The sequence below is a fragment of the Atractosteus spatula genome, chromosome 4 (genome assembly GCF_055471065.1).
Source record: "Atractosteus spatula isolate fAtrSpa1 chromosome 4, fAtrSpa1.hap1, whole genome shotgun sequence".
Taxonomy (NCBI): domain Eukaryota; kingdom Metazoa; phylum Chordata; class Actinopteri; order Semionotiformes; family Lepisosteidae; genus Atractosteus; species Atractosteus spatula.
Window position 1 is genome coordinate 46,938,871 of NC_142709.1, and position 121,896 is coordinate 47,060,766.

At 46.7% G+C, this 121,896-nt stretch overlaps 3 protein-coding genes across 3 annotated transcripts; all 3 read left to right on the forward strand.

The window, feature by feature from the left end:
• Positions 1-59,414: 59,414 nt before the first annotated feature.
• adamts5 (ADAM metallopeptidase with thrombospondin type 1 motif, 5 (aggrecanase-2)) lies at positions 59,415-86,652 on the forward strand. The gene is made up of 8 exons (XM_088913374.1): positions 59,415-61,004; positions 73,657-73,789; positions 78,110-78,277; positions 79,330-79,613; positions 81,204-81,387; positions 82,554-82,729; positions 83,177-83,352; positions 84,976-86,652. Exons 1-8 carry the CDS (start codon positions 59,919-59,921, stop codon positions 85,544-85,546), a joined length of 2,778 nt encoding a protein of 925 aa, XP_088769500.1. The 5' UTR covers positions 59,415-59,918; the 3' UTR covers positions 85,547-86,652.
• A 6,965-nt stretch (positions 86,653-93,617) lies between these two features.
• Positions 93,618-103,648, forward strand: adamts1 (ADAM metallopeptidase with thrombospondin type 1 motif, 1). Its single transcript, XM_088914369.1, has 9 exons — positions 93,618-94,588; positions 96,174-96,514; positions 96,969-97,101; positions 97,753-97,920; positions 98,567-98,856; positions 99,096-99,282; positions 99,815-99,993; positions 100,516-100,691; positions 101,115-103,648. Exons 1-9 carry the CDS (start codon positions 93,967-93,969, stop codon positions 101,833-101,835), a joined length of 2,817 nt encoding a protein of 938 aa, XP_088770495.1. The 5' UTR covers positions 93,618-93,966; the 3' UTR covers positions 101,836-103,648.
• A 6,509-nt stretch (positions 103,649-110,157) lies between these two features.
• On the forward strand, positions 110,158-120,209 carry cyyr1 (cysteine and tyrosine rich 1). Its single transcript, XM_088913793.1, has 4 exons — positions 110,158-110,537; positions 113,695-113,794; positions 115,294-115,454; positions 118,618-120,209. The coding sequence occupies exons 1-4, from the start codon at positions 110,456-110,458 to the stop codon at positions 118,749-118,751; spliced, it is 477 nt and encodes a 158-aa protein (XP_088769919.1). The 5' UTR covers positions 110,158-110,455; the 3' UTR covers positions 118,752-120,209.
• The last annotated feature ends 1,687 nt before the right edge of the window (positions 120,210-121,896 follow it).

The window sequence follows — 121,896 nt, forward strand, 5'->3', positions numbered from 1 at the left end:
AATAGCAGGAGGGCCAGACCCTGAGAGATCACTCCTTGTGTTTGAGATCAATAGCAGGAGGGCCAGACCCTGAGAGATCACTCCATGTGTTTGAGATCAATAGCAGGAAGGCCAGACCCTGAGAGATCACTCCATGTGTATGAGATCAATAACAGGAGGACCAGACCTTATGAGATCACCAATCTAGGACTCGCCTGAGGACTCCTCCTGCCAGGGGAGATGTGGGTGTGTCCTCACCTGCAGAGCTGGGGCTTTACAAAGTCATACTGAAACTTCTTCTGAGGGCCTGAAAGAAGCTGTCGACTTTCCAAGGTTTCGATTCGTACTCCTTTTGGCATCTTCTGGTGCCAGGAATTTAAGCTGCCCTAATTACCACGTCCCTGGAAACGGATAAATAAATTTGCAGAGAAATCAAAAAGTAAAGTGCATAGCCAGGCCAGCGCTCCATCAACTCCTGTGATTTGGATGCCGCCGGTCAGGAACTGATTGGGGTTTGTTATAAAATGTACTGGCTAGAATTTTCCTGCCTAAAGGGTCTAGAGCCTTTTTTCCACTTTAAACACCTCCTTTATTGAACATTTACTCTGGCCCAATAAATGAATGTCAATCATTTCTGCTAGTACTTCCACCTACTTTCTATTACACCTTCCGACCATCTGTTATTAGAGAGCTGTTTATTTCTCTGCAATGGACTGGTGTCCAGTCCAGGGTGTGTCCTGCCTTGCACTCGCTGTTTGCCAGGATAGGCTGTGGCTCCCCCATCACCCTGAATTGGACGAAGCAGTTAGAAAATGGATGGATGTTTATCATCAGTAAGGGTCAAGGCAGCCCACAGCCAATCGCAGAAGCACAGAGCACAAGGTCCTAACAGGGCACCCACACAAGTACACAATTAGCCAGCATGTCTTCAGAGAATGAACAAGAGAAATCTCACAAGCACAGGGAACATGCAAGCTCCACACCGAAGGCACACCAATCCATAATCAAATCCTGGACCCAACAGCTGTGAGACAGCAGTGATATCTATTACATCAGCATGCTACGCCCTTCTAACTTGTAATATTTAAAATCTTCTGTGTTTACGTTTACAAAGGCCGTACCGATAACTGATATAAAAACTGCAGGGGTGTGGCGGGGGTGTGAATGATTTTCAGGAGTCCACTAGTTTTCAACTGTAGATAGTAAAGGAATAAGGCAAACAGACACAAACACACACACACACTCACACCATGGCCAATTTTCCCAGAAGCCAATTAACTTCAATTTAATCCCTGAACCAGGCCTCTACTGTCTATACTTACAAAGTTATTTAAACATTTTTAAGGGAAAATCACTCCAGGCAGAAATTGCTCTGGAGGTCTGTGATGCATGGCAGTACTAACATGGCAGTACTGAGAGTATGTCTTTGGACTGCGACAGGAGACCGGAGCACGCAGAGGAAACTCACTGTCAGGGAAGGCGTTAGGAGCACCAGGTTGGACCCTGTGCGGCACTGAGACTGAAGGTTATTGCAACCGATTGGCATCCAAATCCCAAAGGCAAAACGCAAAAGTCGTAGTCGGAACAAAAGAACTAGGTTGTGCAGCCAAAAGAGTCAGGTCGAGTGTATCCAAAACAAGAAATGAGGTGAAGTCGAAGCAGGAGGAAACAAGGTTGGGGTAGCCAAAAATCAGGTCGAGGGTTGAAGCGCGCACCAGAGAAAGTGCAAGGGTAATTCTCAATAGTGAGCAGGGACTGAGTGGAGTGAGAGGGTATAAACAGGGAAGAGCGTGAGGAATGACAATTGATTAATTAGTGAGCGGGTGTTAGTGGTGAGGGGTGCTCGTAGGAATGTGGTTCGTGACACCCACATTAACACAAGGGAGAAAATACAAACTACACACAGACAACACCCCAGGTCCAGAACTGAATGCAGGGTCCTAGTGTTGCAAAGCAGCAATGCTAACCACAGCACCACTGTGCCACCTGTGAGTACTGATTTATTTCATTAATCTATTTCGGCCGATTAGAAACAATTCAGTCTCTTTAAGACAAATCTCTATTCTTTTGATCCAACTGTGCACATCACCTTGCAACAGCATGTTCTGTCTATCAGTACGAACAGTAATAGCTCCTTAACAGTTAATAAAACACACGGCCGATCTCTGCACAGAGGGAATATTATACCCCAGTGCAGCTGTATTGATCTCACCATTTAAAATGAACCATATGTGAGAAACGTTTGGAAAATGTCCAAACTCGTCTGGAGCACTGTTGACACTTGATCCAGAGGACTGATTAACTTAAACCTGAAAATCCGAAACCTGTTGAATGTAACAGTTATGAGAGAGCATCTTGACCACGGTTTGACTGTGAATTTAAGAGCAGCTCAAGTGCTGCCTACTCGCCCATGTGCATGAAAGCAATGTGGCTGCATTAGTCCTGCAGTAATTGCTAACTTTACCTCAGGTACAAACCAAGCAAGAATGAGGACAGAGACAGCAACCCCCAGTCTGCCCCTCCGTAGTATCTGGAGCAGGGTGTGTGCATTATGTGTTGCCCCTCCTGGCTTAGGAATGATGACCTCATCCCTCTCCAACCAGAACAGTGGGTCTTCTTTGTCTTTTTTTCTTCATCACTGCTGAGGTCATCATTCAGACGTGCTGAAAAAAGGCAGCTGTCTCTCCCTCAACGGTGCGGGCCACTGGCTGAGATGTGACAAGTGTGCAGGCCCCGCCAGTAGCATAACATGTTCTCTGCCCCATGACAGAGGGGGATGCCTTTCTCCCTGCCTCATCACCCCTAGGCTGGAATGGCGTGGGCAGCCAGTGATCTCACCCTCAAGCTGCTGCTGCCCTGAGTGACCCTGGCGCACGTTCTTCAACCTCTCTGACTGGGAGTCCCTGGGGTTCACTCGCAATGCTAATTTTTAAAATCAACCCAGCGCACTTTGCTGCTGCTGCTGGGGTGATTTATTGCTTACTGCCTTCACATGTTGGCTCCTTTTTTTTTGCAGATTAAGCACAGCTGTAAATAAAAATCATTTCTATAGTTTTCTGTTGTTGTAAAACATTATTATTGAATTTCTCTGTAACAAATATGGAGGTCTTGTCAGTCCACACTGCAAGGGTTCAAATCCATATTGAGGATCCTTTTGTGTGAAGTCTGCATGTACTGGGGGGGGGATACTGGTAGCCTCCCACCTTCCAGGGATTTGGTTGATAGGGTAATTGATGTCTCTAAATTGTCCCGGTGTGGGGGTGTGTCCTGCGATGTTCTAGGACTGTCCAGGATATTGTCCTATCATGCACGAGACAGAACACCAGTGCTTCAGTTATGGAGAGTACAGAGGTACACTCTTCCACTCAGCCTGAGTGCAGCCGGACCAAGTTCTGGGGAGGCCTGATCCTGGACACTTAATTCTTCTTCTTCTGATGATGATGACAGTGGCAATGATGACAATCATAATAACGCTGATGCTGTAGTCTTGAATTACACCTCCTTCTTCCAGAATGACCGTGACCTTCATCAGGAATAAGTGACTTCTGATTATGATTGGAAGGAAATCATGTTGGGGTTTTTTTTCATTTGAGAAAAAATAAAGACCGATAAAGAAAAGATTCAGCTCTGTGATATTTAAGAAGGATCATGTCTTAATGAAGCTAGGGTTAATGAAGCCTATGAAACCAGACAGTATTCAGAGAACATATAAGTCTTGCAGAACTTCACAATGCGGTGCTGTGATGGATTTCTAACATTTCCGCTGAAAATGAATTGTGTGTGGGAGAGATCTCCGAATAAAGATCTGTAAAGAGAAAACGATGCTGTCACAATAGAAAACCCCTTTGAACTCAGAATGACTTAACAAGAGAAATCTAGTGCTATATTAAAGCAAGGCTGAAGGTATTGCTGACAAGAGCAGTATTAAACACAGAGCTCTCTAAATCCATCAACAGCTGCTTTAAACTTTTGTCTGCCCTCCAGGTTTCTAGTCTTTAATAGGATAATGTGTTAGTGTGCTGAAGCCCATTAAATCACACAGTATGTGATCCGTGTAGCCCAAACTAAGTCAGGGTGTGCGATTGCTCTCACTGTCTGTCTCTTTCCTTCCTCACTCTCTTTTTATTGGTATAATGGGCTGATCATGTTTTGAGGGAGATGCATAGTATTACAGTAAATGCATGCAACATTTGCACATTTATTTCTCACACAACATCAGATCGGTGTTAACCTTCTCTATATCAATCCCTGGATCTAGCCATGATATGGAAGTTCTCTTTGACTCTGGGCTCCAACCTTGGTCCAGTAAGTCTTGTAGGAAGAGCTTTGCTTTTTGCAAGACTTGGCTTCTGTATCTCTGCTATTACACTTGAGGTGTCCCTATTGCTCACCCAGTGAAGTTGTTCAACCAATAATTAAGGAATTAACCCAGAAAGGGATTAATTAGAACATAAAGGGTGTTTACAATGACTACATAGGGCCATAAGCTGATACATTTAAACAAACGCTTAAGACCTAAAAATGAGCATCAAAAAAGTATTGCATTAAGAGAGCATATGCAATACAATCCACCTGGCATACTGCATGTTAATGGACATAACAGATTTACAATCTGCGATTTGTCTTTGAACCACACTACAAAGGCAGCAAGAGACCTACATTCAACATCCCAAAAACACACAAAGCAAACTCTCAGACTGACAGCAAGAAGACAGAGTCCTCTGGTAAAAGAAAACATATGCAATACAGGCATGATGTCATATATGATAACAAAAGTTATATACTGTCAGAGGCCAATGTCTGTAACAATATCACCTTGAAAAAAAAATGACTTCAAGCTACAGTATGAGCTTTTCTTGCCAGACTTGAAATAAATGGATGGATTTTCTGAAAAAAAAAACTCAACAATGATCAAGACATCCAACAGTTTAGGCAATAGGACTAATCTAGCCACTTTCAAGATTTATCCAAGGATCTCAATTCTCTGGTTATTGGATTTATCAACAAGTCCAGAGGCTGGACTCCCACTAGTCTTTGTGTAAGGAAGTGCAGTTCTCAGATTTAAATGCATTCCCAAGTAGTTCCCACTTGTACCCTCTGGTTCATACATCACTGTTCATTCTGAAGATGTCTGATAGAATGACTTTGTTAGTGCCTTTCGGGAACCTTTTGAGCAGTTGTGTCAGGTCACCACATATGTTTCTCTGTTCAAGACTAAAAATCTTCAGTTTCTGCAACCTCTTCAAGAAGCCCTTACAAGAATCTCTGAACTGAAATTTGTGCTCATGGACAATGATACCTGAAAGAATTTTGAATGAAGGCATTAGAATAATATCCCAATTTGCTGTGACAGTCAGCTAGAGAGAGACAGGCACATGGAGTGATAAATACTTTAGTACGTGTTTAGATTTGTTTCTCCTTTGCAGTATTGATTTTAAATCTCTTCCAAAAACTGATCAGGGACCAGTGCTGCAAAGGAGAAATTACTGAAAGCAGTAAAAAACTTTTCTGTTGACACCTTGTACCCATGTTCCTTTAAATTGATAAAATTATAGAATTTCAATCATTTTTTGACATACTAATGAATCCAACATGCATTATTACTAATATCGGGATTGCTGATCAAGTAAAAACTTTGTGCACTGCCCTGTTATGCACTAATTGCCGGCAATTTATAGCAGTAGCATGACTAAGTGAGATAACTAAAGTAACGAGATGGGACGATTGCTCCTGATTGCTCAGCTGGAGGCTTTATGAGGAAGCTGTACCAGCTTCTTGGGGCTGGAGGAGGGAAATACAAATTGCACATGCAAAATTCGGGACTTAAAGGACACACAAAATAACTGTTTCTAGTTGACCAATCAATGAAATGACTTGTTAAATTAGAGGATCGCAAATTGTTGAAACTTCAAATGATCTCCAAGCAAATTAATTCAAGAAATCATCGTCTCTCAACATTTAGAAGCGGGTGATTTAATGGTGATGTATAAAGGCTCTTTAGGACCAGCGTTGAGACACCCTGGACCTGACAGAGCTTTGGGGGTCTCAGACGTAGAGAAAGGACTTAGCTAGTTTGGGTAATCAGCTCCATAGTAAGGTGGACTCTGATCCTGCTTATCTAAGACAAGGGAACTGATGGCAACAGGGAATACTGAGATGCGCTCATATCGACACAGAAGCTGCACTGAGCAAAGACTGACCGGTTAATGACTCATGGTAGGAAAAAACATTTCAAAGCAGGAGAGTCAGATTATTCTTTAATCTTCATGACAGAGAGGGCCCCTGTATCGCCACCTCTAATAGCCAAGACCACCCCCCACACGCCCAACCCCCTCAAGAGTCTGTCAGAGTCTCGGTTCATACACCCAAATCCCACTCTGCTGCCTTTGGCTTCAGCTTCAAACAAATTCCAGCGGTTCCTGTGAAACTGCCATGAAGTTTTGATGAAAGAGAAACAGGACCACTTCAGTCTCCCCGGGAGTCTGATAGGGTCTGGCAATCCAGAGAAACGTGTGTCACGTGACTGCCACCTATCACTGCTCTGGGCAGCCATGTCAGTTGTAGGCAGACTCAACCGTGTTGTGCAGCTCTGCTATCTGCTATCTGATTCAGATACAGTACAGCTACAGCAGCGCACAGCAGTTTGAAAGTTGAAATGGCTGCCTCTGGGTGAGAGACAGGCTGTGTGAGCAGGGCAATCCATTCCCAAACAGCAGGAGTCTCAACCTGTCGTGCAGATCTGTTTGTTGACAGGGATACAAGCAGACCAATTAGCGCCCCTGTAAGTGATCGAGGGGTGCAAATTACTGCCACATGTCACTTCCACTCAGAGTTCTTGCTCACATAAGGATCCAATCGGAGTGATCTGGAGGGTGACAAAGCAGGACAAGTTTCATTATGTGGCGTCTGGGACTGGCAATGCTTTTGCCCTGTTTGGGCACCCCCCTGCAGTCTGTGTGGGTCCTAATGCCCCAGTTTAGTGGCGGGGATACTATGATGTAGTGAGTGCCGTCTTTCAGATGGGATGTTAAACTGAGGTCCTGACTCTCAGTGGTCATTAAAGATCCCTGGGCATTTCTTGATAAGAGTAGGGAGTTATCCCAGTGTCTGGGCCAAATTTCCAATATATAATTGGCCGCGATGGACTGGCACCAGGGTGTACCCTGCCTTGCACTCATTGCTTGCCAGGTAGGATCCAGCTTCCTGTGACACTGTATGATATAAAGCGGTTCGGCAAATGACATGACACACCTGATCCAGATATCTCTGAACATTCTACAGCATCATCACAACTCGCTGATTACAGCGCAGTCCTACAGATGGGCTCCAAGTGTAAGTGTCTTAATTTTGTCCATTTTTGCCATTGCATGGTTTTATCATTCTTACATGTTTGCCTAGCTTCCTCTTGGTTTACAATGGCTACTGTGCTTTAGCTCTCTCTACTTTACCATATTTTTACCAAACCTTATCTGCTTTATCACACTTTCTCTTCCTTTATCATTGTAAACCTCAATTTTTATAAGTGAAAATCCTAGAGGGTCACAGAACTTGTTGGTTTCTGTTCAACCTGAGCTCTTATTGACTCCACCCCAAGCTCAGAGCAGTTAAACTTTTCTGTGCCTTAACTGAAGCGTTTCTGTCAAATCATCTAATACTACAAATATCTTGAATCTTAATTATTTCCAGCTGCAAAATAATTGGGAGAGAAAGCTATTTGCTCAGTACAAACCAGTTGTGACATAGCAGGTTATCCCAAGCTTTAAGTTCATATGAATGTAATTAGTGTCAGGTATACCAGAAAGTTCTCAAATTGTGCAGGGTTTTGCACACAGTTAGTGAAAAAATAAACTACAAATACAAAACAGGAAAACATAGATAAAAGAGGCAATGTATGAAAAAGACTAAAGAATGTGGGGAAGCAATACACGGCCGAAACGTTGTGTTCTCTTTCTTCTTTTTTTCAGCATGGAATAAACCTATTACTTGTTCAAATGTTAATTAGAGATGTTATGATAAACTATATAACCGAGGCGTCATTTAAAATAGTGTGTACAATTTTGGTCTAGATAAGATATGGCTGCTCTAGAATCGGTCCAGAGAAGAGCAACCAGGTATATTCTGTTGCTGAAGGGAACATCCTACACTGACAGACTGAACTGAACCTTTAACATAAAAGACTACAAGGGGAAACTCAAAGGCTTTGACAGCCAATGCAATGGACTTCTTCAGTATGAACTGTGAAACACCAATTGGAGGACACACAAATGGAAACTACTAAAGGGTGGTGGGAGTATGGAACAAGCTACAAAGGCATTTAAGCACACACCCTGGTGTCCTTCAAGAAGCAACTGCAGGACATACTTAGATCAATTAGCTTCTAACTACCAAACAGTCTAGATGGGCTGAAAGCCTTCTCTTCTCATTTGTGACTTGTCTTATAAAGTGTGACCAATCCATTGCCCCATGTCATACATGTCATAGAGTTTGTCAAGGTGATGCTCACTTTTGTGTGGAAATCAAGAGGATTTCCTGAAAGAGTCCAGGGTGTCCAGGGGAGTACGGTATTGGCAGGAATCTCTGCACAATGGAGAGGAACTGAGAAAGACACTTAATTGTTAAAGCTTCTGAAAGCACCAAGCCTGGTGTTGACAGGATCACCCTCTTGGGCTTTTTCAGACCCCTTGAGTGTGCAAGGCTTTCCCCCGCAGGGGTGAGGAGGACAGAGCCAGGACAGCCTGGCTCCTGGCTGAGGGTCAGAGTGGATGGGTGTTGGGGAGGGACAGGAGCTCCTCTCAACCAGAGGCACAACTTTGTGGAAGCTATAAAGGGTGCCTGCTACCCCCACACACCCATAGGAGACCTTTAAATGAAATATAGGAATGTTGTTAGTGAATGCGGAACCTCAGATGTAAAGTTGCCTCTCCCTACCAAGAACTGTTTATGGTCTGAATTTTAGAAGGAAAAGGGTAATGATTTTAATGAAGGAGTGACTTTCTCCCAGCCCCAAAGATGACTCAGTCTTGTGGGAGACAAGACGTCCTCTGGGGGGGGGGGGGGGGGTAACACATGATCTTTGCACCCCTCAATAAATAAATGAACTAATTCTATCCCCACAGGACCTTCTATGTGTTATGGTTGACATCCCTCCCCTAGAGGGCGCTCCATTTACCCCTGTGATTGTTGATATGTGTTCCAGGTGTGCCTTGTTGTGTCTCCCCCTATTTAAGCCCAACACCTCCAGAGCTCAGGGATCAGTATTAAGGTATGGATGTCATGAGGCCTGTCTTACACCATTATACCCTACATCTGTCTCCTGAGGTCATAGACCTCATCCCCGACACCTCCCGTGTTCTAAGCCCGGGGTATGGAGGAACTCGCCCATGTTTTCCATGTGTTCATGTTTTCCCCCTTCCCAGGGATTTTAATCTTGTTGCATCCCAGGATGGATCTACTGTTGATGGACTCATGAACTGTGCCCTGATCTGCCTTTGGAGCTGCTCGGATTTGGATGCCTCTCTTTGTTTCCCCCTTCACTGCCCCACAGACTATCACTGTTACTTTACTGCACCATTAAACCCCTGTGTGTTTTCCCGTACTCCACCTTCTGTCTCCTTCAGCTCTTACCGCTTCGCATAGAGTCTAACATAACAACTGACACAGACTACAGAGCCTTTCGCAACGCTATATGCATCTTACCCTCACTGCACTGGAGTCCCACAAGTGAGCTGTCCGCCTGAACCGGACAGTGGAGTGGACTTTGGTTATGAAATATCCAACCCTCTGCAATTGCTGGGATTACCTCTGGTCAAATGAGATTCCCTGATTTTGAGAACCTTATACACCTTGTGTGGTTTGCAGTCACCTTAATCCTGTTTAAAATCTCATGGTTTAATTATTTTTGGCTTTTATGTTGGATAGGAAGTGAGATTTGAGCTACCATGCATTCTGCTGTCCCTGGGTAAACTCATCTTGCCTTGAATCGCACTCAGTCAAAAATTGTTCTCCTTCCTGATGTCAGACGGACAGTCCTCCCTGCTACTGCTGCTGTTTGTAAGAAAACATCTGCTAAATCTGTGCCACTCTGCTCTGGCGATTGTGTAATGAGCCTCCTCAGAGGGTGGCCAAGAGCTCTGAAATTTGGTTAAAGAAAACTCCCTGTGATTTATTATCGTCATTTGGCAAGCGGCTTGCTGAGGGTGTCGAGTGTAAAAGTGTGCCCGAGCTTGTTCAAGCCTCTGTCCCTGCACATGGAGCCAGGCGGGATAGCATCACTCAGTAATCTTTCGGCCACTATTACTGCACAGCCTTCCCAGATAAGAAAGCTCAGACATCCCAGGCCCAGGCTGAGAGCGTTTGACACTGAACAGCTGTAACATGTGTCAGCGGTTTCTCCTGTTTTACTGTCAAGCCAGCACAGCCTGAGCCCAAAGCTTCAAAAATAAGCCAGGGATGGCAATCGGATTCCCACAGCTTTAGAGCCCTCAAATTTTACCTTTTGAAAGAATAGAAGGCAGCTTTAGAGGATATGTTATTCTTGATTCCTTGCGTAAATTAGCATGATGGCAAAGTTCACTACTAATATTAAAAATATGGCCTTGCTTTTCTGCTACACCAGGATCAGTTTCACAGAAGCCTGCAGATGGTAATCGCTAAGGCCTGAGTGTCTTATTTCTGTTCCTCATAAACTGGCGAGTGGAATGAGAAGCTGAGGTTTCCCACGGTGGGCAGGGTACTGATCAGGAGGCCTGGCCCATTTCTCTGTAAGATGGGCCTTTTCCCTTTCATGTAGGGCTTGGTTGAAGGGACATCACTCATTGGTGGTCAAGTGTGAAAGCTCAGAGACAAAGGGTGACTTGACTTAAGGGCGCGGAGCGAGTTGTGGCGACGGTGGATTATTTCGATGTGGTTTTTCAGCACATTCCTGCTTCCTGTAATGCGACACACCCGTTTTGTCCGCATGAACAACAGACGTAAAAATGTCAAACCGCCTGCTTCATGCTTGCTTCAGCTTCAGCTGCGCTTTAGAAAAAGGACGGGTTCGAGCGTTTGGCTGGCTCCTGGAAGGGCTGGTGACAGATTGATCCATCCTGCTGCCTGGTCCTGCTTGACTACTGCCAACAGCACTTATACAATGTTGATTCCCTTTTAACAGTATTTGTTCTGTAGGGAAACAAAGCATACAATATAGGTTCTTCTTACATTGTTATGCCCTCCACTATCTCCAGGAGAGTCTGAAAGCACTTTCCTCCTAACTCGCAGCTATTGCACCTTTTTGAACAAGGGACAAAAACAGCTCTATGCTAAAACTGCAAAAACAAAACATTTAAACTGAGCACAAGGACTTTTCCAGTGGCACCCTGCAATACTGCTGTCATGTGCCTCAGCTTAATTGCACTATTTACTTAACAAGAACAGTCTCGTGAGAAGATACTGTGGCAAATTTACACTGTACTTGCAGTTTTTCTATGCCTGATTATGCTTCTACCACAGATTTTTATTCGAATCATCTTTTACCTAGCCTTTAAAATAATTTTACAATTGTGTTGCTATCGTTTTCCATTTTACATGACCATGAGCTTTGACAAGGAAAAACAGGAGATCAATGTCTCCTGAACACAGACTTAACTGTCTGGGCTCTGTGCTCTCTCACACAGACACACACATATACACACCCCTCCCCCAGTCCCTGTGCCCAAGCTTCACCCTGTGCTCCATTGCACAGGCAAGGCAGGGCAGTCTGGAGCCAATTTACAGTACTTCATTCCCTGCATTCCAGCCCTGATTGAAAACACAGCTCTACGGCAATCGCACTGTCCTGGGTTGTGCTCAGTCTCTAAAACTCGCTTGGACTCTATCTCTTCAATCGCCAGAGTTTTACACCATGCAAAATAACACAAATACATACCCATGGAGTCCCTCCATATGCATTCTCAAAGGGTTGAGCCATGTTCATCGCACACCCTGTGAATTATCTCCATGTTCTTTATCTAAATTACATTAGGGTCTGTGTGGATTTCCATCTAGATGTGCAGTGCTGAACCGAAGACAAGGCTCAACTAACATGCTGTCCTCTGCTCAGAGAAAGGGTGTCATAATTAATGTGCTACTGATGACTTACTTACTGATTGGGATTCTTTAAACAAAGTAAAGCGGTGACTACTGTTCCCAACTGTCTAGAAGCAAATACTTAAATGACCTCTCCTAGGTGATTGTTCTGAAAAAGCTCATTAGATTTTTAGTTTAATCAGCACTTACTTCTTTGTCTTCAAAAGCCTGCAGAGTGACTAGTGTTAAGATCTCAAGAATGATGATATAGCGCTCAGTAGCCCTTTTAGGAAGGAAATTTCCTCAGCCAAGCAGATCATTTTGGAATGAATACACCAGCATTTTATCTGTTACTATCCAACCTCAGAACTGTTCACTTCCAGCAATTTCTGTGCTGAGGTCGTGAATGCACATTAGAAGTATAGATGGCAGCCTTCTTTCCCAACTTATTTTCTCTCAGCCAGAATTTAACACACAGGGTTACCAGACATCACAGTCATGGTTAGATTGCCTCTACTTCTGGGCTGTGTTAAGGTTAGATAGCACTCTGACAGAGCTTTAAGTACACCACATACACGCGCAAAAGAAGTTCTCCTCTGGACTCATTTCTGTAGACCAGCTCTTCCATGTTTGTTTTAAAAATCTGAAAACCCTTATTAAACCACTGACACCAGTCTAACCACCTTCTAGCCTGATCATGGCAGATCTCAGATGGCTGAACCTGGTCAGTACTAAGCAGATTGGGTGTGGCACTTTTTCCTTTGGTCCCAAATTTCCAAAGCAATGCCCCATCATAGTTACAGGGACAATATTCCTTGAAATTCCTCTTGGATATGCATAATAATCTGGACATTCTACATTTTCCATTTAATTCAACTGGTGATCAACTCACTTCATTACCTTTTCAACTGTCCATTCGCGTTGTCGTGCTTCAGCCAGTTGGGGGCCACAATGCAGTTGTGGAGGAAAAGGGGTCCACTTTCTACAGTATATGTGATGCATTTTGGGATCCTGTGGGATGAAAAGCACTATGCAAATGCAATCAATGAATGAATTAACTTATCAGCAGTTTTATCCACTAGTGCATTGCTGTGGAAACTCCACTAGTGCGTTGCATTCTCTAGTCCAAATGGCAAGATTTAACTTCTTTAGTTTATAATCAAATGTCCCATAGGAGGCACTGTTCTGAGCAATGGCAGGGTGTTCTGGGACATTTATGGTGAGCCCTGATGATTGTCCAGCTGGGACAAGCAATGTGCTACTCTTAACGTGCAAGAGGGTCTTGGATAATATTGACCAGGACACCCCTCTCTTCCCCCTCCCCCACCCCTACCCCCCACCACTGCTGTCCATACATGTCCACACTGCAAGCTATTGTGTAAACATAGAACAATACTAACACAGCGAATGACAGGGCACAGAAAGAAGAAAACAAACAGAACCAGCTTCAGCCTGCGCACCAGCCACACTATCGAAGCTCTGTTTGAACAGCAGCAGGAAAACACAAGGTACAACTTTGCAAGCCTTTTTTGAAAAAAACTACTTAAAAGCATTTATAAAAAAAGCAGTATTTATACATCACACTGTGGACCTCAAGGCAATAAGCACTCCCTGTACAAATGGGCCCAGAGGTCAAGACCATCCTTGCACTGCACAGCCTGGCCCTGGAGTGGAAGGACCCTGACCTCAGCCTAGGGCACCCTGACTGGGGGCCCAGAGCCAGAGGGCCTGACAGCAGGGGCTGTCCAGGTCATTGCCCGTGCTTTGGGTTTTTTTCTGCACTGTTTTCTGTTGTTTATCGTCGGGCCCCGGGCTACCCCTGGTGAGCATGGCTCCTAGCCACTAACAAATGTAATGGCAGGCCACAGAATGAAGGAAAGAACTGGTTCCAGCGTACAAACCAAACCACACTCTCAGAGCTCTGTCTTTTGTCTTAATGATGTTACGTCCAAAATAAAGTCTTGTTTAGGATATAACATCATTGAGGCATTTCACAAGCCAAAAAAGGAAGGAAACATTTTAAACATAGGAAGTGGAAGCCTGTGCTGGTGTTCTCCTAGAAAAGCTCTAGTGTCTGACAGGAGAATGGGAAGGTGTCCTAGTCTGTACTTTACTCACCCCATATAGACCTCTGAACCCCATTACTCTGCAGCAACTCTGCAGTTTATGAGGGTAAACGTGTGTGAAAGAGAAAACGAGAGGGAAAATGAAATAGAAAATGGGAGAAGGGGTAGAGGGGGTGACCCCACAGACACACAAGCCAGTGGGTAACAGAACATCCTGTGTGAAAATGCACCAGTGTGCAGTGATTTAAGATCGTTAATCCCTGCCTCCCTAGCCGTGCACAGACCGAGACATCGTCTCGATCTAAAGCAAATTAAAAAATGCCACAGCTCTGGGCCACAGATAATCAGTCTTTCAGATATCATCTCCAGGACCATGGGCCGTGGGGACAGCTGCCAGCCTGCCCAGTTCCCAGAATGCTCTGTACCACTAACCACAGTGTCTGTCACAGAACCCAGTCAACAATAAACACCTTCAGTTCTCTTTTCACAACTATTCTGAACACTGAAGTGAAAAAGTCACAAAATGTGTGTGATTAGTGCTTCTTGTTGGCTTTTTGTATTCATTCATATTTATCTATAAATATTTTATGTCAAATAATTCTTTCCCTGGGCTCCGAAAATGCTGTTCCAGTGAAGATATCTAGTTTTATACTGCATTGTGTTTGCCCTGCCGACATCACCCAGTCACATCGTGGTTGAAAGACGAACCTAAGATAGGTTAGAAATGAAAGGAGGACATTCATCCTCTTTGGTAGTTTTTAGTGAACTGATCTCCTCCAGCCAGGGTACTGCCTGCAACAACATGCCTTGGTAACTTGTTTCCAACTCCCACAACCCTTTGCGTAGAAGAGTACCTCCTGTTCTCAGTGTGAAAGGCACTTGGCAAATGGCCTCTGGTTCATGATTCACTATTCTTTCTGAACTAACTTCTCATGGATTTTGAATATTTAGATCAGTGACCCTCATAGACTTTATTCAAGACTGAGTTTAGAGCTCTAGATCTATAATATAGATTATCGATAAAGATTCTCAAAAACCAATAAGAAGTGCAAGGAGGTTAAAACAGAAGATATATGCTTAAGTATTTTAATTTTAGCTAAGATCCTTGTAGCTGAGTCTTATTCCACAAAAGACATCAAAAACGTGGTTCACACCTTCTACCATATCTCAGTGATAAACTAATTTTTGACCTTCTCCATTACTTTAGTCATTTTTTTCCACCTCTCCTCATAGCTCCAGTCTTTTGGACACTCTCCTTGCCTGCTGTAATTATTCTCATATGTTAACTCTTTTGTTCTGATTTTCTTGATATTCCCGCAACGTCTCTGTCTCCCCCACTCCTGACGCCAGCTCAACAGCTAAAACTGTTTTCTTTTTCCTTCTATTTACTTGTTCCAAAGTAAATGTATGGTCTAAACCTAGAAAACTCCAAGCATGCCATGCAAATGTACCGTGATAAATGTTTCTAAAGGCAGCCACTGCCCACTATGAACATCACCTCCCAGAGTGCATGAACATGTCTTCCATGAAAACCTGTGTCACTTCCTTGGTTTCAGCCTGCTCTCCAGCTGATAAATCACTGGAGAGACGTTGTCCTGGACTCCGCAGCCACAATTCAAGAAACATGGAACCAGTGAAAGACAGCCTTTTGTGCATTAAACTGTAGCATGTCCATGACAGAAACATGTGACACATGTTTCCATGAGCAAAACACTGATTCCATCAGTATCAAGGTACTAGAATGCATACTTGCAGACTAGATGTTGCCCAGAATAGCATATTGATTCCATATGTGCAATTACATGATATAAAGAACAGTTAAGGAGCTCCTGCCTGGCAACTAAGCCATGTCCATGTTTCTCTGGGTTATTAAAAAGGGCTGATGTAATGCTTTATTAGCAGATGGGTTTTATTTGGAATCTCCTTAAGGACTCAGTGTAAGGCAGAGACAGCCAGGGCCCTTAGCTATGATATAATAGTTTTTCCTTTTTCCGTTTCTCCTTTTTATGTGGGATCCTTAAAACAAGACCCTCATGTCATATACTTGCGCTGTTCCTGGGACAGAACAGCAGCCTGGCATGTGTGGACAGACTGAGCACCTCAAAGGCAGCTGGAGCATTTGCACGGGTAAAGTGGGGGAGCAGGAGAAGGTGGCTGTGAGCAAGAGGCTGTTCACAGACCCACAGAGTGTCCTGTCAGGCACCAGGTCAGCCAAGAATCTCTGCCTTGGCTGGAATTTCACCTTTCAGCACAAGGCCAAAGCCAAAGTCAAGCAACCTGACAGGAAGAGAGAGGATGTCCCCTTCAGAGACTTGATTAGAAAATGGAAAAGTGTTTTCAGTTCCAGAACTATGGCCCCGTGAGCAGTTACATTTTTTTTCTAAGCAGCCAGCATCTAACTATTTACTTCAGCCATCCATCCACTGGCAAAAAATCCTGGTCTTATTCCTGGTCAGGGTTTGGACACCAATTAACCTCATTGCAAACATGGGGAGAACATGTAAGCTCCACACAGAAGGTGGCTCATTCCGGACTCAAACCCAGGGCCTAGGAGCACCAACTGCCATGTTCCTGTCCTTTTTTAAAATTAAATTAAAAGAACAAAACACAACAAAAGACACTTTTATTTCTGCATAATTCTTAAGGGGCAGTATTGTAGCACAGCAGTTACCATTGCAGCCTCACAGGACTGGGGCCTTGGGTTCAGTTCTGGGCCTGCACTGCTTTCTGTGTGAAGTTTGTATGTTTTTTCTGTGGGTTCACACAGGTTTCCTCCGGGTGCTCCAGTTTTCTCCCACAAACCAAAGACATACTGGTAGGTTCTTCTGGGAAAAGTGGTGTGAGTGTGTCTCTGTTTGTCTATCTGCCCCACAATGGACTGGCATCCTGTTCAGGGTGTATCCTGCCTTGCATCTGTTGCTTGCCGGGTTAAGCTCTGGCTCTCCCACAACTCTGAACTGGATGAAGTGGTTAGAAATTGGATGAAAATGAAAATAAAGATTGATAATCCTTAGGAATTTAGAAAAGGGTGTTTCTGTCCCCATAACACGGAAATTGGGTCCTCAGTTATCCAAGCTTGTGGTCATAAGGTTAGTGTCAGTGGTGTGGATCCTGTCTACCCCTCTGGGCCTTCATGTCAGCCTGATGAGTGCAGGCAGTTAGTCAGCACTGGTCAGCTCCTCTAGGGTCAGATCTCTCTCTCACCCCCCCTTGAGCTCCATCCATTCGCCTTCTCTCATTTCAAAGAGCCTCAGCTTTCCCCCGCCTCTATTGTTTTTGATCTGTGAATCTGCAGACATGCTTTTTTTCTATGATGAACAAGAAACAGAACTTACAGAAGGATCTCAGAAGCACACTTTTTGTTTTCAGACTCTTTGGAATAACACAGCCCTGGGCGACTGAACAGCATTCTTCACGTCTCTCACATTCCAGGTTCCCAGGCTCTCCGATGGCCTGATCCTCCAGGAACGGTGTTGTTTTCATCTGTTTGTTGGACCCGCCTGAGGTCTCCAGACCTGGATTAGAGCTGAACAGATGTAACACAAGGGCTTAAGCACGTCCCGAGCTGCAGTTCTCACTGAGACTATCCTACCCAGCAGCAACCTTGAATGAAGATCATGGTCAGGAGCCAACGAAGGGATCAGTTAAAGGGTTATGGACAAAAGGAGACCATTTGTCCCACCTAGAACGTTTGGTAGTTTGAAGCTAATCGATTAAAAGATTTCATTCTTTTCTGAAAGAAGCCAGAGTATCAACATCCACATCATAGCTGGGCAACATGTTCCATATTCCCACAGGCCTTTGGGTAAAGATAGGCGGTGCAGGGCAGGTGCCTTTCACTTCTCAGTCTAAAAGTCTGGTGTTCCAGCCTCCCGGGAGTAGCTTCAGGGGTGAGTCTGTTTCTTTAGCCAGTTAACATTGCAGTTACAGTAATATCAGCCAAAGGGTTTTTTTCACACTACAAACTAGTAGCAGTGTCAGTAAAGCAAACCAGAATGAACCTCACGTGAAAATCAAACAGGTATAAAGAGCTGAGATGTGGAGTAATCTCTGGTGCCAGGATCTTTAAAGAGATTATATTCTTTGCCATTTGCACTGTAAATTCTCATAAAGAAAGCTCTTTTAGTGTATTTGAGAACTTTGAATGTCCCAGTTTCTTATTATTTGTTTTGATTATACTTGACCGAATGTAGTACATGTCCATATCTGAGCGCAGAGAGTGATATTAGAAACCCGGGCATCAGCAGAGCTCCACATCCACACCACTCTACTCCTCGTGTGCTACCTTACAAACTAGAAACCCAGAGTTCTGGAAATCTGCAGTTGGCAACTGAGGAGAGGCAATGCTGGAGGCAGGTTGTTGGGTGTAATACCCAACTGGGGAGCCCAGGGGAGACAGGTTTGGTGTATTGAGCACAGGGGAGAGTGTTTATGGGGTGATTAGGCCACGGGAGACAGGGTTGGTGTATTGAGCACAGGGGAGAGAGGTTATGGGTTGATTAGGCCAGGAGAGACAGGTTTGGTGTATTGAGGCCAGGGGAGAGAGGTTATGGGGTGTTAAGTCCAGGGGAGAGATGTTATGAGGTGATTAGCCTAGGTGAGACAAGCTGGGATGTATTGAGCCTAAGAAAGAGAAGTTATAAGGTGATTAGCCCAGGAGAAACAGGTTGTGGGGTGAGGAGGCCCATGTTATATCTCCAGCTCTGCACTATCCTGTGGGACTATACACACATCCTCAGGTCAGGTATGCAAAGGAGCCAGCCAATCTTTTCTTCAATTAGCCAACCTGAGCTGCTAATGAGGATGGACACAGATTCTTCACCACACTAGAGTACGTGGCCGGGACAGACACGGACAACAGTCCAATTAATTTGTTGTTGTCCTCCGTAAATGCAGCTGATCAGGTTTAAGTTCAGTGTTGGGTTATTGGCAGCACCAACAAAATTAAAATCTCGATGAGGTCAACAACATCTTTTCAGACTTCAGTTTTATTGGTGTAATATACAGCTGCTACAAAAGCAAAGGGCACTCAGTCTCTCATTAGGTCGGCGATCCAGTTTCAGAATGGACATCCTGTATTGAACCGCAGTTCTGGAAGTGACCCATCACACTGCCTCTGCATCCAGCTTTGGAGCAGATGTGCCAGGGGTCCAAAAATGAAAAACCGCTCGGCTTCCTTTGCGCCGCTACACTTGGCAAGACAGCTGACACAAGCTGCTGCTGCCGTTCGAAAGTATGAATTAAACTGCTGGCAGCCATGCACATTACTGGGATGCTCATTTCATCATGTTTCCCATATCATTGTGCTCCAGTTATGCAGACGCAATGCGTGGTGTGCTTTAAGCAGCAATGTGAGACCCTACATCTCTCCTGCTTATTATCAGAGGTGCGTTAATGAGCACTCAATATACGGCACTGCAGGATTTGGGCTCAGTGCGATCCAGTCTGTTCTGAGCCCCCCATTCCTCATGGTAGAAAATACTTTTCTTGGCTGATCTTTAATGATCTTTGTTTAAAACATGCTTGCCGTCAGTTTCAGAATAACACTTATAAACAAGAGACCATTTGACCCACCTAGTGTGCCCTAGTGGGATGCTATCTGCATGGAGTTTCTCCCAGTCTTTGCATGGGTTTCCTCTGGTTTCCTCCAAATATCCAAAGCCAAACTGGTAAGTTAATTGCCTTCTAGGAAAACTGGCCCTTATGTGAGTGTGTGCATGTCTGTGTCTGTGTGCACCCTGCGATCCTGTATTGTATCCTGTATAAAGCATTTCTAAAATGAATGGATAATGGTTGGCATAACAGTATTGCATGCAGTTCAGTTCAGTTTCAGCTGAATCACAGTTCCCTGGTCCTGGATTTGTTCATTACTCTTACCATACCACCTGTTATTTAAGGATTAGGAACACTAGAATAAGCAACTAATCAAATAAAGATGTTGCATTTTAAAAAACATAGTTCTTTGAGAGCAGAAGGATATGCTGACATTTGATACGTAAACTACTTTTAGAACTCAACACTTATATAATAGATCACAATTAAATTGGTACACGTCTTTTAAAAATGCTGATTTAAAGATTGGTGACCTATTAAACCTACTGGACTGGTGCTCTCCCTGATTGATTGATTGATTGATTGATTTTATGTGGTGACTTGCAACTTGATTGCAGTTATGTAACATTATTGAACTCTGATGTTACACGCATCTTGTGAATTAGGGATTTTATGGAGTCTCTCATGGCTTACTGTGTACTTTTCACAGTTTTTCAGAAACACACTTGGATGACTTGGTGTGACTTGGTGTGTATCTCCACATAACTTGGTAATCGGATGCATCTCAGTGAATGGGGCACCTACAAAATATAGTGATCTATGTCGTTTTTATTTTAAATTGATAATCATATTACCAATTTAATAGGCCAGCAGCCGTATCACTCTGCAACTCACAGCTGACAACTAACTAAAACTAAGCAGGTGGCAGCCTGGCCAGTACCTGGATGGGAGACCTCCTAGGAAAAACTAAGGTTGCTGCTGCAAGAGGTGTTATTGGGGCTAGCAGGGGGTGCTCACCCTGTGGTCTGTGTGGGTCCTAATGCCCCAATATAGTGAAGGGGACACTATACTGTAAACAGGTGCTTTCCTTTTGATGTGGAGTGCTTTGAGTGGACCCAAAAGCACTATATAAGGGTAAGTAATTATTATTATATTAGATGCTGTCCAAAGAGATCAACTGTCTAGTCAATTTTAATGCATTAAATTAATGTAGATATAACTTAGGAGTGGTGAACTTAAAATGTTATCTGAAAGATCATTTTATTGACTTGGGGTGTTTCCAGTTAGCAATTAATTAATTAATTTTGTTTCAATCTTTGTAAAGGTCATTTGCTCTGCATTTCTTCCTTGATTGAATGAAAGGTTTACCGGTGAAATGTGCTGTTTTTGAGTGTTTCGGTGTCCTTTTCCCTTTTAAAATATTTTAAGTCTACAACTCTCATTAACGGCTTGAGTGCACCAACTGTGAAAGCTTTTCTGCTGAGAATGAATCCTTAGGTATTAATTATGGGTGCACTGGAATGTATAACAATGTTAGTGTGAAGTTTCATTTTGTTATGAATGAATGTGTAAGAGCTGCATGTTAAAGCATGAGCTCCATATAACTCCCAGTCCACAAAGGAACCATATACAGTGTCAATAATCTTAGAGTAAATGACCTTTACCAGTTAATTCGGTACTTATAAACTAAAAGCAGAAAATTTCAAAATGCTTTGTTGATGGCTATTTCAGTGTTAACAACATGGTTCTTGTGTGCTTCTGAAGTGTGATTTGCAACCTGTTTTGTTTTGAATGCTACAAGATGCTGGTGCCATACGTGTGTGTTTTTCAGTTCATCTGAAAATTCAAACAAGCAGAACAATGCATCACTCTGAAATGCTAGCTTGCCCGCGAAACTTCATCTGCAGTTTTAGATTAAAGGAGCTGGACTCCTAAGTATTTGTTTACAAATAATAAATAGACTTTATCAGTCTTAGATCAATGAAGGCATGCTGACCTGACTCTTTTACAGGAGTGGGAATCTGGAACAAAGCTCTGGCTGTCTTCAGGATGCTCATATCCTCGGGCCTCTAGGGAAAATCGCGCAGCCTCCTCTGTAGAACATGTCCGTGCTTTCAAAAGCAAGCGCAACATCACATGATTTTGACTGCTTTTCCCCTTTCCTTTCTAATGCCTGGACATTAAATAGACCCTGGTCCACCAGAAACCTGTGGTTTTTCGGGGGCATGAAAGCATATAATAAAGTACTTTAACATGCAGGTGATTAATATCTGGCAAGTATGAGATTTTTCTGATATTGATATTGATATGAACAGAGAGAAGAAAAATCTACATGCTTGGGACGCTAGGTTATTGAGATTCCCACAGCACACTCCTTCATGATTCACAGAATGAAAACAATAGGAACAGTTGCTAAATAAATTAAATAATTCCTGTATCTGGACATTCCTGCTGGCTTTGAAGACACAGGCTGTGAGGCTACAGTCATGTGCTCTGGTGAGACTGCGACCCTGAGCCTTAAAGAGACTGCAGCCTTGTGCCCTGGTGTAGCTTGTGCCATGGTAGGATTACAGTTATTTGCCGTAGTGGGACAGCAGCCGTGTGCCCTGTTGTGTCTGTGGCCCTGAGTCCTGGTGCAACTGCAGTCCTGAGCCATGGTGAGACTGCAGTCTTTTTCCCTGATAAGACTTCAGCTGTGTGCCATAGAGCCATAAGGCCCCGAACACAGAGGAGTCTCGCAGGCGGACTGGTAATTGAGGCATGACAGTTCCGCATGTTGAAACACAGCCCACATGTCCTGGTTCACTGAGTGCTGTTGAAAGATCTGCAACCCACTCAATTGTTGTGATTCCTCAGTCTGGCTCTTCAGTGGTTCTTGTCATCATCAGTGCTATCCAGACGCCTGCTGTGCACCTAATGCTGTGACCTCTGAGCTGCATTGTTCTGAATCCTGTTGAACTGGAAACCTCTCTTCCTCCAGTACTGATATTTTTGAATAATATATTGGTATATAATGCCTTTATTATAATATTGGACTGAGATCAGGAAAGACAAAAATCCATAGCTGTGACAGGAACTAGCTGATAGTGAATGTGGCCTGACGGGATCAGGAAAGGCCTGACTAGGAGAACATACTTTTGTACGCCGTTATGTCACATTTTTGTTCTCGGTTTTGGAGCGTGACAGCAGATGTGCTAAGAAAACCAAGTGAAAAAAATGGTAAACTACAGCAGTTGATCCTGCACCATGAATTTTCTTCATTGCTAAAAATTAAATCAAGACCAAGGTACAATTGGTTAATAATGTAATAATGGGTAATACTGTTCTGTTTTTAAAATGACACTGATGTAATCAGAGTTGGACAATTGCTCTCACAATTTGCAGAGTGGATAGCCATCTCTCCTCAGAACCCAACACTTCCATGTCCTTAGGCCTGTGAAGATCTGATCATTAACCAAGCAAAATAGTTTTGACTCAAATACACTTTTTTCAATTCAGGGTCACAGGGGAGCCACAACCTATCCCAGTAAGCAGCAGGCAGGGTACACCCTGGACAGGACACCAGTCCACTGCAGGGCAAACAGACACTCACACCAGGACCAAATTTCCCAGAAGCCAATTAACCTACTAGTTTGTTTTTGGACTGTGGGAGGAAACCAGAGCACCTGGAGGAAACCTATGTGAACACAGTGAGAACATACAGACCCCACACAGACAGATTCCCAGGTCCTGAAATGAACCCAGGTCCTCAGCCCAGCAAGGCAGCAATTCTAACCACATGCTGCCTCCTAAAATAATAATATTAATTGCTTACACTTATATACACTTCTGGACACTCCACTCAAAGCATTTTACAGGTAATGGGGACTCCCCTCCACCACCACCAGTGTGCAGCATCCACCTGGATGATGCGACAGCTGCCATAGTGCGCCAGAACGCTCACCACACATCAGCTATCAACGGGGAGGAGGGCAGTGTAATGAAGCCAATTCATAGATGGGGATTATTAGGAGGCTATGACTGGTAAGGGGTAATGGGAAATTTGGCCAGGACGCCGGGGTTACACCCCTACTCTTCTCGAGAAACGCCCTGGGATTTTTAATGACCACATAGAGTCAGGACCTCAGTTTTACGTCTGATCCGAAGGACGGCGCCTGTTTACAGTATAGTGTCCACGTCACTATACTGGGGCATTAGGACCCAGATGGACCGCAGGGTGAGCACCCCCTGCTGGCCCCACTAATACCTCTTCCAGCAGCAACCTTAGTTTTTGACCAGGCTCACACCTGCTGAGCTTCAGTGGGCTGCCAGTTGTGAGTTGCAGAGTGATATGGCTGCAAAGCCACTTGGTTTTTGGTAAAATCCTACTGACAAAATGGTCCAGTGAACTTTGAATGATAGGAAACATTGATTGTTTGCAGAGCAGATCACAGATGAAGACGTTTACGAGAATGTCTGCACTTTGGACATCTATGTGTTGCTCCTTGCTTGCATGCCCATTCCTGCAGTTTTTAATTAGATGGGCTGGTGATTTGCCATGCTCATTAAACCCCCTGCCCTGTGCACCACAATGGTGTTAGGCGTTGCAGCCCAGTAGGGGGGCGGGGCGGGGGGGGGAGGCACAGCCTCTGTTATCTTTTCCAGGAAACTCCAACATCAGCAGGAGCCAGACACCTCCATCCCGTCAGCCACACCACTGTGCCCACAGAGAGGGAGAGAGAGGCCATTGTTTTAATTCCCAGCCGGGGGGGGGGCTTCTCTCAGCAGCTTTAACAGGCCAGGAAGGCTTGTTAGGAGTGAGTACCAGTTACAATAAATACAATATTAAAATACCTCTCTTAACTGCCCCGAGAGACTGCTTTATGAGGCCTGTGAGAGCATGCTGGGAGCGCTAAATTAATTTTTCCCCAAAGTGACTTTGACAACAGGGTAATAAAGACGGAGGGGGAGACCACAAGAATCCTGTCAGTTTGTTCTGATTGGTGTCTGAACAGTGCTGACCGCCCAGACTGACTGGGGTCAGTAAATGAGGGTGGCAGGCTGGGACATCCCTTTATGGTTTTAGGTTAATGGAGCGCTGGGATACATGCACTCTGATCAGGCAGGATATATCTCAATAATGACTGAGACTGTGCTGCATTTTTAGAAGCATTGCACATCTCACCAAGGTTATTGCGGACAGCTACTTTCACAGACACAAAATGAAAATGTGACTCAGATCTTTAACACGCGTGTCTCCAATCCACTTATGACCTGCTGATTTACTCACAGAGATTCCTCGCATTTAATCAAATGCTGGTTTTCCAGAGGTCAGAAGGTGAAACAGAAACAATTCTCCTTGGCACTGTTGTTGAAAAAAAGCAAAAACAAAAAAAATCTCCTAAAGCTTTGTGAGGTTTTCTAAGTGGTTCAGTAAAAGAAACAAAATGTTGAAAAAAGAAAACTGTTGTGTCTGTGGAAGACCCTTCCCAGGTGCTCTGTCTAAACTCACAGTGCAGTCCTTTGCCCAGGAGCTGCAGAATTATAGCGTCACAGTTAACTGTCAGCACAGGAATAGGCAGCTGGTTGGCCATTATGCTCACTATTGAGTGCCCTTGAGTTCCACGAGGACCTTGAGGGATCATCAGTCTATCTGTCCGGTCATGCCAGACTCGCCTGGTTCCTCGTATGAGGAAGAGGTTCCTCCTGGACCTGGCTTGGTGATCACTGAGCTCTTCTCAGTCTCCCCATTCGCAGGCAACTCAACTGTATTGCAGATCAGTAGTCTGGGGAAGTGGTAAAAATTCCACACTGTTATCAGGTGTTTATTTGAAGTAGCTTCAGTAAAAATTATGACTTTCTGTTTGGGTGTGTTTGCAAAAGGATGGATTTATTTTCATCTCTATTTAAGTAAAGTATATATTATCATTTTCATCAGACGAGACAGCAAGAATCCAGCAAATACGGGGCTCTCTCCAAGCACCGTATTTCTCAGTGGGCTCAGTGGGTCGGGGAGGATTAACAAGCCTGTGCCCTCAGGCCACGGACGTGGGGTGACCTGGTACTAGGCGGGCCATCAAGCGACCGTACCAAAGCTGAGCCCTGAAGGCAGGAAGGAGTAAACTTAAACAGGGTGACTAAAAGAAGAAGAAGATGAGACTTTATTGATCCCGTAGGGAAATTGATGAAACAAGGCACACTAGAAATAATGCAGGTAATAATTAAAAGAACTAACATGAGGAGGTTGGAGCACCCTCTGGAGGAGAGGATGGTGACCTAAAGCCCTTGAATTAACCAGGTGAGGAGGATGAGGTGTTGACCAGGGCAGTGGCAGTGTGGAATGGTCAATAGCTGCAGGTGGAGGGGTGGATATATGAGTCAGGTGAGTTCTGAGGTACATACAGACAAGTGCACTGGCAGTGCAGGGAGGTCAGTGAAGGAGCTGGTGTGCAAACAGGCCACTTGTCAGTCATGCTGAGTTCAGAGCTGCAGCTTTCAGACTTGACCATCTGCCAAGGAAGCAGGAGAGGGGAGCTGTTCAAGCAGGTCAAGACAGTGAGTTTTCATGTCCCTTTCTGGCAGGGCCAGTGAGGAAAGGACGATTGTAGACCAGGAGGAGGAAAATGTTTCTACAAGCTGTTCCCTTATGACCATTTGCTGCTGAGTAAAAACCCCTCTGGTGAAACCAGTGGTAAAATGAAGTCAATAGCAGTGTTACAGGGCTCAGAGCAGTGAACAATTTGCAGAACTCACATTACCCTTCTTGGTACCTAGACAGCATGGAATTCTACTGCCACAGAAACTCCAGTGTTTTAGCTCAAAGTAGTTCATTTCTGTCTTGCAGAAAGTTGCTAGGTCATCTCTGATCATGAACGAGGAGACACATATATCTAGGTTTAAGGATGTGCACCATGTCCTCTCTGAGTCCCCAGGCAACTATGATCGAATCCCAGCAGGGGGCAGCGCAGAGCTGCATGTGTTAAGCAAATAGGTTGCTACCATGGAAAAAGGGTGAAGCTGCATTGAACTTTTGCTACAGTACGTTTCAGAAAGTAACAGGCCTTCATTACTACAGGCCGGAGTGCACCAGGTGACAGAATCCACTGGCACCCCTTCCTGCTCTCTGCTTTCTCCTGTACAGCCGGCCAGGTAAGATGAAGTGGGATGAAATCATGCCCCCATTGCTGTTGCCACACTCCAGGTAGCTGGAGAAAACCAGCAAAGAGACCTGAATCCGCAGGAGCACCATTTTCCGTTTTCATAAAGGAGTACATTTGATTTCACTTGACGGCTGCATTGGGGGCAAAGAAAAACATACTGTTCCAAAGCAGGGAGCAGTTTAATGGGCCAGACAGAAGGGCTTATTAGGGTGAAAACGTAATGGCAAGTCTGATGTCTAGACAGTTCAGTGAGGGATACAGACACTGTTTCAGCTTTTGTTAGAAATTAACACAGACAGGCTCAAGTCCTGTGTTTTCCTGCCAAGGAAAGTCTTTTTGTGCAACATCTCTGTTGCATGCAGAAATGCTGTGCTTGTGAGAGGCAGTAAAGCTTAGGAGTGTTTGAAAACTCACACAAGGATTTATAGGTGGCATGGGGGCACAGTGGTCAGCATAGCACTGAGGCCCTGGGTTCAAATCTTGACCTGGGGGTGCTGTCTGCATGGAGTTCATTTATTCTCTTCATGTTCAAGTTGGTTTCCTCTGGTTTCCTCCCAGTCCAAAGACATGCTGGTGGGTTAATTGGCTTCTGGGAAAACTGTCCCTGATGTGATTGTGTCTGTGTGCCCTGTGAAGAGCTAGCGCCCCAGCTATGGTGAACGCTGCCTTGTGCCCGGTGCTTGTCAGGATAGTCTCCATCTCCCCCTCAGCCCTGTATATATGAAGCAGTTATAAAAAAGGATGGATGCATTCTTTACCCTAAAGATGTGCACTCCAATCTTAAGAGCCATTCAGATCTTACTGATATTTTAGCAACTGATTAAGACCTACTTATAATCCACATAATTGTTTCACATTCACGTTGTATCTGTTTCCCAATTCATATCGCTGAGCCTTAAAATATGCTGGACCGAGGAGCAACATTACCAGATACTGAAATCAGTCGATATTGATGTCCAGAACAACATCCCACATTTGGGTGGAATGTCAGTTCCTAAACAGTAATTCACACACTCATGACAAGAGCGTGCTTTTAAAAAAAAGCACAGCAACAGAGCAGAGAATATACAGCGCGGATGCCTGGTGGGATACTAACTTAAAAAACAGTTTTCATGCCACATTTGACCTGTGTTTGACTTGGCCTTGTTAAACTGTTTTTCAGTTCAATTTATTTTTATATAGCGCTTTTCACAACAAGGTTGCCCCAAGGCGCTTAACAAAGCAAGTGACCATACATGTTGTGCATACAGAACAGAAAAGACCAGAAGACAACGGAGGAGAAGAACCAAAGGAGAGTAAGGAGAAAAAACACCTCTAGGGGTCCAAGGTCAACTGGCTACCCAACCCCTTTGGGCATGCTAACATTATATAATTTTTAAAAAAGGAAATAAATGAATGGGGGTATTAATCCATCCATCCATCATGTCTTCTGTATGTCAGTACTCCATGCAGATCTCTGTAGACCAGCAAAATCCTCCTAAACGATAGCTATATCCATGATGTCCCTCTTGGATTCATGGTGAAGATGCAGCATCCAACTCAGATGGTGCCCAGACCGGGCGCCATCCGGACATGTGTGGAGGAGAATGGGATGGTTCCTGTGTTCCTGTGTTTCTGCATATGAAAGTTGCAGGTCTCAAGTTACGTACAAATATGAACAGGTAGATTTACAATCTCTTACAACTGCAGAGGAGAAAACAATTACAAAATATTGAATTAGAAAATCAGTTATTTTTCAGATTCCATTAAATTACCACAAAGGAATTGGAATAAAACCCTGTACACACAGGGGTGGCAATGACCTGGACTTGAAAATCCTGGTCTAATTCTTTGATAGGAACAATATTTCAACTAATTAATTCTAAAGAGATTCCAATCTCCTTGTATTCAATTATTTACTCATTCTCCAGTGTCATTATCATAGTTTGTGCCCACATTAAACCTAAATAATCAAAATACATGAGTCACCCAGTGACTTCTAACACAGGGTATGTTGTGATACTCTGTCATCCTCAGCCCTTCCAAAAACAGTCAGTGCTTTAGTGTCAAGAAGACCAGAGTGAACAGATCAACAGTAGATTGTGCCAAAACCTCCTGCATTTGAAGACAGGAGTGTGGTAAATGCCAGTAATCAAATTCTGGAAATGTGTGTGCTAAATTAGTGATTTTACTTGGTCTCCAGTCACACTGAATTGTGTCGCTGCTTGCCAGCTGCCAAAAATGGTTCCTGTGCTGGGAAGTGTCTGATGGTATACTCCTGCTTCAAGCTGGTTTATTTTCTTAGCTGACAGGTGGGGTAAGGGTTATGAGGGACAGATTCTCCTTTACTAGCTGACGGCTCTGAGTGTTTGTCTAACAAAACCAAGAAACAGCAGTATGTCCCACTCAGAAAGTCCATCCCAGTATCCCAGTGTCCTAATGTCCCAGCATCCTGCATTCAGATTCAGGATAAAAGAGTTGTGTGTGTGTGTGTGTAAGTGCTGTTTGAAAATTAAAATTTTAACAATGCTTTATATCAAGTATATAAAGTATATAAAACAATGGAGCTGTGGAATACTGTTTTTACTTCATTCCCTAATCGGTCTGTGCTCTTCAGCCCAGGCAACCATTCAGAGCAGGATTGTCCAAGTACGGTCAATCTTCATTTCAAGCTCAGCTCTTAATATCCCAGTCAAATTAATTATTGTCTTAATTGGGGCATGATAATAGCTCTTTCTGTCTCTTTCAGTGGCAGGTCACTTAAGGTGACTAAGAAACTTGCTGGAACCTCAAAGTTGCAGAACATCAAGTTCTGGACTTCTGTAACCCTGATTTAGAGTATAGGGGGCAGAAGAGATTGCCTCTAGTTGTTCCATCTATTCCTCTATTTTCTAATCATTTTGTCCAATTCAAGGTCAAGGGGGAGCCGCAGCCTATCCCAGCAAGAACAGGCGTTGTTACACCCTGTTCAGGATGCCAGTGTCATGATCGTAATCCCTCCTCTTAAGGGCGCTCCAACCCTTTCATATTTTGTTGATTTGATTTTGTGCACCTGCCCCCTGTTTAGTCTGACACTATTTAAGCCTGGCGCTCTCGCTATTCCTGGCTCAACATTGGAAGATGGACACCTGGAAGCCTGCCTACCAGCGGGTCCAAGAGAGACCCAACGGCACAGGCTTCATCACGGTGTCCTGACCATCTACGTCCGGGGCTCGGCGCACCTGGCCTGATTATCCTGGTTTTATTCCCTGTCCCTGTTACAGATCCCATTCCGGATTTTAACCTTGTTTGTCTCGTCTCAGATGGATCCCCCGGTTCCTGGACTTTGGACTGTGCCCCGGATTTCCCCCTTGGACTGTTTGGGCTTGTTCGCCTGCACCACGCCCCCCGAGCACCAGATCACAGCCGTCACGCCCCCCTGTCTGTCATCCTGTCCTGATCCTCATCGTGTTTTCCCTGTTGTCCTTCTCCACTAACTTACGGATTACACCGTCTGCATAGGGTCCTGAACTTCGCTTCACGGGAGCCTGGACCAGGGCCAATTTTCCCAAAAGCCAATTAACCTACTAGAATCTCTTTTGACTCTGGGAGGAAACCGGAACCTCCAGAGTAAACCCATGTGAATACAGAGGCAGAAATGCTAACCATGTACCACCATGCTGTCCTTGTGTGTTGTTATAACGGGAAAATAGGAGTGATTGCTGAATAGAGAAGGGCTGCAGCCACGTGTCCTTATCTCTCTACAGAGTGTCAGTGCACTTCTCAGGCTCTCTCTTGCAGTGTGAGCCAGACCAGGCAGAGAGAAAGGACCCTGTCTTCAGCTGCCCTGAGAAGACCATGTCACACAGGTCCTGTAAACTGGAGCTGAGCACTTTTGAACAGAATATCTTCAACAAAAAGCTGCTGTGCCCTATTTTAATAGATAGATAGATACTTTATTGATCCCGTGAGGGAAATTGCAGTGCAACAGCAGCTTAACACACACAACACAGCCACAGTGTAACGAATTATATAATAATAGTACAATACATACAATACAATACAAGAGTTACTCACAGTCCGGACGCACAAGAACAAACTAGAACAGAACAGTACACAGAAAATCGTATCACACTCATATCACACATATGAATATAAATATAGATGTAACTATAGATATAAATATAAATGTATTGCACAGGTCCCTGGCATATATTGCACAAAAAGTGGTTGTAAACGGGAAAAAGAAAAAGAAAAAGAAAGAGAACAGATGTAGCAGTAGATGTGTAGATGCGTTTAGTCCAGAAACAGGTCACTGTCGATGTTGCCTCTGCCAAGACGCAAGGTGGATGCGTTGTACAGTCTTATGGCAGACGGCAAGAATGACCTCCTGTAGCGCTCCCTGTAGCACCGTGGATGAATCAGTCTATTGCTGAACGTGCTCTTCATTCCTGCCAGCCTGTCAAAGAGGGGATGGGAGAAGAGAAGTTGTCCATGATGGCCTCTAGTTTGGACCTCATTCTCCTCTCAGCCACTACCTCCAAGGAGTCCAGGTCAAACCCAATGACAGAGCTTGCTCTCCTGATGAGCTTGTTCAGCCTTTTGGAATCTACTGCTCTAATCCCAGAGCCCCAGCACACCACTGCGTAGAAAATGGCACTCGCTACCACCGACTGATAGAACATGTGTAGCATCTTACTACACACATTGAAGGACCTGAGCCTCCTCAAGAAGTAGAGTCGGCTCTGTCCCTTCTTATAGATGGCCTCGATGTTCTTAGACCATTCCAGTCTATCGTCGATGTGCACTCCCAGGTACTTGTACGAGTCCACCATCTCCACGCCACTCCCATGGATGTAGACAGGAGTAGGTTTGACCTTTTTCCTCCTGAAATCTACCACCAGTTCCTTTGTCTTCGTCACATTCAGTTCCAAGTGGTTCACCCCACACCACTCCACAAAGCTGCTGACCAGTCCTCTGTACTCCTCCTCCTGCTCACCCTTGATACATCCCACAATTGCAGAGTCATCTGAGAACTTCTGCAGGTGGCATGACTTTGAGTTGTACTTAAAGTCCGAAGTATAGAGGGTGAAGAGGAATGGAGAAAGAACTGTCCCTTGAGGTGCCCCTGTGTTACTCACTACCTGTTCAGACACACAGTTCTGAAGTCTCACAGACTGTGGTCTGCCTGTCAGGTAGTCAGTGATCCACGAGGTCGTGGAGGCATCGACTTGCATCTCCTCCAGCTTCCTCCTTAGAAGTAAGGGCTGGATGGTATTGAAGGCACTGGAGAAGTCGAAAAACATGATCCTTACAGTGTTGCCAGCCCTGTCCAGGTGTGAGTAGGCCCTTTGCAGCATGTAGATGATCGCATCCTCCACACCAACACTGGGCTGGTAGGCAAACTGTAGGGTGTCCAGTGATGAGCTGACCAGGGGTCTCAGGTGGGATAAGACCAGCCTCTCCAGTGTCTTCATGATGTGAGAAGTCAGTGCAACTGGTCTGTAGTCGTTGAGGACAGAGGGGCGCCCTTTCTTTGGTACCGGGACCAGGCATGATGTCTTCCAGAGCACCGGGACTCTTTCCAAGCGCAGGCTCAGGTTGAACAGTCGCTGGAGCACTCCGCTCAGCTGATCAGCACAGGCCCTCAGAACTCTGGGGCAGATGTTATCTGGTCCTGTGGCCTTACCCTCGTGCAGCCTCTTCAGCTCCTTCTTCACCTGGTCAGCTGTGATGGTCAGCCTGGCCTGGGGGATGGTGCTCATACTGCTTTCAGTGCTGCAGGTGTTAATGGCGGAGGTGTTGGAGAGTGGCAGCTGTGGGGGATGGGTGGGTGAGTAGCCGTCGGGGGTTGTGGCTGTAGGCGGCCATGTTTGTGGGGGGATGGAGGAGGTATTGGGCAGTCGCAGCTGTGAAGGGTTAGGGAGCGTGTGGCAGTGGGGGGATGGGTGTTGCGCCACAGAGGACCCAGAATCAAACCTGTTAAAGAACTGGTTCAACTCATTGGCCATCTCCAGGTTCCCTTCTGTTGCACCCCCAGCCTGTTTGAAGCCAGTGATCTCTCTCATGCTGCTCCATACATCTCTCACCCTATTCCTTTGCAGCTTGTCCTCTATCTTCTTTCTGTATGCGTCCTTGCTCTCTCTTAACTTCTGCTTTAGCTCCCTCTGTACACGCTTGACCTCTTCCTTATCTCCCCTCCTAAAGGCTCTCTTCTTGTCATTCAGAAGAGCCTTCAGGTCGCTGGTGATCCAGGGTTTGTTATTGGAAAAGCAGTGTACGTCTTTGGTGGGGATGGTGTTATCTACGCAGAAGTTAATATAGTCAGTGACACAGTCCACCATGCTGTCTATGTCGTCCCCATATGGTTCGCACAGCACATCCCAGTCAGTGGCCTCCAAAGCACCACGTAGATCCTCCATAGCCTCCTGAGACCATCTCCTCACAGTCCTCATGGTCACAGGTTGGCGCTGGACAATAGGCGTGTACAGTGGTGTAAGCAAGACAAGGTTGTGATCTGATCTGCCAAGGGGGGGAAGGGCTGTGGAACTATATGCATCCTTAGCATTGGCATATAATAAGTCCAGTGTTTTGTTTTCTCTGGTCGGGCACTTAACAAACTGGTGGAAAGTAGGCAGAGTGGTGGAAATAGATACGTGGTTAAAGTCCCCTGAAATAGCTATAAAAGCGCTTGGGTGCTTTGTTTGTAGCCTGGCTGTGACTGTGTTTATGACGTCACACGCTACCTCTGCATTTGCCGTAGGTGGAATGTAAACAACAACAAAGATGGCGCATGTAAACTCCCGCGGCAGATAGTACGGACTACGGACCTCCAGCGCCGAGGGCAAGAATTCTACTTTTAATAACGTCCTTCTTGCCAGTGCATAATGAGAGATCTGATTTCTGAGTCAGTAGAGACAGAGAAATGACACAGGATTTCATTAATTCTTTTCCAAAGAGAAATCCAATAGTAGGACTAATGGAAAGCTGCTTGTTAAGGCAGTCTGCTTTGTCCAACAGGTAGAGGATACCGGAAATGAATTCTTCCCAGTGCCTCTTCCAGCAGAAGAGATGGAAGAAGATTTCCAAGTTAAACTGTTTTCTCCTCAATTTCAAATCAGCAGACTTCTAAAGGTCCTACCCAGGGTATAGCCCTAACAGTGGGCATGTTGGTCTCCATGGTGGCAGTGTTAGTTTCTGTGGTGGACATGTCAATTTCCATGGTGGGAGTGTCAAAGACATGTGACTGAAAATTCCCCTTTACGGCTACAAAATGCTTTCGATTGTTTCCATTCCAATTTTTTCGAATCAAATGAGAAACAGCTTCTGCAGCTGAAACAGCAAAAAGAAGGAAGGAGTAAGTGGGACCCTGGCGCGGGTGTCTTCGCCAATAAAATCTTCCATTCCTTAGCATCAAAAACTGTCGACTCCCTCAGTATATACAGTATAACTTACCTTTCATCACTGGTCAAGTGGCTGTTGTTATAAATGTCTTCTGTCATTGGGAATGGTGTCAACCCCTGACACTGCCCTATGACAAATGTACACCTGGTACCTTGATGATGTCGAAGTCTCCATTTTGTTCTATAGTTCATGAACTTACAGTAGTTATAAGGTACTTTTCCAGTGCATCTCAGAGACCAAGAGTTCTGTGTGTATAGAACAGGCAGTTGAATCACATTATTGGGGAACTAATTTACTGGGAAGTTTTGGGAAACACTTTAAAAGACTACTTTGACCAATAACCTATAAGCCCCAAAACAAGCAAGGGATAATTCCTCCTGCACCACGAGAACTGGATTGTATTATGAAGACATGATGTTATTGGCAAGGGTTGGCATACTTTCACAGGCCTTGTGTTGACTCTAGTGTACCTTACTATATACGGAATGTCTATTTTCCATGCTGTCACATCTGCAAAGGTTTGCTCTGCATATTTGTGAACTTGGGCATGTAGTTCATGAAGGCGAAATATAAAAAGTCTCCTTCTCTCGGCCGACCAGGATGCAGCTGCAGCTGTTTGGCCTGTGGCTCGTTGAAACGCTCCTTAAGTCTGCCAGCAAGCCATCACCCAGGCATCGGCAGCGTATCCACAAAGCAGGCAGCAAGCTCATATTCTCCCTGCAGGAACTCCAGCACACTTTCAAAACCAAAATAATTCAGTGTTCCCCATAAACACGAGAGACTTCTAACGAATTAAAAATAGCCTTCAAACATGGAAGTGAATTTCTTTCCCTTTGCTCACCTTGGGGGGCAACATTCTTGCCCTCTGAGAGCTTGTATTTTTACTAGCACGCCCAATTACTTCACGTCAGGTGTTTATGCTGTTGGATTTTATTTAGGTGTGATGTGTTTTTCCTCCCCGAAGGAACACTTTGTGTGTTTATCTTGGCTGACATGGGGAGCTCTTCCTCATGACTGGCCCCTCACTGATGTTATCCCCCTTTGGGGCTGAACTCTGTGGCCGTCGTGCTCCCTCTTCATAGCCCAGAGAGCAGGCCTCTCTGAAAATGGAGGAACATTCCATCTGCCGTTGAGTGAGTTCTTTTTTTCCAGAGCCTTCTGGAACAGAATCCTTGGACAGATGCATCATTCCTTCCAGATGTTCCAGCTTTGCGCTGAATATTCCTGGCAGTGCCCTCCTGTGCCAGATTGAACTGGCTGAAACACACATTACCACGACTACCAGAGGGTCTGGGGGCTTACTTTGAACTTTATCCCCTTAACTTTGATTGCTATGGGAATCATGGAGACCCATGGCCGGTAAACAGAGAGGAACAATGTAGAGATGAGGAGTCTTCCTCATAAAAAAACACATTAGAGCAATTGTGTTTAGTCTATTTCAATTTTAAACCATGGCTGAAATAATGATATTATAAAATGCCAGCAGACCAAATATACAAAGCAAAAATATACTGATTTGCTTTGCATTTAAAGCCACGGCAAAAACGTTACTCCCTGATACTGCTTTATTGCTCAATTTCAGGTAAACAGGCTCCTTTCCAAAATCATTATGCTGCATGATTGTGCTGTGGTGTGCACATGCACCTTATTGACACAGTGTACCTGCCTGTAACAACCTGATGGCCATAGAGGGTTTATGGACATGAGGAAAAACAGACCTTACACAGTTCACACTCAGTTATGGGCGTTTCACTGCAAACAAAAATGAGATACAGATGATAACGATCAAACATATTTTCAGTATTGTAATTCTCAAGAGATCTTCCACTTCATCACTTTATAATCAACATCCAAATCTGTTTGTCATTCTTAGTTAACACCAATCGCAGTTTCTTCCAAAGTCCCTCCCCTGTTCTGATAAAGCATTCAGACTGCAACTTTCCAGCATTAACTGAATTTCTCATGCTAAAAAAACATGCAGCGTCACATGAGTTAGCTACCAGAACAAAGCTATTCTTGTCACAACAAAATGCCTATAGTATCAAGAACAAAACTCTATATCACAAATCTGTGCAAATTACAGCCAAGTTACAGAATCTGAATGCAAGAATATCCATTAGAAAGAAATCAAAATCCTTAAAAGATATATTCTGAGAGGCATTAAAAATATAACAAATGTCCCCAATGCTCATTTACTGTGTTTTAATGCATCTTGGTATATTTGTGGATCCTAAAAATCTAATTACAACAAAAAAAATAATTGCCCTAAAAATGTATTCATATCCTAGATGAAGTTTCTTAAGTATTCAAATCCAGGTGCACTTTCAGTATGTGATGCCAGAAATGCTTTTAAATTTAGAAATGGAAGATTGTTAAAAATCTGGTATACATATATATCTAATTGTGTGATATGCAAATTCATTAATACCCTAGCAATTGATATTTTGTGATACCTCCTTTGGGTCTGATACCCTTGAGAAGGTGCTACCTGGAGCTCTTTAAAAAGGTTCTTAAACTCTTCATTAGGGGCATATGACCAATTTTAAATAGAGAATCTCTTCAGCTCCTTTAAGTTCCACAGCTCTGAGAGGCTGTGCAACCCAAGGAAGAACACTGATTTTCTGGTAACCTTTTGGTCTTTGAATTTGATGCCTAGTTTGTGTCATTATTTAAAAGTCCATTTGGAAACCAGCTTGAGCTTCATGGCAGAGGACAGCAATTAATTCTGGTCAAATATCCTACTAAACCGTACGGCTGTGGTGCAGTGATAAGCAATGCTACCTTGCAGTGCTGGGACCTTGGGTTCAATTCCAGGGGTGCTATCTGTGTGGAGTTTGCATGGTTTCCTCTGGTTACTCTAGTTTCCTCCCACAGTCCAAGGACATACTTTTCTTTTCTTTTCACAATAAATACAGATAATCACAAATCAGAAAGCTTTACATTAATATATATATATACTTAAAACAGTATATATTGTAGCGCTCTCAGGTTCACGTGGGTATGCACCCTCACCACTGCCACCTCAGGTCAGCCCCCTACCCCTGGGGACTTGAAGCCGGAACTCTGGCGTCACTCAACAGGGACCTAGCCACTTGAGCTAAAGGGAAATCTCCCGTCAGCCCGACGGCTGCGATCCTTGCTATTCACAGGGAAGAGCGGTGACATCACCGCGCTGGTAAGCCGGCTCGAACAACCTGCAATGTCGGCTGTATGTGTTACAATATGAACACATCTCATTAAGTTTAGACTAGGTAACAGTTACATAACAATAATTTATCTTGCAAAGGAACAAGTAATAGGTTTATTCCATGCTGAGAAAACGAAGAAAGAAAACACAACATTTCGGCCGTGGAGCCTTCTTCACGTGGAGAAAGGTCCACGGCCGAAACATTGTGTTTTCTTTCTTATTTTTTTCAGCATGGAATAAACCTATTACTTGTTCCTTTGCAACCTACGCATGCTGATACAGCTACCCACCTGAAATAATTTATCTTGTTCAGGTGCAATTTTTCCAAGTCATTTTTTTATCACTTCCAAAACAGGACAAATCCATTTTTTTCCTTTACGTGATAATCTATATCACAGATTCTTGAGGTACAGTCCTATGCCCTGTATTTTCCAAGGACATACTGGCAGGTTAATTGGCTTCTGGGACGTTGGCCCTGGTGTGAGTGTGTGTGTGTTTGTGTGTGTCCTGCAATGCAATGATATCCCATCCAGGGTGTCCTGCCTTGTGCCTGTTACTTGCTGGGTGAGGCTCTGGCTGCCCTGAGACTCTGGATTGGATGAAGCAGTTAAAAAACAGATCCAAGGAACCTTTTTAATCTGTCATTTTTAAACCCCTACTCTTTTCAAGAAACACCCTGGGGTTTTTAATGACCACAGAGAGTCAGGACCTCAGTTTTATATCTCATCCAAAGGACAGCACCTGTTTACAGTATCATGTCTCCATCACTATACTGGGGGATTAGGACCCACATGGACCACAGTGTGAGCACCCCCTGCTGGTTCCACTAACACCTCTTCCAGCAGCAACCTTGGTTTTCCCAGGAGTCTCCCATCCAGGTACCAACCAGGCTCACACCTGCTTAACTTCAGGGGGTTGCCAGTTGTGAGTCACAGAGTGAAATGGCTACTAGTCCTTTTGCTAGCAGGTAATTGATCTGAGGATTTCAGCCTGAAATGCAACGACATGGCTGGGTAACCACAACCTTTTGTGAGAGAAAGTGCCTTCTGTTCTCAGTATTAAAGGCCCTTTCATGTGGTTTGCACTTGCAGAATCATTGTTGAGTCTGAAGAAGTCCAGTGGGTTGTCTTCTTCAATGCCTTAAAGGACTTTAAAAATATTGAAAGCAATATTTAGAGCAGCAGTATGTTTGTTTTTTTCTGGTGCAAGGCCCAGAATTGTAAACAATTATCTAAGGTTTTATTTGCACATTGTACAAATTTGACATCATGTTTCTTCATTTAAATGCTATGCTTCTAACTGTCTATCCTAACATTGGTAGACCTCTGAGATACTGTATAAAGGATGTGTCAACATTTACAAATTAAATCTGTAACATGTACAGTACTTTCAACATATTCGTAGTGTATGAATGTAAACAATGTACACATTCGTATCTCCATGTATCCATTTTTGAACTGCTCTATCCAGTAAAAGGTCGCAGGGGGAGCTGGAGCTTAACTTGACGAGTGACAGGCACAAGGCAGGGTACACCCTGGACGGGATGCCAGTCCGTCATGGGGCACAGACACAAACACAGACAAAGTGACACCAGGGCCCGTTTTTGTAAAGAAGCCAATTAACTAGCCAAGACACTGGAGCCCTTATAGGTAACCCACATGAACATGGGGAGAACATACAAACTCCACACAGACAGCAAATTGAACCCAGGGCCTCAGCACTGTGAGGCAGCAATGATAACCACTGTACCTCTGTTCTACCCCATTTAGATATATACTGTATAATTTATACATATTTTAATGCATTTTGATTCATAAAAGCTGACAAACCTGGATTGTACACTTGTATTTTCTTTGTTAAATCACATTTTTATGAGACTACTGTACTTATCAATTAGACAAGCATTAACTCTTCATTGTTTCTCATAGATGTGTCTAAACATAAGAACGATTACAAGCGATAGGAGGCCATTCAGCTCATCTAGTCTGTTTGGTAGTAGTAGTTAATGAAGGAATCTGAGGAATCTCACCCAGCTGTTTCTTGAAAGGTATCAGCTTCAGCTACAATGTCTGAGCAGCTTGTTACATACTCCCACACTCCTTTGGGTAAAGAAATCCCCCGTACTTAATTTCACAACATAAGCTTCCACATAGTTTCCTCTTGTGTCATCTGGTCCGTGTTTCACTGTTCATTCTGAAGAAAACTGCTGGGTTGACTTTATCAGTGCCTTTGAGGATTTTGGCTACTTGTGTCAGGTGCCCTCAAAGTTTTCTCTGTGAAAAGTTCAGTTCTGTCAGCTTGTCAGTGTAGGACCTTCCCTTAAGTCCAGGTTGCTCTTCACTGGACTGATTCCAGAGTAGCAATATCTTTTCTATAACGTGGTGACGATAATTGTACTTACTACTGCATTATACAATTTGAACAAAACCTTCCTTGAATCAAATTATACGCTTTTAACTAGATATCCTATCATTACATGACGTGTCAACACAAACACCTAAGGCTTTTTCATAAGTGGTGTAAAGTGTTCGAGTTCTTTCAGGATTGTTTCTGAGATTTCTTAAGAGTTTAAGTCATTATAATTGCACTTTCGTTTGCATTCGTGGAAACTTCCAAAATAACAACAGCTTAGGCACTGCCTTTCAGCCGCAGCCCAGAAGGCCTGATCTGGGCTGCTTCCCATTATGAGCAGGCAAGGGAAGCATTTATCATATCAAAGCTGACTGTAACTGTCCCGTGCCTCTGCCTGGAACCAGGCCAGTCTCGCTAATCCACTATCGTTTGGGCCACTCACTGAGCCGAGTCCCAGCCCAGTCTGTGGTGCTTCCCGCTGGCCCGTTGGAAAAATCAAGGGACGCCTTAACACAGCCTGCAATTAAGCAGTAAGCTGTGGCTAAGAAGTGGAGCCAAAACACAAGGGAAACCAAGTCAGTGGAAAAATACGAACCAACCACAGTTTTATTGTGTGAAACTCATCCAGCGCAAGGAGGAAGAGGAGAAGAAGGGGGAATTACCACAGACACTTCCCAAACCCAAAGATCATGACGCATGAGAGCATGGAAGGCTTGCAGTGAATCGGAACTGTGCCTCGGTTTGGTCGGATCAATCCTGGAATGCTGGGTGCAGTTATGATCACTGTGCCACAAAAGCCTTGAAGAAGACCTTACGAAGAGCGTTTAGACTTAAGCCCAGGACACAGAAGCACATTGCTTTTCTTGTTCAGGCACATTTTAATTGTGTTTGGACACATCAATGCATCCGAAGCCAAGGGGGAACTTCATTTCCTGGGGAAAACTCCCATGCAAGATGTTATTTTCTGCTGGAAACAAAAGGCTGCCCCTACCTAACCTTGCTGTTTAATAAAGGGGAGATTAAACTGTATCTCTGCAAGGAACCTCAACAGAGGAGGAAGGAACCATTTTATGATGGGGTATTAATGTGAAAAACAAAGTGCAGAGTGGTCTGAAAGTCTGAGAAAAAGAGCAGGGCGTGTTTCTTGCTGTAATACACGTTCGTCTCTAGGAGGGAATGACTGAAGTTTCAAAATGGCTGAAAATCAAGAAGAGGTCCCGCCAGAGTAGGTGAGAGAAAAGCTGACGTTGGACTTCACACTGAACTACGCTGCCGTGGGTCAAGTGCACAGGCGTTTGTAACGTAGACCCTTCGAAACGTCATCTGGACAGGACACTCCTATGTGAGATGTGAGAAGCCCGTGTGTCACTGTGTCTCATTGAAAAGTTTTAAAAATGCTATTTCGCAATCAAGGGTGTTCATCTCTGGCTGGAGCACCCAAGGAACAGTGAAGAACTGGAGAGAAACAGGAGAGGAAATGAAAGTCGAAGACATCTGAATGACACAGCACTGTTATCTAGAGAGCTTTCACAGGACAGCCTCATCCACCTATTGCACCCTCAAGCACGGGATTCAGGGATCAAACTGGAAATACCGCCACAGCTCATTATTGGTTTATTTACAGTGCAGTGTCTCCTTGACACCATCTGTATCAACTGCAATACCAGGTGGACTTAAAGCAGCCCACTTGATTCGACAACAGTGCTGCTACCTTGTAGCTTGATTTTAGCCCGATATCAGAAGTTAAGGAAAGTAGAGCCTGATCAGTACTGGGATGGGAGACCTCTAAGGAAAACCAGTTTGCTGCTGCAACTGGTGTTGGTGGATCAGTGGGTGACACTCCTCCTTCCCTCAATGAGGGATCATTTCTTTGAATGAGGTGCTAATTTTTGGATGAGTTATTAAACTGAGGTCCTGTACTTTATTAAAAATATCATGGCACTGTTTGTAAGAGTAGGGCTTTCAAACCCAGTGTCCTGGGTTTATTCCACGCAGGGCTTGCACAATCTGTCCTCACTAAATTTCCCTTTAATTCAACTAGTGAAGTATAGTCTGACAGCTGCACCTGAATCACTAGGAGGTCTGCATTTCAGTAATGGCTCCTTCCTCTGTTTGATGCTATTTGAGCTATATAAGCTACATAAATAAATGCAAGCAATAAATCCATCCCATCCATTTTCTAACTGCTTTATCCAATACAGGGTCATAGTGGACCAGAGCTTATCCCTGCAAGTAGGACACCAATCCATCACAGGGCATAATTAACCGAGCAGTATATCTTTGAACTTTGGAAGGAAACTCACATGAACACAGGGAGAACATACAAACTCAATACTGATAAAACCCCAGGAACTGAATCTCACCCCAGCACTGCAACAATGCTAATCACAGTAGTTTGTGTAGGGTATCAGTGAGCCGTACAGCAAGGAAGTCCTAGGGCCAGCTGCAGTTGTATCTTTCTAATCCACGCTTCAGGAAAGCAGAAGTCACTGAGTTATTGGCTAACCTTTTGACTGACAGTTTGGAGAGACACCGTTATGTTTCAGTTTTAAGTTAGTTGTGTGCTGTCACTTCCAGTCTGTGCCCCCTCTTGTCTCAGAAAAGAAGGATGAATCAAGACGTTAAAAAACAGCAGTTTCCTAAGGAACAGATCTGCAGGAAACAAAAGCATCTATTTACTGATTTGCTCTTTAAGCCTGGAATTTTTTTTTCGACTGCTTTGGAAAGCTGTCTCCTTTAAACATTTTGCTGGTTATGCACAGCATGAGCTATTCCTGAGCAATGCTGGTCTACTTGGCACTGTGCTAATTGAGTTCCTTCCAGTTCAAACGAGAGCTCTGCCTCCACATGAGCAAAAACGAGGGGGCTTGTTTGATCCTGATGTGCTGTAAAATTTCCAGTTGGCAGCAAGGCGGACTGTGACAGAGATGGGGTGGGCAGGGCTCACCGAGGACAGCAGCACTTCAGAGATCCTCCTTTCTCTGGTCATGGAGGCAGATATTGCTGAATGCACCCTGAGGTCAGAGACAGCACCCATCTGCTTTAAACAATTTCCTTTAAACTCCATAAAGGGAAACCCTGGATGATTCCTAGCAATCCATACAGTTCTCAGTGGTCTATATGAACTGAATAGCTATTCTACTTCTCCTCTTCCCCCACCTGTTCCAAAGATATCCCTGCTTTTTCCACCCTGCCTTCCATATCTGGACATGACACCTTGACTAAGCTCTTCCTGCCAAGTTCCGTCCAGGACCCACACTATTAATACAGCTGTTGCCCTCCAGGTAGCCTATTGAGGCAGAGTTGAGCTTGATAGGAGCGATGGTTTCTTATATCAACAGGAGACTAGAGAAGCAGTCCGGATATGCAGGTCCCAATCTTTGCTGTTAATAAAACATTGCAATGTTATGACCTAATTCAGGCATGAGGGTAATATTTTACCATTCAACCATGTGCAAGTAGGCCTATTGACATTAAGTCCAGTCCAGCTAAGTCACCCCCATGAAGCATAATACTGTCATTGTTTACAACTGACTCTATAAACAGAGTCTTTTGTAACAGTGGTCAGGCACAATGAAATCACAATAAAGACGTCATAAAGCACAGAGATGTGTGGTAAAAGATTGTGCAAACCATGGCTAAGCTGGCAAGATTGTGAAATAACCAGGAAACTCCAAAGCTGTTATGCCAATTTATGAACCTTTTAGGAGGGTATTTGCTTGTTGTTTTGTATGAAGAACAAACTTTAGTGTCAAACTTGTTGTTTTTTCAAGAATAAAAACGAATCGGTGACGTCTGAAAGCAGTCAGACATCATAGAGAGGCCCATTCCTGAAAACCCTCACTTTGTCAAGATTTCCAGCGGCTAATTCCAGGTTGCAGGCGCATGGCTCCTTAAAAACAGGAAACAAGCTGCAGGTGTTCATGGGCTCACTTCCTCCCATCACTTTAGAAGCAAACAAGCTGAAGCACTCTTATGCCGGACAGGCAGAGCAGAGCGGTGTCTTTTAGAGTTAGACCTCTCCCTTCTCACTGAGCACTCTCAGCGCCCGGCCAGATGCTGCTGTTCTGATGTAACGAGTTTCCACTACTTCATGGTCCTTTTTTTAATCATCCTTTAAATTCTTTCATTCACCTCTTGCTTAAGTAAAATGAGCATAAGTGACACTGAGCTTCATGCACTTGAACAGCTTTCATGAGAGATTTTTATCAAAGTCGCCAGCAGCACAAAGTTTCAATTCACTCACTGTCACTTTGGATATGTTTTTGAGACTCAAAGCACAGGCAGGGGGTCTGTGTTCTTTTAGGCCCTGCTAAGAATTGCTGCAGGAGGGTGATGGATGGTCTTCACGTGGTTGAAGATGGAGATGTGTGGGTGCAAAGGTGTGTGTTGCCTTCCATCACCTCTATAGACCTCTGCAGAGGACAGTCAGAGACAGGGCCCCCTACTCCATGAGCGCACCTCACCTGAACTCACAAATTGCAGTGTAGCCCCTTACAAATGCAGTCACAAGTTGTGTCAACGAAAAACTGAACTTTGGAAGAGCAAGCTGCCATCGTCTGTCCATATTTTTGCTACTGCGCCTTTCGCCCTGTTACACGGGCAGTGAAGCTGCTTTTGCTGCAGTGCTCCCAGGTCGTCAGGACTTCAGCACACATGCCAAAGGAAGTGAATCACTTGGAAAGGCTTTAGTTATGTGACGTTCAGTAAGTGGCATTCATTACAACATCCACAGTCAGTAATAGCGCCTTCCTCTAATTCAAGCTCACCATCAGGTGTATGACAGAGAAAAGCTTTACTGTGGCAGGCCACGGTCCTAAGCAGAGTAGACTGTAGTAAAGCATGGTGGAGGTGTGGAGAAGGACAGTGGGACTACACACTCAATGGGACAAAGAACAACACAAACAAATGGTGTAAGCATAGTAAAACCTGATGCAAACTGTGAAAATACAATGTGGCTTCTTGCAGCAGAGAATCATGGGCAACTTGAGGTATGGTTGAGTGTTGGGGAAAGGTGTTTTCTCAAAAAGAAGGAAAAGCCAGCTCAGGCAGTACCTAGGCTTGGACACACATGGTACCACCTACAATGCACAAAGTTTACACAAATGCTTCAACTTAGAGATCATCCTGGGAACCTCTGAACAGAGGACACAGCATCAGACCCATTGTCACGCCCGGCATCCCTCCCTAGAGGGCGCTTCACTACTCCAGTTATTATTCCTGTAATTGTTGTTAACTCCCCAGGTGTACCTTGTTATTTATGTTATTTAAAGACTACCTCCTCCAGTCCTCGGGGCTCAACATTAGGGTAAGGATGTCACGAGGCCCGCCTAGCACCAGGATACCCTACGTCTGTCTCCTGAGGGCATAGGCCTCATCCCCGACACCTCCCGTTTCCTGAGCCCGGGGTCTGGAGGATCTCGCCCCGTCACCCTTGGACCTCCATGTTTTGTCTGTTCGTGTTTTCCCCCTTCCCGGGATTTTTAACCTTGTCGCGTCCCAGGAGGGATTACTCGCTGATGGACTCTCGGACTGTGCCCTGACCTGCCTTTGGACCCATTTGGATTTGGATGCCATTCTTTGTCTCCCCCGTTCACCATCTCACGGACTGTCACTATTATTTTGTGCACTATTAAACCCCTGTGTGTTTTCCCTTACCATGTCTTCTGTTTCCTCCGGCTCTTACCGCATCGCATAGGGTCTACTATAAGACCAGACACAGACATCGGTCCGTGGTCATAACACCCATGAAACAGCAATCCGGGATCCTCTGGCACTCCACTACAAACCTCCTGTATATACTCGTAAGCTCAGGGCTCACAGGCTGCCGTCTCCACTCTGGCTCTTGTCTTTTGCTTTTATCTCTGACACATCAGCTTCCTTTCCAGAGGAAAACTCCCGAGCTGCCTTTCCTTTGAGCCCTTCAACTCATTCCTCTCCAATCCACTCCACTGCTGTACTTTGATGTAAGCAGGCTCCTTTATAGTTATAGTGATCCATCTAATCTTCAAATATATAATTAAGAAGCTGGTTTCAGCAAAATTGTGTAATGGTGTGGATTGAGGGGAGGTACAGGCTGAGTAGCCTTGAAGTAGTTTATATTCAAAACTGAAAGGATGTTGTTAAAATTATCAAGAAATGATAGAACGTATAAGAAAAGGAGCAGGGATAGTATAATGCGTTGAATCAGGAATAAATGTCCGATGAGAAATTTGTATCTTGAGACGGCAAAAAATAGCATAGAGGTACTGTTGGAGAGAATTTGACTGTGGGCGTCACATGAGGTTTAACTGCTACTAGCTCAGAGTACAGAGCTTCAGATATTTCTCCAGGTGCAGCTCCTAGACTCAAAACCTGGCATCAGTCCAGCGTGTCAAGACTCTGGGGAACCAAAGACTTGATTGGAGAACCAGAGAAAACTGTCAGTAGGTTAGGGGTGTGCTAGCCTGGTGCTGGAGAGTTAGTGTGTTTGTAGGTTTCCATTCCAGCCCAGCTCTTAACCTTAATCAGCTCATGCATGGCTTAATGGGAGCAACTTAAAATTACATCCAGCTCTTCGGGAGCTTTAACTTGAAAGAGACCTTAGAAAACCTGAAGATGCAGCAGCAGCACCTGAGCACCATATTACCATCCCTGCAGTAGGTGAAACAAAACAAACTGTGACACCCTTCATGCCCCAAGTCCTTGCAACTAAAAGCCAGCACCTTTGCGCAGAAGCAGTGCCAGTGGAGTGTGATGTCATCCCTGTTGCACAGTCAGGGAAACCCCTCGGCTACATGACTCCTCCCTGCAGACTCTGATCCCACTGCTGCCCCCAAGAGACCCCAGCACCACTCGTGCTTCAGCCGTGCTTTTTTACTTTACCCCCTTTGATTTCACTGCTGTTGTTTCTTCTTTTTAAGTGTCAGGCACAATTACGCTCTCAGCCATGAAAGGGTCTTTTAATTGTGAAGTTATTTTTTCGAGTTAACCCTGTTTTCCTCTGCCCCTTAACTGCTTCCATATGGCCAATATCAAATCAAATTAGCATTGCTAGTTTGCAGTGAAAATGCAGGGTGGAAAGAGCCCATGTAGACAATACTCTGGAAGAGTAGTTAGAGTTAGAAGGTTATAGGCTCAAATCCTAGGTGAGGCACTAAGGTTTACTCAATTGCTTCCATAAAATGTCTAGCTAAAAACATCACCTAAATTTATAACGATAAGACTGGAACTCTGAGAGCATAGTAAAGAGAGTTGGTCATCAATAACATCTGAAATTTATACAACCTTATAGTATGATCAGGTCTTTGTGATAAAATGTCGGAATGTCTAGAATTTGTAATAAAATATCTTTCAGTTTAGATCACAAATACTAAATAACTTGTCGAGTATTGTGACTTCACTGTATAGTGACAACAGAATTATGTCAGTTATAAACTAAAGCAGGACACCTGACCTATCTTGGTGTTTTAGTACTTGATATAAAATGTATCTCCTCAAAATACAAAAGCAGGTCAACAATCAAACTAACAGGACTGTTGTGTTCAGGCTCTTGGGTATCGTTATCCCGTAACATACAAAAAAGAAGGTGCACCCTACGAAGTGCTGGTCTAGATTTGGGTCATACACCAGCAGGTTACAAGATCCTAGGATCTTAAAATCCAAGATCAAGAGATTACAAGAAAACTTGATACAATTCTGAAAGGTAGTGACTGGGCTAATCCAATAGACATAGTTAACACAAGGTATGAGAGACACAGTGGAAATTAAGAGGTGATGTATTCAAATACATTAACTTCATAAAACAATCAAACTTCAGCAGAGGATATGGAAGGAAAACAGGGTTAAAGGTGTTGACTTTAATTGCTCCTACCCTTCCACACTTGCTGAGACTTTTCTTTGAGTGTCACAGCAGTGGCCTGCTCAAACAAATTAGGCAGAAGATAGAGAGGGCCCAGACCTGTCAGTAAGGAGATTCTTCAGAAATGCAACGAATAATAATAATAATTCCTTACACTTATATAGCACTTTACTGGCCATTCCATTCAAAGCTCTTTACAGGAATTGGGTACTCCCCTCCACCCCCACCTGGATGATGAGACAGCAGCCAAAGTGCACCAGAGTGCTCACCACACATCAGCTATTAGTGGGGAGGAAAACAGAGTCACGAATGGGGATTATTAGGAGGCCATGACTGGTAAAGACCAATGGGAAATTTGGCCAGGATGCCAGGGTAACACTCCTACTCTTTTTGAGAAACCCCCTGGGATTTTTAAAGTCCACAGAGAGTAAGGACCCCAGTTTTATGTCTCATCTGAAGGACGGCACCTTTTTACAGTATAGTGTACCCATCACTATACTGGGGCATTAGGACCCACACAAGCCGCAGGGTAAGCACCCTCTACTGGCCCCACCAACACTCTTCCAGCAGCAACCTTAGTTTTTCCCAGGAGGTCTCCCATCCGGGTACTGGCCAGGCTCACACCTGCTGAGCTGCAGTGAGTTAGCAGTTATGAGTTGTAGGGTGATATAGCTGTTAGCAATAACTGCTCACTTGGTATTCCAGACTTACCCTACTGTGTGCTTGCAGGGTGCTTATTGTGTGAGTGATAGTGGCCACATCATTTCTCACCCTTAGCCTGGTTCCTCTTGGAGTATACATCCCTGTCCTGACCCTTGTTCTGGAGTCCAGCCTGGGCGAACAGCTACTGCCCCAGGGAGAGAAGAGAGGGACTACCTGAACAACAGAGGCTGATGAGCCAGCAAGGACACATTCCTGCTGACTAGAACCAAAAAGACCATAAGAACACAAGAAAGGTTACACACGAGAGGAGAAAAAAACCAGGACAGGGGAATGTCTGGAGGTTACTGTACATACTATATACAAGCTATAAGAACAATGGGACTTCAGCCGTCTCGTTAAATAATCTAATTTATTTATCTCGGGGCCTGTAAATGAGTACAATTACACATTGTTGCTAAAGTAATTGAATCCATACCTTGATTTCTGGAAAGCTCTCCATAATCTGCTTGTGGTGTTTTTTCTTCAAAACTGCATGAAGACACTTTGTCCGAACAAAGTACAATAAGAGCTGACTTTCCCCTCCCAGAGCACTCAGGTTATATGGCCCTAAGATAAGGGCTGGTCAGAATCCTCTACAGAGCTGTTGATTGTAGGACCCAGAGCCTGGAATTCTGATTGTTTAGGCTGAGTCTCTTGTCCTGCAGCAAATAACTCAGAATCCTGCTATTTCAGCTCTCTGTTTGTGTTCATTCAAGATTGTTCTCACTGCTTCGGTGCTGAAGTGGGGAAAACTTGAATTCTGGCCAGTGACTCGGGTGGACTCGGTGGTTCTGGCCGGTGTGTTGTTTTAGCCACCCAGAGTGAAACGTTTATGTAATTACAGGCTTACCTGGACCGATTTCACACCTTCCCTCAGTTTTCTGGATGCTGAAAATAGAAACAGACCTATAAAATCTGCTGGATTACAGCCCTAGATTAAAACATCACCATCTCCAGGCATTACTTCCATCCTCTCCTTCCTTTTGAAGGGTTTTATGACAAGGGATAATTTGAGAGAGCAGCACACACTAAATCTGCACTTTACGCTTGATCCAAGACCACAAAACTGCCTTTCTGCGGCTAATCATTTGTACTCGGTGGTGTACTCTGAGTACTGGGAGCTGGAGGAGAGTATGTGTAGAGTGAGTGAAGAGTTGGTGTAGAGTGACAACAGTGTTGGCATACAATGAGAGTAGAGTTGGTGTAAAGTGTGAGTAGGGTTGGTGTGCAATGAGAGTAGCATTTGGTGTAAAGTCAGAGTAGGGTTGGTGTACAATGAGAGTACAGCAAGAGCAGAGATGGTGCATAGTAAGAGCAGAAACAGGATATCTCCATCTCTCCCCTCCTCTCTAGCTCCTTGTCAGAAACTCTCTCTCCTGTTAGGTGCTAAGCAGTACTGGGGCATCACCCTGCCCTGACATGAGTGAGTGCTCCCTCTTGCATCACACTGTGCCTGCCTCACCCCCTCCCTCTTCCTCTTTGAAGGTTTGGCCTCTAGTTGCTTCTCTGTCCTGGACTTTACTGGCTCATCGTTCCCTCTCTTCCTCCACAGAAGGGAGCATTGAGTTCCACAATGCACTTGACACACCAGCGAGCGTGGCACCAGAGCTGCTGTAGCGTGCAGCGACAGGAGAAAAAGAGTGGAGCTGGTGTAGAGTGAGAGTAGAGTCATTGTGGAATGAGAGTGGAGTTAGTGTAGAGTGAGAGTAGAGTCTGTGTGGAATGAGAGTGGAACTGGTGTAGAGTGAGAGTAGAGTCTGTGTGAAATGAGAGTGGAGTTGGTGCAGAGTGAGAGTAGAGTCTGTGTGGAATGAGAGTGGAGTTGGTGTAGAGTGAGAGTAGAGTCTGTGTGGAATGAGAGTGGAGTTGGTGTAGAGTGAGAGTAGAGTCTGTATGGAATGAGAGTGGAGTTGGTGTAGAGTGAGAGTAGAGTCTGTGTGGAATGAGAGTGGAGTTGGTGTAGAGTGAGAGTAGAGTCTGTGTGGAATGAGAGTGGAGTTGGTGTAGAGTGAGAGTAGAGTCTGTGTGGAATGAGAGTGGAGTTGGTGTAGAGTGAGAGTAGAGTCTGCGTCGAATGAGAGTGGAGTTGGTGTAGAGTGAGAGTAGTGTCTATAGGGAATGAGGGTGGAGATGGTGTAGAGTAAGAGTACAGCTGGTGTAGAATAAGAGTAGAGTTGGTGTAGAGTGTCAATAGAATTGTTGTGGAGTGAGAGTAGAGTCGCTGTAGAGTGACAGCAGTATTGGTGTACAATAAGAGTAGGGTTGCTGTAAAGTGAGAGTAAAGAAGGTGTGAATTTAGTATATCAGATTAGATCAAACTAAGAGTATTTTTTTTAAGTAACAAAAATTATCCTATCAAAAACCTTTAGCTATAGTTGTAGTTGTGACCACAGAGAATTGTAAGAGGATTTCTCAGATACCACAGTAATGACTTACGAGCTGTTGTCCCAGCCCTCTCTCGGTAGCCACTGTAAGTATCTGGAACCTTGTCCATCCATTTTATGTTTTTTTCTTATTCATTTGTCTCAAATTATATACAAGGATATGTAACATATTCATATTTGCACTATTTTGTAAAAATATGTCAAATTTTCATAGCTCAACTGGCTGATCTATAAAAGAAGAGATCTAAAAAAGGTTATTTTTGCTGAAAGGTAAAAAGCACTATAGAACTGTAACACTGTGTTGTATCTATATTTTATCCAGTGAAGAACGATCCACACGTGTAATCTTCAATAGAGAATGAGGGTGTCTGGTGTTTAATAAAATCAGAGAATGACAGAAGGCAGTCATTATCTTCTGGCTATGTGTAGTTTTGGATTTTTGCAGCCTACAGTGTGCACATCTCAGTATTCTCTGCCTGCTGTCCAATATCTTCAGCCACTAGCTATAAGCCTGCCTCTGACCTGGAAACAGAAGAAAAACTACAACCTTTTCTCTGTTTTCTCCCTCTTTTCCCAGGTTTCAGGCTCATGATCAAGTGACCCCACTCAGGTCACAGAATTCCACAAACCCACAGCTGGTGAACCAGCTCTGTCAGTTAGAGAAGAAAGTTGTGTGTGTGAACCATCACTGCAAGATACCACACGGTCTTCTCCTCCACAAGTCGCACACATGTATTAGTACTGTAGTTCGCTGAAAAAAGTTTTTCATATACATAAATACCCTAAATTCCAAGTTGCAGCTTGTGTTAGCTGCTGTGATATTGGGAATCCTGCAATCCAGCTGTTGCCGAGATACCACAGCCAGCCTCCAGGGCTCTGATGGGAAAAGTTGCTATGGAGACACTTACCTGCCCAGACATGTTTTTGTGCCCTCACTGTCCCAACAAAGGCTACCCAGCATCCCCATGGACCATACCAGCAACTTCCTATCCAAACTTTTGGAGCGCAAAAGGGCACATTTCATTCCCAAACTTTCTTCTGGATGTCTGGTGCCATCGCTGGCACAGGGGCATTACACACCTTACATTAGAGGGCTCTTTGCCTGCAGGACAGGAAGGTGAAGTTTCCTCCTGGAACAGGAAGCTGTACTCTGATTGGAGGATGGAGGACTGAAGACCTATCCATCTGATCGATCTTTCCTTTTGGGAAGAAAATGTCAGAAAAGAGTATTTGTATTAAAACCACGCAATACTTAGTTCCTAAAAGAAATAAATATAAGCACAGAGACAGAGAGCAGCTTTTCGTGATGTCTCCAAAGAGAGGAAAGGTGACTGGCATGATCAACAGACTGCACAACAGAGCTTCAGCCTAGGGCCCAGGGCCACCAGACAGGATAGAGCACAGACTGCTGTGCCATCAGGAGAATCACAGATTTGGCAGAGAAAAAAACATTTCAACCTTGTAAGGTCACTGACTTGTGATCAGACTGAAACAGCTGTTAGCAGTAGAATGTTTTGCTAAGCTGTTCTTTATTACTACCAGTACATCCATGTTGTATGTGCTCCCGGTGGCCGGGGACATGTGAATTCTATGATGAGTTTTTGTTGAGCAATCCTTGATATGCCTCTGCAGTGAAGCCGCTGTGATGGCCAGGCCCAGTGAGAGGGGGCGTTGGTGTTGTTGTTGACTTAGTACATTGCTATTTTGTAAAGTCTGCTTCCCTTCCTATGGGCTGCGAGGGGCTGCGGAGCAGGCAGAGGGGTTTGTAAACAACACAAACGCTCTGTGACAGGGGGCGCCGTGCGGCGAGTGAGAGAGAGAGAGATATGCTGACTGCATTCAGGCTCCCTGTTATATAAACTGCCCAGCCCCCGTCTCGATTAGCTGTAATTATCACATGGGCAGAGGTCCAGAGGGGGGCTGATCCTCGGATTACCTTTCGGTAGTTGGAGCTCTGGAAGAGAGGTCGCTCGGGGCAGGGGGGGGGGGGAGAGGCAGGTGCCGGCCAGGAAGATTCAGAGAGCGAGTCAGTGTGCCCAGGCTGGTGAGGTGGTAAAAAAGACGGCCAGTACCTGCCCCCTCCACTCCCATCACTCTGCCAGACCCCTGAGCCCTCTGGATCAAATGCCGGGGATTATATCCCATCTCTCCCTGCCTGAATGTCCCTGTAGCTGCGTCCCCGCATGAGTGAGTGTTTGTGCCAGTACACGTGCCAGGGCTGAGCATCTCCCTGTGCCAGCCTGCCTGAGCACATGCCCGTGCCCTATCTATAAGGACAGCTTTGAAATCCCATAGCTGAGATCAGGCACTGCCAGCGAGGTCTGATCCATCAACGTTTTCATTTACGGGCCCGAGAAACCGCTACTTCAGCGTGTGCGCGATTTCCTTCTCGGCACTGCTTCTGCATTTTGTTTTAGTTTATCTTGCAGGATTGGGATTTTCCCCGTCGTGTGTGCCCTCAGTCCCTCCCAGACCAGGCACTGCAGTCTCATCGGAAGCCATCAGCTTCTTTCAGAGGGCTGAGCTCCAAGGCAACCTTCCCCACAGCAGCCTCATTAATGAGAGCACCAGCTAATCCTGTGCAGCCTGAAAGCCCACACTTGCGTAGGGTGACACCGAGGGAGTGCCGCTGAGCAGCCAATATGAAGCTGTAGTAGCTAATCCATCACTTTTACCAATCCAGCCTAATTGACTCATTAGCGGTTGCGCCTCATCATTAAAACCATTTGTCCTACAGCGCTTTTTGTACTGCAACCCACAAATCTGTCAACATCAACACCTACCTTAACACACACCACGGCTACAGATTCGGCAGGCAATCACTACAGTTTGTTTCTGCAGGACGAAAGAGGAGAAAAACAGAGAGTGAAGAGCAGAACACAGTCGAAGACTTTGCACAGGAGAAGAATACGTATAACTTTTATGGAGCCTGCAAAAGGAGATTGCGCTGTTGATCAAAGCCGTTAACATGTGGCTTCACTAAACTGCACACAGTCCCCAGCGCTGACACTGTCTCGCTGGGGAAAACTCTTTTGTAAACTCTGACGAGGAGCAGTCTCTGCTCTGGAACTTCGCCGGCAGGAGCCCGTCTGCACCCAGGAGCATCTGGATCACCGGAACCGCTGGAACGGGCTGATCTCTTTGTTTGTTTCACTGTCGTCACTCCTGACTCCAGGCCTGCGTCCTGCTGTGTCTGCGTTGCGCTGTGCTGTGTCTGCTTACAAGGCTTAACAACATGCACACCAGCTAACACTCATGGGACATGTCCCCAAGGGCAGTCTGAGCATAAACATAGTTATTTTGAGGCTTAAGTCTTGGCTTGGAGCTCTTAAATTGACTCATATAGTCCTAGGTATCTAGAAGTGTTGCCAAACGGGACTCCATGAACCTAACTTACTGGCTAAAAAAAACTGCTTCTGAAAAAATGTGTTTCAGCTGATTTGGAGGAAGTGCAGGGGGGGTGGGGGTAATTGGGGCTACACAATACACAGCTGTGTCATAGAGCCTGCCTGCTATACTTCTCCTACGGTTATCCTTTAGCAAGCTCTTCCACAGTTATTCTTGCTAGAAACACTAAATTGCTTTGCAATGAGCTTTCTAAATAAGAGGCCCTGGACAATGAGCAATCCTGAAATGGACAGTCTTCTGGCATGAAGGTTTTTTCATCAGTGAAGAGGGGTTTCCCTCAAATATTCATCAGTCTACTGCAGAGGAAGGTGGGTAGGACAAGAGAGAATACTCTCTGCCATTCAAGACACCAAAACTAGTTAGCCTCTCTGGTATTTTTGAAGCAGGGAGAGGGACCTCAGAGATGCTATGGGCGATCGACAGCTCTTCAGAAGAACGTGGCCTGGTGGGTTTTGCCCATGCAATGATCTAAGCAGAAGCAGCAGTGATCCAGTGGGAATGATCAAAGGGAGATTTCCCATTTCGATAGCAGTTCTATTAGCCAGTTCCCTTGTTTCTTCCTCCTGTTGTATGTCTTTGTTAAGAATTTATCACATGTTTCAAAAGCTCACGACCCTCCCTCAAACACTATAGGATCCAGGAATAGGTCTCAGCCTAAAGAACTCAGTCCATTGCAGGGCAGACACAAATGTTAGACTCCTTTGGTTAAACATAGTTCCCTCATTAGACTCCTGCTCCCTGTGAGAACATAAAAATAATTACAAGTAACAGAAGGCAATGGGCCCATCTAGCCTATTTGGTAGTTACTGTAGTAGCAAATTGACCTAAGAGTCTCATCCAAACATTGCTTGAGAGAAGTATCTCTCTTGTGCAATTTATTCAGTCTCTTTATTTCTCTTTGAAACTGAAAAATGCAACACTGATGCGGCTGCGAGAGTAGAGAGCTCTGCTGGAGTGAGAGCTGGGAATTAGAGGTGTACTGACTCGGCCCTGGGTGGGAGCCGTCTGTGGTTCAGGTCTCTACCACATCTGTCCGCTGACAACATCCTCTGAAGACCATCCCACTGTGAGAATGCATGTCTCTGTGATGTCATCATTCTGCTGTCAGAATGCGTGTCTCCATGATGTCATCATTCTGCTCTCAGAATGGCCATCCCGCTGATGACGTCATTCTGCAGTCAGAATGCACATCTCTCCAATTACATCATCATGCTGTCAAAATTCTTTTCTCTCTGAGAACAACATTCTGCTGTCAGAATCCACATCTCTTTGATTATATAAATTCTCCTGTCAGAATGCACGTCCCTGTAATGTCTTCATTCCAAGTCTCTCTGATGTCATGATTCTTCCGTCAGAATGCACATTTCTCTGATGACATCATCCTGCTATCAGAATACACATCTGACTGATGAGGATCACCTCAATAAGGATTCTGGCTTGGCTGTGACCATACAGAGTGTCAGACATGATGTGGATGAACATTGCTTTGATGACTTCCCCCATTAGTAACAGACAAGAGATGAGAAAAATCATCGAACATTCTCACCTTCCTGCACTGTGCAAATATCCATAAAGCAGGAAGGTCAAATATCGCAGGCACAAGGATGTTGTCCAGTATGAGGCATTGCGAAACCAAATAGTATCATCTAAGTGAGAAAACTGTGCAAAAACATAATATCCCCTCCTTCATTTCATAGGGTCTGGCATAGTGGCAGTAAGGAAGTGCTCAAATTTGAAAAACACTTATCTCTGAAGAAGTTGACTATGAAAAGACTCGGCTGTTTATGTTGATATCTTCTGGACAATGTGGGAAAACAGTACACAAAGATGAACAGAGGGTAAGGTTATACAGCATATTTTTAAAATGTTAAAAAAATAAATAAAGACAATACTGCAAAGTTTCAATTATGCAATACATTTTTATTTTATTTTGCATAGTTTTTTGTCAATATATTTTAAACAATACAGTATATTTGATTTAGCCTGCAGGCTAACCTTTACTTGCACACCCCAAGCTGTCAGTGTTGAAATAGATATTTCTATTAGATATTTTCACGACAGATTAAATTGGTAACCCAATGTGCAATGAAACCTCCAAAGTGGAAAATCAAAATCACCACTACACACAATCATGAATTATTCTGCCAGACTCTATACAGTTATTATTTGAAATGTGCATGCAAGGTAGGAGCTCATATAAACATTTACAGCACAATTAGTCATTTATGAATATCCCAACCACAAAGGTTCAAACATACATACCTCTTGTTGTATAACTGGATGTATTTTAGACATTTTTTTAGTTTGATTTGGCAAATACTCTTAAAGGGGAACTGCAGTCCCAATTTCTCAGACCTGTTATTAAATCTCGGCAACAAAATAAATTCACTGACATTATAGAAAAATTATGTGATTTTTTAATTAAGCACAAAATTGTGAACTTTGTGAAAGTACTGTAAGTCGCCATATTGTTGCAAACTCGCATTCGAGTTCTCACAAATTGTGATGGGATACGGCCCTTCCTGCTCACTAGTCACTGTAATGACTAATGTAATGTGATGTATGAGCGAATAAATACAGGCTGTACAGCAGACATTTCACCGCAGAAAAGTTCCAACATGATCTGCTTGCAGAGTTAACACATAAGTAGTATTTGTCAGAGTTTGATAGACAAATACTACTTACAAGAGATAGTTTGATGTGAAAGAGTTTGATAACTGAGCAAACACATGTTTCTGTTTCTTCATTTCCCCTGCCTCTGAGTTTGCCATGGTACACCATGGTAATCTTTCATAAAGTTAGCCAAGAGCCCTTACTGCCTCTCTACCTCTTTCTCAGGCCCTCAGTCCCTACCAATACCTCACAGGCTTCTAACTCCAGGACCTTACTGGTCACACTACTGTAGCTCTCCAGATTCCTTGCATTCTGAAATAAAAAAAACGAAATCACGTTCCATCCCAGTCTGTCAGATCTCACCACTAGACAGCCTCGTCTCAGATTTCACTGGCACAAAGGGCACATACACAGGCACTGGTGAGTGTGTCCTTCACAGCAAGCAGGAAAATCGAAGTTGCTATGATATTGCAGAGGGGGGGGGAGACAGACTGGACATGGGTCAGACATTCTCCAGCGCTGGAATAGGATACTGTTTGTAGCCTTCCAGCTTCAGGGCACCAGCACTCAGCCCTGTGCCCTGTGCCTTTACCAGAGGAAGAGGCAGCCCAGTGTGGAAATTAGAGGTAGTGCCTGCAGGGACGAGGTGGTTCGATGGGGTCTGCTGGTGCGTGCAATCTGTCGGCACCACAGCTAGAGGCTGAAGCAAACCCTCTCGGAAATCGAACCAGACTGTTTGGTCTTCTGGGGGGAAAGGGGTACTGGCTGCTTGTTTGTGTGTTTGAGTGAAGTGCATGAGCTTTGAAACTCTAACAGCTCATGAGTCTGGAATTAAGACACTCTTTACAATGACACTGAGACACTCCATTCCCAGCTCTTAATAGTGACAATGAGACACTCCATTTTCAGCTCTTAATACTGACATAGATATACTCCCTTCTCAGCTTATTAATGTTAATGTTGTTCTTATGGCGACACAGTGGCACAGTTGTTCAAACTGCTTCATTTCACATTACAAACTCACACCAGTTTTTCCAGAAGCAAATTAACCTACCAGCATGTCTTTGGGCCTGAAGGAAACTCAGATGAACACAGGGAGAACATAAACACTCCACACAGACAGCACCCCAGGTCCAGAATTGAACTCGGTGCCCCAGAACTGCAAGGCAGCAATGCTAATCACAGTGCCACTGTACCACCCACTATGAATATTAATATTATTTATTAATTCTGGGTGTAGATTAGTTATTTGGGGGAAGACTGATTCTCTACACCTTTATTATTTTTACAGTACAGCAGAAACTGCCACTCTATCACTGTTTCTCCCTGCTGACACTGGGAGCACAGCCTGTCCACTCTAGACAGCCAAGACTGCCTATGTCACCTAGTTTCTATGTCCTGGCTGTTCTCACTGAACCTGTCCAGTTTAGACAGCTAGTTCTGCCTGTGTCACACAGTTTCTATGCCCAGGCTGTGGTCACTGAACATGTCCTCTCTGGGCAGCCAAGTCTGCCTGTGTCACACAGTTTCTATGTCCAGGCTGCGGTCACTGAGCATGTCCTCTCTGGGTAGCCAGGTCTGCCTGTGTCACACAGTTTCTATGTCCAGGCTGTGGACACTAAGCCTGTCCTCTCTGGGCAGCCAGGTCTGCCTGTGTCACACAGTTTCTATGTATAGGCTGTGGACACTAAGCCTGTCCTCTCTGGGCAGCCAGGTCTGCCTGTGTCACACAGTATCTATGTCCAGGCTGTGGACACTGGACCTACTGTATATATCAACAGGATCTGCTTCTCTTTATTGTTTCTCATGCTGATATTTTGACAGTTTGTACTGTCTTTTTATGACCCGGAAGCATTCCAGTTTATGTTGAGTATTTCCGAGTGGGTGAGGTAGTGTTGTTTATTGCATGGTATCATTTTGTTGACTTTGATATGTGATGTTTTTGTTTTATTCCAGAAAACCCAACAGACTATCAGTGCCCATGTCTGACAGTACCACTCCAGCAGTGCCGTGGGTGACAACAGAACCAGGTCACCGGCATACAGTGTCTTACAAAGATATCTCTGTCTCTTAATGCTAACACAAGAATCCATTTTCACTTTAATACAGACAGAGACACCTGACTCAACTCTTAATACTGGCACAGAGAACATGAGTTCTAACTTCTTAATGCTTTTTCTAAAACACTCTATTGTCTTATGTTAGAACTCACTGTTCTCAAGCTAATGTTGAGGCAAAAACCTCTTTCTCAGCTCAACATTCTGAGATGGACAGGTTAGAGTTGCAGAAAAAAAAGTATATATATATAGTGGGAAAGGAATATCTCAATTTGAAATATAACAATGACAACCAAAATACTTTATATGCTGGATGGTACAAGATGCTATATATGTTTATGGTCAGTCTTGAAATTATTTATCAGGAGAAGCAAATGGGGAATCTCAAACAAACTTGCGCTTGTCCCAACACTGACCCCCGGTCACAGCTTCGCGGACGGCAAAATCAAGTAGCGAAGACGACCACGACGAATTGACTGTGTATGCCAGGTCCTTCCTCTTTAAAAGCAAAGAAGGTAAAACTGTTTTGCGTATTTCCAACCCAAACATTCGTGTGTTTTTCTCTCTGACTGAACGAGACGGCAAATTGTAGGAGTGGTTGTCTGTTTGGAATTTCTCCTTCCTCCCTCCCTCTCTCTCTCTCTCACTGCCTTGGCCAATTGCTGAAATAGCCGAGACAGGAATGACATTCCGCTATAAAGGCATTGTTCAGCCTTTCCTCATCTCCAGATTACAACTCTCCTCTCTCCGAGCGGCGGCGGGGACGCCGGGAATGGGAGCAGATTCCGGGTGTCGCTGCGCGCGGCGTATTCGGCGCTGAATCCCTCGGAGCCTCAGCGACACTTGACTCCGCACTTTGATTCTTACAGACCAGACCGCAGAGCCCAGAGAGAGAGGAGGGAGGCGGGAGAAAGAGACAGAAACAGCGATGGGCAGGACTTTTCGTTTTCTCCAGCGCTTTTAAGTGGGAACTTTGCGTTTTGTCTTAAAAGTTCAGCGCAGTCCCCGCGAGTTCTCCTTTCCTCCTGCTTGCCTTTTCCCCCCCTGCCCCAATGCCTTGGCTTACTCGTCTTTTTATGAGTTCTGTGGGTATGTCCGAGTATCAAGGGGCAATGTGCAAAAATCCAACACCTTCAGGTCTTTTCCCAAGTTTTTTGCGCAAACTGTTGTTATGATTTTAATCGAGGTTAGGTGGTAGAGTGCACATAAACACGCCGCTCTGGGATTGGAGATGACAGCTCTCTGTTGCATTTTCTCCGTTCAAGGAAACATGCTGCTCTTCAAGCTTGCGTTGCTGTGCGTTATGGAGCTCCGCGCCAGCGTCACAGCTTCGGGTTCCAGCCCGACGGTGCGCACCGCCGCGCCACCTGTCGCCGCCTCACCTGGAGGGAGACACGGACTGCGGAGGAAGCACGGCATCGTTCACAGCATCGACCAGATCTACCACGGCGACGGCAAGATTGGCTATATAGTGTACGCGGACGGCAAGAAATTCCTCTTGGACTTGGAGAGGGACGAGTCCGTCTTGTCCCCGCATTTCAGCACACAGTATGTGGATGCGCTGCAGGGTAGCAAACACGGGCGGCCACCGCACAAGGAGTGCGTTTACCGTGGCACGGTGGACTCCCGCCCGGAGTCGCTGGCTCTGTTTAACTTGTGTGGCGGGCTGAAGGGTTTCTTTGCGGTGAGGCACGGCCGGTACACCCTCAGACCCCTCCTCAGGGCGAAAGGACACGAGAACGGGGTGTACAGGGAGGAATCGGACCGAGCTCTGCACCTCTACACCCGGGAAAGCTTCCGCTTCGAGGCCGTGTCCACGGGGGAGAGCTGTGGGACCCGGGGCGGAGCGGGCAAAGCGGAACAACATCACGGGGCTCTGGGGAACGGCGGCCACCGGGGTCGAGGTCGCGACGGCCACGACGCGCACGGCGAGGAGGCATGGTGGTTCGCCCGGCCGCTCGCTCACACCCCCCCGGGGAGGCAGCGCACGCGTCGCTCTGTGTCCCGCGCCCGGCACGTGGAGCTGCTCCTGGTGGCGGACGGGTCCATGACCCAGAAGTACGGCGATGACCTCGAGCACTACCTGCTCACGCTGGCCTCCATCGCCTCCAAGCTGTACGGCCACGCCAGCATCGAGAATCCCATCCGGCTGTCGGTGGTGAAGGTGGTCGTGGTGACCGATAAAGAGAAGGGGCTGGAGATCAGCAAGAACGCCGCGGCCACGCTGAAGAGCTTCTGCAAGTGGCAGAACCAGCAGAACCCGCTGGACGACGACCACCAGGAGCACCATGACGCGGCCATTCTCTTCACCAGGCAGGTAAGGCGCACCGAGCTCGGCATCTCACCTGGGCGCATTTAACGCATCTCCACGCTCTTAGCGGGGTTTATAAATGTTGTTCTTGCTCCGCAGTGTTCTTGATTGTGTTTTTGTTTTCAATTCCCTACACCACATCAAAGTTTCTAAAGTTATTTAGGGCATTCCACTGAAGTGGCAGCAGAAGTTTATTGTGCGCCGTCGTGTTTCCACTACACTTTTTTTAACCAGCTTTAAGGCACAGCTTTTTGCCGAGTAAAAGGACATCCCCGAAGCACTGACTGCGAGTGGGAGATTATTGTTTCCGTTGTCTCGTTTTTATTTAGAACCTGCAGGAGTTGGTGGCGGACCAATGTGTGTAGACAAATCTACTATTAACCGAGAAAGCAGGTGGCACGCCTGTTGTTGTTAGGCAAGTATAATCATCCCGATTGCAGCGCGGACAGGTGGCTAAAGCGATACTCTAAAATTCGGGCCAAAATAGCGAAGCGCTGATCCTCAAAAGTTTCTAGTCAACGATCTCTCTCGCTCACCCCTCCTCCCTCCTCCGTTACTCCTTTGACAGCCCTGTAACTGCTTCCTACACGTGTTGTTCTGGGCAGCGATCCCTGCCTTTGGAGTGCGCAAGGCAATACCCCCTCCCAGTCCCGGGATAGCTCCGTCTCGCTCCTCGGACATGCCTGTGGCCGTTCTTGTCGTCAGCTCAGCTGTTGGGTAGCTGTTCGTGCTTAATACGAAACCACATCGCTCAGCTCTTTTGTTTTTCTCCGTCTCTCTCCCTAGCGTCCGCACGGTTGCTTGAGGGGAAGCTAGCTCTGAGACTGGATAGGCGCGGAAAAACTTGGGGCAAGCAACGCTATTACAACCGTGTGCGTTAGAAGTGAAGTGTGTAGCAGCAGAGGTGGATATGGACAGTGGGAGACACGGCCATCACGTTGCATTTGCTTTGCATTTCTGAATCTGGGGGCTTGATTTGAAGTGGATTCCGCTCATTGCGAGTTGGCAGGTCTCGGCTGCCCGGCTGGGATGGGCTGGCACGGCGTCAGCGCGCCCACCTTGTCGTGTTGACACACTGCGGCTCTGAACACCTGCTCGGCAGTTAAAAGTGGGGAGGGGGTAATTTGGAGATGGCGGGCGGGGGGGAAGACCTGACGTTCGGCGCTGTTCTCAAAGGCAGCCAGCAGAGCCAGCAAGAGTTACGACCCCTGTTTTTTTATTATTTGTTTGTTTAACATCAGAGGGCCTTTGCTGTGTGCATGTGTGTGTGTTTTGCAGCCATTCAGAACTCCAGACGCCGCGTCTGCGTTGCTGGCGCAGTTTTTTTCCCACTCGCAGACAGTCTGTGGTCTCGAATCGATACGGTCACGCTGATTCCGCAGCCCGGCGCTCTCTTGCCCTTGAAGCGGCGGCACGCATCCCCGAGGCCACGTGCCTGTGTTTCCCACCGCCGTTTTGCTGTTTGTGATTCCTGAGCCGGACAAGCGGGCTATTGAGCGTCTTGTGATTGCAAGATAGCTGGTATATCCTAGATGATCAGATGCGTGACCTGTTTCCGTTTTGCCTGTCATTAACGCACACAGAACAGAGCCGTGCCTGTTCTGGAGCGAGTGGGGACCAGTAACATTCACAGCCGAGTGGAGTGGAATGCAGTCTGGTACGCTAGGTATGGAGGGCACGAAACAACAGCTCTGTGCACGTCTCTTTACATATGTATATATTGGGTGTGGGTGGTGTTCACATCACCTACAAACCTATATTATAGCAAGCCTGAGATATATGAAAATACACAAAGGCATTCATACACTCCTGGCACTTCTATATCCACCTGCTGCAGAACATCTACAGAACACCACAGCTGAAAGGCAGTTTTTGCCTCTGGGGCAGTGTGAAAGTGTCCAGGCAGTGTTTTGCTGCAGCAGCAGAAGCTGTCTGCTCGTCAATCTTTGATTTTTGTACGCCAGTGTAAAATCACCCTGTGAAGCCAGAGTCTGGGCCAGGGAGCAAAATAACCTCACGTTCTTATCTGCACAGCTGTGCTTCGAACTACTGTTTGTGCGTGCGCTTGGGGGAGTGTCAGTTTGCTTTTTGTCTTGTGTTGACTGTGTGCTGGCGGGTGTAACTGAAGTGGGGGTTTCACGGAGCGTGGCCCTGGAGTCAGCTGTGAGGAGCTCTCGGGTTGGCACGGTGACAGTACCCCACGTCACACCTCTCCCTGCTGCCAGCTGCTTCGGACAGAGGGAGGGCGAGCTCCCATTGGTCCGAGTCTCGGAGCCGCGGGCGTGTCCGCGTGCCGGAGTTCCCCCTGTCATCGCACAGGCTCCGCTTGACAGTGTGGCTGGCCGAGGAGTCCTGGAGCACGAGCCACAGAGCAGCTCCTGTGTTGCTCTCCACGAAAACCCGCTGGCTCACTGGGAACCGAGATTAGTACTGACAGCTACGTAAGTCAGTACCTGTGTGGCCTCATAGCTGTGTAGGTTACAATCATGGCTTTAGCCTGCAGCTGTCCCCCTCCTCAGGCGCTCAGCCTGGAGTCACGTGGGCTGCATCCTGCAGGGGATGCCTGCTCAGCCCCTGCCTGGGTCTCTTGATCTCCGCTGCTGTCTGCATCTCCCGGATCACACAAGGTGTCGCCCCTCCACCACCAACAGCCAGCCCCCTGTGCGTCCACATTGCAGGGCTGAGCTCCGGCCTAACATCACCGCTTCTCTGCTCCTCTCAAAAATGCATCTGCGTCCCATCCACGCAGTCCTCACTGTCCGCCGAGTCCCACAGCTCATCCCATCGTGGCCCTCAAACACAACCACAGGCAACCTGATTCGCCGGTTTAATAACTAGACATCAGTTACTCAAAGACCTCATTCAACCCCTTTAGAGAATGTTTTTTCAGTGGCTAATTGATATCCAAGGATTTCGTCCAGCTGTTTTCCTTGAAAGAAGCCAGAGAGGCAGGTTCAACAACACAGTTGAGCACCCTGTTCAGGATTCCCACAACTCTCTGTGTAAAGAAGGGCCTCCTTTTCCTCCATTTAAATGCACTTGCCCAGATAAACTGCATGCAGCCTTTATTCCAGTGGAAAATGAAGCATTTTGCCTTCCGCAGGGGCTGTAAAGTCTCCAAAGAGCTGTGCTGCCAATGTAAAAAGTAAGGCGTTAACAGACACGATCGTTTTCCCCATAAATTCAATTTTCAAAAAATCCTTAATAACTGTCTTATGTTTTGTGGCCGTTTTGATTACTTCAACAGCTGTGCAAGCAGTTGAGAACACAAAATGAAGTTTCACAGGGCTGGGTTAAAGCAGAAGGGATAGGCCGTGTCTCCTCTACAATCCTGTATGGGCAGTGAGAAAGCAGTAAGAAAATGGACGGATGGGTTAAAGCAGATTGTATTAGGTTACAATCAATTTGTTTTTCTGTCTAGTCAGTTAAACAAACCAGGTCCCAATGGCAAAGCAGCTACTGTACATCCATTTTGGACTACAATAGCTATAACTGTTTTACTGAAAGGTGATATGCTAAATAAGGTTTTAAGCTTCTGATAACACAGTTGTTTTTAATGGCATGCTGAGGTGAGAGTGCATGAGTGACATCTTGCAGTGTTCTCTAGAGCACAGGAAGGCGTCATCAGACTATAACATGGAAAGCGCAGCACAAGTCCATCATATGGTCTACAAAACTGAAAAAATCCAACTGCAAGCCAACTCCAAGTGTGTCTAACACACACAGACACGTGTGTGTGTGCACACGGGATGTGCCAGAAGGAGAGGGAGACATGTGCTGTCAGCAGTCCGGATCTGGCTCTGGACCAGTGAAACTGAGCCTGCACAGGAATGGGTGAGAGTGCTTCCCACCACAGCCCAGCAACCACACACCACACCGTCTGGACCAGCCTGTGTGGCCGCCTTCTGGGTCCCGCAGCATCATGGGATAGCTTTGTGAGTTTTAGTGCTGCGTGTGGGCTTGTGCGTGGTCTTAGGACTATGGTGCATACTGTATGTGTCCCTGGTTAACCAGGCAGACTTGCTTCAGAGGCGCAGAGATGACCTCATTTAAATTGTTAGAACATAAATACGTAGTTACAAATGAGAGGAGGTCATTCAAACTATCTAGCCTGTTTAGCAGTTGCTTCTCCAGCCATTTCTTGACTGAAGCCAGTCTCTCAGCTTCAACCACATAGCAGGGTTGCTTGTTCCATGCTCCCACAAACCTTTGTGTAAAGAAGAGCTTCCCGTTCTCGGCTTTAAAAGCACTTCCACGTACTTCCCACCTGTGTTTGCTGATTTGTGTTTTTTTTTCTTGCAGAAATCTTATACGTCAACATTGTCAGTGCTTTTGAGGATTTAAAATACTCCATCTTCTCTGTTAGGAAGATGTTTTCGGGCTATATATCACATGTGCTCAGAAACCAAAAATGCAAAATGGAAAAACAGTACATTAATTACTTTGTCTTCTTTGTTAGGAAGATGTTTTCTGGCTATATGCTGTATCACATCTTCCCAGAAAAAATGTAAAATGGAAAAACAGGGAAAAGGAGGCACACACAAACATGTTTTTAAAAGGTCTTTTCCCATTTAAGCAAACCTTACCATCTTTAAGCACTAACCCTTTAGTGCATTGTCACTTCATACAGAGACAGGATCATGCTGCAAACCCTAATCAGGTCCTCTTTACTGTTTACAGATCCTACAGATCCACATCATGCACAGTATGCAGAAGACGTAGAGATCAGCCACATCTGGGGAGAGATTAGGCCATCAGCCAGTGCTGCTATAATTATAGGTTCCACATATGACCTCATACGACATACGAGCATTCCAGCATTTCCTCTTTTGAAGCAGTGAGGGAGAAAAGCGTAAAAAAAAACACCAAAAATAAATATTCTTTGCAAGTCCAAAAGGACTTTGTGATGTAGCTCTTGTAATGAATGAAAATTTTGAAGGGGACGTTTGGGGTTGGTGACCAGGCTGAGAAGCAGGGCACTCCTATGTCAGTGATACAATGGGGTGCACTGTGCTTCCTGTCTGGGAAGGGGGCTCCACGTCACAAGACCCCTTAAGAACACTTTTCTGGTAAATCGGGCGATTGTACTGTTTATAGAATGCTTTACCTTTGTGTTGGTTTCAGCTGTGATTTACCACACTTCATCCAGCTTTACCACACTCTGCTGTGCTGTTGTCCTGGAACTGAATGCTGGGCAGGCAGGCAATCTTCTTCACGACTCAGAGTTGCACACGGACGGGGGCACTGACTCTGCCCAGAGATAAATATCAGTCTCGCCCACTCCATGCCATCACTGACTGCACATCTAATTGCTCTCAACTACTGTCAGGATTAGAGGCAGCTGCCTGGGCCTCAAGTCTACCACACATGACTTGATAAGCGCGGTTTTTCGCACCTGCTTAATCGAAATCGAATGATTGATGTTGTGAATCCTGACAGGCGTGTGCAGAGCTCTGAGTGTTCATTATCATGTCCAGTTTTCACAAACATGGCCGACCAGATACACATCAGTGGCTAGTTATATTAAATGTCTTAAATTTCTCCTTATTTTTCCACTTAAGTGTTCCTCGAATGGAAGGATGTTAATGCAAAGCAGCTTAAAGGAGGTATGTCATGACTCCTACTTCAGGGAAAAGGATCTTCATTTTTTAAAAGTTAAGTCATTTTTTACTTAGGATTATTGTATCTTATATTTCCAAGTCATCTGGGAAATCAGGGCCCTGGCAGGATTTTCTCAGTGTGCCTCCTCTGAAGTTTTCAGTGACTTCCTAATAAAGTGGCCACACCCTGCCATCTGTGTAATCTGAATCCGGAGGGGTCTGCGGGGAGTCTGGCGAGAGAGTTGCGGAGAAGCCAGGGCCGGGCCTAACCCTACACCAGTCTCTCTGAGCCAGTCTGAGTGCGACCCCCCCCCCCAACAACATCCTGAACTTTAATCCGCTTCCCAAAGGCATGAGCCCACTGTCCTGCGGGGTTACAGGCATCTCACATCGCTACACAGAAATATGCCTGGCAGACGCACGTATTTTCACAGGGAAATGTTGGTGTTTTCATTTGAAGAATAGTATCCGTGCTGATTGAATTTAGGGGGTGCTGTATAGTGGTTAGAACTGAGGTTAGGGGGGCTCGATTCCTCAGTGCAGGTACTGCTGTTGAATCCCTGGACAAGGCATTAAGCACTGGATATAAACCAGACCCATCTGTACTCACCTTTCAGGGATCATACATATTCAAATGTTCAGTATTTATAAGAATAATAATGTGCCTATTATCCATATTAGATTGATATTATATTCTATAAGTATTATTTTGTCAAATTCTCACTCACGCAGGGTAGGTTTTGGGCCTCATGGTGTAAAAATTCTAATAGCCTTGATCAGTATTGGTAAATCCCCAATAAAAAGCTTCAATGCAAGAAAAAGTAACATGCCATTCTCTCCAGACACGTCATAATTCCAGACCTTTAACTATCTGAATGAACCATAAGAACAAGATATAGCTTTAAGGGGTGATGGTGGTTAGAATTGCTGCCTCTCAGCTTCCCATGCTAAATTCATGGGGTGCTGTCTGCTGTCTGTATGTTCTTCCTGTATTCCCCAAAAATGGGTGGATGGATGCATCTATAAGGAAATGGGGAACTTTCGAAATTCACACTTCATTCAGCAAGCAACCTCAAAGCTGAATAACAGGAGGTGCAGTTGGATATGTGGATAATCACTCACATTTGATAACAATAACATAGAATCGGAGCACAGTAAAGTAATTGCTCTTAGGAGATTAACATCACCTTGTAACGATTGTAAAAAAAGAAGACATCAACAAAATACAAAATAGCTCAGACCTGCAGAAGGCTCCACGGCCAAAACGCTGTTTTCTTTCTTCTCTTTTCAGCATGGAATAAACCTATTACTTGTTCCTTTACAAAACAGTAAGACTGGAATTATTTGCATAGTTTGGCAATCAGCAACTTTGGCAACAATGAAAGGGGACCAAGAGGCCAGCTGAACTTTGCTATGAGACAATAACTGGGGCCATGAAGCATTTTAACTGTAATTCATGAGGGACAACCACATCCAAGAATTGGATGCATGTGAATGTTTGACTTATTATGTTAGGACGGGTTTGGCACAGTGGTACAGTGGTTAGCATTGCTGCCTTGCCCCTAGTTCTGGGGCCATGGGTTCAATACTGGAGCTGTGGTACTATATTCGTGGAGTTTGAGTGTTCTCCCTGGGTTTGCATCGGTTTCCTACAGACACTCCAGTTTTCCCCAGCTGCCCAAACACATGCTGGTGGGTTACTTGGCTTCTGGGAAAACTGGCCCTGGTGTGAGTGTGTGTGTATTTGTGTCTGTGTGTGCTCCACGATGGACTGGCGTCCCATCCAGGGTGTACACTGCCTCACACCCTTTGCTTGCTGGGATAGGCTTCAGCTCCCTCCCTCCCAGTTTTCATTTAATAACTTCCATTTCACAACCTCAGAGTTGAAATGATTGTCTCTTTCTGTATTTTGCTGTGTAAGTGGGTGAAACAGTCACGTGTGTATTTGTGTCAATACACAAACAGGCACAAACAGGCAAACAGAGCAGGCCTGTTTGCCTGGGCTCCAGAAATGGGTGTCAGGGGTGCTTCCACCCAGCACCTGCAGTTCATTTAGACCTTGACGTTCTCCTGTCTCGCACCCAGCCCCAGGTTCTTGTAGAAATGAATGGTATACTGTGGTAAAAGAGAAAAACAGTTAGCAATGTATCACAATTAAATCATAGTAAAGCAGAATTCAAATCACTGAAACAACAACATGATAAAACCCTGTTGTAGGTAAAACTGAGGTAATGTCGTACAAATTCACCATGGTGAATTTTCACAAGAATTATTTGAAGAAACAAATGAACTGCCTGTCAGAGGCCAAAGAGTCAGCTCGTGTTCTTTCTCGGCTGCTGGCCATGACAAGCTTGTTGATGTGATACTCTGCCATGTCACGATCTGATCATAGCAACGGCATTACCATCCCATAACCTGATCTGGTCAGATCCAGTGGCTGAGCAACACTGATCCTGCTCAGTACTGGGATGAGAGAACTCTGTGCAAAATCAGGTTGCTGCTGGATGTGGTGTTCATGGACCAATTAGGTGGGTCTCTTCCTTCTGGACCAGCATTTCCAAACTAACACCCCCATATGGTGAGAGGACATTGTGCTATAGAAGAAATGACACATTAAATGAAGTTCTGACTCCTTCAAGTTCCGATGACACTTGTTGGTTCTGTGCCTCAGTGGTGGATGAAGTAGGTAACCCTTCTATAAGTCAAGAGCTCCTTGATCCTAAGGGTTGAAACGTGTTTTATATCCATCCATTTCACAACCACTTTATCCAGTTGAGGGTCACAGGGGAGCTGGAACCTATCCCAGCAGGCAAAGGGAGAAAGGCAGGGTACACCCTGGACAGGACACCTATCCATCAAACAGACAGACACACACTCTTACCAGGGACAATTTTTCACAGAATCCTATTAATCAAGAAACTGGAGCACCCAGAGGAATCCCACACAAACATGGGGAGAACATACAAACTTACACATAGACATCACCCCCAGGAATTGAACCCAGGGACCCAGTGCTGTAAGGCAGCCATGCTAACCACTGTAGCCACCCAAGTATTTTATGTATGAGTTAGGCCACATTGCTGTGACTCAGTACATTAACAAGGCTCAAACCTTGACACAAAGGTACTCCTGAACAACAGCTTGCTCGTGATATAAAGCTCCTGCCTGCTACCTGCAGAGGGTGCTGGTAGAGAAATGCAAACCGAGTTTCCCTTCACTTTCCTGGGCAAAGTTTCAAATGCTCCCCTTGGCTAACCAGCCTTTCTTCTTTCGTGGGTAAATAAATGAAATCCCTCAGGTCTGGGTTTGAGCCTTGTTTAATTTTGTGCAGCTGGACATCTGGAGTGAGGGTGATTGTAGAAGCTGTCCTGCCACTAAAGGCCAATAAAAACCTCTATAGCCTGCATATAGGTTGACATGAGGTTAATGAGTTAATTGGTGGAGGGCTTAAGAGCCATATTCTCACATGAGGCTAATTAGGAATGGTTAGGATTTTTAGGGATTTAGCAGTGTTTGGTTACTGGGTTGTTTTAGAGCAGGTCTTTGTTGGTATGTACTGGAGATTGTGCTGAATTAAAACTCAGTTGCATTATATTTTGCTGTCCATCATGAGTTTCATATGCTCAGACCTCACAAGCTGCCTATTTAGAGGGTGGCCTGACACAATATGCTTTTATGCTGTGCTTGTTCTATGCAAAGCATCTAGAGATATAACTCGATTTATATTAATATTTATTGGTACACAGTCTGCAACTGACAATAATGCAGCATACATGCTGTGTTTTTGATTGACGTTTGTGTTAAATGTGAAGAATGGTGGAGCAGTGTTCTGTATCATCACGAAGGTGTGCACAAGTTAGGACAGTGCTAGTTGTATTGTAAGTCGCCAATAGAGTAGGAAAGCATTGTGGTGTTGTATTAAATAGAATACGTGTGCTGCAAAATATGTTCCACACTGTACATAAACACTGGTAGAGCAAAGATATAGTGTAAATCTGGACTGCGGTAATACTTTCCACTCTTAAAAGCACCGGCTGCACTCTGGTGTAGTGGTCAGCATTGTTGCCTTGCAGTGCTAGGGCCCTGGGCTCAATTCCTGAGGTGCTGTCTGTGTGGAGTTTGTATGTTCTCCCCATGTTTGCATGGGTTTCGCATGGGTTTTCTCCCACTGTCCAAAGATACGCTGGTAGGTTAGTTGGGAATTTTGCCCTGGCGTGAGTGTGCAAGTCTGTGATGGACTGGTGTCCATGGTGTATCCTAACCATATCTTGCCAGGACAGTCACGGGCTCCCCCACAACCTCAAACTGGATAAAGTGGTTAGAAAATGGAAGGATGTTAAAATCACGCAATGGTGTGAAATGGAAGCCAGGGCTCAAGGCTGCATAAGCTGAAGATTGTGGATTTGGGGCACCCCGATGCTACACCTAAGTGTAAGGTACTTTCCTAAACTCCCTAAACTGTATACATGTGTATAAAACATGTGTTTAAAACCGAAACTAGGTGACTGCAACCCCCATTAAGTGGATTTGGATCAAATTAACAGTAGCAATAGAGAGTCCTGTGAGCTGTGCATTGCGCCGTCAGCAGAAACAGGCAGGCAACTGGCATCACAGCCACCCCTCCTTCACTGCCTGGGTGCCCCCGGGGCTTCTGAGTGGGTGTGGAGACAGCAAGTGGGTTCGTCTCCAGGGGGTTCTGCTCTGTGGGGGCTGCAAGAACGGGACATCCCTGCCTCCTCCCCCCCTGAGTGGAGAGGATTATCGATCAGTTGTTTTCCACCCACAGTGCAGAGTGAGAAGACAGCGCAGGCCCTGGGGCCCTCTACTAATTGACTGTGCTTGTGTGGATGTGGAGGTGGGGGGAGGTTGTGCACCAGTTCCATAGACGTCACTTGTTTTCTGTGTCCTGGTCTATAAGAAAAGGTGACTGTGGGATAGCAATTCTTGACCATACCATTGCAGATCAGGCCTGAGAGAAAAACGGGGTTTGTGCCTCACTGGAAAGAGAAACAACAGCATAAGGGCATCTTGATTCTCATTTAAAACGTAAAATGAGTTAAGATCAGGAAGAATCTATTCTTCTGCTTTTCTTGCCTTCAAATTTATCTTCCATCTATTCTGCACGCAATTCATAACTGATCATTGAAAGCTACAAAAACACTTTCTGACACATTGACGTAGAAGAAACTCTTGAATGCTGTTGATAGCTGATCAGTGCCGGAGGAGACATTACATTTCTGGTAAAATGAAATTTGGCCTTTGTGAGCATGTGGTAAACTCTCTTAGTATGTCTGCATGTCCCTGGGTATAGATATACTGCTGCATGACTAATCTCCATTATTATATAATGAGAACACAGTGTACACCCAGTGGCCTTTCATGTTGGGTGAACTGGCACGTGTAAACTGTCAGCAGAGTTTAACCTATTACATTGAAGAGGAAGCTCTGTGCTGGTGTTTTCACTAATGCTCAGGGAAAGTCACGTGGCACAGGCTGCAGTGATGGTTGTACAGGGCTTCAGTGCTGCAAAGGAGAGAGTTCCTGCACACGGATTTCAAGATGTGCACATCTCGAGATGTGGGGTTTTAAAAATCCAGAAGCTCAAAAGCATCAAGAGGGTTGCCCATACAGTCTCTCCAGCTCTCCCTACCAGGGGTTGTAAATGAGGACATCTTCCTGTCACATGATCTCAGGGCACCCCGCTGGCTGTGTATGGGAGCTGATCTGTGTGGAATGTGAGTGCTGTCTGCCAGCCATTCTCTGCCCTGTTCCTACAGAGCTCCTCCTCTTTCTGGAGATCAAGCCAACTGAGTGCTCAGTAACCCTTGGTAATTGGCTCCTATAATTGAACTTCTTGCTCGGCTAGACCTCTTTAACTTGCCTCTGAACTCGGTCTCTGGTTCCAAAGAATTTGCAGCTGCCTGCACAGAAATTCAGCCAACAGATCTCCACCCACACTCTCCTCAGCTTGCTTAAGAAGTACTTGCTCCCTCGTTTCTGTCTCAACAGCTCCAAATAGGTGGCACTTAATTGACATGGAGAGGAATGTGCTGTATCAAACACTTCCACCAAGTCCAGTTAGCGACAGACCACACCCATCCAAATTCTTAAGCATATCAAATAGTAATTGATCAACTGGAGATCACTGAGCCTAACTCAATCATTCCAGCTGATTGAGAGCTCAGCTGGAATGAAAAACAGATGGCAGTAAAGCCTTTAGTTACAGGGCCCCAAGTTTATGGAACAGTCTCCCACCCCATATTCGGGATGCCGAGTCAATCTCAGTATTCAAATCCAGACTGAAGACCTATTACTTCAACCTAGCCTACTCACACCTTACATTATTGCCTGGTGCAACCATGGCTGCTAGTGCTGCTGTACATGCCATTGTGTGTCTCTGTGTTGGCCCACCAGGTAGATACATCTGTTCTGACCAAACTGTCCTATTCTCCTCCTCACATGTCCAGATGGCACCCGGGCTGGGCACTATCTGAGTTGGATGCTGCATCACTGCCATGGATTCAAGAGGGACATTGTGGATATAGCTATCGTTTAGGAGGATTTTGCTGGTCTACAGAGATCTGCATGAAGTACTGACATACAGAAAACATGATGGATGGCTTAATGCCCTCATTCATTTATTTCTTTTTTTAATTGTATAATGTTAGCATGCCCAAAGGGGTTGGGCAGCCAGTTGACCTTGGACCCCTAGAGGTTTTTGTTCTCCTTACTAAGTCGTTTTTGGTACCTCTCCTCCATTGTCATCTGGTCTTTTCTGTTCTGTTTCACAGCATGTATGGTCACTTGCATTGTTAAGCGCCTTGGGGCAACCTTGTTGTGAATGGCGCTATATACAAATAAATTGAATTGAATGAACAGAAGACACTGGGAGTCCTGGATGATGAGACATAGGAGCCACTGGTGTACGGTATTGGACTGGAATATGTGCTGACGTTGCTGTATTATAGGCCAGCTTTGCCATAGTGTACGCCATTAGATGTGAGTTGCCTGACCCTGCCCCAGTACTGACCCCAACCCTGTGCTGTGTCTCCCTGCAGGACCTGTGTGGGCACCACTCCTGCGACACACTGGGAATGGCCGACGTGGGCACCATCTGCTCGCCCGAGAGGAGCTGTGCTGTGATCGAGGACGACGGGCTACATGCCGCCTTCACTGTGGCGCACGAGATCGGTAGGCACGCACCCCTCAATGAAACGTCCGATCCAGCAGCATCATGATCACACACCTGGGTCACAATCACCCCCCAGTGGAGATCAGATGATGTGAGCACTGGTAGCGAAAATAATCTCAGTTAGGCCATATCTCCACAGCAGATTTTGTAAAACCATGTTCTTAGTAAGCCAAAGTTTTAAAACTTTACTGGAGAGCTGGAAACAGTAAAGTGTAATAAAAAACAGGGGAAAGACAGGCAAAGTAGTAGAAGGGTGTAGCAGTTTCTGTCACAGCATGATGGTGCTGTCTGTGTAGCTAAAGAAGCTGTGGGCCACATGATCAGAGCACAAGATACGACCTCTCAGTTCCCTGCAGTGTGCAGAGTGTGCCTGCTGATCCCTCCCTAAAGACAAGATAGGGCTGAGGCTCAGAATCAGAGGGCATATCTGAGAGATGTTCACTGTGAGCCCCGTCACGCCAGCTAACTCATACATCCTGTTTGCTTGGTATCAGATTTGCTTTCCCAGAGTACTGTGGCACAGTTGCGCTTTGCCCATGTGTGATCCCTGCAGTCACATCGTGAGATAAGGAGATAAGGACATGTACGCTGCTCAGCCAGAACTTCAGAAAATACCCATAACGGTGGGTCAGCCCACCCTCGGCTGCAATTACAGCGGCAACATGGCATTGTTCTGGTTTCCCTGGATAGTCACAGACATCCATAGAGATATGGGACCACTCAGTGCTCTTCACACAAAACGCAAAATCTGCTGGCTGCCCCTCTGATTCTGTAGTTTTTTGTGTCCTGAATTGTCCTTTCAAGTTGGTTTTTTTTACAAACCACTGCCAGTCAACCCCGGAGGCCTTCTGAGTTAGCCAGGTCTGATGGGGTTTTTTTTGTGACGATGCACAAGAGGCACGTGCACCCGCAGACATGCTTCTTGTGAGGTCATTTACCTCAGCCTACATTCCCATGTCACAGCAGAGGAAAATGCCTGACCCGCTACTTCCTTACAGTCCTCCAAATACCACCTTCTGGGATAATTTCTGGTACCAGTCCTTTTAGCAAGACGGACCACACCTAGCTAATGTTATTATTAAATAATTCTCATCTTGAGACACTGCTGTTTCGAAACCCAAGCCTGGGCAGTGCAGGGCAAGACTGTGCTGAAGATCACAGGAGGTGTGGTGAAAAAAAGTGAAAGTCAATGTCAAGCTCAGCATGCCAGGAGTAAGAAATACAGAAACACACTGCACATATCAGTGAACTAGTGACACTTGTGTAAACAATCACTGACAGACTTGGCCATCCTGTGAGCCTTTGCAGAGGATATATTGGACTGTTGGGGGTGGGGTGTTGTGTGTGTCTCAGTACACTTTAAAAGGATTCCTAAAGGCAGCCAAAAACATAACCGCAATCCCTGCGCTGGTGGAGAGAGTGAGATTTAAGCTTTCTTCTGCTGTTGCTAGGTGGATACGGATTGCCCTGAGGCACAGAGGATCTCTGAGAGTTACCTTGATATAAGTCTCCGGGCAGCTGGCTATGCTGTAGATCACGCAGATCACCCCCAGACTGAGCTGCACTTTGTGATCTCGGGGGCAGGGGAAGCAGCAGGCTCTCTTTCTCTTTCCTCTCCCCCTTCCCCTCTCCACCCCCACAGCAGGAGAGCTGCCCCGAGCGAGCGGAGAATCGGGGTCATATGGGCCTGTTTGAAGTGGGCCTGTGTAGAGAGAGATCAGAGCCTGGTGCAGCCCACCTCTGAGTCAGGGCCGGCCAGGCAAGACGGCCACACACACTGGGGAAGAAGAGAGAGAAAGTGTGAGGGGAGGAGGGACACGGAGCAGTATGGGGTGGGCACACAGAGATAGTGTGGGGGGCTGACTAAACTGAGAGGAAAGGGCAGAGATGGGTGATGGCATGGAATTGTTATTAGCGTTTGAGATTTCCTACTGTTTTCTCAAGCAGGGGCTCTGTTGACCTAGCATTTTTGGTTTTGCGTTCAAAAGTGTTCAATAAATTTAAACTCTTTTACAGAGTTTAACTTCATCACGAAATAGGGAGCATGCAGGGTTAAAATGCTTGTCCTGTGTTTGTTTTGAGCTGTTTGTTATGAGCTCATTGCAATAATCCGCCAACAGTTTCTACTGTATATGGCTACACAGTCATGTACACCAACTATTATTTTACTGGGAATCTCAGAATAGTCATACTTAGTCCATGGGTTCAGATTACTCTGGAGTGGACTATGTTGGGGGCCAGTTATTGAGCACATGATTAGTCTGTGGAATTACAAGTCAAGTAGGAATATTGATTTGTGGGAATAATTGCCTTGGGGTTAAGATTATGATGTGATTATGACAACACAGTTTGAAATATCTTCCAGTCGCCTTTTACAAATAGCATATCAGTCAGTTAAGCAAATGCATACCTTTTTCATCCAACTTGAGCATTGGCCTCAGCAGACGGTACTGCAAAGCATGAATGCATTTGGCATGTTATCTCCAAAGGTCATCCAGAAGAGAGCTATCCCATGCTTCTCCTTGACCCGTGTGCCCTTCCTCCACTAAAGCTGGAGAGCGAAGTTGATTGATCTTTGTCTAGTCATGGGTGGTCACCCGTGGGGGACTGACCTGTGGCTGGGCACTTCACTACAGCCTCCCCACACTCTGTATTTGACCAAATGGAAGAAACAGACACCTGCATAGGAAATTCCAGTGGTTTCCCTTCCCGCCAGGGTGCTGTTAGGTGTTGATGTCAGCTTCTGACATTTTGTGAGATAAGAACAAAAGCAAGGTTTCGACAAGTGGGAGTTTAATTTTACCTGCTTGGCTGTTAGTAGTTTGTCAGTGATTAGTGAACACAATGAGGTGATGGCCTCATTAATTTTATTTAATTCTGCGGTGGCCTACCTCAGACTGCTGCAGGGAGACGTCTAGCTATAGCACGTAATGCTCTAGGTTAGCGTAGGGAAGCCTGACGCAGCTCCAGGACACAGGGCTACCAACTGTCAGTCATATTGCAGTGAATCTAAACCTTGTCTTCCTCTCATTATCCTTTAGAAGTGGACAGAGCTCTCTTCCCAAATGAGAAAGAGTTGTACACCTGGGAGCTGTTATACAAAGCATGACAGATGACTTACCCAAGGTGGAGGTCCAGAATCTGGTCTTGATCGATGTTTGTCCTACTATTCCCTAATGCTTCTCAACCAAACTATTTTCAATTCTGCAAAGCATGTATTGTGGGGAGTATCAAGCAGAAGCCATTTTCACTTTTAACCCCCAGCTCAGGACATTATTTGACCCCTACTACTCAACACTCAAACTCCATGGGAGACTGAGTGTTCTATATCATTGAGCTCAGAATCCTACATGCCCCTCAACCCCCTTCCATGCCTCATTTTGAGTTTCCACTGACAGCTGTCTATGTGTGTCAGTACATCACCAGGTACAGCTGGTGCTGGGCTATCCAGCACAGCCCGTGCAAACCTCAAGATTTCGGGCTGAAATTATGATGTATGCAGTGCAGTCCATCAAAGTCAGATTTGAAAAGCCAATATGAGCATAGCAGCTTACTAGAGGGAGGGATACCCTCCAGGTGTAAAAAAGCTCAAATGACTGAGTGCATCAGAAGCACCTGTTGAATAATTTAAGGTATGATGTCTTATGTTAATATACCAGAGAAATTAGGTTGTGACCTTTCATTTGAGGGGTCAAGCATACTCTCATACCATATAAATCAGATGTTCTAATCATGAAAATTAAAATTAAGGAGTTCTCACTTGTGTCTTTAGGCTACACACTCTGCTGCACTACCTAATGACAGGCATGTTCCTATCTACACAGAGAGGTTGTGTAGGGGTCACTGAGGACTGAGGGGCCCATGGAGAGAAATCTGTGGAATGTTCTCCAATGCATCATGTATGCTGAAGGGCCCCTACTAATCCATCTTCTCTTTGCTTTTTGTTCTTTTCTCGCATTCACACTTTTCAAAGGCACCAGTTCTTCATTTTAACCCTGTCAAAAAAAAGTAAAAAGCACAGATCTCACTAACCGCTGTTTCTTGAACATGTAACAATGTTAATTTTGCTACAGAGTAATACAAACTTGTGGTAGCTCTGTGGGGATCAGGGCCTCCCATTAAGCAATTTGAGATGTTTTGTCATGAGGACATTTCTTTCAAATCATACTTAAGTCTCTCCTGCAAATGTTTGAATGGCTTCCTTCTTGCTTTTGTTTTTCTCCTGTGTATTGACCTACAGATCATATTTTGCCAACGTTACCTGGTTCTCCCAGGTGAGCTGTATCTGAGTGTTTAATATATGTTTGTTTTCTGAGCAGGGCACCTCCTGGGACTCTCCCATGACGACTCCAAGTTCTGTGAGGAACGGTTCGGCTCCAGCGAGGACAAGAGGCTCATGTCCTCCATCCTGACCAGCATTGACGCCTCGAAGCCCTGGAGCCGCTGCACCTCCAGCACCATCACGGATTTCTTTGACGACGGACACGGTGAGCGGGGGGGGACAGGAGATGGGAGAAAGGAGAGAGGATGACAATGAGGAAGGAGAGTGGGTGGTGGGGGGGGGGGGTTAGAGAGAGAGAGGAACAAGTGGCCACAGTGTAATTCATCGGTCATGCCAATAAAGCTCTTTGAATTTGAATTGGAGAGGAGGGGGAGGACGATGGACAGGGAGAAGATGGGAAAAGATAGGGAGGAGAGAGGAGAGGGATGGAGGAAGTAGGAGAAGGTGGAGAGGGTTATGAGAGAGAGGCAGATGGACAGGGAGAAAAGGGGAAAGATCGAGAGGAGACTGAGAAGTGAAATGTAGGGAAAGATGGAGAGGAAAGGTTGAGGGAATGGGAGAAAATGAGATGGAAGAAACAGTTGGCAATGGAGAAGAAAGGGAGGCAGTGAGAGAAAGGAAAGGAGGAAAAGAGAGGGAAGACAGGGAAGAAGGGGAGAAAATGGAGTGAGAGGGATAGTAAAGGAAGTGGGAAATCAAGGAGTTGGGGGACTGGCAGCAGAAGCAAAAGAGAGGACAGACCCAGACAAGTATACAGTAGGAGAGGTTTCAGAGAAGTATTAAGTTTGGCAGGGCCCGGGGATTGTATGGATACACCCAAGGGTCACACACAGAGTGAATATTTGATCAGGCCCGTCTCTGGAGCTATTTCAGTGTAGGGCAGCTGTGCGGTGTGCGATAATGCAGAAATAGTACGACAACTGGCCAGAGCCATAGCAAAGCTAAGGTCACACCCCTCAGAAAGCCATATTCTTCAAATAGCCTGAACAAGAGCTATGAAAAGAAGTGTTTATTACAATTTGCAAGATTCTGAGATACCGTTTAAAGGTATTCCGACAAAGGAGTGGCGGATAATCCGCCAAGAACACTAGTGAACTAGTGTTTAAAATTCCTCATGATGGTGACGCTGTTATCTTCCTCTTCCTTTCTGCTTCTCAATTTCTCTCTCTCTCGCCCCCTGTCTGACACTCCCTCTCCCACTTTCCTGTCTCTTGCTTCCTCCGTTTCCTTTTATCCCAATCTCGGCTGCTTCCACAGCCGAGTGTCTCCTGGACCCCCCTCGGCAGCCCCTGTTGAGCCCAGAGGAGCTGCCCGGACAGAGTTACGATGCCATCCGGCAGTGCAAGCTGGCCTTCGGGATGGAGTACACCGTGTGTCCGGGCATGGACGTGTGCGCCCGACTCTGGTGCGCGGTGATCCGCGACGGCCAGATGGTCTGCCTCACCAAGAAGCTGCCTGCCGTAGAGGGCACACCCTGCGGGAAGGGTCGCATCTGCCTGCACGGCAAGTGTGTGGACAAGACACGCAAGAGATACTACTCGGTGAGTCCAGAGGAGGAGCAAGGAAGGGTATAGGAAGGCAGATGTGAGCAATCAACAAGTTGGGTATTGGGTAGAAGGGCAGAAAAGGTACGCAGAGGAGACATAAGAAAGGACCGGAAAGGGTGTGAAAGAGTAATAAAGATTGGGAGAGGACAGGAGAGGCATATGAGGAGGTATTAAAGATCAGGAGAGGACTAGAATGGGTTTGAAAGGATAATAAAGATCAGGAGTGGACAAGAGAAAGTAATGAAAGGATCATAAAACTCGGGAGAGGATCGAAAAGGGGTATGAGGGGATGATAAAGATCAGGAAAGGAACGGAGAGGATGGGAGATATTTAAGATCAAGAAAGGACCGGAGAGGGTTTGTAAGGATAATAAAGAGCAGACAGCACTGACTATGGAAAAGAGTGTGGTAGGCTAATAAAGATCAGGAGTGGACTAGAGAGAGTAAGAAAGGATAATAAAGGTCAGGACAGGACTAGTGAGAGTATGAAAGGGTAGTAGAAGGCAGGAGACAGTAGAAGGTGGACAAAAAAGACAAGCTTAGAACGGCTTCACTTTAAGTACGAGTGTCATGGCAGTATAGTGCAGGAGTCTGGCTGAGTCCGTGGCTCAGAGTATTTTATCCGGAGCAGACATTGGATATTGTGCCCTAGCCAACAATGCGAGTGTGGCTTGTTGGAAAGTATTGGATTAGCTGAGCCGAAGCAAGATAGAACAGTGATGCCGCTCTGATGATATTGACAACCTGCCAGTACCCTGTCCTCTCTGTGCCTGTTACATAACTGAGCCGCTATTCCTGTGCCACTGAAAGCCTGGGGAGAGAGCCTGTGGTGGATTACAAGGACAGCCCTGTTTCTCATTAGCATCCCCAGAGCTGATATCTGTTGGCACATTGGAGTTTTGGCTGCTTATTAGCGAGACGCAGGAGACTGTTTTTGTGGGCAAACTACTGTTCATTGTCCTGATTTGTCTGCTAAAAAGAACTTCCTAGAATTCTGGAGTTATACACACACCATTCCATCCTAAATCTCTGCCCCTAAACCTATGCCGAGTCTTACTGCCTGCTTTAACTCTAATCTCTCAACTTTCTGTATGCTAACCTCTAACACAAGCACAATGTCACTGTTAACAAAACATCAGGATCGTTTCCGAAGACCTGTGGCGTTACTTGCAGCCTTTGCATTACAAGCCCTTGTGCACTCAGTCATCCTCACAGTGTCCCCTGGTGGACTGTGACTGAATGACAGAGAACGTTCTGTGGTTAATATCATGATACCACAACTTCAGTCCCAGAGGTCACCAGCATCTACAAGTTTTTATCCACCTCAGCTTTTTAACGGCTTCACTGAGGAGGTTATTAACTCAACTTATCACCATTTTTGGAAAGGCCTTCAGCTGCTGACAATTTAAAGTGACTCAGAAATCTTGTTGGATGACAGTGGCTCTTGAGGGCAATCGCAACATTATAAAACGTCTTATAAAGTTCATGTCTCCCTCCTCCCTTTCTTCAGTCCCGCTCTCCCCCAGCTTCTCCATTCAGACCCCGGTTGGCGTTACTGATGTCTCCCCCTCTCTCGTACTGCCAGGCCTCCAACCATGGCGGCTGGAGCTCCTGGGGGCCCTGGGGCCAGTGTTCCCAGACGTGTGGGGGCGGCGTTCAGTTCGCTCACCGCCAGTGCAACAACCCTTCGCCGCGCAACAACGGCCGCTACTGCACGGGGAAGAGAGCCGTCTACCGCTCCTGCAACGTCAGCCCTTGCCCCCCGAACAGTGAGTACCACGCACCAGGGCCCACTGACAAGACTCTGGCTCCAAATATTTGAAAGTGGAATCCAACCCACTGCCCTATATGGCAGTGAAGTGTGGGGTCCCCTCACAGACCAGGATTACACTCAATGGGACAAACACCCCATAGAAACATCCTCCACGTGCAGAGAAAACATCCTAACAGCGCATGCAGGACCGAATTAGGCCAATACCCACTATTGATAAACATACTGAGATTAATAAGAAGAAATTAATAAAGTGTTGGCTACATCAAAAAAGCAGCAACCAAAACTACCACCACAAGGCCCTTTTGAGCCAAGAGCTGACCACAAAAAAGAGCCCTCTGAGCCAGCTGGTCCTTGAGGCTCACTGGCCCGAGCCACACATCGACACCAGCCTCAGGACAGCACTGCTAGAGCACCACAATCAGAATCAACCACATCACAGCACAGATCAAACAGCAATATCTCACACACTGGGACACACACACACAAACACAACATAAACTAGAAATCTACAGAACCCTAAACAGACAATACACACTAGCCGAATATTTGACCAAGATAAGAAACAGCGAAAATAAAAAGACCCTGACAAAGTACAGGCTCAGTGACCACAGCCTGGCCATATAAACTGGGCAACACAGACAGACCTGGCTGCCCAGAGAGGACAGGCTGTGCTCCCACTGCCAGAAGGGAGAAATAGAGACAGAGGTGCACTTCCTACTGCACTGTTACAAATATTCTGGGATTAGACAAACATTCTTCCCCAAATTTAAATCTAGTCCCAGAATTCCCACACCTGCCAGAATCACAACAATTCCCAATCCTACTGGGATGGGGGAGGAAGGAAGTCAGTTGAACTGGTAGCCCAGTATGTGATCTCCTGTCACAGCCTGAGGAACAGTGAGCCTGCCTCCCAATAATGCTCCATATTTGTATGTAAATGTCTTTTGATTTTATGTAAATTGTATTTGTATTGCTTTGGCAACACTGATTTATTCATTGGTCATGCCAATAAAGCATCTTGAATTGAATGGAGAGAGAGAGCACAGACACTTCCCGCAGCCAGTCCAGCGCTCTGTGCCTGAGTGACACAGGGCCGCGGAGGGGCAGAGGGGGCACCATCTCTTTCTCACTGTCACTGTCCTCTCTACACTCTGTGCCCAGGCAAGAGTTTCCGGCACGAGCAGTGTGAGGCGCGCAACGGCTACCAATCCGACCCCAAAGGCGTGAAGACGTTCGTGGAGTGGGTACCCAAGTTCGCGGGCGTGCTGCCGGGCGACGTGTGCAAGCTGACCTGCCGCGCCAAGGGAACAGGCTACTACGTGGTGTTCTCCCAGAAGGTGAGCCGCCATCCGCGCTGGCTAGACCCCGAGGGTTCAGAGTTGACCGTGAACACAAGGGCTAGTACTCCTGATCAACCCCAGCCGACTTTCTAAAGATGTCTTAGTGAGGCAGAAACAATGAGAAGGACAGTAGGAGCTGTCTTTTTCTGCTTCTATCCCTCTACAGGCAGTACACAGCCCTGCAGTAACTCTGCCTCTTTGTGTGTAGGTGATTGATGGTACAGAATGCCGGCCCTACAGTAACTCAGTCTCTGTCTGTGTGTGTAGGTGATTGATGGTACAGAATACTGGCCCTACAGTAACTCAGTCTCTGTCTGTGCGTGTAGGTGATTGATGGTACAGAATGCCGGCCCTACAGTAACTCAGTCTTTGTCTGTGCGTGTAGGTGATTGATGGTACAGAATGCCGGCCCTACAGTAACTCAGTCTCTGTCTGTGCGTGTAGGTGATTGATGGTACAGAATGCCGGCCCTACAGTAACTCCGTGTGTGTGAGGGGGAAATGTATCCGGACTGGGTGTGACGGGATCATCGGCTCTAAACTGCAATTTGACAAGTGCGGAGTGTGTGGAGGAGACAGCTCGGACTGCATCAAGGTGGTCGGCAACTTCACCAAGAAAAGGTACAGTGGTGGGATACAGCTTGGGGGGCATATACCACCATGTGGGCTGGCGACCCCTTCACCTCTCTGTTCCAATTCAAATGTGCCTACAGCAAGCAAAGTCTCTTGTTTTACGGCACAATGCTTTTGTTAAAAAACTAAAGTATACTGTTTCTATGAAGTATTTCTATCTCATTTTCAAAGTGTCTGGATTCTCTATTTTCTGTCATACGCTTAGCTACATCAGAGTCAGCGCTGATTGAAGGAGTGACACATCTCAATCTGCTCCTAGCTATAAAGTCCTGAGACATTTGAACGATTACAATCGAGAGGAGGTCACCTCATTTGTCTGGTACCTAGTTGATCCAAGAAACCCAGGCAATCAGGTTCAAAAACATTGCTGAATAGCGTATTCCCACAACGCTCTAGATCTGTTCTTTCTTTCACTGTTGATTCCGAACTACTCCACAGGATTGACTTTGCCAATGCTTTTGCTTTTGACTCTGACCAAGCAATGCCCACTTTTGTCTGGGCTTCTCCTGGCTACAGTGGGATGTAACCCTAGAAAAGAACCCTCCATACCACAATCAGATATCACAATGCATAGGTATGGGGCTTCGACCAGTTCTTCAAATCAAGAGTGGGACTCAACCATCACTTTAAATCAAGAGTGAGTCTCAGCCAGATCTTCTCATTAAGACTGGGACTCAAACTTTGTGAGCAGCTGTGGGGCTCATTCTTTACTTTGACTGTGGGTTTCATCAATCATTGGGGTCTACCTGTGCTTTGAGCAAGAGTGGGTCTCATCCTATGGTTTGAGCTCACATTAAGCTCCACCTGTTGTTTTGAGCAAACTCAGGGCTCAGTCCATGTTTTTGAACTAGTATGCAGAACAACCTGAAAATTTCAGCAAATGCCTTTACTGGAAGGCCTGTATAGGAGCCCTGTTTTTATATAGATTTTTAAATACAATATACGTTTTAAGAGGGGAAGTGCTTGTTAAGTCCAGCATTAGAGCTTTAGTGTGCAGAATTTAACACTCTGGTGTAAGTTTGCTCTGCACACTGCAAAGCTCCATTCATTGCACACATAGACCAGGGTAAATGTCCTGCAGGGATTCCTTTATTGGTAAAAGGGAGAATTCCCAGAGGATCTGCAGGATCATGTATGTTTGACATTGCACTGTCTCAGTACCCTTGATGTCAGTAGGAACTTCAGCAGGGACAGTACTTAGAAAAGGCAGCTGACTGCAATGTGTGATGGAAGAAGTTAATTGCAGTACTTTTAGAAAAAAAAAACTCTTGCAGCCTATAGGGTAGCCAGGGGCTGTCGGGGGCTTCAACACTCTGTCTCTCCACAGATTCCAGTTCCAGAGACAGATAAAACAGATTTAATATTCCCGCTGTGCAGCTCAGTTTTTGTGCTCTGAACTCTCACATGCTCTCGGTGCACACTGGGCCTGGGAATGTTTTCTCACAGTTCACAGCCCAGCCTGGCTGGCACGCGCCCAACTCCTGGCACCAACACTCTGACTCTGTCCATCCCTCCCTCTCTGCCTCTGTCTCCACACCCTGTTGATCTGCACTAGCTCGGGTCCCAGTGCACACCGTCTCACACCCTGTCTTCTTGCTGTCTCCCCCTCAGCAAGGGCTACACGGACGTGGTGAAGATCCCAGAGGGCGCGACGCACATCAAGATCCGGCAGCATAAGCCGAAGGACCAGCCCCGCTACACCGCCTACCTGGCCCTTCGCCGGCCGGGGGGCGAGTACCTGCTCAACGGCAAGTTCATGATCTCCACCTCCGAGACCATCATCCCTCTCAACGGCACGGTGCTTAACTACAGCGGCTGGAGCCAGCGCGACGACTACCTGCACAGCATGGGCCCCGGGGCGCTGAGAGAGAGCCTCTCCGTGCAGATCCTGGCCACCGACATGCGCCATCAACTGGACGTGCGCTACAGCTTCTTTGTGCCTAAGAAGTCCCTGCCCCCGTCTGCCCCCGTCCCCGCCCCTAACCCCGCCCCCGCCCATATCCCCGCCCACAAGCCCCCGCAGTGGGTGACTGGGCCTTGGCTGGCCTGCTCTCGGACCTGTGACGCGGGCTGGCAGACGCGCACCGTGCACTGCAAGGACTCTCATGGCAAGCTGGCCAAGGGCTGCTCCATGCAGACCAGACCCTCTGCATTCAAACACTGCCTGCTGAAGAAGTGCTGAGGACTGCACACACGCACACGCACGCACACATGCGTGATCACCTCCTGGACAGATTGGTTTCCTGCCACCATTATTGTTTTTACTATCGTTAGAATTATGTTTTTTGCTATTATGATCGGCGTTATTAGAACTGTCATTTGTGTTTCGACTTGCTCTGTCGTGTTTGTCGCCGTCTTGTCTGTGTGTTGTTTTAACTCCACGACAAGGGCTGTGAATGGGGTGGGGGGGTTGGGGGGGTCACCCTGCACCCCACATCCCCTTCACTGGGCCCACGGTTTCACTCCCCCTCCCTCACTCCCCCCCCCCCCCACACACAGGGAGCAGTCGCTCTGCAGCTCACCAGGATTGGCGGACATCTTCGCTCCAGAGTCAGCGACTCTGTCAGAGTCAGAGTCGGCGGTCAGCTTCGGAGAACCAGCAGGTGATGTCCCAGCAGGAGGCAGTGCCCTGCGTGGCGGACATGGCCTGGAGCGCGGACACTGACAGAGTGCCCTCAACAGACAGGAGGACAGAGACCGAGAGGCGCAGCAACACGGAGGTCCCGCGTTCCGAGCCCTAAGGCAACGTCCTGGAAAAGCAGGTTCTTGGCTTGTCAGGATACTACACTCAAGTCTGGTCACAGTGAAGTCCTGGAACGGTAACCAGTGACGCCAACTGACGAGCCTCCCTGATTCCCAACGCCCCCAGTTACAAGAAGGGGCCTGGAACATTTCTTTTGCGACGGCGATTCATTGGGTTTCTCGTGTCTGTGTGTTCTGTGTGTTTAGGAAATATCCACATCTTCAAGTACGACAATGTGTTTCTCCTGGATGCCTGCAGAGAGAGGTATCTGGGAGGATCAGTTCAGTGATGAATTAACGCACTTAACCCCCTCCCCCCCTTCCCCCATTCAGACCCGACCTCGTCTCAGCCACGCTGTCCTGTCCTCACGGACCCCTGAGCAGTACTGTCCAGCAGACCCCTCTGAGGGCAGGGGGCCAGAGTAGGGAACGACGGAAACACAGCACTGAAATAATAATTTATTGTTTGTACAACTGGTATGTGAAAAACTATGTGACAAATTTATTTATTACTATGACTATTTTTATTATAATTATTTAACAAAGGAATACCAATTGTGCAGAATCGTTCTTTCTCTTTATCCTCCCAACTCCTCCCTTCCCCCGCCACCGAGAAAATATCTTTCTTCTGTGAACTATGCATATAAAATGAAATGAAATATAAAATGAGCAGTAAAGAAATAAACAAAAAACACATTTGTGTGTGTAACAAATTGTGGATTTTTGTTTATATCTGCACCTGGCCAGCATTGCGGTGTAAGGTATCTGCTCTTTGCGTACAAGGAATACTCACTGTGTCCACATTGGCCAGTGACTTCTCTCAGCCTCTCTTTTCCAAGCTCTCCCTCCCATTACTCTCTCATATCGTTCATCCTCTCACACCCCCTGTGCCTTCTCTTGTGCCTGCTACTCCTTTTTTTCCATTTACCTCTCTTTCTGAATCACTTCCTCATCCTTTATCTCCCTTTGTCTACCTTTGACATCACACCCTGGCTGCCTCTGCAGTTTCAGCCTTTTTCAAGGCTCCAGATTCAAGTACAGACAATGAAAGGTCTTTTGACTTGACCCTCAACCCTTGACCTCTGGGAGGTCCTGTGCCAAACACGATCTGTTTCACCACTACCTTGCCTCTCTCACCTTTCTGAACTGTCACTGTGCCACTCAGTAGCTCCCATTCAAAGCTATGGTAAAGTAAATTTTATGATGTTTAAGACAATCATTCTTTACTGAGAGACACTCCCTTGCTAGGCTAACTTGCTAGTCCAGTGAAGACGTATCCTTGACAAAACAGCCTTGTTTAGCGAGCAAAGCTTATTTAAATTTTTGAATGAATCTCCAATTTTTTATATAGGGGGAAATTCTTGACTCCACATCTAAATAAGTGGCACTCTTAAGGGCAGTGGCCCTTGAGCAGTACAACATAAGGACTTTTGATTTGTGAAGCATAGGGGCAGATTACTGTACTGGACTCCCAGACAGCAACAGCAATGGCTATGAACAAGGAGGAACTATTCTACAACCTACAAGGAAGAACAGGTGTCAACTCACTGGTAGTGCCAGCATCTGGACACCAGAGGGCGATACTGAACACACCCAGAGCTCAGCTGATTGAGCACCGAGACTCACCAGATCTAACTTCTGCCTCACCTACAAGTGGCACAGGAAGAGAGCTTCATTCTGAATGTATTCTGGATTCTGAATAATGCAATTCTGTATAATATGAATTTAGAGTGTTTGGGAACCATCTTCAATCAAAGGGGAACAGCTGATAGTGTTGGGACAGGTGAACTACAGTAGAGCTCGCCACAAGCCCTCTGAGCACGGTAAGTATTGCTGTAAGGAGAAGCTGATGTTTGGCTTGAAGATATTGAAAATTAGATTACAGGATTTGGTGCTGTAAACAAAATCAATAATAATAATAATTCCTTACACTTACATAGCACTTTTCTGGACACTCCACTCAAAGCGCTTTACAGGTAATGGGGACTCCCCTCCACCACCACCAGTATATAGCCCCACCTGGATGATGTGACAGCAGCCATAGTGCACCAGTACACTCACACCACACCAGCTATTAGTGGGGAGGAGAACGGAATGATAATGGGGATTATTAGAAGCTCTTAAATGCCAATGGGAAATTTGGCCAGGACACCTGGGTAACACCCCTATACTTTACAAGAAATGCCCTGGGATTTTTAATGACCACAGAGACTCAGGACCTCGGTTTTACATCTCATCTGAAGGACAGCTCCTGTTTACAGTATAGTGTCCCTGTCACTATACTGGGGCATTAGGACCCACATGGACTGCAGGGTGAGCGCCTCCTGCTGTCCCCATTAACACCTCTTCCAGCAGCAACCTTAATTTTTCCCAGGAGGTCTCCCATCCAGGTACTAACCAGGCTCACACCTGCTGAGCTTCACTGCCAGTTGTGAGTTGTGAGTTGCCAAGTGATATAGCTGCTGGGAATTGTGGGGGCAAGACCTAGTTCCCCTTCTCTTTTGTTTGAATTCAAAAGATTGGAGTTCTCCTTCTGGAAAAAAAAAACAATCTGAAGAAAACAATAACTTATTTTCCTCACTTTCAGCTCTAACCACTATTCAATTCAACAAGCTTATAGGCATGAACAATTAATTACATTTCTGCCAAATCAGACACAATCACCCTAACATTTGTTGACATTTACAATACAATAAAAACAGATTTTTGGACATTTACATACATAAGACATAGAACATTATTGAGAGATAAGCTCACCGTATGGTCCTCAGGCTCTGAGAGGAGATCACATTATTATTATTATTATTATTATTATTATGCCTCCTGCGTCCATCTCCTACCTGCGGAAGCTGTCCTACTTACAGTAATTTCCAAAACACACATCTCGCGCACTCAAAGACTGCCAGGAACAGAAGATAAAATCTTGGTATATATACAATACATACAATATTGTTCCTTATAGTATGTTTAAGTTGGACTGAGTTACTATCCTTTTTATTAACCTCAAACTCCAGAGATTAGGATCAGACGTTTGAAAACTTATGGTCTGATCTGCATCTCTGCTGAGGCCCCACCTGCTCGTCAGTGTAGCCATGATGTGGAAGTGTGATGCTGTAGCCCCACCTGCTGGAGGCCATGAGGACAGTCCTGTCTGACACAGTTCTCCAGCATTTGTTCAAGGCCTAACTGAAAGCACTACTTGGTGCTACCTATCACCTCATCAAGTCTTTGGGCTGAGCTGTTCTGCTTTCTCTCTGCTTCTGCAAAGCCCTGTATCAGTAATCACAGAAATAATCCCTTGCTTTATTATAGCATTATTCATCCGCTATTATTCCTAAAATATACGTGAGGGGACCAATTTTATCCTTTTCGAAGTACAGCACCTACCATAGATCTCAGCGCACACTGCCTCCCTCCCTCAGCCTTAGATCTCAGCACACACTGCCTCACTCCCTCAGCCTTAGATCTCAGCTCACACTGCCTCCTGCCTCCTTTCTCAGCTCTAAATCCTGATCACACTGCCTCCCTCCCTCAGCCTTAGATCTCAGCCAACACTGCCTCACTCCCTCAGCCTTAGATCTCAGTAAACACTGCCTCCCTCCCTCAGCGTTAGATCTCAGTCCACACTGCCTCCCTCCCTCAGCCTTAGATCTCAGCCAACACTGCCTCCCTCTCTCAGCCTTAGATCTTAGTTCACACTGCCTCCTGCCCTCTTCCTCAGCTCTAAATCCTGATCACACTGCCTCCCTCCCTCAGCCTTAGATCTCAGCACACACTGCCTCCCTCCCTCAGCCTTAGATCTCAGCCCACACTGCCTCCTGCCCTCTTCCTCAGCTCTAAATCCTGATCACACTGCCTCCCTCCCTCAGCCTTAGATCGCAGCACACACTGATTGCCTCTATATCGCTCAGCCCCTGACCCTATATCCCTGTCACAACATGCTTGTGTGCTCAATCAGGTGAACATGTCCACTCCAGAGCTCTTTCCTTAAGATCATGAGTTCACTGTTTTGGCTCCTAGGTCAGTTGCCAGCAGTTGGAGACTGTGGCTGTTCTGTGTCTCTGATGTCATGGGCTGTGACTAGAAGGAACGATAATTCACGGAGTGGGGCTTAGAGCTTGAATTCCCAGAGCCATCACTGTCCATGAAGTCCATTTCCTTATTCTCTTATAGTTGGATTCCTCACAAATCTGCTTGGAAAATTATTGAATCGATAAGGATTAGTAGGGCTTTGAAACATAAGGTGTCGTGATGTGGTTTTCACATAAAGTGCAATAATATTGCACGTTATTGTGTCATGTTTTGACAGACCATCCACCTCAGAAATACAACAGCCCTGCTTTGAGAATCGTCTTTTAATCCAGTCCTCAGTGGTACAGCACTATAACTGGCAGAAGCGTGGTTGTGCTGTTAACAGCAGCGGTTTGGAGAGAACCTGTGAAATATAATAGTGTAACGCAACAGGGGCTCAGGCGGGCGCCCTTGTCGCATCAGGTCGGCCCCACACTGTCCGGGGCTCGAACCCGGGACTTCCGCGTCTCTCTGCAGCGACCTAGCCCCATGAGCTAAAGAGAGATCTCTCTGCAGCCCAGTAGCTATAGTCCTGCTATCACAGGGAAGGGCGGTGACGTCACCTGCTCTGGTACGCCGGCTCTTACACAGTACCTGTCGGCCGTAAGCGTTACACTCTCCCCCGCTTAAATCGCCTTCCCCGGCGAAGGGCTATCCCACCCCACTTCTGACACCAATGTAACGCAACGGGGGCTCAGGCGGGCGCCCTTGCCTCATCAGGTCGGCCCCACACTGTCCGGGGCTCGAACCCAGGACTTCCGCGTCTCTCTGCAGCGACCTAGCCCCGTGAGCTAAAGAGAGATCTCTCTGCAGCCCTGGAGCTATAGTCCTGCTATCACAGGGAAGGGCGGTGACGTCACCTGCTCTGGTACGCCGGCTCTTACACAGTACCTGTCGGCCGTAAGCGTTACAATAGCCTCAGAAAATCTGAGAGAATCGCTGTCACAGGCTCTGACAGGTTTTTCATTATTCACTCAGCCAGTCGCGTTCAAGCTGTGCATCTTGTCTATATATTCGTCTTTTGAACTCAGTAATGCTGAAATTATCCGTGAGCTGGTTTCTGTGTTCATTTCTTATTTGCCCATAAACTGGTTTCCATGACCTCCTCACCTTAAGTGAACTGACAATGCTCCTAGCAGCTCAACTTTATTGTCAAGACCAGCAGGTTTTGGGATATCCGAGTTCTTGCACTGTTGCGCCGCCACAACGTCTTTATTTATTCGTGGAACACAGATGACCCCTGGCGGTCAAAAGTGGCATTGCTCATACTCAATTTTGAGGCTAAAACTGTTTTAAGGTGGTCTGCACCGACGCTTTCAATCAGTATTCATTAAATATGCAGGTACACGCGAGATATAACGTTAGAAAATCACCCAAATTGTGAATTGATTAGTGATTAGATCTGAGGGACTATGAGAGGGGAGAAGGAGGCAGAGAAAGATTTTCTTTAGTTACATTGCATGAAACGAGGAGAGAAAAGTTTTTTGCTTCCCTAACAACTTTATGTATATGTATATGTATATGTAGTAGTTCAGGTGGGTAGCTGCGTCAGCATGCGTAGGCTGCTGAAAAAAAGAAGAAAGAAAAGCACACCTCACACCTGAAGAAGGCTCCACGGCCGAAACATTGTGTTTTCTTTCTTCTTTTTTTCAGCATGGAATAAACCTATTACTTGTTCATATGTATATGTATATGACTTATAACTATATGTATATAGAACTAACTGCAGAATAACGTAATGTATACAACTTATATCTATATATATAACTAATCGCAGGATTCACATTATTATTAATAATAACAGTTTGTTCTTGTAAATGTCTCCCTAATTTGTAATGCTTTTGCAACACTGTAATTCTTCGGTCATACAATCACAGCGGTTTGAATTCCTGGGCTGGTGTGGGCTGGTGGTTAGAGCTGAGGGGGGGAGACAGAGGCGGTCAGACCGGGGGGGTCATCTTGCTCACACCCTGGCGGAACAGCCACGTCAAGCCGAAATACCTGGGAATACCGCGTCCGCACCGCGACACCGGTGACACGGCTTGCGACTGGGGACGCCTGGGACAGATTCCATTACCCTGCTCTTTTCACTCAGAGTCTACCTTCTTTGTCCAAAAAGCACAAATCTAGCGAGATATAGGGTGAACTTAAACCGTTTTGTTTTAAGAGAACAGTTAATCCTCATAAAGTCGCTTTTATGTTTTATGGATGTGCTGAAAGGAATAAGTGACGTTAATGGCGAGCTTCACCTGGCAAGGAGTCAGTTAGATTGGATGAGAAGATGTGATGAATTAGCTGCTACAACTCTTCACATCGGCTGCCCGTGCAATTTACCCAGGGCTGCCGCGATGAGATTCTGAAAGGGTTCTGATCAATGTGAAAGATTGGGAACTGACTACATTTGTTTCTCCTCGAGCAATTTAAACCGTAATCAGAGCAGTCTAAGGTGTATGAATCGTACACGACACTAAAGGGGGCATTGAAGAAATCGCCGATGCTCATACAATACAGAGATCGAGAATCTGCGTCACGTCTAAGACAGTTGTACGGCCTTGCACATCGCAGTATTTTATGAACTGAAAAATGTCAAACGTGAAAATGTCCTACATTTCATTTATACTTTCATTCTAAGGGTCATTACAATGCACGTCGTTTCCTATGGGTGTATGCGCAGGGAGCTCAGCTCCGAGTGGTCGCACACGTTTGCAGTTCCGCCGCGCTAAACGGTGGATCGGGCAGAGTCGGGCTGTGTCGTATCAGCAGACGAAGTATAAAAGGAGCCGAAAGGAACGCCGCAGAGCAGTAGCACAGCCCAGAGAGTTGCTGTTCTTTACCCAGTGACAGAGACTATAGTACCGCGCCACCTTAAGTTAAGGGCGCGCTCTCGGCCCGTTCCCTGTCCCTCAGCCCCTCTCCCTCCGAGCGCGGAGAGAAGTGCCACGGCGGACAGCGCTTAAGAGTGACTGACCCCCGGCTGCACGGCTCGCCGTGCTCCGCTCCACAGCCCTGTCCCGCCTGAAAATCCCGAGTCCGGGGTCGCCTTGTCACACGCACACGGCCGGAGTGACCTTGAGCGCGGTCTCTTCAACGGGGCGGACTGGGGGAGGGTAAAAATATGCGGTGTCACAGGGCTCAATTGGTTTTTAAAAGAAGGAACAAAATACTGACTCAAAGTTTAAAACGATAGTAAATCCGTCTGGCAGCCGAGAGTGAAAGAAACGGGAGGGAAAATCCCGCCTACAAGCTGGACATTAAAAAAATGAACTTTTTTTCCAGGCGAGAGCGTCCCATCATGATTGATTATTGTGGCACTGATCCAGGGTTATATATATATATTTTAAAACTGCGTTTTCTTTGCGCACGAAATTTCGCTTCTCTTGAGATCAAAGGGGCTGCAGGAAAGGGGTGGTCCCGCAGTGAGGATATAAAGTCAGCCCGGGACACGGGGAGCTCAGAGTGAACAGGAGGGAGAGTGTGAAAGACAGAGACGCAGTGGAGAGCTGCGCTTTACAAAACTCTCCGACAGATACGGCATTCGCGAGAAGAGCGCTTTTCTAACTACACCCTGTTAATACCGGCAACAGCACTGAGCCTCTGTCCTTCACAGCAGAATTTACACGGGTATCTCTTTGGACTTCTTTGCTTTTTTTAACCCATACATATTTTACCAACGGGCTGTAGACTTTATTTTTCAGAGGTACAGGTCGCACGTTGACTTTTTTTTCTTTTCTGTCCTCCGTCATTCATTTGCATCCGTCTCTTAACGTTTTTTGAGGACTGCGCGGGGATATGAGGTCCTTCCTGTGTTTTTCGCTTGGTTTCGTGGCCGCTCTGTGCGCGTACGCGGCGCAGAATGTCTGGGAGGAAGGTACCGTGGTACCGGTCCTGCTCGACCCGGCGGTGCTGAGAGAGGCCGGGGACGACCGCCCTCTCAGTCCGGAGGAGAGCGAGAAGGAGGCGCAGAAACGGGTTTACCAGTTGGAAGTGTTTGGCCAACGGATGGTTTTGGACTTGGAGCCGGACCAGACCTTTTTGGCTCCTGGCTTCACGTACCAGGTGGTCGGTACCCCGGGGACCCCAGTGACCGGGGAGCGGGCCGATTCCGACAGTGCGGCGGCGACTGGGTGCTTCTACTCCGGCACTGTCAACGGGGACCCCGGCTCCGGCGCGGCGCTCAACCTCTGCAGCGGGCTGCGGGGCGGCTTCTACCTCCAGGGGTACGAGTACTTCATCCAGCCCCGCAGCAGCGCGGAAGGGGAAGGAGAGCTCCACCTCATCCGCCGCAGGAACACGGGGTCATTGGCCGGGGAAGGCGCTTCCAAGTGCGGGGTGAACGAGGAGGAGGAGCGGATAGCGAAGAGCCCCGAGCCGCCGCAGGAGCAAGGACAGCGGAATCCTACCGATCAGACAGGTGAGACGCGCTAGCTGGCTTCGCTCTGTTTTGACTGGTGAGCTGAACTGGAGCCCATTCGCTAAAGAAGTTGCCTATTTCCCGTGTTTCTCCTCTTGAATGAGCAGTTGGGGGTTTCTAAAGGCTGCAAACGGGACCGTACTGTTCTGCTTGTCTGGCTATCTGCGTGTGCCCTGAGCCGCTGTCCTTCAACGCCGGGTCGAGGTCGGAGCGCTCTGCGCCTGGCATCTCTACGAGAAGAGTGAGCCGACGCAAAAAGGAAATACCTGCCCTTAGGTGTTGAGTGTGTCAGCTGTCATTCGTTTTAACACAGGCTTTTCATTTAGAGTGATGGGAGAGGGATTGCTGACAAATAAACTGAATAAGGAGCTTGGAAGTACTAGAGGGCAGCATAAGTGACAGTGTCGCGGTCTCGTAATGACGGCTTGGTGGTTTCTGGTCAACCCGCTGAAATTTCACAAGGCTTGGAAAGTTGTATTTACTCGCTCAATCGTCCTTGGGCACGAGTCTAGCTTTGAAGCGCTTTTTAAATATTTCCAAACTCAGTGCAGTCCCAGTCCTTCAAGGGATACGCGTCAACTGCACGCTCGCTGAGAAGTAAAACGTGAAAACTAAATCGCACGGTTCGGCCCTCTTCAGGTGTGAGCTAATAAATAATTGTCCAAGATTAAAGGAAGGAAGATGAAATTGTGTCCACTGGGAGTCTGAAACGCGGGGCTTCGGTATGCTGTCCGTGCGGTTTGGTTAGAAGGAGGAGGGAGCGCTCCTTGACAGACAGAGGACAGGGAGAGCGCGGGGATGGGTCAGTGGGCTCGGGTGGGTGTGCGATTCGGAATCCGCTCCACCCTTACCAGCCCTTACGTCTCCTCCACCTCTCACGGCCTCCGCGCGTTACCACACGCCGAGCGCTGTCCGGCTGGTACCGCCACGTCCAGCAGCCACTCTCCCCGCCTTCCTTCACCGGGAGAAAGGGACGAAGTTCCATACCTTTTTTCGTGGATGGAGGCGGGAGGTCCGCTACAGACCGCGCGGTGACCAACAGGGGCAGGGGGCGAGGCGGGGCGTGGCGACAGAGCCGCCCTCTGAGAGGCTCACGGCCGCAGCTAGAAGAGGACCTGCCGTCACAGGTCTTACGGTATATGACCTTTTGCGGTGTACCTCAGGTCCTTGCTTCTGTTTTTAGAAAGCTAGCACGTTTTTAAAAACCGTTGGCTTTGCCGTTCCTTGTAGATCAAGCGATAACTGTCACGTCAGGCCAGCAAGCAGTTAACACCCCACAGCCTCCTTCCTCAAATTGATTGATTTTCTTTGTTAGATTACTGCTGGAGAAATAGCTGGTCTCAGGTTCGAGATCTAGCCAGATCTGCTGTCTGGTGGCCAGTCTGTGATTGACTCCTGTGAGATTGATCTGCTGTCTGGTGGCCAGCCTGTGATTGACTCCTGTGAGACTGATCTGCTGTCTGGTGGCCAGCCTGTGATTGACTCCTGTGAGATTAATCTGCTGTCTAGTGTCCAGCCTGTGATTAGCACTTGTTTAAATGATCTGCTGTCTGGTGACTAACTGGCTCCTCCCCCTTTCCCCCAGCCCATCACAGATCCCGGCGCTTTGTGTCGACCCCGCGCTATGTGGAGATGTTGCTGGTGGCGGATCGGTCCATGGCAGAATTCCACGGCGCTGGGCTGAAGTCGTACCTCCTGACACTGGTGGCCGTGGCGGCGCGGCTGTACCGCCACCCCACTATCCACAATCCCATCAGCCTGGCCGTGGTGAAGCTCCTGGTGGCACAAGACGAAGGCAGTGGCCCTGAGGTCTCCACCAATGCTGCCCTCACCCTCCGCAACTTCTGCCAGTGGCAGCGCCAGCACAACCCTGCCAGCGACCGGCATCCTGAGCACTATGACACCGCCGTGCTCTTCACCAGGAAGGTATGACATGGCACAGTCCACAACGCATACAGACAGGACACAGGAGTACATGGGTCAACATGCCACACAAACAGGACACACGAGTACATGGGTCAACATGGCACACAGATAGGGTACACTGGTACACAGGTCAGTGTGGCACATAGACAGGAATGGTACAGAGGGCACACGGGTGGTAAAATCAGAGCACAGGGTCAAAGTCAAATGGTAAAAGCTTACTTGGGTACAGTAAAGCCAGATATAAGCCCACAGCAAACCATTTTAACATACAAAACAAAAAATATGTGGAGAAACCATGGCAACCTGACTCTTGTCACCCTGAAAACTTTCCAAAGGCTCTTTGGCGCTCCAGAAGCATGATCAGGGTGCCCCGCTGTCTGTGTGTGAAGAGGTTTGCTCCTGGTACAGGCCACAGCTAACCCCTTACCCCCTCCCTGTGCCCTTCCGCCTGCAGGACCTGTGCGGCGCCCACACCTGCGACACACTGGGCATGGCCGACGTGGGCACGGTGTGCGACCCCGAGAGGAGCTGCTCCATCATCGAGGACGACGGGCTGCAGGCCGCCTTCACCGTGGCACACGAGCTGGGTAAGATGGCGGCAAGATGCCAGGGGAGGGGCTCAGCCCCTACTGGGTCACGAGACTGGTCAAGACCCATACCCAGAGGAAGAAAGGCACTATATAGAGGAAACAGACTTCCAAGCAGCTAACAGAGATATAGGGAACAGGTAAAGGTTAATACCTGTGGAGCCTGTGGAGCCTTCTTCAAGTGTGTACACACACCTTCTTCAGTCATACACAGCCAAAACTTTGTGTCTCTTTTCCTTTCAGCATGGAATAAACCTTTTCCTGTTCCTTTTGCAGCTCCCTACTCGAACGTCTTTAATAGAGATACACATATATAGGGCTCATACTAGCGCTGTATAACTCTGCAGCAGCAAAGAAGGCACACAGCCTCCAGTCACCATAATTACAGCTTGGCTTCATATATTGAGGCAGAAATGGCCACTGTTCTGAATGAACAGTTTGCATTGGTGTTCACCAAGAAATAACAATGGATAACACACCTCCCAGTAAGAGTAAGATGCTGATTGTCAGTGAGTTCCAGAGACTAGGTGGGCCTGATGATCGGATGTTTCTCAGTTCGATTTCCTCAGCCAGCGAGACGCGTTGCTGGCAGAGGGCGTAGTGCGTCTCCCCTTCCTTGTGGTTTGAACCCGCGTGTGTGTTGCCCCGCAGGTCACGTGTTCAACATGCCGCACGACGATGCCAAGCAGTGTGCCAGCGTGAACGGTGCCCACTGGGGCTCGCACATGATGGCCTCCACACTGTCCAACCTCAACCCGCTCAAGCCCTGGTCCCCCTGCAGTGCCCTCATGGTCACGTCCTTCCTGGACAACGGCCACGGTGAGCAGCCCTTACAACAGCGTCAAGCCGTCGAGCGCGTTGGAGGCTTGGGGTAAAGGGAAAGGCTTTTCGAGGGAACAAGCCAGCACCTCAGGGTGAAAAGGCTGGAGGAAACTTTCTCTTTTCTCAGAGTGGTGTAAAAGAAAAGGCTTCTCTGAAAAGCATTTATACGAACAGATGGCATTGTGTGACTTACATTGAAAAGCAAAAATCCCTTAATGGCATAACCCTGTACCCTGTTTTAAATCTTCTTGTTAGTTGCTAAGCTACCACCTCAAGGTGACCTTTCATAAATGTTAGTTTCTTTGTGGTCATAAAGCACCAGCTTTCTTCATCAGAAGAAAGTCTGACACCTTAGCTTTCTTTAGCATACGTGTGCAAAAAAACACTATGATTACTTCTGCTATTGCATATATGAGTTATATCAGAGCTGTTTAATATTATTTTGCGAATGTATTGATAAATATCCATTCCTTCAGGGTTTTTAGAGGGCCTTTCACACAGTGCCAGCTCTGAATGTGCACATTGTGCTGTGCCCGGCCTTGCACAATGTGTTGGTAATTGCCGGGCTGAGCTGCCCTGGTCCTTTGTGCGTGACCCAAGAACCCTGACCCCTGACCCCTGACCTCTACCTGTTCTCCCCCAGGTCAGTGCCTGCTGGACAAACCTCAGAAGCCCCAGCCCCTGCCCAAGGCCCTGCCCGGTACGGTGTACGATGCCAACCGGCAGTGCCAGCTGACCTTCGGCGACGAATCCCGCCACTGCCCCGACGTCAGCAGCACATGCTCAGCGCTCTGGTGCACGGTGACGGCGGCAGAGGGCATGCTGGTCTGCCAGACCAAGAACTTCCCCTGGGCGGATGGCACGCCCTGCGGCGCCAACAGTTTTTGCCTGGCAGGGCAGTGCCTGACACAGGCGGAGGCCGCTCATTTCCAGGTGAGTAGCAGCTGACAACCTCCAGGGGTGGAGAAATTGTAGTAGATTTTTGCACAAACACAATACAACACAAGAGAGACAGCTCAGCTGTATGGAAAGATTGGTCATCTCCAAATCGGGGCAGAAGACACTGTGATTGGTCATACTGAGCCCCGATTGTGGGCTCTCTGGGTAGGGAGTTGGCAGTGTTTGGATGTGCTTCTGCAAGGGGTCTAACAGTGGCATCTTCTGCATTTCAGACCCCAGTGAACGGCGGCTGGGGAGTGTGGGGTCCCTGGGGCGACTGCTCACGCACCTGTGGCGGCGGGGTTCAGTACTCCTTCCGGGACTGTGACAACCCCCAGCCCAAGAACGGTGGCAAGTACTGCGAGGGCAAGAGGATCCAGTACCGATCTTGCAACACCCAGGACTGCCCCGACAACAATGGTAAGAGTGCCCCCTGCTGGATAGAGCCCCCGCCATGGTCATGCCAATGCAGAATTTGTGGTCAAGCTGTTTTGCTGTTATTTCAGTGACCTACAGCAGCCAGGTCAATGAGGTCATTAAGAATCAATGAATGTAAAGAGAGCCTCTCAATAGCCCCTTGATGGAAGGTCAGAACAGAGTTTAGCCACCATCTGCTGCTCTGTGCAGCACTATCATGAATTATTGAAAAGTGACTCGTGAAAGACAGAATGAAAGATTGCTTTAGGAGTTCATGAACTTCCCAAACCTGTAGTCTGTTCAGTCTTGCCTGCTTGAGGCCTGGTCTGCCGCCTCCCTGCCTGGACGTACAGGCTCCAGATGTGCTGCATTGGTTCCTCTGTGGTTTCGCTAACAGGCTGCTCTAAAGGCTCTTCTCTCGCCACACTTCCGCCCGTGGGTTTGGATGGTCGGAGGACTCTGCGGAAGATGGATCGGTGTGGTTGTTGAGGTGGGCCTGTGACCACACTCTCTCTCTCTCTCTCGTCGTCTGCAGGGCTGTCGTTCCGAGAGGAGCAGTGCCTGGCCCACAATGAAATCTCCTCCCAGCTGTCCTTTGGCTCCGGCCCGGCTGTGGAATGGGTCCCCAAGTATGCAGGGGTGTCGCCCAAGGACCGTTGCAAGCTGGTGTGCCGGGCCAAGGGTACCGGGTACTTCTTCATCCTGAAGCCCAAGGTGAGGTTCGGAGAAGAGGCTCTTCAGAACATTAAATAATGTCTGTCTGAGAAGAGCAGAGCATTAGATCCATCTGAGCTGACCAGAGAGTGACACACTTTCTTACAGAGCTGACCACTCTCCCTCTCTATCATGGACACTCTCACACTCCTCTCCACTGACACTATCACACAGAGCTGAGCACACTCCTCTCCACTGACACTCTCACACACAGAGCTGAACACACTCCTCTCCACCAACACACTCTCACACAGAGCTGAGCACACTCCTCTCCACTGACACTCACACAAAGCTGAGCACACTCCTCTCCACCGACACTCACACACGGAGCTCAGCTCACTCCTCTCCACTGACACTCTCACACAGAGCTGAGCACACTCCAATCCACTGACACTCTCACACACAGAGCTGAACACACTCCTCTCCACCGACACTCTCTCACAGACACTCTGTTGCCAGTCTGTAGTGCCCTTGCAGTTCCTGCCTTGCTGACATGGCCACTGTTGCTCTCTGCTGCCCCAGGTGGCTGACGGCACGCCCTGCAGCCCGGACTCCACTTCAGTATGCGTGCAGGGTCAGTGCGTGAAGGCCGGCTGCGACCGCGTCATCGGCTCCAGCAAGAGGTTCGACAAGTGCGGCGTCTGCGGGGGAGATGGCTCCTCCTGCAAGAAGGTCACGGGGTCACTGGACCGCGCAAAGTGAGTTCCCTCTGTCCGGAGCCCGCTACCCACATTCCCCGGTTCTAGCGCAGGTCCTTCGGCACATCCGGCTCGTTAATCGAATAATTGAATGGGTGATCCAATAATTTACCAACTAAGCTGCATGCACCAAAATTCTGCCACCATCGACTTGCAGATTTCCTGCAGCTTCCTGATGGAGATGGTAGAAACGTAGAGATATATTTTATTATTAGAGAAAGATTAGCTCCTAGGTGCCGGGAATCTAGCCCAGGTGTTTCATGTGACAGTCGGGAATTCTACCACTGAACCACCGGCGCTTCGTCAGCGCCCGATGGAGATGGTACAATCCCAGACACGGCAGACACACACATGACATGATACATGGGTCATCTGCGTGTGTGTAACTCAGCCCCCCGACGCCCCCCTCTTTCTGTCTCTCAGGCCGGGCTATCAGGACGTGGTGACCATCCCTGCCGGGGCCACCCACATCGACGTCAAGCAGCGCGGGGCGGGGGGCGCGCGGCACGACAGCAGCTACCTGGCCATCCGCCGGCAGGACGGCTCGTACGCGCTGAATGGCGAGTACACGCTGACCACGCTGGAGACGGACATCTCCCTGCGGGGCTCCCTGCTGCGCTACAGCGGCTCGGCGGCCGCGCTGGAGCGCATCCGCAGCTTCGGCCCGCTGGCCGAGCCCATCACCATCCAGGTGCTGTCAGTGGGCGAGGCCCCCCGGCCCCGTGTCAAGTACAGCTACTTCGCCCCCCGTCCGGCGCCGCGCCGCCCCGCCTCCTCCTTCAACGCCATCCAGGAAACGGCCACAGCCGAGTGGGCCCTGCGCGAGTGGGGCGCCTGCTCCCGGAGCTGCGGGGGGGGCGTGCAGCGCCGCGCCGTCGAGTGCCTGGACCCCCGGGGCCGCCCCTCTTCTGACTGCCCCCCCGAGCTGCGCCCTCCGAGCACGCGCAGCTGCGCCCCCGCCCCCTGCCCCCGCTGGCTGTTGGGAGACTGGTCGGCCTGCTCCAAGACCTGCGGGCGTGGCTTCCGCAAGCGGCTGCTGAGGTGCGTGGGGCAGGACGGCCGCGCCCTCCCACAGGACAGCTGCGACCCCAAGGACCGGCCGCGACCCTTGCTTGACCTCTGCAGCCCTGGCGCCTGCCCCTAGAGGGCAGTAGAGAGCGGTGGAGACTGGCGGCCGTCAGGCCATCTTGACGTCTTTGTCGTCTCGCCACGCAGGAGAGCGAATCGTCTCCCTCTTCCTCGGCAGAGATGTTTTAACCTCCGTTACCCCCATCCCTTCTCGCTTTCGGCTGGACTGCGTTGTTACCGAAAACATACAAATATACGAGTATTTAGCGCAACTGAACTCCATACATTCCCGAACTTCACAAAGAGCAAAAAGAAGCAAGTGTTTTATTTTTTTTTCCCTGCGTGTGCGTGTTTGGAACATGTTTACAGTTTTTTTCAAGACAATTGCTTCGGTCCTGAACTGAAGCTGGAGCTGAGCTGCAAGGCCGTGCAGGGCTATTTTTGTTGGAAGCAGAGAAGAAGAAAATCGAGTTTTTTGTTTTTTTTTCTTTTGGCCGAGTAGTGCCCACGGCGCCAGAACTGCCGGAGAGAGGACTGTTGATGTGGCACCACGGGCTTGCCTGCCACGCTCTGAAACCCGCAGGACTGGCCAGGGCTGGGCACCGGCTCTTCTGCCCACTGTGGATCTGGCTACAGTTGGCACCCTGTGGGTACAGTAGCGTTTCAGTTTAAGAAACGGAGCTGATGGGGAGTCGGGCACACTTCTGTGTTTAGAATGCTGCTTTGAATGCCGGTTTTGTGTTAGAGGGCCAGCTTGCGTGTGTGTGTTCTGTCTGTCGGAGAAACACTGAGACACACAGGAGTTCATTTTTAGACTCTGCGGAGTGTATATCCTCAGCTCCTGTCTGGACTGGAGTTGCCTGCAACAGCCTTCGCCGGCTCTGGTGTGGTGTGGGAAGAGAAGGTGTGTGTAAGTGTGTGTGGGAAGGCTTGTTCGTGATAGCCTTGGCAGCCCTAAAGCACTCCCAACCTACCTCAGCACTGAAGGGCACGGCTCGAGTCCTCCTTCCCAGCATCCTCCAGTCTCCCTCCAGACGGGCTATACAAGCTGCTATTGGTCCAAGTGTGCGCTCCAGTGCCCAGTGTCTTTCGGAATGGGAGGACTGTCCCAGCAGACTCTCCTGGTCTCCGCAGGGCTGAAGATTGTGCACTGGACTGCTGAGCAGTGCTGTTTCTACTCCTGCACAAAGGGCACAACATGACATGAACAAACAGTGGACTGTCTTTTCTTTTAAAAACGCTAAACAGCTGTCTCAGTGACCTCTGTACAGCCTGTGAATGTTGGGCACAATCTCTGGTTACGCAGTTTTGAGTGGTGTATGTGTTCAGTGTGTCAGGGAGGCGTGCTGAGTAGTGTGTGTGTTTAGTGCATTTGGTGAGCCTGCTCAGTGTGCAGTATGTTCGGTGCTGAGAGTGTATTCTCAGTATGTTGAATGGCGAGTGTCTTCTGACTTGTTGGATGGTGGGGTGTGTGCAGCGTGATGAGTGTTCAGGTGGAGAGCATGTTAAGTGTGTCTTCTGGTATGTTGAGTGGCGAGTTTGTTCAGTGCGTCAGTGATGCTGTGTTCAGGTGGAGAGGGGGTGTCACAGTCAGCCCTGAGCTCCCCCCTGGAGAGGGAGTCTCCACGCTGTGTGTCTGTCTTCTACTTCATAAGTACGTCTCTCCTGCCTTCTGAGAAGGAATGTTATTAGATATGTTTTTGTACAGATACTGCAGACATTATTTATTTTTGTACAGCCTGTTTAATATAATCTTTATAATAAGTTATCGCTTTTTTATGATATTATTGTTATTGAAAAGATCAGAAGGGAGTAGAGTGTACAGAGTATTTATACAGTATTATATATTAGGTTTATGAAAAAAAATTAAACAGAGACCTTTGAACTTCCTTCGTCCCGTTTTTTTTTCCTTTGGGCTGGAAAAGACTCTGGAAGGCTGAGGGGGAGACTCATCAGGGGATTGGGTTGTTGTTGATGCATTTCTGGACGATATCCTTAAATAACAATAGAAACCACACATAAAGATCCAGCCATGAGCTCATGGCAAGCTGGGAGATAAACCAGCCTCTCAGATCCCAGTATTCAGAAGCAGGACATGGTGCCAAGCTGTGAATTAGCACTGGAAAGTCATATTGAGGTAACACTTCAGTTTCGGGGTATCAAATGACACTTGACAAACAGGTATGTATGAGTAAAGAATGCTTCAGATATAATAACGATTAGCACTTTTTTAATTTAACACAGAGTTAATCATTGACAAGGAACGGTAATTAACAGCTTATTAACCCTGTTGAGGCTCCTGTCGGGTCCATCTTTGCCCCCTGCCTGGATTAGATCATAGCTTCACACAGGGCCACCCCCGCTTCAGATTCAGTCCTTTGCAAACAAGTCTTCGCAACAAGAGCAGTGTTCCCACCAAGGGAAAACTAGGAGTAGGGGCCGACTTGGTCTTCCATGACCGACCCAGTGCCACCTTGCTCTGTTCCGGATATTTCTCAAACTTTCTGAGAATTTCTATTGAATTTCTCAAAGAAATTTGCAAAGTCTTACTTCTAAAGCGTTCCCCACCCCCACCACTCTTCTGCTACAGGGGAAATTCCCTGAGAGTGGGCTAGCAATGAGCTTGTTCTAAATTTAGCGAGTAAATACACGTGTGCCCCACACAACTCCAGTTCGATGGTCCCAGGAAGCACAGTGCTGTGTTTGTCCCAGGCAGCAGAGAACCACTGGAGGGGTGTGGGGGGGTGGTCTTTGCTCCAAACCCTCCCCCCATTTCAGACTTGGTCGATTAACTGGCTGTCATGGTACATGTGGGAGCCATTATACCTGCATTCGTCTGTGATGCAGAAATTCAGGCCTAACTGCTGGGTCATGCAAGGAAGTCTGAATGAGACAGGCAGGGGGTCACGGAGCTCACCGAGGAAAACTCCTTTTGATTTTAATGGGAAAACTGCTGGAGACCGAGGCAATTCCAGACTGTGTGAGGTCTCTCTCTCTCTCTCTCTCACTCTCCTCAACAAAGTTGAAAGGGCTTGCATTGCCCCGTGATAAAACAATCAAAAGACATGCCTACACCAGGAGGCATTCTAAACATTTGTCCAGCGGACGGCCTGCGCTTTCGCACAGAAATGGCAGAGTGACCCGACCACGCACAGAAAGTTAAACAAACCCGCTAGGGATATCGCCATTCTGACACATGGAGAACATTGTTTTTTTTGCCACACAATAATTTTTTGTCCAAATCCAGAGCAGCATGTGTGTAGGAGTCGCGTGAACTGTGCCCAGGGTAACTCGGGAGCACAAAAGCACGATTCATGGCTATTGTAGGAGTCGGCTTTTCTTTTTTTTTTGCGCCCATCAGACATTCCGGCACTGCTGAATCGGCTCACTGTGCGAGTGATGCTCATGGCGGGTGCCGTGATTAAACCTCGAACTGTTTCCTGCCGCAGGAAGGGGGGACTCTCTGGCCAGGAGGCGAGAGGAGGCTGATGGGATGTGGGGTGTGGGTTGGAGGGTCCTCTCTGTGGTTTCTGGAATGTGTGTCTTATCTCTGAACGGGGGAAGGGGAGGGGGCGGGCTGCAGGAATCTGGAATATTTCACTGTGAAGTGTGCCTGCTGCAATGTGGAGGAGCTTCCTGATTCCTTCGGGTCGGTCAGATATGTGCCTGAGAGCTGGGGATGAATTGGACTGGCTGGACAGGACTGGACTGGGTGTACACAGCTGGTGTCCACTGTTTCTGTCTTCAGAGATTTTAAATAGCTCTCAAATGACGGCCCATCCATGTACTAACTGCCTCGTCTAATTCAGGATGAAATCCTTCTATTCAAGTTCACCAAGGAAGCCAGAGCCAATTCCAAGAAGCAAATGGAGCAAGGAAGGATTCACCACCATGGGCAGGACACCAGTCCATCACAGGGCACACACAGAAACAAACACACACCAGGGCCGGCTTTTCCCAGAAACCAATTAACCAGCCAGCATGTATTTGAACAGTGGGAGGAAACCCACGCGAATGTGGGGAGAGCATGCAAACTCCACACAGACAGCACCCAGGGAACTGAACCCAGGGTCTAGCTCTGCAAGGAACAAGGAAGCGATCCTAACCACTGCGCCACCCTGCCGTTCTACCAAACACGAAGTTGTAATTATGTGTATAATTACAGGGCCATAAAGCAATCCACAGTGTCTAGTATAAATTAAATCTTGAAGTCCAGATGAAGAGACCAGGCTTCTTTCAAGTGGAGGTCATTTTTTGTCTTTATTTATTCACTCTAAAATAATCTGTGGAAATAAGGGGTTTTAAGCTACTGTAAATGTCTAGTTTTAGGTTCTCAGCAACAAATTGCCAGTTTTGTGTGGCAGTGTATAATGTCTGCATGTCCTGAGGAACTGTAATGTTTTTCTCCAGTGATGGGAAAGACAAGCTGACTTTGTACTGCCGACAAAGCAGATAAAGTCAGAATAAAGCAAAACTTTTACCTGGGTTCAAAGCATTACTGCCTCAGTCTGTGCCGTGCATTGGCTTTTCAGTGAGCACATGCAGAAACCCCATTTCCAAAAAAGCCTGTACGAAATTTGCAAATTATAAAATGTGGGGAAACGTCCCATTTTTATGCACTTTTACCATGTCCTATTTTAGTTTAAGTACAGATGTCTATGGTTCTATCATGCCTTTACTTGTGTTTTCCCTTCGGGATCAATCAGGTCTTATCTATCTTTACTATATCAGATAACGAGAATACTGCAGTCTAGGAGTGGGAATATTTACCACACAGTATACAACGTTACCCATTATCTAAACTAGTAAAATCGAGGCTTTTTGGAACCACAGCAACATTATAGCAAAACCACAGTAAAAATGCAAAACTATGGCCGTCCTTCCGTCGGGAAGGGTCTAATTAATCCTGGTTCCAAGTACTTGCAGGGCTCCAGGAAAAATCATCTGGTCATGGTGAGTTATTGCCTCGTAGGCTAGGCAGCGACCCAGCGCTATAAGCAGACTGGTAGGATCTGTGATCCTGATGGCCGTCTATACGGCGGCAGCCCACACACTGCGACAGGCTGGATATTCGCCACAGCGTCACCTTTATTTTAAAGAGGATGCTATATCATTTCTATCCGCTAGGTGGCAGAGTGCTTTAAAACTCGAATTTTCAACCCTGTAATTGTTGAGGAATTTACGAGATACAGCTCCTCAACTCCTACTCCTGAGGAGAGAACAGCTTATCAGCAACTGCGGTTTTTATCAAGTGGCTGTGTGTGTCTCTCACATTTTCTTTTACTGGAATGTGCACACGTACGTGTGCATTTAGACTGTAGATACATTATTCTTAAACAGAGGAAGGAGGTTCAATGTGGTTTAAAACTTTACTTCTCTTTGTTACAGTGAGTAAGAGCTAAGGCAAGAGTTACCCTTTGCAATGTCTATCCAATGACTCAGACCCCAACTCTAACTCTAACACTTAATTCAGATTCAACCCTCACAAAATCCCAACCCGTTGATTTAATCTCCAATGTTTACCACTATCCTAAACCTGACCCAACCCCTTAATCTCAAGACTTTAAAAAGAACAGCACTAATTTTGCATACAGGACATACTAGAAGTTAGACTTAATCACAGCATTCTGTAGTTTCTGCTATAGAATGTATAGCGTGTACAGTTGTATACATGGAATAAATGAGCATCAGAACCAGACAAGCAGAACACACATAACACCAGACGCAAGAGGGAGGCACAAACACTACAAGTAGCACATTTTCTACAACACAATCTGTTCTCACTCAGGATAAGAGTAATGACATGAGAATAAGGAAGGCGAGGAGAGAGAGAATGGACCAACAGACTCAGAGCAATGAGGTTTCTGTGTTGTTTGTACTTGAAACACTTTACATAAAAATCACACCGGTGCGGTGGCTCTGTGGCTAAGGATCTGCGCCTGTGGCTGGAAGGTTGCCGGTTTGTATCCCGCGGCTGGCAGAGGAATCCTACTCTGTTGGGGCCCCTGAGCAAGGCCCTTAACCCCAACTGCTCCAGGGGTGCTGTATAAATGGCTGACCCTGCACTCTGACCCCCAGCTTCTCTCCCTGTCTGTGTGTCTCATGGAGAGCAAGCTGGGGTATGTGAAAAGACACATTCCTAATGCAAGAAATTGTATGTGGCCAATAAAGTGATGCAATTAAAGTACAATTTTTATAGACAGATCTGAGAAACATGAGATGGTCTGTGCAGCTCCCCTTGTCTGGGAGCCCTAGTTATTTTACAGAGCAGTCAAGGCATACATACCTGTCTCAGAACCTCATCCAAATCCTAAATTTAACTCAGGCTCCAGCACAAACCGGCCTCCAGCCTCCCTTCCGATCACAATCCACAAGTTAAGCCACAAGTCCAGATTTAGTATGCTAGGGAAAGAGTAATTCCAGCTGGAAACGCAATAAAATCAACAAAGCAATGACAAATCTAGACTCGCATTTGCTTGGCAAACACAGTCATTCCTCTCTGGAATTGAAAGGTCGGTTGAAAAATGATTCAGATTTCGAACAGAAGGCGAACACAGGAGAATCCATGGCCTTCTGTCCTGTCAGGAAACGTTTTGTTCCCCATTTAAAAGGGAGTTTAAACTTCAACCTCACCTTCCAAACCCTGGCCCCTCGCTGTAGATCTCATCAACAGGTTCGAAACTGTCAGCCTGCGAATGAAGCACATGGGCCCTCTGGTAGGGACGAGCCCAGGTTAACACAATCTCTGCCCCCTTCACAGCAGGACAGCACAGTCCTGTGGAGGGGAGGGGAGGTCTTCTTGAATCAGCTCTACCTGAGATCTGACAGCTCATCCTGAGCCAGTTGTCTCGTTAGTTTGGCCGATCTCACGATATCCTCAAGGCGCAGGTGGATGCTGCTGCTCAGAAGCCTGCGATTTGCCGACGGGTGGCAACGTTATGGACTGGTGGTCGGGGGCCTGCGGGATGCCAGACAGGGGTGCGGAAGTCTGTGTGGAGTTTGCATGTTCTCCCCAGGCCTGAACATCCACCTTCCTCCTCCTGCCCAAAGAACTGGGTCTCAGGGTTCTGAACTGGGTTTACATTGGTGGGGATTGGAAAGCATTCTGAACCATACCCAGGTCCACAATAAACGAACCCTGTGCAGCACTGTTTCCCCAGATACCACACAGACCTGGTTTGTGTTCCTCCAGGAGAGGCATGGCACGCTGTGGATTCTGCATTCCCTTATGTCGGGCAGGAAGGTGGCTCAGTGGTTAGCATTGCTGCCTCACCACGCTGGGAACCTGAGTTTGCTTTCCTGTCCTGGGTGCTATCTGTGGGGAGTTTGTATGTTCTCCCAGTGTTCATGTGGGTCTCTTCCAGGTTGCTCCGATTTTCACCACAATTCAGAACACTGGTAGATGAGTTGGCTTCCATGGCAAACTGGCCCTGGTGTCTGTGTGTGCGCTGTGACGGATGGCACCCCATCCGGGCTGTACTCTGTTTTTTTGCCCGTTACTTGCAGGCTCCGACTCCCCCATGACTCTGAAATGGATAAAGCGGTTAGAAAATGGACAGATCGATTCTCTTATGTCTTCAAGCTGGATCACAGACTGGGAGCTATGGTTGTGTTTTCAGCGCGGCTTAGCCGCGAGATAGGACAACTCCAGTAAGGGGGTTGAGTGTGGCTAGTTAGATAAGTGACATGGAGATCAGCACTGTGTCTCACAGTGCTAAGGCCCTAGGTTAATGTCCTTCTTGGGATCCTTCTGTGTGGAGTCTGCATGATCTCTATGTGTTCATGTAGATTTTTGCTAGGTTCTCCCATCTCCTAGTGCAGATTAGGTTTATTTGGCTGCTCTAAAAGTGTCCCATTCCAGGTGAGTTCAACAGCATTGAATACCTGGGGGTGTTAGTTCCCAAGAGAACTACTGTTTATGCGATGTTCATATAAATACTCAACATGACCCAGCCTGGGTTTCGAAAACAGTACGTGATTCACGAACTCTGTTCATCAGAGCAGACAAAGAAACTTTCAAGGACATAATTGTAATAAAAAGCTAAATGGTTTGTATAGAAAGAAAGAAAAAACGACGAAGCTAAAAAAAGAAAGTTGTAAACAACATTTTCCTGGCGGATTGTTGGTTCGTGATGGAGAGAGGACAGTCGAGCCGTGTGTGTGATTTCAGTCCTGGGGCCGCACGGCCGACAATCAACAGGCGCCGTTTTTTCTCGAGTCGTGACGATGGAGGCGGTGTCTCCAGCCGGAGAGCACAGGACCCTGCCTCCCACAGCAGAGTAATTGGAGAAAATGAGCGGCAGGGAGGAGGGAGGAACGGGGAGCAGGATGAATAGAGAGGGCTGGAGAAAAACAGAGAAAGGAAGAGTCGAAAACAAAGAGGAAGGAGTCAGGAGTTTAAAGCTGGAGGCTGCGGTCTTGGCGCAGGAACACGTGGAGCGGCGCAGCAGCGAGACAGGGGGATGCTAGGAGCCGTGATCCGACGTTCGTGCTCAATTCCTGAAAACTTTAGTTCGCTGACTTATCTTATGATTAGGCGTATTTATTTTTAGCTTTCCGAAGATTAGTTTCACTAGTTTCACTGAGTCTGGAACAGATTGCCTGTCTGCTGGAGATGCGCGGTGGTTTCTGGTGAAACCCGAGCGAACTACGGAAAGTTGAGAAATCGCAGGAGCTGAGAAGTTCCGAGAGTCTGTATGGAGAGAGCCGCCGGGACCAGGGGCGCACGGCCCGGGGCGCAGTTTCTGCGGGAATCGCTACTGGTTTGCGTCTTCGCTGGTAAGAGTGGGGATATGCTTGTAAACTGCACTTACGTGTTACAGTTGTTACAGTAACACAATAAACTGGAAATTCTGTTTTAACTAGATGAATGCACGTAACAGTAATACTTAATCCATTATTCACTGCAAGCAGTGCCCCCGCTGTAATCTGGTAGGTCTATACTGGATGTGCCTGTTAACTCTCCTTTCCCAAAAAGGAGATAAGTAAACTGCTTTAGGACAGATTAAATGCAGTTTAGTCAAATATTTCTTCCTGATTCAATCTGTGTAAAATACCATAACCGGGACACAGACACGTCCGTTTCTGAAATGCACATCATATTCTATTAATTATGGGATGATTAATAAAAAATAGCGTTTTTATTAATAATGGGCTGATGCACACCTTGACTGTTCTTAAATTTATGCATTAATAAATATATATGATTGTGTGTAATATTGCTGCAGTAATTTAAAGGGCTGTGTTTAATACTGGGATCTTGCTAATTTGACATCTGTTTTTCCCCTAAAATAACACATTATTTTTGTGCTCGATTATCCCACTCTTTTTGAAGCCCAAGCACCCATTCATGAGGTACGGTGGCCCGAGGCTCGTTTTCGTACAGCTAGAGTTGCGGGAGTATGGAACACTCCGTCTCAGGCATGTCGTTTTTCAAGAAGCAGCTGGAGGAGTTCCTGAGATTAATTAGCTGCTGGCACCCAGGTGCACTAGAAGAGCCCAAATGTCCTGTTGTTTGTAACTGTCCTTAGGTTGTGATTTCCTCCGGAGTGTCTTGGGAAGGGAGTAGCCTGCACAGCCCTCCCACTGTGTGAGGGCAAAAGTGGGGCAGGCTTACCTCCAGCTGTCTGTTCGAGCTTTTAAAATCAACACCCCCCCCCCCCATACACACACCTCCCCCCTCCAGGACAGAATGCAGATCCACTTACCACACACACACTTACACCCGCAAACACACATCTTCATGCCACACTGCCTGGCCCTGAGTGGCTATGCTAATCCAGAGGAACACAAGCTCGACTGGACAGGTGTGCTCTCAGCCTGCCCAGGTGCACCAGTCCTGCGATTCGGTTTGTCAGTTACCGGAGGCCCTGCTGATAAAGGGGTCTCCTCCGGTGTGTAAGCGCGGGGCAGAGCGAGCTATTAAAAGCTGCCCAGGTCTGGGGGCAGGGAGGCAGACGTGAGCCCAGAAGGCGGGCATCAGTGGAGCGTGTGTGTGGACGCTGTGTCTGGGGTCTGGTTGTCCTCGCTGCTGCAGCCATGGCTACAGGGACCAGGAGCAGAGGAAGTGTGCAAATAACCTTTCTGACACAGACCACCCAAGGAGATGGGGGATGGGTCTGTGCCACTCCACTGACAGACACACCACACACAAACACACACACCACACATACTCCACTCACAGACACACTACACACACTCCACTCACAGACACACCACACACAAACACACACACCACACATACTCCACACGAACACACACACTCCACACATACTCCACTGACAGACACACCACACATAAACAAACACCATACATACTCCACTCACAGACACACCACACACAAACACACACCATATGTACTCTACACAAACACACACCACACACCATACGTACTCCACACAAACACACACCACACACAAACACACACTGCACACCATACGTGCTCCACACAGACACACACTGCACACGCCACATACTCCACAAAAACACACACCACACAAATGCACACGCCACAAATACTCCCCACGTACACACACGCACCACACATACTCCACATGTACACACACATCACAAATACTTCACACATAAACATACCGCAAATAGTCCACATGTACACACACAACCACTCCACTAATACTTTACGTGTACACACATCACAAAAACTCCACATTTACACCCACAACACTAATACTGCTCATGCACACACACCACACACAAACACACACCCCACAAATGTATACACACCACGTATGAACATACACAACAAATACACCACGTGGCATACACATGCATCACACGTATGCCACACTAACTTACTTTATTGACACTTTACTTGATTTGCTTTGTAGCCAAGTAAAAGACTTAACACAATATGCAGTACATTTAACACAACATGAACCCTTTAACAAATAAGAGGCATATGTGTATGAAGAGAAAGGAAAACAATAAGTAAAGTAAAATACACAACTAGTTACTGTGGGAATAACAGATAACATGTACACACCACACACAGCAGCCTGTGCTGACTCCTGCTCAGCTAAACTGCAGAGGCAGAAAAGTGTGTCAGACAGCTCTCTGCCCTCCACCCTCCAGTGAGTGCCTGTACTTACTGAGTAGCACTTTGTTAGCAGCAGAGACCTACTCTTGTTAGTGCAGTTGTCTTTTAGAGACTCTGAAAGTGAGAGGCAGGCAGACTCGTTCACTCGAGCCTGGGGAGCCCAGAAGCCCTTGTAGCCTGGGGCCTGCCAGGCTCTGTGATCTCCTCCGACGCCTCTCTCTCACTTGCGCTCCACGCCTGTGTGAGGAGTGTGTGGTTTAAGCAGCGAGCAACAGCTTCGCTGGATTCCTGCCTAAAGTGCACTGTGCAGGAGGAGAGAGATTCCTTTCATAGTGTGTGAAAAGGATGGAAGTAGCCGATGCAAGAAGCGGATCAAAGTGACAACAGTCACGATGAGGTGTGTTATGAACAATTAAGAGGCTGTAGACAGGATGCTGGACAGGGGTGGCCCGTTGACGGCTGGGTGTCTACAGACCATGTGCTGCGTCAGTGTGCTGTGTGGAGGAGGAGGCGGGCAGGTTTGGAGAGCCTGGAACCCCCCAGTGTGGTCCAAAGAGACCACCCAGCGAGGTGCAGTCGCCACACACATAAACCTACAGCGAATGAATGGGCACGGCACAGCTCTCTCAGCCGGTCTCCCGGAAGGTGTTTCTTGAAGGAGGAGGAGTCTTTTCAACAAGTCCTCTTTGCCAGCAGCGCTGTGGGCTCTTCCTCTCCATCCCTGATCCCTCTGTCAGTTTCCTTCTGTCCATCTCGAACCTGGTGAGGCTGAAACCCCACAGGACGGTGTTTAGCCAGGCTGCAAGCCCAGGGCCTGGGTCATGGCTCCGGAGCCAGGTGTGGGCGCGCTATATTTGTAATCCTCCGTGTGTCTCTCAGGCCACAGTGTGGCGCAGTGTGCGGACTGCGTGGAGTACTGCTGTGACGGCTCGCCGCCCTTCTGCTGCTCCTACTACGCCTACGTGGGGGACGTGCTTTCGTAAGTATCTCCCCTGAACATCGCATTGTACTGCCACCCCCCCAACTCCCTACTCTGACAGCTACGCTTCTACTCCACCACAAGCTAACTACCCCTTTACCACCAGCTACCCTTCTAACCCACCACCCTGCTAACTACCCCAACACCCTGGCAATTGTCTCTCTTTGCCACCACTTCACCAACTTCACCACCTGGCTGTCCAGAAATCAGTTATTAAGATGTTTGATGGACAGATGATATCTGTAAGTTATCCAGATGTTAGGTGGATGGATGCTATCTGATAATTTCTAGGTGTTATGCAGATGTTAGGTGGATGGATGTTGTCTAGTGATATCTGTAAGTTATCCAGATGTTAGGTGGGTGGATGTTATCTGATGATATCTGTAAGTTATCCAGATGTTAGGTGGGTGGATGTTATCTGATGATATCTAAGTTATCCAGATGTTAAGTGGGTGGATGTTATCTGATATCTATACGTTATCCAGATGTAAGGTGGGTGGATGTTATCTGATATCTATACGTTATCCAGATGTTAGGTGGGTGGATGTTATCTGATGATATCTAAGTTATCCAGATGTTGGGTGGATGGATGTTATCTGACATCTATAGCATATCCAGATGTTAGGTGAGTGGATATTATCTGATATCTATATATGTTATCCAGATGTTAGGTGGATGGATGTCATCTGATGGTATCCACAAGGTATCCAGATGTTAGGTGGATGTGTGTTATCAAATATCTCTAAGTTATCCAGATGTTAGGTGGATAGATGTTATCTGATTATATCAGATGTTGCCCAGCTATAAAAACAGCTGATGTGTCTGAAAAGAATGATGTCCCACAATCCTGCCACATGACCCCCCATGACACACACTGCTCCCCTGTTTGTGTGGCTCTGAGGACTGTGTCTGGGATATACCTGCAGTCTGTTCAGTTTGCTTTTCTCCTCTACAGATCACAGGTGCACTGCTTCGTCCACAGGGCTGGAATAGCAAATATTTGGAAGATTCTACCATAATTAAACATTTTCTTTTTAAAAGGCTGTGTTTGGTCAGGTGTTTCTAGGCCCTTTTTTAATTATCCCAGCCTGAGAAGTGAATGGCAAAGCACGTACAGAACTGTAAGTTAAACAGCACGCTGGGGCTTCTCAGCTGATCCAGGCAGTGTGCTTGCAAACCTGCCTTATTGACTCAGCATAACAGGAAGAGAGAGTCTGTGGATTTAATCCTGAGAGACATTAAGATTGTTGTGTGCTGGCCTGAAAAGAAAAAAACTCAGCGATGTAGCCCACAGTCTGGAATAAGAGTGTGATCGCAAGGACTATGAGTGAATGTTGGAAGGTGTGTCCCTGTGTGTTCCCCAGTAGCCTGGGTCTAACAGTAACAGGTCATTCCTAATTGGGAGTGTTCACTCAGGTTGCATCCTGTTGAAAAGGCAGACTGTGCTGGCACCAGGAGCCAGCCCCAGGCTGCCTGACACCCGTGTCTGTGTGCTGCAGGGGCACGGCGATTGCAGGAATCGTGTTCGGCGTGGTGTTCCTGATGGGGGCAGTGGCCGGCGTCTTCCTGTGCGTGTGCATGTGCGTGAAGAGTGGGCGTGGCTCCCGGGTAGGCGTGTTCAGAGCTGCCCACATAAACACTGTGACGCAGGGATACCCAGGTAAGACTCCACCCCCAAGCCCTGAGTCTGATAGTTCCCCACCCCTTGCCCTCCAGTCCTACCAACATGTTAGAACGATGTCCCACAATCCTTAGGGTGCAGCACCAATGCCACTAGTCCAAAACCCAGAATCTTTATAACAACTATGTTTCTGCTCAGCTCCCCACTGTCTTTGGCTTCACAAAGGACAGCACAGTTTTACGGTTATTAAATCTGAAAAAGTAATTAAAATGAATTAATTTCGTGTTCTTCAGTGGAGGAATGTGGTTAGTGTACTTGAGCTTCAATCTAAATTGAAAAACCTTGGGGTTATATTCGATTCTGGCTTAACATTCGACCCACATGTGCAGCATACCATCAAAACATATTTTTTTCACCTCAGAAATATCGCTAGACTACGCCCTATGCTATCACTAACTGTGGCTGAAAAGCTGATCAACACATTTGTGTTCTCTCGAATTGACTACTGTAATGCTCTACTCGCTGGGGTATCTAAATCTACTCTGAACAAACTGTAGTATGTCCAAAATTCAGCAGCCAGAATCCTGACCAGGTCTAGTGCAAATGATCACATTACTCCTATCCTGGAGTCCTTGCACTGGCTTCTGGTCAAATTCCGTGTAGACTTTAAAATCCTCATGCTCACCTATAAGGCTCTGCATGGCTTGGCACCTCAGTAACTGTCTGAACTATTATTGCCCTACTCTCCACCTCGCAATCTTCGATCTTCTAATTCTGCTCTCCTTACTGTCCCCCAAGCCCGTCTACATTGTATGGGTGACAGGGCCTTCTCCTGTTATGCCCCCAAGCTCTGGAACTCTCTCCCCAAGGATATCAGAGAGTCACCTTCTCTAAACTCCTTCAAATCCAGACTCAAAACCTTCTTCTTCAGAAAAGCCTTTACTTAACTGGTTCCATTCTTCACCCCTCTGCTTTTCTTAGTACCACCATCCACGGTCTCCTCTATATATTGTAATTGTGTTTTATCTTGTGTATTCTTTTTATTTATTGTTGTTGTCATTCTGTAAAGTGCTTTGAGAAACCACCTTTAAAGGCGTTATATAAAATAAAGTTTATTATTATTATTATTATTATTATTATTATTATTATTATTATGATTATTAGTGGTGATGGGAGTTCCCGTGTCCTGCTTAGTGTGCTGTTTCTACAGGAGGGTGAAAGTAACCACTGGGTGTCGCTATTTTCTTCATTAAACTACAGTTCAATAGACCACGAAACACAATATAAGATAATTGCTTTGTGACTGAGTATCTTAGTCATTGTTCTGCTGTTAATGCCCACAGCTCATGAGTGATTCATTTCTCTCACTGCTCCATTAAGTGAGTTGGTGCCTGACATGTATTTGAAAAATGTTGTTTTTTTCCAGCAAGATTTAAATAGAAAACCCATTTAAAACCACAGATTAAGCAAAAGCATTTTAGATCACTGTTTCACCGCCTCTCAGTGGTGCATTGGGGAGCTAAAAAGAGACAGATGAAAAGGCTTTTTTTTATCCAAAATCACTGTGTGGAGAGGCGTTTGTGGCTTTTTGTAAGCTTTGCTTTTGTACTGTGTCCTCCACCGACTCTAGTTGTGTCCCAATAATGGCTCCTGCCCTCTAAATAAATCTGCTAAATTGGACAGAGTATGTTACCCCCAGTATACAGATGCATAAAAGACCATACTACCTACCACACTGTTTGAACATAGCCAGCATCTTACTACAGGCATTAAAAGAACGAAACTTCCTCAGGAAGAAAAAAGCTTTGAGTGGCCCTTCTTACACACAGAAAGTTATACCCCACTCCAGGTTTGTATCCGGTTGTACATCAAAGAACTTGTAGGAATCCACGATTTCTACATTAGTACCCTTGAAAATTTCTTCTGAAGCCCATGGCCTCCTAATAATCCCTACCGATGAATTGGCTTCATCACTCTGTTCTCCTCCTCACTGATAGCTGATCTGGCACACTATGGCTGCCCTCGCATCACCCAGGAGGGGCTGCACATTGGTGGTGGTGGAGGGGAGTCCCCATAACCTGTAAAGCGCTTTGAGTAGAGTGTCCAGAAAAGCACTATATAAGTGTAAGGAATTATTATTATTAAAATCCACTTAGAAGGAAACTAAGTTGCATAGTTTTGCAGATTTTAATTAGTAAAGATGTCCATACTCCAAGCCACAAATCTGTGAATCTGCTTTGTGTTCTCAGTATCATTGTTTTTGGCAATCAGGCCAACTATTGAAGAATCAACAGAAACGTTTTGAAGATGATAGGAAGGGTTGTTGTGCTGGAGATCATACGTATATAAGGTGAAGAGGAAAGGGGCTAGGACAATGAACTCCTAAATTACACTGACTGTGATCTTGCCTGGATGTTATCCAGTATCGATCTGATAAGAGCAGGGTGGACATGCAGTTCTTAAAGTTTCCTTCCGCGTAGATGGAGCTGAAGAGTATTGAATGTGTTTTAGATATGCTAGGATAATCTGCTCAAATACCTTCATAATGTGTAAGGTGGGGGCCACTGGTCTAAAATAATTCAGAGCTGGGGGGCAGGATTTCTGGATGTTTTCCAGGGTACTGGTACTTTGTGAAGTGTTAGTAATGAAGTGAATAAAAACTGCAGAATAGAATCCGGTTGATTTGCACAAGTTCCCAGTACTTTGGAACTAATGACATAAGACCTACCTGCCTTATTTGGCTTTAATGCACCTCAGCTCCTTTCTCACCTGTGCAGAGCACAGAAAAGCAGACTTCCTCTCAGCTATAAAAGTCATGTTGGTAGGAACAACAGCATCCCGTGAGTTGAATCTGTTCAAATGTGACAGTACAGTGCAGCAGGTGAACTCTAGGGTATTACTTAGAGGAATCTTGGAGGTAGGGGTAACGCAGAGTTAAGAGTTTAATGGACGCAGAGCCCTAAAATACACATTTGCACTCCACCCCAAGTATTTCTGGAAATTAGCATCTTGTGATTGGGGTGTCCCACAGAAATATATCCCCGTCACCCCACGAGTGAGTAACCACAGGAGGAAACACACCTGAAGTGCTTTTGTATGATAGCGCCCCCTGGTGGAAGAGACATTTGGCGCTGCAGTGTGTGGCTGTGGTACCTCGTATCTGGCGCGCTGGTGTCTGACCCTCTTCTTCTTCCCTCTCCAGGCGCCCCTCCTCCCTACAGCTACGACTACGAGATGAACTTCCACGATGACCTCCCACCTCCCTACACACCCACCCCTCCCCGGACTCTGCACTACCCCCCGCCGCCCCCCTACCCTGGCTACATCCCCAAATAGCCTGCCCCTGTGAAGAGTGACTGGACGTGGAGTGAGAGCAAGCAACGACTGAAGATGGCCGCCATGTCTGCCCCCCCTCCCCCTGCTCTAGCTAGACCATCAGCCCCAAAACAGCCTGTGACTGTGAGGAGGAACTCGAACCATGACACCCTTTTTAAGTGAGGGGCCACAGTGTGGTCAGACAGACCAGGACCTTAGTTCACCAGCTGGTCCCAACACTGACACCACCTACAGCACAGCGCCCCCTGGTGTCCTCCTGGGGCATTGCTTCAAACCCTGAGGGAAGAGTGAGAGAGCACTCCCTACTTTTCCAGCACCGCTTCACACACTGGAGCGGGCTGATCATCCTGATCGCCGTCATCCCAGTTCTGATCTGACCCTACTGACCCCGATCCGGCGGTGGTGGGGGTCGAGCTGTTGTCTGAGCCCCTTCACTGGGGGTGGGGGGTGCGGGGCGGGGTTGAACTGAGACTCCATTGTGGAGCTGTTCAATCCGTTTCAGAATTTACAAGCTTCTGTCCCACATCAGAGACCTGGGATTTTACCTCTGCTGGGCTGTCTGTGAAGACGTACCAGCGGTGGGGTAGCAAGCATGAAACATCCAGCACCTGGTTTGGATTTATGTAGTAAAAACTTGCAGCTCTTAGTGGCTGAAACTGGCTCTGCTGCGAGTCTGCTCGCTGCCCCTTGTGCAAGCGCAAGAAAACTGGCTCTTGTAGGAAGGGGGAAGAGCAGTATGAGCGTGTGGGTGCATCCCCAGTGTCGAAGCACAGAGATTTGGGGAGCCAGACAGCTGCTGGAGCCCAGATGATCTGGCTGAGGACGTCATAACAGGAGGCAAACTTTCAATTTCCAGCAAGCTTCTCCCTACATAATCCTGGGATAAGGACAGCGTTCCCATTCCCACTGGCTCCAAAAGAAACATTTTGCAGTATTTTTGTCCATGGATGTGCTTTGCCTGTACCTGTCCCATCTCTCTGCAGTTACATGTGTATGCCGACAACTGTATTTGTGAGGACCCAGTTTGTTCTTACAAAGGCAGTAGCCCTGTACAGATAGCCAAAAAATGTTTTTTTTTATAAACCAAATGGCTTCATATTCTCCCTTAGATCAGAGAAGGGAGATTGGCCACACTGTGCTAAAGCAGAGCCTTCTGTACACGAAGGCTGAGACCGCCTGGGTTGAGCCCCTGCTCCTTAACACTCACGGGGTTCAGTGGGCGGACCAAGGAGCAAACTCTGTTGAGCCCGCACCGTGAACACAATCAGGAGATAAACTGTGAAGTTTGTTTTTCAAGTTCAAGTTTATTTTTGCCAACTGCTGTCTTATTTGTATTTTATATCGAAGACTGAGATGCCTTGAGCTGGAGATTTTAATATAAATATATCTGTGTATTTGTGTGTTTTTAAATATCCCTTTGTCAACAGCCAAAATAAAGTGTACTGCCAGTTTGCGCAGAAGTCCTAAGGCTGAGTGGCTGGCTGGTGTCTTCGTCTTCTTACAGAAATCTCCTTGGGGATTTTGCCATGCTGTGTTTGATACATACCTGTGTAATTGCTTACCACGTTAAGTCTTTCACAGCCTGACAGTGTACTTCTTACAGATTTGTAATCCTGGGCTCAGTGTTAATCCGACCACCTGTGGGAGGGATTTACAGAACGTTCTTCAAAAGGCAGCCAGTGATTTTTTTTTACCTAATGGGATACGTGGTGGTGGGTGGCACGGTGACTCAGTAGTTAGTATCACTGTCTCTAAGCACTGGGGCCCTTGGTTCATTTCTCAACCTGGGACATGGGGTGCTATCTGTGTGGAGTTTGTATGTTGTCCTCTTGTTCGCGTGGGTCCTCCAGTTTCCTCCCACAGTCCAAAGACATGCTGGTTGATCATTGCATTATTTGGCTTCTGGGAAAACTGGCCCTGGTGTGAGTGTCTGTCTTCCCTGCGATGGACTGACGTCCTGTCCAAGATGTACCCTGCCTTGCATCTGTTGCATGCTGGGATAGGCTCTGGCTCTCCCACAACCCTGAATTGGATGAAATGGAGGATATGTGGCACCTAGCCTGATGAATCCTGTTCTTCTACCACCTTCTCCACTAGGGATGGTGACAAGTGTATGTACTGTGTGCTCCCATGTCTGCACTGATGCGCCATTGATTTGAAATCCTGCTCCACGCCAGCCCAGAGGAGCTACATCAGTCCAATACAGAATCTGTCGAGTAAACTACTTAATTTTGAGCTCAGGGAGTCGAGGTTGGGCCGTATTAGGAGTACTGGTTAATGTCCCTCGATGTGTTCTCGCGATCGTCAGGGTCAATTAAGCAAATTAAAGTGTGTAACGTTGTGGAGTCCCTTCCTCAAAATGCCATGAGCTGCCAAAAGCTGCACAGCAATGTGCTTGAAGCCGATACCCTGGTTTAGCTAGCTACTTACTACCAAACAAGCTGAATGGACCAAGTGTCATTGGGTCATTTGTAACACTACATATGTTGTAATGTCCATGTGACACAATCAGTAAATTTGAGCTCTATATTACCTGTCAGAACTGCTTACTTACTGGATGACAGTCATTGCACTTTATATCCCTTATGTTTTCCCATAACAGACTGATCTGCAAAACTAACACCAGATTGATGATCTGTCTTTATACAGTATATAATATCCAAGCGTTTTCTCAGGACCTCTCCAATTACACATTTCTGCTTTTCACACCTCTCCCCCAGATCCCCATTCGTTTGAACTGTTTCTCACCTGCTCTGTCCTTTGTTCTCCTGCTACTTTTCTCTTCTCCCAAAAAGAAGGCTTAAATGGTTGTTTTTCTCGCATTCGACTTTTCTGTATGGAATTAGCCTTGTATTTTTGGAAATGACTGCTATATTCAATTTGGCCACAAGATGGCAGCACAAAGACTCATTTTTTTTTTCCCCAGAGAACCGCAGCTCTAGTCTGGTCGCTGAGTTTTAGGCAAATGAGCAATTACCGACTCTTGTTTCCTAATCCCGAGAAAGAATTTGCGTAATCTTTTTTTTCTCGCTTTTGTATACTTTGGTATCCGTAAAAATGACAAAAGGATGTTACCTGACCTTCGTTTTTCCTGAAAAACAGATGATAACATCCTGGACTGTCCGTCAGTTTTTTAAATAAGTCG

Excerpts from the sequence above, each read along its gene's own strand:
- adamts5 (XM_088913374.1), top strand. The coding sequence starts at position 59,919 with ATGACAGCTCTCTGTTGCATTTTCTCCGTTCAAGGAAACATGCTGCTC. Across the intron at positions 73,790-78,109 it reads CACTGTGGCGCACGAGATCG|GGCACCTCCTGGGACTCTCC; the intron begins GTAGGCACGCAC and ends TTTTCTGAGCAG. Across the intron at positions 82,730-83,176 it reads ACGTGGTGTTCTCCCAGAAG|GTGATTGATGGTACAGAATG; the intron begins GTGAGCCGCCAT and ends CTGTGCGTGTAG.
- adamts1 (XM_088914369.1), top strand. The coding sequence starts at position 93,967 with ATGAGGTCCTTCCTGTGTTTTTCGCTTGGTTTCGTGGCCGCTCTGTGC. Across the intron at positions 94,589-96,173 it reads GAATCCTACCGATCAGACAG|CCCATCACAGATCCCGGCGC; the intron begins GTGAGACGCGCT and ends CCTTTCCCCCAG. Across the intron at positions 97,921-98,566 it reads CTTCCTGGACAACGGCCACG|GTCAGTGCCTGCTGGACAAA; the intron begins GTGAGCAGCCCT and ends GTTCTCCCCCAG.
- cyyr1 (XM_088913793.1), top strand. The coding sequence starts at position 110,456 with ATGGAGAGAGCCGCCGGGACCAGGGGCGCACGGCCCGGGGCGCAGTTT. Across the intron at positions 113,795-115,293 it reads TACGTGGGGGACGTGCTTTC|GGGCACGGCGATTGCAGGAA; the intron begins GTAAGTATCTCC and ends TGTGTGCTGCAG. Across the intron at positions 115,455-118,617 it reads TGTGACGCAGGGATACCCAG|GCGCCCCTCCTCCCTACAGC; the intron begins GTAAGACTCCAC and ends TTCCCTCTCCAG.